This window comes from Coenobita brevimanus, unplaced genomic scaffold, assembly GCF_032717465.1.
Source record: "Coenobita brevimanus isolate Jiangsu-jjx unplaced genomic scaffold, ASM3271746v2 jjx.HiC_scaffold_2803, whole genome shotgun sequence".
Classification (NCBI taxonomy): Eukaryota; Metazoa; Arthropoda; class Malacostraca; order Decapoda; family Coenobitidae; genus Coenobita; species Coenobita brevimanus.
The window spans coordinates 1-135,987 of record NW_027643767.1 but is presented as its reverse complement, the minus strand read 5'-3'; the positions used below and the strand labels follow the sequence as shown (position 1 = coordinate 135,987).

Here is a 135,987-nt window from a genome sequence, read left to right as displayed (position 1 = left end):
CACTTGATGTAGTACTGTCTACTTCTTCCTTTACCTCTATCATTCTTTTTCGTGTCTGCTCTCCTCTCTCTTTCTATTTCTCACCAGCATCCACTCACTTGATGTAGTGCTGCCTACTTCTTCCTTCACCTTTATCATTCTTTTTCTGTGTCTGTCCTCCTCTTCCTATTTCCTGCCATCTTTCCTGTCACTCTTTGTTACTCCTCTTTCCTTTTCAGGTGGCTTTACATTGAGTGATTAAAGCCTAATGGTCTCCTGTAAGCCAGGAAACCATTTACAACGCTGGGTGGTAACCATATAACCAACCCATACGTGTTCTTTAAGTGTCAACAAGTGGGTTGGTGGAGGGTTAGTGCCTCCTCCCCGTAAAACAACTAACTCAAGAGACAAACGGCCACCTTTGCCGGATTATGGCGTCTGGCGATAGATACGGTAGATAGATAGGTACGGGATTAAGGCGTCTGGCGATAGATAGATAGATAGATACGGGAATTACGGCGTCTGGCGATATATAGATAGATAAATATATAGATAGATGAGGGATTATACTGTCTGGCGATAGATAGATATGGGATTATGGCGTCTGGCGATAGATAGACAGATGGATAGATAGGGGATTTTGGTATCTGGTGATAGATAGATAGATGGATAGATACGGGATTATGGCGTCTGGCGATAGACTGACAAGTAATGAATTATGGCGTCTGGCGATAGATAGATAGAAAGATGGATGGATATGAGATTATGGCGTCTGGCGATAGATAGATAGTCACTTGATTATGGCGTCTGGCGATAGATAGACAGATAGATGGATAGATACGGCATTCTCGAGACTGGCGATAGATAGATAGGACGAATAACTGTCTGTCTATTCATCTATTGCCAGACGCCTCAATCCTGCAAGGAGTGGCCATAAACAAATCGCCTCCATGTCAGTCCTGTCCCCCGCCATTTCACTGCCCAGCTCCCAGCTCACATCCCCCTCTCCCATATACCTCTCCACTCCATCCCCTCATCTCATCCTTGGCCTCCCCCACCCTCTCACCCCCTTTCCACTTCACTCATATACACTCTCCTCGTCAGTCTCTCACTCTCCATCCTCTCCACATGGCCAAACCACTTCAGTGTGTTTCTCCTAACGCTTCCTATCACATCCACATCCACACCACAACGCTCCTTCACTCTTCCACATTTGGAAAGTCAGTCTGTCTCTCCATGTAACTCCACAGTTCTCCTCTCATTCCTTTTTTTATGCAAGGAAGAAATGAACCAAAGGCCAGGAGCCGGGAAACCGTTCCTTCAAAGAAAAAAATAATAAGCAAAGGGAGAGCCAAATTCAAGATCCGTTCATTTCGAGATGCTCTGGACACACTGCGTGTGAAAACTGGAGATCATAGGATGTAGGAAATACAGACAGAGGGAGACAGTTCCAGAGTTGACCTGTTGCATAAATGAAGGACTGCCCAAAGGATCCTAGTGAGATATACCACCTTCCCCTCCCTCTATAAAACAACGATAATAAATACAAGGAAATTATAGTATATGTAAAGACAGCGAGGAAAACTCATTAGGCATGTGTTTGTTTATGCATATGCATTTCTGATGTATTGATTAGTCTATCGGAAGTTGTTACATAAGAAGATGAAGGGTGAGCGGTTCTTCACATCCCTATCTATCTATCTATCTATTGCCAGACGCCTTAATCCAGCAAAGAGTGGCCGCAGACCAAACGCCTCCAAGTCGCTCTGTCACCCACCATTTGACTGCCCTCCTCTCATCTCACTCCCCCTCCTTCATATTTACCTCTCAACTCCATCCTCCCACCTCATCCTCGGTCTTCCCCCTCCCTCTCCCTCCCTCTCCTACTTCACCTACATACACCCTCTTAGTCTTTCATTCTCCATTCTCTCCACATGTCCAATAAGGCTTAAAGATACAGTAATACACAACTCTGTACGGTAAGTGTTATGCACAGCTTTGTTTTACTGTTTACATAGAACTATTCCTACTTGTTTTTATATATTTGCTTTAGAATCCATTGTCATTATACAGTGAACTACGCGATGTTGTAGTTTCCCCTTTCTTGCTTTACTATCCTTATCCTTCAGCATGTAGAATTAGATCTCGTAGTCATAGTTTACTCTGTAACAAAAAGCCTCGAAAGGATCATAAGGTCTGTTGCTGTTTTCTGTTCTTTGTATTCCTTTGTACTCCCTTCTTAACACTATCTTGGAGGGCGCGGGCTATGGCATTATCCCCAGCTGACACCCCCCTCCTCTCCTCCTCGGCTCTGTAAATGAGTAGCGTGTAATTTTTCCCACGTGCATGTCCGTCGTGTGTGTGTGTGTGTTGATAATCATTCTGCACATGTAGGGGCACGGGCAAATAGAGAGCCCGTCAGGGAAATGGCGGAATCAAGCTCTCGATTCAGAGCAAAGTGGGAACAGCAGGTTGAAGGACGAGGGGAAGGCGGCAGGGGCAGGGGAAGGTGCGATGGTCTGCGGTGAAAAACGGCTGGGCGAAAAAAGCACCTCAAGTCTGCCCATCAGAGTCCGAGATGTCGGTGTACTCGGAGTCGCGATCTATATCCTCGTACAACTCTAGCTCCCCCGAGTCCCCATGTTGAGGTGGAACGCCTAATGGGGAGTCTTGAAGGACCCGGCTACAGCTAGAGTTATGCCGCGTCTGAGCCTGGCGGCGAGGAGCTCACGAGTACACGCAGCATCGTCGGACTCAGCAGAGGATGGCAGAACAAGGGCAGGTGAGGTCGGCTAGCAAGCGGCGGATCGGTGGCGGAAGCTGTGAGATCCACTCCCTCAGCAGCAGGGTAAGAAACGGGGGGGGGGGGGGGAAGGGCCCCTGACGTCGTGGTGGTCGAAGGAAACGGGGACGGCAGCCTCTTTCCCCTCAGCTGCAGAGGGGACGCGGCGAGTGTGTCTCGGCAACGGTGGTGGATGGTGTCCAGCTCCATGGCCACGATCGCGCCGGCTCAGCAGGGGAGAGACAGACGAGCCAGACGCCCTCATGAGGGGTCCGTCCAGGCACAGCCTTTTGCGCGGTGTGCAGGCGGGCCGAGGTGGAGGTGGTTGGGACTTGGGCTATGCAGGAGGCCGCCGGGGACGACGATCTGGACGAGGGTTGAATATGCGTCTCCGACAAAGTTCTGGGGGATGACAAGTCTTGGTAGCCCGTTCTCCTCAAAGATCTGAGGGAGGAGAACGTGCAACAGAGCCTTGTCACCTCTACAAAAGCCTGTGCCGTAGCGACGCACATCGAGACTAGGAGATTAGTCTCCCCAGAAAACCCAGGATCACGAGACTGGCGTCTCTGGGCCGTGGGGAGCCGCCGTGCATGGGCAGAGCCCTGCACAGCAGCACCTCCCGGCCCAGTGACATCCGTAGCCTCGGGACCCTTGGGTGACTGACGGAGCCGAAACTCCACAGCCTCACCCTCGCCAAGAGAGTTAAAAGTGTCGGGGGTTAGGTGCAACGATCCGGAGTCTCTGCTATCAGCACCGGTGTCGCCAGCGCTTGATGAAGCCAGTACCCAGACTTCACGTTGAACGCACATGTTCATACCATGATCTTCGAGTTCATGGCGGCCTAGGAACTATCTACTGGATGCCCCCCTCAACGGGTCGTAGGCGGTGGCAGTAGATCGCTGGTCGGGCATATTGGGAAGGTCTCACTGGCCGGCAGTGATCCTCCTACGGCTGCTAGACTGGAACTGCATGTCCGTCGCTTATTTGTTTTTCCACATTAGCAGACGATTTCCACGTGGAGAGTAACCCTGTCAAATGTCTGTCTCTCCACGTAGCTCCACATTCCTCTCAGATAACTTATTTCCACACCACTTTTCAATACCACGAATAAAGATTGGTTAGGAGAAACACATTAAGGCGGTTTGGCCATGTGGAGAGGATGGAGAGAGTGAGACTGACGAGAAGAGTGAAGGTGTGGTGGAGGGGCGGAGATGGAGGGCGAGGCCAAGGATGAGATGGAAGGATAGATTGGAGAGGTAGATGAGAGAGGGCGGTGTGAGTTAGGAGCAGGGCAGTGAACTGGTGGGGGACAGATGACGTGAGCAAGGGTGCGGATTAGGTTAGCCATCCCTTACGTAATTAAGGCGTGTGTTAATACTGTAGATTGATAGATGGTTCAACTGAAAGAACAGGCAGTATCAAAGAACTGATGAACAATATCCTGCCTCACCTTTGTTCATCTCGGCAAGATGGGCAAGTTGTTGTAACACTATCAACACTCGTTCGTTCGTTGTATGGTATCGGCTTGTGGCGACTGCTCCCTGCCTGTGGTGGCCCCCTCAACGGGTCGAAGCACGAGGCGGCAGAAGAAGAAGTGGAGGGAACAGGTGTTGCTGCCATCAATTGCTGCTCTGCAGGAAGTCGTATCAACACTGAGAATAGACACATAGCTCGAGCGTCCTTCCCCTCTCACGGTTAGAGGGTGACTGACGGGATTCGAAGTTTCTCTAGGTCGAGATAAAATACTTGTTTTTATTATATTGATTAACGTTTACCTTTAGTATTATTCCTATCTATATATCCATCTATAGTCAGACGCCTTCATTATGCGTAAGGAGTGGCTACAATAAACAAAATCGTCTCCATGTCACCCTGTCCCCTGCCATGTCGCTGCCCGCCCCCCCTCTTACCCCTCCCCCGTTTATGTACCTCTCTACTCCATCCCTCCATCTCTTCTTTGGTCTCCCCTCCCTCTCCCCCTCCATCTCACTCACATACACTCCTAGTTAGTCTCTCACCCTCCATACTCCCAAGTTACATCCCCTGCTCTTTCTTATAGGCCCTATCCTACCGCTCTCCTCCATCTGTCCATCTCCTCCTCGGTCTCCGCCTCCCTCTCCACCCTCCACCTCATTCACGTACACTCTCCCTAGTTAGTCTCTCACCCTCCATACTCCCAGCTTTTCAATCCGTGCCCCATATACCTCTCTCCTCCACTCCCCCATCTCTTCCTCGGTCTCCCCTTCCCTCTCTCCCCTCTGCAATTCCTCACTCACATACATTCTCCTAGTTAGTCTTCTCACCCTCCATACTCTGAATTTTTCACCCCGTGTCTCACATACCTCCCCCTCCATCCTCCCATCTCTTCCTCGGTCTTCCCTTCTCTCTACCTCCTCCATATTACTCACATCAACTCTCCTACAGGCTCTCACTCAGACTCCAGAACTTAATCCTCTTCCCAAGTCTTCCCCTCCCTCTCTCCCCCTCCCAACTCACTGACATACACTCTCCTTAGTTAGTCTCTCTCACCCTCCATTCTCCCATCACTAATCTAGTCGTCTCAGCTGATGATATTCACCTAAAATATAAACCACATTTTTATTATATCCCTTTTACTGGCATGCATCCCAACCCGGACCAGGGTATGGTGGTGGTGGGGGTGGTGGCAATAGCAATGGTGGTGGTGGTGGTGGTGGTGGTGTAATAAAGCAATGGTGGTGGTGGTGGTAAGACAGGAGACCATTTACATCGGTGGTAGTAACCATTTATAACTAACCTATACGTGTGTGACATAATTATTATAATGTCACAAAATGTAAGTTGGTCCAGTACACCAGGTTAAGGTTTACAATCAACGCCTTATCTGGAATATTGCTCACCCTTGTGGAATGGATGTGGGCAGGCTTCACTAAAACAACTGGACAAAATTCAGAACAAAGCTGCTGGGAATTAGTTAATAACCCGTACTATTACAAATGAACTACCTCCCCTTACAGGTGAGAAGGAATGTTGCCTCCACTTGCATTATTTTACAGATATTTCTGGCATGGCAAATGCTCAGAGCAGAAGTTGCGTCCATTGTGTCACCCTCTCCCATGCCTTCCCCCTGTGCTACACGGGCATCTGGTAGCACTCATGACTGGAATGCCACACTGCTCATACTGCAAAACTTCAGCCTATCAGAATCCTTTTTATTCCCCGAACTGCATCTCTTTGCAGGCTCTCTTCCCCTAGAGTTGTGTCCCCCCAAACTTCCACCTACAGTAAAAATTTGTTCAAGTCCAACTGTTACAGATTTCCTATGAATGGGGACACCCACGTAAGTCTATCTATCTATCTATTGCCAGACGCCTCAATCCTGCAAGGGGTGGCCACAAACAAAACAGCCTCCATGTCACCCTTCGTCCCCCTCTCATTTCACTGCCCAGTTCCGAGCTCACATCCACCTCTCTCATATACCTCTCCACTCCAATCCCATCCATCTCATCCTTGGTCTCTCTCATATACCTGTAATCTGATGTATGTAGATTTGTTTGTTTGTTTTTTATTCGTTTGTTTTTCCTTCCTTCTCTCTTCTTGTTATTTACAAAAAAGGTGATGACACTACAGGACTCAAGAATTACAGCTAGGTCTGCAAGTTGCGGCAGCGAGCAATTCTCTAACCCCATAGCTTTTCCATCTCAGGTCCTACAGATTGCTTTCCTCTCTCTCTCTCTCTCTCTCTCTCTCTCTCTCTCTCTCTCCTAAGGATTGCCTGGCTAGTAATTGTCTGATCGTGTGATTTTTGCTGTTGGCTAATGACGTGAAACCGGGGCTGGGATTAACGTGTTAATTACTTCCGGGTGTTTAGGCTTGTGTTGGGGGTGGTGGCAGTACGAAGAGCTGGTGGTGGTGGTGGTGGTGGTGGTGTGTGTGTGTGTGTGTAGTTGTAGATGACAGTAAGTAAGTAATAAGGGACTGGCACCAATTGGCCCAAGAGGAGTTATATGGCTTTTAAAAACCGCTGCATAAAAAAATGACGGGTATGCTATGGTGGAATAAAGGTAGAGAGGGAAGACGGGGAAGACACTAAATGTGAGGTAAGATACGGGTCTGAGATAGGGAAGCGCATGAGGTGTGTGATGGAAGAACACAGGGGATCCACCAAGAAGATCGGCTAAGGTAGAGGGGACGTCCAAGGGAGTAAAGGAACAGGGGAGAGTCCGTCTGCACGCACGACGTGGAACGAAGGGCAGTCAAGCAAAAGATGGTGGACCGTGAGTAGGGCCTGAAAACATTGAAGCAGATCGGAGTGAGTGCCTCCTGACATCAGAAAGCCATGTGCAAGGATCCGCGTTAGTGGCCAAAGGCGCAGACGAGGCCAGGGCTGTTTCCCAACGCGTTGCGATGGGAGGACGACTGCCAGGGTAGTGGACAGTATGTGTGATGGAGCGGAGTTTGTTTGTCAGTTGTTGACGTCCATTCTGCTCTGCCACCGCTGGCCAAGGAGACCGGTAACAATCGGGAAATAATCAGTTGCCGGGATAGGATGAAGGGTGTGACAGAGCAAGAGGTGACAGCTGCACGTGTTAGGCAGTCAACCCTCTCTCACTACTCGGTATTCCAACATGGCTTGGGACCCAACAGGAGACAGACTTCAATCTGGGTGTTAATGCGGAACAGCCATTCCTGTATCTTCAGCACTAGCGGGTTACTGGCATGAGATAGACTGAATACCATGTAGTGCACTTGAAGTGAATTCTGTGAAAATAACAAAAGTGTGTAACCTTGATCGGTATATAACACGATCAGGGCCAGTAAAATGGCCAGCAGATTCAGCAGTGAAAAATACTTGGCGACTGGTGGAAGGCGGATCTGATAGGTATGGTCTGGGAAAAGAGCAGCAAAATCCGAGCCCACAGAAGACTTAGAGCCATCTGTGTACACTGGGGTCGCTGAGGAGTGACAATACGCATATGGTCCATAAAAAAGATGATAGAAGTTCCTGTGGGGTGGAACAGGACTTTTGGACAAGAGAGCAGGGACATCACAGACAGTAGGGCGAGGAAGAAGCTTTCTAAAGGTTATGGGGAACATAGAATCTCGCAGGAGGGAGAACTGAAAATAGCAGGGAAAAAGGGGATGGAAATAAATTGGAGACCCTCGCACAAGGAAAAAGATAGAAGCTAACGAGGGCCGGAAAAGGAGGGGAGAGGTGCGTAACGAGAGGAAGGGAAACTCTGCAGATGGGTGTTGAAGAAGGAGAATGTGGGTAACGGAGAGTCAACTTGTCACGTCTGGAGGATAGAGTGGATCGTACACCGACTCGACATATAGCCTACAGTAGGCTCCACGTGGAACCGGGGTGGAGCCGAAAAGCACCCAACGCCAGACGTAAACCATGGTGAACAGAATCTAGGCGCCGAAGGGAGGAAGATGGAGGCAGATGCATAAACCTTGACAGCCATAATCAATTTTCGACAAAACTAAGACTGTATGGAGCCGGGAGCACAGGTGTACGGTCTGCACCCCAGGACATATGGCTGAGAGTTTGTAATAACCGAAGTCTACAGGAGGGAAGCAGAGGTCTTAAGGGAAGTGAGATGCGGGGACCAAGTCAGTCGAGAATCAAAAGATATGGCCAAGGAAAGGGGCTGATAATCGGTATGGCAGGGGGAAAGTACTGATATAGTGTAAGAGGAGGTTGAGAGATCTGAATGGACGGCTCGTAAAAGTTATAGCACAGGATTTCGTGGGGGAGAATTTAAAGCCATGATCCGTGGCTCCACCCTTGCAGCGGCATCTACAGTATAGCTGATTGACGTAGGGCTCGTAAGGCCTGGACATCTCGCTCCAGCTGTGCTATTATTTCTTCAGCAGAGAAAGGCAGTTATGTATCGCACTTTATAGGCTGTAATATATAGCCAACATTTACTGTCCGCAATAGGTCAGAGTTTTGTGCAATGTCACGCCATACTGTATCTAAAAAATAAAAAAATAAAAAGCCTAAAAAAAAAAAAAATCAACTAGGATTGAACTCGGCCGATGTTAGCATAGCCCGAGAAGTTACAAGGTACATTTCTAGTAATATAATTATTTGGAATGATTTCGGTGCTGATTCAAATGTAGTGGAGAGAGGAGACTCATGTTGGTTTTCTATAACATAATGCTCAACCACGCTAGTATTCCTTTTTTGTCCAGAAATTCAAATATACTAGCTTTTCACGAATCAAACATGCATGCAAATATCACTATATGCCAATACGAGTTGGCGTGCGGTTCATTCAAAACACACGTTCTCAAAGTTCTTATTTTAACTATATTTCCGCTTGATTACTGTACGTTAATGTGCACTCTACAGTGTGTGTAATGATGTGGTAGGACATATATAAACTCTTCTGAGGCGAGTTAAATGTGAGTCTGAAGTGATTTAGGCTACAAATAGAGATTTTCTTGTCGTTCATTCATGTTTTCTCACCCTTTGTTTACGTTGTTCCATTCATAGTTTTTGCTTTTAAATTTACTCGGTACGGCATTGTTTATGGTGTAGACCTTTAAATTCATTCATACTAAAAGTTTGTACAGTACTTCATTCCAAGAAAGAAGAAATGCGAGAGAAAGCAGAAAGGGGAAAGAAAGAGGAAAGAAATGGGAGAAATAGATATGAGAGTGAAAGAAGAGAGAAAGAGAAGAAATGGGGATAAAAAAGAATTGGGTGAAGGTCAAAAGAATGAAGGAAAGAGTTGAGGGATAAAGGGAGGGAATAAGAGGATAGATTCCCACTGGTTGGGGAGACACCCAAGCACCGTTTCCTTACCAGTTTATTTCTTGTATACGTCAATGTTCCCCTGTTGAGCGAGGTCAGCAAAACCCATCACTAGGACTCTGGTGGCTGGACTGCCTCCTGTGCTAAACACCACTGCCCACTACTAACAGAAGGCTCTCTCATTTACCTGATCTATTATCTTTTCCCTGCTTGTCTACAGGAGCATATTGGTGGCAGATCACAATCCTCCTTTCCCAGGGGATGCTGACCACCAGTGGCCCCTGAGTTCATACTTCTAGCTGGAGTGAAGTGAAAACAGTACATGAAGCTTTAAATACTGAAGGCTTTAATGAGACAAGTCAAATGATGCCATCAACTTTTTTTGGAAGGAATCCCCAAACTGAGGTGAGCCGTGGTACTGTACAAAATGGCTTGTATTCTCATTAATTAATCAGGCTCCCTAGCCCTTTAGCTAGTTATTTTTGGATACACCTGGGTAATAGGATTTTGTACATTTTTTAGGGAAGAGTATAAAGTGATAGTATTAGAATGATTTAAATACAAAAGGACAGATCCTCACCCTGCCCTAAGGTGCGCAAGGGGAGGTCTGGATGATGATGATGATAACAAAAGGAGCCAGCAGAGAGGTAATAAGCAAAATAAATTACAGGCATACCCCAGTTTAACAATCTAATTGGTTAGGTAAAATCCCATCGTTAGGCGGGGTGTCGTATGACATCGGGGTACTTTTAACATGTACTGTATTTCAATGGCTTGAACTGTTTACCACGCCTTGGGTTTCCCCAAAAAACAAGCCCAAAAACCCACCCAAATGAGCCCCAAACAAGTTTAAAGCCAATCTAAATGGCCTAACAGCTATCAAAGGAAGCTAACTCCAAGCTTAACACCTGTAAATAACTCAATAACAACAACATCACTAAAACCAAATAAAATATGAAAATCGTCAAATACAAAGTCTGGAAAAATTCAAGCTTTAGTAAACTGTACCCCAAAATGTTAATGTTCACCCCACCTATGGCTAAAACACATTAATCTAAGTCTAAGAAACAGTTTATAAATCAACCTAAATGCACAAGTTTAGTCTAAGATATCATCAAAGTCGGTAAAAAAAAAAAAAAACATCATTAAACCAGAGTTTTGGCCATCGTTAGGTGTGGTACCGGTATGGTGGTATTTCTACCCCCATCGTTAAGCCGGATTGTATTGCATCTACGGGTATCGTATATCGAGGTATTACTGTACTTGGGAAGAAGTGTTAGGGAGCTGCCGAAACTGATGAGAGTACAGGCCATGATTTAAAACTCTGGCTTAGCACTGAGACAAGAGAAGAACATAGCTGGGGGATAACTGAAGAAGGCTGGCAGACAAAAGCACATAAATTGGCAGACCAAAGCACATACCTGGAACATAACTTGGTATAAGTTAGGCAGAAAAATGCACATAAATACAGAATATGGCACTGACAGAAACACAGGACATAAAGAACATGAAAAGTGTAGCTACAAAAACCTGGAAGAACAAAGAACGTTTACTATCAACATGCCAAATTTAACTGCAAAAAGCTTGGCTGAACAAAGCATAAACAAAAAAACATGAAAGTTGTTAACTGCAAGAAATTTGGGAAAAAAAAAGCATATGAAGGGAAAACTTAAGGTAGGTTAGTCCATGCTAGGCTGCACCTGTAAGTGACTAATCTATAAGCACAAGATGTAAACAGTAAAGGTGGATGGCCCAACCTACAAGATGTCACACATTATAAGCTTGTATGACAGTGGCACTGTAGTTCCTTTTTGTTACTGATTTATCTTGTTGCAACTCAGTATTACTCCTGCATCATTGTACCTTCATTATGTTACATATACAAAAGGAGTTTGCTGAGATACAATGAGAATGACAGATCACAGAGATGTGTTAAGCTCTAAAAAAGCCTCTTGTGGCTAATAAAATACTCACATTTCACATGACGGACAATTTATTTTTCACTCTGGGATAAAAAATGACAAAGAGATACACACATAATTAAACATTCCCTATCATTCTTACACAACTGCAGTCCTCTAACATTCTTACACAATTGCTCAGACATCTAACATTCTCACACAATTCCTCGTGGACATCTAACATTTCTCACACAATTGCTCAGACATCTAACATTCATACACCAATTGCCTCAGACATCTAACATTCTCACACAGTTGCACGGTCATCTAACTCTTCACGGGGAATTAAAAAGAGTTCAGTGGGGGTTAAAGAATAGACATTCCGACATTTATTTTTTATGCTTTTGACGGATACCTTCGGGGTGGGAAATTTGCCTCTTGATATCTTTGGTGTGTGGTAGGTGGTGGCGACCATCATCCACGCACCTCTGATGTAGTGCTGCCTACTTCTTCCTTTAGGCCTGGTATCATCTTCTTTTTCTGTGCCTGCCCTCTTCTCTTCCTGTTTCTCCCATCTTTTCCTGTCACTTCTTATTGCTTTTCTTTTCCTTTTTACAGGTGGCTTTACATTGAGTGACAAAGCCAAATGGTTTCCTGTAAGCCAAGAAACCATTTACAATGCTGGGGTGGTAACCATACAACCAAACCATACATGCTCCCTATGTGTCAGCGAGTGGGTTGGTGGAGGGTTAATGCCCCTCCCTTGTAAAGCAAACTAACTCCAAAGCTTCTCAAATGGCCACCCCCTTACGAGATTATGGCGTCTGGCAATAGATAGACAGATATCTTAGGTGTGTGTGACACTTCATCTGCCACTGTCATGTTGCATCAGATGGCACAGCAGGGTCTTCTTGAGCAGCGCATGAACTTCTGTGGGTGGAAAATTCTGAGTTAATACTACATAGGTTTCAGCCAATGGAACAGTGAGCCATTTACCTTGCCAACACAGATAGTCACTGGCCTCAGGTTTCTTCTTCCCTCCCCGACACACACAATGGGGCAATAAATGGCAAATGGAATTTCTAATGTGGACAAGTCATGCTCATGTAATTAAGTTTGGCAAAAGTGAGAAAAGATTAGATTGAATTATAAGTTAGGAAGAGTCAACCCTACACATATCAGAAAGGGAGAAGGACCTAGGAGTGATTATCAGTAACAAACTATCTCCAGATGATCACATACAGTGAGAAGCTACATGGCACATGTATACACTTAGCTTACTAATATAGAGAACAGCATTCACATATATAAATGAAGACACACTGAGAAAGATAATAACATCATTCATCAGACCCAACCCTGAAATAACTGCATCAGTAGTCTGGAGTCACTCTATCCCAAAAAACACATAGATAAGATCTGGAAAAGTAAAAAGGGCAACTACAAGATGGTGTACCAAGCTTAAGGGATTCTAAGCTACGAAGAAAGACTAGAAAAAACTGAATCTACTCAACACTACAGGAGAGAAAGGTAAAGACGAGACATGATTATGCTATATAAATGCATCTCAGGGAAAGAGAAAATAGACATAAATGAATATATAACCTATGGGGAAGCATCAACAAGAGAACACTGCAAAAAACTACATGTATGTAAAAACAGAGGTGATAAAGATGCAAAGGAAATTTAGTTTCCCAAATAGGGCAATTGATCGAGTGGAATGCACTACTGAATCGAAATAGCTTGTGCCAAAACTATTCACATGTTTATGGATAAGTGTATGATGTAAAAATGGTTTTTAATACACAGAACAGTATGAGCCTGACTCATTCCTGTAAAGATACAAAGTTAGGTGAAAACACACACACACTACACACACTTTCAAAAGAAAAAACAGTGCAGGCAGACTGGAAGGACCCACATCCAGCTGAAAGTACCAGCATCCAGGGCAGCCACTGTGCTTGTGTTTATGCCAACAGACTGTGCAACTTCTCTATTACCATTCTTTTCATCTATCATTCATTCTCATCCAATTATTACTGTTCTACAGGAATAAAAACTCATTTACTAATACAGTGCACACATTACCAAACCCAAACAGCCAATTTCCATTATATTTTTTCATGCTACAATAAAACTCTTTAAATCTGCACTAATTGCATGAGGATGTGTCATCAACACCTCTCTGTTTGTATCAGTTTATAAAGGCATGTTGAAGCCTTTATAAACAAAACGAACATATATGATATCAACACGTCCTCTGTTAGTATCGTTCATAAGGGACATGTTGGAGCCTTTAGAAATGATACAAACGTTATATCAACACCCCCCTCTGTATCATATATAAAAGGCATGTTGGAGCCTTTAGAAATGATCACCACAAACATACGAGGTGTGACAAAAATGAAACGGGACACTGGCTGCTAATCACACAAGTTCATCAGTCACACAGTAATGAAGTACACATCATAGTGTTGCCCAACATCTCAGGCACTGTATGAGAAAAGCAGCACTTTCAGTTAACCTATTATCATTTCTTTTCACAGGTGGTTTTGTAGCTCCTGTCCAAAGTGTCCTCTGTCACAGAGATGAGCCTTGGCAGGCAAAGGATTAACATCAAGTTCTTGGCTACAACTTGGGAAAAACTACAGCAGAAACCCTTGCCATGCTGAAGGATGTGTAGGGAAGAGGAAACAATGTCACTGTACACATTTCTACAGAGTGGCACAAGAGGTTCAGGATGTGGCGGGGTGATGCTCCAAAATGTCCCATGACACATCCACATGGCGGGTCTTTTTGGTCCTCGGGAGAGCAGTTTGAGAACCAACTTTGCGCAAATCTTACTGTGCATGCCCGTATCTTCCAATAAGATGGACCTCAATGACTCCCTATTCAATCCCAGTTGCTCAGCCATCATTCTGATCATCAAGTCTGCGATCACTCCGCACCAGTTCCTTGACTTTCTGGATGTTGGCATCATTTCTTGTTGTGGAGTGGACATCCTGGCCTGGATTTGGGTCATCCTCCACGGTCAACCTGCTCCATCCTGAGCCTCTTGTGCCACTCATAGGACACATGTAAGGGACACTGTTTTCTGTCCCATATACAGATCCTTCAACACGGCAAGGGTTTTTCTGCTGGAGTTTTTCCCAAGTTAGCCAAGAACCTGATGTTAATCCTTTGCTCAAGGCTCATTCCTTGTGACAGAGGGCAATTCTGACAGGAGATACAAAACCACCCTGTGGAAAAGAAAGATAATAGGTTAATTATTGAAGTGCTGCTTTTCTCATACAGTGCTGAGGGATGATGGAGCAACACTGTGATGTACTTCCATTCCTGTGTGACTGATGAATTGTGTGATTGGCAGCCAAAGTCCCATTTCTTTTGTCACACCCTCATACAATATCAACACCTATCTGTTTGTATCATTTATAAAGACTCCAACATCTATCTATCTATCTATCTATTGCCCAGACGCTCATAATCCTGTAAGAGGTGGTCACTTGACTGAGTTACCTGTTTCTACAGGGGGAGGGGCACTAACCCTCCACCAACCCACGTGTTGACATGTAGGGACCTGTCACAATCCAATAGCCATATATATTTGTGTAATCGTTAAGTATTTCTATACAACTTCTTAACTGAATAAATGTGTACAATCAACTTTTCCTGTATCTTCTCAGCAGATTGGACATCCCATCTGGAGAAGCACGCCACAGCCTAAGGGTTTAACAGACGTTCTTGGAAGTGATAGCATTTTTTTTTATACGTTTCTTTTAAAAGTTGAAAAAGTGTAGTGTCCCCATAATCAGTACAACATGGTGACTGGATCGCCTCCAAAAGATGGAGAAGTAGTGGGTCAAACAACACTGGTTTACTCGCCAATGACAATATAGCATATCTCTCTTTCTTTTTCTTTTCTTATCTTTTTTTTTTTTTTTTTACATTATTTTTTACTACTAAGTCCACTGTAACTCCTCATCATCATCATTGTCAATTTAAGTCCAACATGATTCATCTTCATTGATGTTTACCATCATCTATCTATCTATTGCCAGACGCCTCAATCCCGTTTGGGGTGGCCACAAACAAATCGCCTCCAAGTCGCCCTGTCCCCCGCCATTTCACTACCCTGCTCCCAACTCACACCCCCTCTCTCATATACCTCTCCACCCCATCCCACCATCTCATCCTCGGTCTCCTCCCTCTTCCACCCTCCACCTCACTCACATACACTCTCTTCGTCAGTCTTTCACCCTCCATCCTCTCCACATGGCCAAACCACCTCAGTGTGTTCCTCACAACGCTTCCTATCACATCCACATCAACACCACAACGCTCCTTTATATCCTCATTCGTCAGCCTGTCTCTCCACGTGACTCCACAAGCTCCTCTTAAATAACTCATTTCCACTGCTCTCACTCTTGACTTGTGTCCTTCCAACAACGTCCAAGCTTCACTTCCGTACGTTAGAGTTGGTATCACAATACTGTCATGTAGTAACTTTTTACTTCCATGCTCACTTCCCTGTTTTCTATCACTGCTTTCAAGGAACCAGCAACCTTTCTTCCCTGCTGTACCCTTTCAAGCACTTCACACCTCCAAACCTCCATCCTTACTCATCACACTACCCAAATACTTAAACGTACTCACATTTTCCAATTCCTCACCATCCAACCTTGCTATACATTCACTGACTTCACCTCTCTCAAAGACCATCACTTTACTCTTCCCTACATTCACCTTTAGGTTCCGTTTCTACACACTCTCTCAAACTCATCCACCAAGCCTTGCAGCTCCCCTTCATCTTCACTCAACAACACAGTATCATCTGCAAACAACAGTACAGGGAGTTTCCAAACACTATCCTCTCTCACCAGGGCCACTCCAACATCCACTACCCTACCTTGTACCTCTTTTATTACCCCATCCATGTACAGATTGAACAACCATGGAGACATGACACATCCCTGTTTCAAACCAACTTTCAAAGAGAAAAACTTAGTTCACCATCCACACGCACTGCAGCCTTAGCACCATCATACATACTCTTCACAGCATTCAACAACTTCCCATCTACTCCATATATTCTTAACACTTTCCACAATCCTTGTCTATCCACCCTGTCATATGCTTTCTCCAAATCCATGAAAGCTGCATACAACTTCTTTCCCTTCTCTAGAAACTTTTCCACTAAAGATCTAAGAATGAATATCTGATCTACACAACCTCTTCCCTTCCTAAAGCCTCCTGTTCTTCTCCAACTAATTTCTCTGTTCTTTCTCTAACTCTGTCTATAAGTATCCTACCATACACTTTTCCTATTATACTAAGAAGACAAATGCCCCTATGATTACCACACACTTCTTTTTCCCCTTTTCCTTTGTACAAGGGAATAATTATACCTGACTTCCAATCCTCCGGGACTCTACCTTCCTCCCAGGCCAATCTGCACATCTTCCACATCCATTCTACTACTATCTCTCCCCCATGCTTCAGCATCTCACCACACACTCCATCAATTCCTGGGGCTTTCCCCGATTTAACTTTCTTCATTGCTTCCACAACCTCTATCCTACTGATTTCTACCTGTCTTCTCACCTCCCTCCTTCTCCCAGCCATTCCCAGCCACTTATACTCGCATTACTTCCATCCTCTACGTTCAACAATTCCTTAAAGTGTTCTCTCCATCTGCTCACTTTTTCTCACTTCTCCACTAGTAATCTACCATGTTTATCTTTCACTCACCTGCTAACTTCACTTCCACCCTGTCTTACTCTTTTCACTTCTCTCCAGAACATTTTCTTACAGTCCCTCCACTTTACACTCAAATTCCTTCCAAATTCCTCATCCACTCTCTTCTTACTCTCTCTTACTAAACTTTTCATCTCTCTTCCTTTCCACATATAACTCTCTTCTGCCTCTCAACTTCTTCCACGCCCCTATTTCTCATCCATTCATTGTATGCTTTCTTCTTTTGTGCCACAGCCTGTTTCACCTCTTCAGTCCACCACGCTGTTCCTTGCACCCCTCCGTCTTCTCTTCCTTCCACACACCACATCACATGCTGCACATATTTCTTCTGTAAATATCTTACACACACCTTCCACGTCTCCCATCTGCTCCAATTCATATTTGCCCAATCGTTCCTCCACTTCTCTCTTATACTCTGCCTTTTTCTCATCCTCTTGTAACCTTTCCACTCTCCTTGCAACTACTCCTTCCTCTCGTCTTTCCCTTCTTCTATTCCTCCATCTTACTTGCATCCTAATTCTGGCCACCACCAAGTAGTGGTCAGAAAGGCCACTCCCCCAACCTCTATAAACTCTTGCATCCAATATACATCTTCGCATCCTTTCATCCACACACACATAATCAATCATTGCCTTCCTTTCATTCAGTTCACCACCCACCCTTCTCATCACTCGCCATGTATACCTGTGGATCATTTTATGCCTGAAGAGGGTATTGGCTATTACCAACCCCCTCCCAGCACAAATGTCCACTAATGCACTCCCATTCTCATCTATCTCAGCAGGCACACCCCACTCACCAACTATTCCATCCACCTTCACATTACCAACTTTACCATTCATATCACCGATCAAAAACACTCTCTCATTCCTTCCAAACTTTTCCATGCACATTTCCACATTTGTCCAGAACTCTTCTCTCACTCTTCTAGCACGATCTTGCGTTGGCGCATACACACACACAATCGCCCACATTTGTATTCCAACTTTCAACTTTACCCACACAATCCTTGATCCAACTGATCCATACTGTCTTATGCTCTTCTTCCATCTTTTACTCACAACTATACACACTCCTTCCTTTGCCCTCTCATTCTCATCTACTCCTGCACATATACCCCATCCATACTCCCATTCTCTCACACTTTCTCCTCTCCATTTTGTTTCAGTTATTCCACATACATCCACTTTCGCATCCTCAAGCACCTGGACAATCTCTCTCTCTTCACCTCATCATTCGCTCCTCTTACATTCCATGTACTCAGTACCAAGTCCTTTGTCCGGTCCTGGGTCGTCATCGTTTGGTCAGTCCTTGTCCGAGGCTTCTTGTTTGTTTTTTTAGTTAGTGGTGTTCCGGGGAGGGGCACTAACCCTCCGCCACCCCGGTTAGTCGCCTGTGACGACAAGCAGGGATACTGGGGAGTATTCTTGAAAACCCCCTACCCCCAATTTACCACCACCATCATCATCATTCTGGTGACACCTTTTTAGTCCATTCTTGCCACCTTCACCTTAAGGAAATCTCTCTCGTATGGAATGGGTTAAGGAAAGTTCTACTCAACTACTCCAGCTCACAAAATCTCCTCAGCTGAATAAAACTGTCTGAAGGTAATGAAATGAACATGCATCATCAATCCACCAAACATCATCATCATCATCTCTGAGGTTTGGCCCACTCCTGGGAACCCCTGCACAAGGGATGGCTTACAAATGAACAACCATTACATTTTCTCCTCACAAGGAGACAATGGATTTTTCTTCAATTTACAGTGGACTTAACAGCAAAAACGAATGTAAAAATAAAAAATGACATATGACAATGACTAAATTTCCTCCAAATATTCCACAACTACTACTACTATTCATTCTCCTCTCCTGCTCAATCTTACTCCTGGGGAATATTACTAAGCTGAGAGAGGGGCTTGACATCTTTCTCTGCCCATTGATGACTCTCTCTGTTATGATGTATTAAAGACCTAAGAAATGAATGTATCATAGCTGTAGAAATCACTAACTGGAAGTTTACATGGTGAAACATTAACAGAATATAGCACTAAAGAACTTATAATGGATGAAGAGGCAGTGAAATACTAGAATTTAGCAGATGCAGCAAAATATTATAACTTATTTTAGGAGTAAATGATGCAGTGATAAGAACTTTTCATGGGAGCAGATGATGTAGTTAATTATTGAATTTGGTAAATGCAGTGAACAACAGAACTTGCAATGGGAGTGAACGCACTGAAATAAGAGAAAAATTTAGTAGATGCAGTGGAAAAACAGGAGAAATTACAGTGGGAGTAGATGCAATGGAATATTAGGAGAATTTAAGCAGGAAACTTAAAGTGGTGGAATATCAGAATTTCCGCTCATGGCTGTTTACCATGCCTGTATAAATTAAACATCAATGTCTCTCTATACGACTATGGCTACAACCATCACAACAGCTACTACTACTATTATTACTACTACAACCACCACAATTATTACTACTACTATTACTACTGCTACTACTATTACCACTACAGTATTCTCAGTAATCAGTTAATTAATCAGTAATGAAGAAATTATTTCTTGGTACACTTCAATCCTCCTTTGCCCCAACAGGAGTGTACTGTAGGTACCCGAGGCTAGGCTGCTCACTCCCAACATTTAAATCAATCCAATTAAACCATGCCGCCTCTTAACCACCATACTAAAACTGGCCATGGTGCAGGAAATATTTAGTGAAGACTGGAGTTAAAATGAGTGCCAAAACCAGCTTATTATATCCTAACTGATGCTGGGTGTGGGGAGTGAGTTGGGGGAAGGGCAATCAAATGGTGGGTTACAGAGCGACTTGGAGGCGTTTTGTCTGCGGCCTCCCTTTGTTGGATTACGGGCTATAGATAGATAGGTAGATAGGCTGATGTTGGACACTGCTGGCAAGGGCCAACTGAAGACTGACCTTAAAAAATGAGCATAGAGGAGAAGTGGCAGTGTTCATCATATCTCCCTGAGTGGCATGACTTCCAAGATAGTCACACCAGCAGCCAGTTTGTATGTCCCACTGCCACAAACAGCACCAGCCTGGCCTAGCCAACATTCTGGGGCATGGACTGGACTGGCAGCTGCTTCAAGGCCCTGTTGCTGGTGCCACTGTGGATGGGAAACACAATATCATCAACAGCCAGCCCTTGTAAACTTAGTGGCTTGGTTATTGCTGGCCCTACATTTGAAGGACAGACAGAAGAAAATACAGACAGGAAGACAGTAGGAGATACGGACTGAGGAAGACAGTTAGAAATAAATACAGGGGAAGACAATAGGAAATAAAGACAGAGGATGACAGTTAGAAATAAAGACAGGAGAAGACAGTAGAAAATATAGACAGAGGTAGACAGTAGGAAGTACAGACAGAGGAAGACAGTAGGAAATATATACAGAGAAAGACAGTAGGAAATACTGACAAAGGTTGACAGTAGGAAATACATATGGAGTGGTGGACTCAAGGCCTGCCAACTGCCACTGAACTGGTCAAGTGGATTTGTCTGCAACCATCGAATAACCAAACCTACACCATATCACTGTCTACCTCATCTGTCTTCTGTTTCACCCTAAGTGTCTTATCTCTGGCCTGCCCTTATAACTTTACCAGCCCATAACAACTCTACAACTCTATATGATGATCCTTCCACACTACATACTAGCTCCGTCATATAACTTTATTCTGCTTTGGGAACACTTTTAAAACCTTCTGATACATGAAAACTCCCTATATTACATTCTTACTGATGCCACTTTTTTTTTTTAAATGTAAGGAAGAAGGAACCAAAAGCCTGGAAGATTGTGTCCTCCATGAAAAAATAAGGCAGACAGCCAAAATTCAAGATCCATTCATTGCAAGACAACTAGGCACAATGTGTTTGAGAGATTGGAGGCCATAGGCGGTAGGAAATACAGATGGAGGAAGACAGATCCAGAGTTGACCTTTTGCATACATGAAGGACCGGGTGTAATGATTAACTCTTGCATTTTACAGAGTTTAAAAGAGACCTGTAACTTCAACAATTTAAATTCTTTTGATATGATGGTCTAAATGATGGTCCTTTCTATGGTATTCCCTCTAATATCAGAAAATGTTCAGCTTGAGGAGACCTTTTGTGTTGCTAGAGATATGAGAAAAATAATTGCTTTGGGGTCTTGCAGCTGCTGATGTTTTGAGAGGGGAAAACTCAATGTATGTGCTTACAGACTGCACTTGTAATGAAGGGTTCATCATCATCATCATATACTCCTCATCAACTCCTTATCATTATCATCCTCATCATCATCATCATTTATAATCCTGACCTCTCTTTCTGACCTAAGGCAAGATGAGGTGAGGGCTTGTTCAGAAAGCAAGGAAATAGAAAGCAGAGTATGGGGCAAACACTGTTGTAGATGAACAGCATGCACAAAATGAACACATAACTGACATACCACAGAATGAAGCTAGGTAGCTGACAAGGACACACAGCTCCAGTTCTTGGTACATCTCCACCAACACCTTGTCAAACCTGCAAGAATGGGATATGGCAGTGGCCACTTAAAAATGACCTATTAAATTCATCATCAGCTAGTCCTTCCCTACAGTTTCCAGCACTTGCTAAAAGTAATGAGCTGGTTTGGGTACCTTGTTTATAGCCATCCCTTATGGGATTTAGGTATCAGAGAGTAGACAGACAGGTTGATAGATAGGATACCTGCTATAGCTTCCAATCCACAGAACATATTATCAGCACTACCATGGCCAGCCTCGGTATGGGCATGCATTTAAGAGGAAGCATGGCATAATGACTAACTGAATCTGATGCTATTTCACCAATGACACATCTTAACACTGCACTAATCTATCTATCTATTGCCAGATGCCATAATCCCATAAGGGGTGGCCATTTGACTCTGAGTTATTTGTTTCACAAGGAGGGGCACTAACCCTCCACCAACCCACTTGCTGACACGTAGGGAGCACGTATGGGTTGGTTATATGGTTACCACCCAGCGTTGTAAATAGTTTCTTGGCCTGATGGGTTTTCGCTTACCAAAAATCACTATGTTCTCGTACCTTCACCTCTTCAATATAATATAATCTATTTCACGTTAGCCTTACTCTAACCAGAATTTTATAATCATGTTAGAAAAGATATCTCAGTTAGAGGGGGTTAAATACGGTTTGCTTTAACTTCTTCTCAACTATACCCTTTCTACTCTAACTTGGCCTAACACTGGTATCTCTCCACCTTGCATACTAAGTTGTGGCAATAGATTACCACTAGTATATGGTGCTAATAATGAAGGAGTGCTACAGAAAGGATGTAGAGCCATAGCAATTTTCTCTTCTGCTACTGTGCTGTGTGAAATAAAGTGAAGAAGGATGAAAACCTGGGCCAGGTTAATGTAAATGAGGTATTGCTGGCTTACCCAGACCAAGTAACATCATCTGGTTACAGCTAGTACAAATTACACAAAATGGACACACACTGTACATGTTATGTGAGGAATGTATGTACTTCTATTACTCTTGGTCTGGTTGGAAAGCGATATGATATACAAACAACAAGAAATTTTCAATAGCAGAAGTTTGATCCAAAATATTACACCTTTCTTCCATACAACTGGTAGAGTTAACTGCCTGACTATGGCAAATCAGTCTTATAGAAAATTTAGCATAGGAGGCTTTATTTTTTTTCAACAGTTTACCGTGCACTTAATTCCATAACTAAAAATAACAGCAGCTTATAATGGAGACTCACTGTATACTGAGAAATGTTGATGTACCATGCAAACTGGTACTTCAAACGGAATGTATTGGCTTACACAGCAAATACTGGTTCTGTGTTTCCTTCCTCGATGTGGGCGTAAAAATATACATACATGAAACAATAAAAAATCACAACATATTAAGATCACTGACTGACACAATCTACAAAATATAAAAATTTTCCCGATAACATCATCATCATTCTGACCCTTTTTTCCTGCCTAAAGAGGAAGTGAGATAAGGCCCAGACAAGGAAAGAGAAAAAATTGAAGCTGGCAGAATTACTGATAGCACGTCACAAATTAAATAACACCAAAGAAATAAAGGGGTAGGGGGCGCAACATCTGAAAAATTTACATAAGTATAAAATGAAGTTGTACTGTACTAAACGACTAAAAAAAATGGAATACTAAAAAAAAACAATGAAAATAAATGGAAAGCCTAATACTAAGGACACCGAATGGCTAACATGCAATATTCCAACTAACAACGGCTCAGGTACCAGAGTTTGTTCACTACCAGAATTTAACCATCGCAACTACAAATAAACTGGGAAGAAGTACTTGACCTTCAAATCTTTATATCTCGTATCTTTTTATATCTCCAATTCTAGACTTATATAAACTGCCCCCTGTATTCAGCTATCTATTGTCTGCTTCGTATTTATCCTGCCTGGGCTGAGGGGAACAAAAGTATCACCATCACATTTGTCTTAACTCTTTATCATTATCATCATCATCCAGACCTCCTTTCCCACCCCAGGGCAGGGTGAGGAGTAGCAATTTCCAGGCAGCTCAAGTCTGCCCAGTCCAGTGGGCCATGCTTCACTCATCACTCAAGCCCCCGGATTCCTGGCTCTATCTGATACGCCAAAAACTTTCACCACATTCTGTAACAACCCCCAATCCTGAGATGCACCACCCTCCCTTATATACTCTTTCTTGTACTTTCCCATCCCCTTTACTTCACCATTTTGTCCTTCTTGGTCAATCTTAAATACAAAATCTTCAACCTTGTTTTTTAATCAACCTTCCTTATACAGTACTGTATATTTACCAAAAACTGTTTTGGGTCATACATATATACATACATAAATTTTGTATAGTAATGTTCCATGCCTGCACAGCTCAGCATTTCTATTATTTATTTATATATTTATTTTTTTTTCCTAATGGCTCTTTTTGATGTATTTAATAAATGCCCTCCCACCCTAATCCTCCACCATCTTCTTTTTCCTCCCTTACCCTTATACTCTCCCATACTGACCCCCTACCCTGTTTTTGGTCCTAGTTCCCTATATAATCCACCTAGCTCTTTCTCTCCTCCTTTCAAACACGTCACTATTACATAAAAAACATTCAATATCTTTGTAAGTATATTTAAACTCAAGCTAATTCTGGCTTCCTTACACTCTCATCTCGAGGTATGAATTGGAAGTGCAAGACAACTTTGGCTCTCATGATTACGAATATATCACTATACTTTGTTTTCGTAGTTATGCATACATCTCTATATTTAGCTTTTGCAGTTACACATGCCATACATCAATACACAGCATTTGGCTTTTGCAATATATTCAGCTTTTACGATTACACACACACTGCTATATTTACTTACTGTAGTTATGCATATATCACACTATCAGCCGTGCTCTATGTACAGTGCAATGTCTTTTCATTCACACAACCCACTGATGCTCCATACAGTCCATTATCAAAGGAATGCTATTTCAATGTATATTCGGGGACAAAAGTTCAGCCATTTCACCTCTTCTACTTCCAATTTTCTACTGCTGGCTAATATTCCTAAGCTGAGAGAGACTTGGCAAATTTCCCAGCCTATAAACACCAAAGTTCATCCAATCTCTCACCTCTTATGCTTCTCATTTTTTTCTGCTGACTAATATTCCTATGCTGAAAGAGGCTTGGTACACTCCTCTGCCCACAGATACAAAAGTGTACCTTGTATTTCACCCCTTCCACATCCTTTTTTCTGCTGACTAATAATCTTAGGCTTGGTATGTTTCTCTGCCTTAATATTTCACCCCTTCTACTTCTCACTTTCCTTTGCTGGCTAATATTGCTAAGCAGAGAGAGGCTTGGTTTATTTCACTGCCAAGAAATGTCTCTCTGATACAAAGGGATGAAAGTATCAAAAGTACTATAGCGAACATGTTGTAGGTGTGAAGTAGATGCAGCTGAATAGTGAAACAGATGCAGTTGAATAGTAGATGCAACTGAACTCTTGTCCCCTTCTATACAATTAGTATTATGAAATACTAATACTATAAAACATCTGCTGCACACTTGAAGTATTACTGTATATACTGCACTTCTCAGCTGTGAAAGTTATAACAGTGCATATACAAATCAAATCATACACAGAAGCACATTAACTGGAATACATATGGTTCTCATTACTCATCCAGAAGTGTAATAATGGTAAATATACACCAATATAAATACAGAAAAATACAGAAATACATGAAAACATATAGTAAGACCCCTCTATGGCAGACTAATTAAGGGGAAAGTGTCCATCTCAAGAGGTTGTCCATCATGTAACAATTTATCATATGGCACCAAAATTTTGAGGTTTACTTGCAGACTGATTCACTCTTCACTATTTAATAAGCTGACACAATGTTATATTCAATCAGCAACAGTACAGTAGCACTGGTAGCACCAGGTTTATCTGAAATGTGAAACTGGTGAACAGCAGGCTGAAGTTGCTGCCTTGTCTTTCAGGCAATGTCACCCTTATCCATCTCACTTTAACTGGCTGCCTTAAAAGAAGTCTGCCTCAGAGGGATATTACTGTACCAAAAATAAAGAAAATATATATATATATATATATATATATATATATATATATATATATATATATATATATATATATATATATATATATATATAATGTTCTTCGGCTCAGCAACCTGGCATATCAAATTGCTATCTGGAACAAAGAAGCAACCAGCTGCCTTCAGTAAGTATTTAACAAACATCATCATCATCATCATCGTAGAAAATGCATAGTCAACTAAACAGCCTCATTAAACAAGGAAATTATACATTCTAAAACACAGGCAACTGGTAAAATGGTAACAGGGAAAACTGTGGGTGTGCATGGTGTGGCAGATGAAATGCTGAAAGCATCTGGTGATGTAGCAGCGATACTGTGAATGTTTACGAGGGGAAGGGTGATGCTCTTAATTGAGGTAGCTGTAGGAGAAAATTTTGGCCAGCATGAGCAAGGAGACTTAGCATTAATAAGAGACAATTTGGTTTTATCCCTAGCAGAGGAACTGTTCATGCAATATTTAAAGTACTGTTAGGCAACTCAGGAAAGCTTTTAGGGTAAGAAAACATATTTACTTTGTTTTTGTTGACAGTTCTACTTTCATTACTCTATTTTCTTGCATCTGGATCCTTCCCACCCCATTTTCTGTAAGAATTAATGTTAGGATAATGCTTAGGTTAGATTCATATATGTCAGATGAGGTTATAAGAGTACATAATATTAGAACATACATGATCCGGGTTACAATAGATTAGGAAGCTCTGGGTTAAATTAGGGTAGGATGGACCAGATTAGATTCAACAGGTTAGCATAGAGTGGGATAGGGTTATAAAGGTGAGATTAGGTTAGCTAATGTTTGGACTGGATAGGATATGTTAGGTAAGTCTAGGTTATCTATTTCTAATGCTAACCTGCCAAGTCTTGTACAGGCAATGCCACTGGGGTGTCTGTGAGGAGGGTGGGGGTGGGGGTGAGATGAGGGTTATGCACCAGGCCACACTCCCTCTCCAGGCTCACCAGGCGACAGTGGACGTACTGCAGCTTCACTCCCATGTCTCTGTGGCTCTGCAAGTCCAATGGTAATATCAAACTTATGACCTGAACAAATTTACGACTATGGTAAATGACTACACAATCAACAGTGAGGCAGATGATGTGTGTTAAGCTGCAACCATTTATCAAACTCTTCCACTCTATCAGGTTTCCCTCAAGCTAAAAACAACTGTCTGGTGGTAACAATAAAATAAGGCTTGACTCATACTTCAGACACTAATGAAGATTTTTTTTTTTCTTCCGCTGTATACTGTAGTAAAACAAAAATATTCACTAAAAAAGCAACAAAGTCAATTAACCCAGCATAACTTCACTCTAAATTTTCTTGTGAAGTGTACAGTCATGGTTAAAGGCTAATGTATATCTGAGTACAGCAGACTCCACCACCACCATTCCCTGACTATGTACATATTCCTTACTATCTCACCTACTGAATTCATCTAAATTTCACGATGTACTAGGCCTCAGGTCCTCAGTCCCTGGCAGTTCCCACTAATCCTCTTGATGATATCTGCAGCCACAATGAAGCTGAGTAGTGATGGGGTAGGGCAGAAATTACCCAGATGCTTTCACGCCATAACTTCACTGGACATGTTAACTTTAATAGCATGGGAAACAACCAAAGCACTGGCACAACTGATATAACTTTTTGACACCACTGTTCCCCAGTATTAAATGGAGACCAACAGTCTGAGTTACTTTGTTAAGCCAGTATTAACCTGCAGACACATACACTCCTTGAGAGCTGTGTGTACTAACCTGCTGTGATTACCTTTTTTGTACTCGATATTTTTTGTATTACCTTTTTGTATTCCTTTTTTTGTTTTGTTTTACGATGATGTAGGAGAGAGCCACCTTCTCAGCCATGTCATCATCACTTGTCCTCACACTGGCCCTTGTATCTGCAGGAACAGAAGCACTTTAGTTCATCTGATTACTCATTTCATCACCATTAACTCCTTCACCTTCATCATTCTTTGTCTGTGTCTGCCCTCCTCTCTTCCTATTTCTCACCATCATCCACTCCCGTGGTGTAGTGCAGCCTTCTTCTTTTACCTTTGTCATTCTTTCTCTGTGTCTGTCCTCCTCTCTTCCTGTTTCTTACCACCATCCACTCACTTGATGTAATGCTGCCTACTTCTTCACCCTTATCATTCTTTTTCTGTGACTGTCCTTCTCTCTTCCTATTTCTTCCATCCTTCTTGTCACTTTTTATTACTCTTCTTTCCTTTTCAGGTGGCTTTACACTGAGTAACAAGCCTAATGGTTCCCTGTAAGCCAGGAAACCATTTACATCGCTGGGTGGTAACCATATAACTAACCTATATGTTTTCCCCACATGTCAACAAGTGGGTTGGTGGAGGGTTAGTGCCCCTCCCCGTAAAACAATGAGCTCAAAGACAAAAAGCCACCCCTTACTGGATTGTGGCATCTGGCTATAGATTGACAGATAGATAGACAGATAGATAGACAGACAAATGGTGGGGATATTTATACATCACACTTATGAACACATCAATATGCTGATATTCTCTTTTAGTTCACTCATGCAACTATGGTATGGTTTTAGTCACCTGAAAAAATCTTTAGAAGTGAAAGAGTTAACAAAGGGTATGTTCAATCCCTCCAGCCTGCAATATCACTCCTAAACTGAATCAAACCATCAAACAGAAACAGGAGTACAAAAATATGGAGGTCAACATATTCTATCTATTGCCAGACGCCATAATCCCGTAAGAAGGTGGCCATTTGACTTTGAGTTGTTTGTTTCATGGGGAGGGGCACTAACCCTCCACCCAACCCACTTGTTGACACGTAGTGAGCACATATGGTTTGGTTATGTGGTTACCACCCAGCGTTGTAAATGGTTTCTTGGCTTACAGGAAACCATTTGGCTTGTCACTCAATGTAAAGCCACCTGTAAAGAAAAGGAACGCAATAAGAAGTGACAGGAAAGATGGGAGAAATAGGAAGAGAGGAGGGAAGGCACAGAAAAAGAATGATAAAGGCTATGGAAGAAGTAGTCAGCACTACATCAAGTAAGTGGATGATGGTCGCCCCTACCACTTCAACATATTAAATGGGCTAATAATATTTCACCAAGTCAATATTATACTGCAATGGGAAAAGTGAAAACTAGTAAAAACTAAATGGTTGCAGCAAGGAACTTAAACAGAATCAAAAGAAATTGATTATAAGAGTGGTATGGGATGAGGGATAGAATACTAGACATCCACAGCCATGAGAGAGTTAAATATAGATACCTGGTACCGTACAGATAATGTGACGAACTGCTAAACAAACTGACATGGCAGACCTGACACCGACTGCACCCGGTTCAGCATTATCACCTCCCGTACCTCAACCAAGAGGTCTGCCTTGGCCTGCCGGTTGGCCCAAACATAACACTGTACAGCTTCCTGATGGCATCTTCCTCCAGGTCACTCTCAGGTTTTGTGCATCATTTCTGAAATATAACATGGTGGGGATATTTATACATCTCACTTATGAACACATCAGTAAAAAAAACAAAAAGTTGGAAACATACCAGATGCACTGGCTTGTTTTAAGGGAAATTATTTGAATGTACAATACTATAGAGAAATGCTACTACTTTACATCAGTAACAGTTTTGTCTAACGGTAGGTGGAGTAAACTAGGATGAAATTTAGTATATAATGAAGGCATCTTGAATTGGTCTATTACTGGTATCTTGTTTTCATTTTTCTTGGAGGGAACAATTTTGCCCACTTCAAGCCTTTGGTTCCTACTTCCTTGCATTAAAAGAAATAAAAGATATACATGAAGAAAAATGCACTATGAACTAGCTGCCTTAAATGTGGAAGCACATACAAAATTGTAAATCATCTCTAAAAAATCCTATCACCATACTACACTGAGAAATACACTGAGGTGGTCTGGACATGTGGAGAGAATGGAGACTGAATGACTAAGAGAGTGTATGCAGATGAGGTGGAGGGAGGGAGAGACCAAGGATGAGGTGGAGGGATGAAGTTGAGAGGTATATAAGGGAGGGGGGAGTGAGCTAGGGGGGAGGGCAGTCAAATGGTGGGTGACAGAGAAACTTGGAGGCATTTCATATGGGACCATCCTTTCCGGGATTAGGGCATTGGGCTATTGATAGATAGACAGATAGACATACAGAACTGTAAATCATCTATAAAAAAAAATCCTATCACCATACTGAAAGGGATTAACCCTTGCTAAACTACAAACTTCATATAAGGTACAATGAAGGTGTGCACGGGCCCAGCTGCAAGTCTGGTATGAGGTACAGTTTACACCGGCTATAAAACAATGATTCAGAGGAGGTAACCTATCTTACAAGCAATCAGTGTGGCAGGGGTTCATGCTCTCCTTCTCACTCTACCTTCCAGCACTCTGTCCACATGTAGCCTATACATCACCTCTGAGCCACTCTCCTTATCCAACCCACATCATCCAGTTCATTCTCCATCATATTTCTATTATTCTAGCTATGACCTCACAACTCTGGAAGTATCTTCCTCTGTCTGTATTTCCTACTGCCTATGACCTCCAGTCTTTCAAACACATTGTGTCCAGACATCTCAAAATGAATGGATCTTGAATTTGGCTCTCTGTTAACTTGTTTTTGTTTTTTCTTCTTGGAGGGGACAATCTTACAATCTTCCAGGCTTCCGGCCCTTGGTTCTTTCTTGCTTGCATTAAAAAAAATATATATATACCGTTTGGAAAGGCCCCCTGGTACTGAACATGTTAATGAAGTCAATTTATAACCCCACCAGTCCAAAAGTCTCTCCTGAGCTGAATAAAACTGCATGAAAGAAGCAAGACAAAAAATGTACTGAAGGAGTATAGTTGTGCCTGAGTCTTACCCATATTGGAGGAGACCAAACTGTGTGGCCCAGTCACCCAGGTGGTTGATGCAGGTGACATGGTGGCCCAGGGCTGATTGGAGGCAGGCCAGGATGTGCCGATGATGGTGGAGCACAGGTGGCCAACGTGGAAAGGCTTGGCAATGCTGGGTGAGCTGTGGGATAAGTGGTGGAAATAATAATGGTCATGTTCAAGACTGGAAAACTGTTACTGATAAATGGCACAACCAGCTCCAAATTATCCCTTATGAGGTGCAAGAGCCCTGGGTTAGGGTACCATACTGAAAAATTTAGGGAAAACAACAAGTCTACTCTTCTTGTGGCATTACTTGATCAGAAAAACACCAATCATTTTTTTTTTTTTTTTTTTTTTTTTAGAACTAAACCTATGTGTAGGAGGCATAAGACTTATTCTACATGAAGCTACTAAACCTTTAAACCATCATGTGTTTTACTGAAAGGCATACTGAATTTGCAAACAAGTATGAGATGCACTTTTCATAGTACAATGGCTGAGACAAAGGTGTGGTTGCTGTTGCTGATCAACCAGTGTATGTTTGACCATGCAAGCCCATCAACACAGGCAAGCAACTGCCCCTGCAGGGCCATCCCCTGCAGCGAACTGATGTTTCCTTGCAGCTGACAGTGCCTGGCCACAGTGAGGTGCAGTGAAAAGTGTGGAGATTTGGTTCATGAATGGATGCCACATTTGTGTCTCTCCACCCAGTTAACAGGGGCATCCTAGTAGGCTCCACCTAGAGCTGTAAATGGCCTCCTGGGCAGGCCCGTCCCCAGAAGTATAACCATAGGGGGGCAATTGAGATATTGAGGGGGGCAGGTTATTAGGAGGCAGTCAATAATATAGAGCAAAAATTCAGTCCTACCTATGTTAATGCATGGGACCATAGATGTCATGGCAATAGTTACGATATAATCAAAACCAACATTTCTTTCTCTCTCTCTCTCTCTCTCTCTCACACACACACACACACACACACACACACAGTCGCACACACAGGAAGACATGGAATAAAAAAATAGGGTTGCATTTACTGACGCTTTCCAGGTCTCTACAAACAAAAGTCCAAGTAATATTAACATTGGTTTCTGCTTTAGATAAGAACTCATAAGATTTGATTGTTAGGAAAATTAATGAAATTTTGCATAAATTTACAGTGTGTTGGTAATTTCATCACTTCATATGAACTAAACTTTGAAGTAATAATTATATGTCCAAACAACATAGCTCATCATTTTAATAAAGGAAAAGAGAAAGGAAAATGTCTTAGACTTCAAATCTGCTGCTGCTCTTAATACAATTGGATCTTCCTGCTTCTTGCAGCAAATGCATGGAGAAATTCATCCATATTAATTTTCTGAGTGTATTCAGCGAGAAATGAGAGTAGTACAAGGTTACTTTTTCTTTTATGGGTCATAGATCGTCTGTAAGGTGTTAGTACACGTGAGAGTGTTGAAAAGGATTTTTCACATACAGCATTACTAGAGCCAAATGTGAGAGCAGCTGCATAAAATTGGTAGACTTCACTGAATCCTTTTCTATAAGGATGAAGAAGCAAGCACAAGTCGTTTAGAGTTTTGTGTACTTTGTCATCAAACTCTTTTTCAATAAAGGTCCTTGCCACTTGACATTCACTTTGGAGCAGAGATGAGTCAGTATTAAGACCTATGAGAGAAGCTACTGGGGCAATTTTTTTAGGATCTAAGAAACTCACACTGGGTTCTGGCCAAAGGCATGAGATTGCAGCAGTCACTGCACTACTGCATTCACCAAATCTAGCATCAAGCTCCCCAAGGCAGTTATCTACAATGCTGCAATAAATCTGCCTGAAAAGTGTTGCTTCACTTTCTGTATTGCTAGGACCTTCTGAATGTCCTACACTGGCCTCAACAACTGAATCTTTTGACAAATGTGCAGGCAGTTTGCGGCTCCGCTTTGGAACCTTATGTACATATTCAGGTTCAGAGAGATTATGATCTGCAAGTTTTGTAATGATTCCCTCAAAAATTTTTACATCATTTCTCATGTCTTTTCCATTGCAGACCACAGATTCAATTAGTCTAGTTCCAGTCATCAAATCACAATCACTTGATTGTAGGAGCTTATCAGCAGGTTTAATTAAACTCAAGACTGTCTGAACACAATATGCAATGAACATATATCTCCTACTTCTGATCTGCTTCAATAAACCTGTTGCCTCAATACAAATTACAGCATTACATCCATTTTCTTCACAAGATTCAAGTACATTCACTATCCTTTCATGGTTTTCTAAGATAGCAGACACAGTATCTAAATGACCTGACCATCTCTGTTCCAAAAGTCGTTTGAGTTTTGTTCCATCATAAATCCTGTCTAGCTCTGGACGGTGTAGAAAGTTGTACAGTCTATTGCAAATGGAAAAAAACAATTTTACATCATTCTGCATTTCAACTGAATGTACCACAACCAAGTGCAGTTGGTGATTGAAACAATGTACATATGGGATTTCCTTCTGAAGTTTTTCTTGTAGCTTTTTTTGAACACCTCCATGCTGACCTGACATCACAGATGCTCCATCATAACATTAAGATAATATATTACTGCAATCAAGTCCACATTCATTTAGTGTTTTAAGCATTAATGAGGCCAGGCTTTCTGCATCAAAATCATCTGTTGTTGGCATACCAATTAGACTCTCATTTACTTTACCACCCTTTACATATCTTACTATTACAGATATATTTTCTGTGTTGGTAGGGTCACGAGTTCCATCAGACTTAATGCTAAAAAATGGTATGTCAGCCTCCTTGATATCATTAACAACATTCTCTATGACAGTGTCTTTCATAATGTCTATCATCTCATTCTGAATCCTAGCAGAAGTATAGGAGGCATTCTTAGGAATCATTTGAATAATCTCTGAGAGCTTCTTATCTTTAGACAATGTATACTGAAATAACTTCATAAAAAGACCAGATGGCTCACCATGAGACTCACTACTTGTATCGAGACACCCTGCTCCACTCTTACCATCACCACGCATAGGTAGCTCATTCACACATAAAAACTGAATTACCTCTACCACTGATTTAATACAGTACCTGTTTTTTCTCCAACTGCTTTTCATTTACCATTGTACTGACACTCTGGTTCTTCTCTATGCGCATTTTTCTCTCCTGCCATATAACCACAGCTTCTACATGAGTTTGAGAATTTTCGTGTTTTTGGAAACCTTTGTGTTTGTCTAATGCATGGCGCCAGTTTGAGTAACCCTCTTTAGTAAATGTACGGTCTTTAGAAGAACTTTTAAAATGACTACAGGGAAAACAAAATGCTGCCCCCTCTTCTACTGAATACTCAAGCCATGTGCGTCCATTATACCAGGATGCTGAGAAGACTCTCTTACTATTACCATACTGCTTTGGATTAAAAGAAGCAATCTTAGGCTGTACTGGTTCATGATCAGCCTCCCCTAAATCTGAAGGAATTTTGATTTCACTTGGTCCTGATCCATCTCCACCAGTCTTGTTTTTCTCCGGTTCTTTTTCTTTCTTATCAGAAGATGAATTTGGTTCCGGTTGCTTCCCATGTGAACCAACAGGCTTGAAGTATGAAGTAATAGACATTGCTGATAATTTTCTGAAGATTCTTCACATAAATCTATCCATATGGTCACAATGCTCCTGACCTGTGGATGAGTGACACCAAGCTCTTAGTAAAATCATATTATGGTATGTGGTAAAAAAATGTGAGTGTGTGCACAGTGGCAGAATGGCAGGTAAGTCATTTGGCTTTTTGTGAAAAATTAACAGAACTGGAATAGGCCAGGCCAATGTCCCTGGCTAGACAGGCTAGTTTAATTTAAAAAAAAAAAAAAAAAAAAAAAAAAGGATAAATTACCCTTTAGCACAGAATAGGAATTACCAAAAAATAAATAATAGAAAATAAGTCAATAAATAAACCTTGTAAAAGTATAGGGGATGATAGTACAAAGTAAAATATTACCAAACAATAACATATTATATATAATAAGAATTCTGAAAGTCGGCCAAAATCCTTTGGCCTACCCTTAATAAAAACAGGACAAACCTTAATGTTATGGTTATTATTAACTTTATGTATCAATTGACTTGAATACAAGCTGCATGCCTATACTGTATCTAGGCCTAAAAAAAACTAGGCTAGGCCCAAAATTAATGAAAAAAATAGCCTAGGCCTATCCTAGCCCGACCTGACCTCATAACAATGGTTAAGAAATCCTGATAAAACTTATGAAAATCATTTATCCCATACTTAACCTATTTTGAAGCAGCCTAACCGTATCTAACCCTACCCTACCTATCAAAACCGACGTATTCTAAAGCAATCTAACCTAATCCGTCTATATCTAGTCGAACTGAAGCCAACCCAACCAAAAATTACCTAATCAGACCAAACCCTGCCCAAAGTGACCTAACCTAACTTTCGATCGGCCATAAACTCGCCAAGAAATTTTGCTGCCTGAAAGTATACGGATGTCACATCCCAAGTCTCGCCTGTTCTGTGTACACGTAAACTTTGTGTGTGTGTGTGTGTGTGTATTTACCTATTTGTAGTATACAGGAATTGAGCAATGCTCGTGTTGTCCTGTCTCCATATCCACATTTATCAAGTCTACCTTTACACACATGAATGTTTTTCTCATGCACCACCTCTTTGTCTAAGTCGTTCCAAATATTTAAGTATTTACCTAATATACCTAATTGTGATATACACGGAATGTACTATGCTCGTGGGTTTCCGTCGCTGTTTCTCAATAAGTCGAATTTAACTTTAAACTCGTTAAGTTTTTAGACTGGACAATCTCTTTGTCCAGGCTATTCCATAAGTCTATACTTCTGTAAGGAAAGCTATATTTCTTGATATCCTTCAAGCAGCTTGACTTTTTCAATTTCATTCCGTGTCCTCTTGTTGCTCTCTTATCCCATACAAACAGATCTTCTTTGTCAATATTATCTACTCCCACCATGGTCCTGAACACCGCAATCATGTCTCCCCTCTTTCTCCTTTCCTCTAACGAAGGCAAATCCAGTTTTTACAACCTCTCTCTGTATGACAGGTCTGTCAGACTGGGGACCATCTTGGCTGCTGTTCTTTGTATTCTCTCAATCTTGTTTATATCTTTCTTTTTGTGTGGGGACCACACTACCGCTGCATATTCTAACCTGGGGCGGATCATGGCCACTATCAATTTTTTCATCATTTCCTCATCCATATAATGAAATGCTACTCTTATGTTAGTCAAGAGTTTATAAGTCTCTCCAACTATCTTGTTAATGTGCTTTTCTGGTGACAAACTATCTTGGACCAGCACTCCCAAATCTTTTTCTTCTCTCCTTTTTGTGATTAATTCATTACCCAAAAAATAATACAGTGATGGTCTCCTGGTACTTTTACCCATTTCCAATATTTTACATTTCTTTACATTAAATTTCATTTCCCACGTCCGGCTCCAATTGTGTATCCTATCCAAATCCTCCTGCAGTATTTAACAATCCTCCTCAACCTCTATCTTCCTCAAGATCTTTACATCATCAGCAAACAGACTTGCATAACTGTTCACTCCATCTACCATATCATTTACGTAAATCAGGAACATTACTGGCGCCAACACTGAGCCTTGAGGTGTGTGTGTGTGTGTGTGTGTGTGTGTGTGTCTGTCTGTGTGTGTGTGCTGAGTCGTGTGTGTACGCAGGAGAGCCTGTGTTTGCGTCAAGCAGGGATACTGAGTGTGGAGGGATGGCTGAGTTCATATTAAGTCTGTGTGAACAGAGGTTTTTGTATGCATGTTAGTAAATGTGTGTGTGTGTGTGTGTGTGTGTGTGTGTGTGTGTGTGTGTGTATTTACCTATTTGTAGTATACAGGAATTGAGCAATGCTCGTGTTGTCCTGTCTCCATATCCACATTTATCAAGTCTACCTTTACACACATGAATGTTTTTCTCATGCACCACCTCTTTGTCTAAGTCGTTCCAAATATTTAAGTATTTACCTAATATACCTAATTGTGATATACACGGAATGTACTATGCTCGTGGGTTTCCGTCGCTGTTTCTCAATAAGTCGAATTTAACTTTAAACTCGTTAAGTTTTTAGACTGGACAATCTCTTTGTCCAGGCTATTCCATAAGTCTATACTTCTGTAAGGAAAGCTATATTTCTTGATATCCTTCAAGCAGCTTGACTTTTTCAATTTCATTCCGTGTCCTCTTGTTGCTCTCTTATCCCATACAAACAGATCTTCTTTGTCAATTTTATCTACTCCCACCATGGTCCTGAACACCGCAATCATGTCTCCCCTCTTTCTCCTTTCCTCTAACGAAGGCAAATCCACTTTTTCCAGCCTCTCTCTGTATGACAGGTCTGTCAGACTGGGGACCATCTTGGTTGCTGTTCTTTGTATTCTCTCAATCTTGTTTATATCTTTCTTTTTGTGTGGGGACCACACTACCGCTGCATATTCTAACCTGGGGCGGATCATGGCCACTATCAATTTTTTTCATCATTTCCTCATCCATATAATGAAATGCTACTCTTATGTTAGTCAAGAGTTTATAAGTCTCTCCAACTATCTTGTTAATGTGCTTTTCTGGTGACAAACTATCTTGGACCTGCACTCCCAAATCTTTCTCTTCTCTCCTTTTTGTGATTAATTCATTACCCAAAAAATAATACAGTGATGGTCTCCTGGTACTTTTACCCATTTCCAATATTTTACATTTCTTTACATTAAATTTCATTTCCCACGTCCGGCTCCAATTGTGTATCCTATCCAAATCCTCCTGCAGTATTTAACAATCCTCCTCAACCTCTATCTTCCTCAAGATCTTTACATCATCAGCAAACAGACTTGTATAACTGTTCACTCCATCTACCATATAATTTACGTAAATCAGGAACACAAGTCAGGAGTGAGAGCCGTGGAAATGAGTTATTTAAGAGGAGCCTGTGGAGTCACATGGAGAGACAGGCTGACGAATGAGGATATAAAGGAGCGTTGTGGTGTTGATGTGGATGTGATAGGAAGCGTTATGAGGAACACACTGAGGTGGTTTGGCCATGTGGAGAGGATGGAGGGTGAAAGACTGACGAAGAGAGTGTATGTGAGTGAGGTGGAGGGGGAAAGAGGGAGGGGGAGGCCGAGGATGAGATGGAGAGATGGGGTGGAGAGGTATATGAGAGAGGGGGGTGTGAGTTGGGAGCAGGGCAGTGAAATGGCGGGGGACAGGGCGACTTGGAGGCGATTTGTTTGTGGCCACCCCAAACGGGATTGAGGCGTCTGGCAATAGATAGATAGATAGGAACATTACTGGCGCCAACACTGAGCCTTGAGGTGTGTGTGTGTGTGTGTGTGTGTGTGTGTGTGTCTGTCTGTCTGTCCGTCTGTCTGTGTGTGTTGAGTCATGTGTGTACGCAGGAGAGCCTGTGTTTGCGTCAGGCAGGGATACTGAGTGTGGAGGGATGGCTGAGTTCATATTAAGCCTGTGTGAATAGAGGTTTTTGTATGCATGTTAGTAAATGTGTGTGTGTGTGTGTGTGTGTGTGTGTGTGTGTGTGCGTAATTCTAACTCACAGAAGAATCATGGAAGAGAATTACATGCACTTCAGTTGAAGGTGTGGGATGATGGGTCTCTTTGATCCCACTTGAACACATACAAGACTTCAGCATGCAAGTATAATTATGCAAACACACACACACACACACATATACACACAGATCTCTTTCTCTCTCTCTCTCTCTCTCTCCAACTCTCTCTCTTTTACTCTAGTTCATATTTCAAGTGCATATGTAAGTCTATGTCTGACCTTTCACCATATATGTCTGCCTGATTCGCCACGGCTACAATATATCATCTTGCCTGGTCATTACTTACAGCCTCGTATCTGCATAACAAACCGTGAAATATTGTAACTGGCGGACCGTGGCAGGAAAACGAGAGAAAAAGAGGCTGGATAAGAGAAAAGGAGCCGAGAGTAAAAGCAAAAAGAACAGAGAATGAGATAAAGAGAGCAGAGACTGACACTAAAAGCATAATGGCATGAATGGGGCCAGAAAAAGTGAAAGAGGAAGGACAGAAGAGAGGAAAAGGATAGACACCCAAAGCAGCACTACACTGAGTGAGCGGATGGTGAGCACAGGAAAATGGCACAGCTAGGAACAATTTTACAAACTCTGTACTTAGTCTCCTGTCATGACACCATCACTCCAGCAACCAATGTTTGTGCAGTGGGCATGGAGAAGGATGACCCTCCTGTCCTAAGGTGCTTTCAGCAGAGGTAAAATGGGTTTTTAGCTTCATAAAAACCTATGCATTTGTGTCTCCTGTTGCTACTATTTGGTAACATGGAGGCACCTTTCATACTCAGAGGGTTAAGACATCTTCCACAGTGGTACTGCATGTCATTACTGTACTTTCAAGTTTATAAATGATATATTTATTAATTTCTATATTAACCCAGTGACATTAAGTTGGTGCTTTAATAAAGGCATGTTATTTATAAGTTAACATATCTAGAGAACAATTATGATGCTACAGCATGTGTAGGTCTTTTCACCTGATGGCAGCTGTCCATGGCACCACCACCGTGCATTGTCAAGATGGCAGTTATGGAGCCGCATGTCATTACTAATGCTAGGTATTAATATCAACTACCCTGGCATAGTAAATGGTTCCTGGACTACAAAAAACCACTTGGTTTGTCAGTCGGGGTAGAATCACCAGGAGGTAGCACTACACAGTGTGAGTGGACTGCAGGTGCCCCAAATTATAGGAAGGCAAGTTATAAGTACACACTCACTCACTCACCATTTCAGCCCCTGGAATCCTGACTCCACCTCATAAATATCCTCACTTAAATGCTTCATATTCTGGCATTAATATCCTGTATATCTCAGGAGTCAAGATGGAGAGATGGTTATTTTATGCTGTGCTAAGTAGACAAACAGACAGACTGACAAATGAGGAAGTAAAGGAGTATTGTGGTGTTGATGTGGTTGAAAATGTTAAGAGAAATACTCTGAGATGGTCTGGCTATGTGGAAAGGATGGAGAATGAGAGACTGACCAGAAGAGTTTACCAGTGAGGTGGAAAGGAAGAGGGGGAGGGGGAGACCAAGAATGAGGAGAGGGATGGAGTGGAAAGGATGGAGAATAAGAGACTGACTAGAAGAATGCATGTGAGGTGGGGGAGGGGGGAGATCAAGGATGATATGAAGTGGAGACGATGGACAATAAGAGACTGACTAGAAGAGTGCATGTGGGTGAGATGGGAAGGGAGACCAAGGGATTTGGAGCCCCTTTTAAAGTGGCAGCATCCGGACTGACTCTATCGGACAAGTACACGTGAAGCTACAGAACGTGGTGAAATTTTTTGGCCTATCAGATGAAGCTGGGATTCTGTAAACTTGAATGGTGAGTGAATGGAAGTGTGTCCCATTGAACTGGGCAGACTCTGGCTGTCTGGATGCTGCTACTCCTCACCCCACCCTAGGGTGGGATGGGAGGTCTGGATGATGATGATGATAATGATGATGATGAAATATGGAAGAATAAAGAAGGTAATAACTTATACCATTATTTAGCAAATGAAAGTATTAAAATAATAAATCAAAAAATATATAATAAAACAGGTATTGATGCTGATGAATTAAAATGTGATGAACAGAAATAAATGCTGCATCACAATGGGCATGACCTCAGTTGTAGATGTTATACAACTCATGAAACAAGTCTTCACATTTCAGAGTACTGAATGGTGGATAAATAAATGTGAAGGCCAATAACCCATACACCTAACTGATTTTTATTCCTACTTGACCATTTTCTTACTTAATTTCACTATGCTACCCACATGCCTGTGCTGGAGAATAGGGATGGAAAGACGATTATATGTAAGGTGAATTTCCCCATACACAAAACTTCCTTTGGATGATTTAGAGAATGTACAAAGCAGTTTGCCACATTTATGTAAATGAATATGCTGAAAATATGAGTTACTTGAGAGGAGCATGTGGAGTGACGTGGAGGGACAGGTTGACGAATGAAGAAGTGAAGGAACGTTGTGGGGTAGATGTGGATGTGGTTGAAAAGATTAGGAGAAATACACTGAGGTGGTTTGGACATGTGGAGAGAATGGAGAATGAAAGACTGACCAAGAGGGTGTATGTAGGTGAGGTGGAGGGAGGGAGAGGGAGGGGTAGACCGAGGATGAGGTGGAGGGATGGAGTTGAGAGGTATATGAGGGAGGGGGGGGTGAGTTGGGGGGAGGGGAGTCAAATGGTGGGTGACAGAGTGACTTGGAGGCGTTTTGTCTGCGGCCACCCTTTGCGGGATTAGGGCGTCGGGCTATAGATAGATAGAATATGCTGAAAATATACCAGTAATCATAACATCAATAGACAAAAACTATAGGAAAACTACAGGATGCATCTGTTAACCTAGAACCATAAGACTGTGCAAACAAGACAATGAAAAACTACATCTTAAAACTCTTACCTTCTCCAGTCATATTTTCTGATGAGTCTCGTCGATGGCCATTAGGTCTGTCTGGTGGATAATTCTGCTATGTATTCTCAGGCGTTGTTACCTGTGAGGTCGAGAAAGTAAAGGCATAATGAGATTCATAACATATCATATCATTTATAGAGGTTCCAGCATGCTTGCATACATTGGCCTTGATCACCTATTGGCAGCTCTCCATCCTGCTTGATCTCTGGCAGCCTTCCTGTTCAGTCCCTTATCCCTGAGGTCACACTATGACCTCATCTCTGGTCTTTTTCAGTGTGCCTCTTGCAACCCTACCCTCGAAGTTCACTTTTCTTACACTTTGCACCAAACTGTCATTCTCCATCCCCTCCACAAGCCCTTATCATCTCAGTCTACCCCTCCTCATCACAACACCAATACATCTCTAGTCTCATCCTTCCTCTAAATACTTTAGTTGTAAACCTAGCCCCCCCATGCCTTGCGTTCAAGGATGCACTACACATCCATCTAATCACTGTCAGTTCTGTATGTTTGAGCCAACAAATACAGCATCCTCTTCCTTTACTGCCCAGGTCTCACTACCATACAGCATTACATTCCTAACACATGCTGCCTACAAAGATCCCTTAGCATGGAAGGAGAGCCCTCTCAATGTCAGGAGAGGCAACAGCTCCCTGAATTTCTTCAAACCACTCCTTACTTTGGCCAAAGAGATGCTCCAGCCTCACCTCCAGTACATAACATGTCTCCCAAATTAATAATAATAATAACAATAATAATATTAATAATAATAATAATACAGTAATAATCTGGTCTTTTGTTTCTCAAAAGCACCAGTCCTTCCATAGGGAATTCTCTAGTTCTGGAAACACGTATACATTATTTTTACAGTTACAAGAATTGTGACATCTCTCATATACAATACAAACTTCATCAGTAAAAAAAAAAAAAAAAAAAAAAAAGAGGAGGAAAAGAAAGGGGCAATAATTAAACCCTACAATCATCTGTCATAATACCTCTCTTCAGGACGTAGCATTTTTAAAAAAGAAAGGCTTTTTGCTGTCTCTTAAAGGATTCAGCAGAAGAGAGTTGTCTCATGGACAATGGCAATCTATTATATAATCTAGGGGCTCTATACACAAAAGAACGATCAGCGAAAGATGACTGGTGAATGGCTCCTGACTCGTCTAGACGCAAGGAATCATCTTCACTGCATAACATCACACCTGGGCGTGCCAATGGGAGTTTTAACAATTCAGCAAGATACTTCAGTTCACCAAACTTAAGAACCTTGAATGTAATAAGACACACTTTAAATTCAATTCTAGCCTTTACTGGTAACCAATGCAACTCATTTAGGAACAGGGTAGTTGAGGTTCTCGGGAGGAGACCAAAGATAAGCCGTGCTGCCCTGTTCAACACAGACTGAACTCTTGTTAGTATATTATTTGGAAGACCAACCCACAGTGAATTACAATAATCAACACAAGACAAGACCACTGAATGGACCAATGTTAAGAGGCACCGTCTATTCAGGAATTTTCTCACAACGTGCAGATTTTTGATGTGCAAGTTACACCCTCTGACAACTTGATTAATATGTTCTTGGCGATTTAACTTTGAATTGAAATAAACACCCAGATTTCAAAAAGAGCTGACTGGATGAAGCTGTGGCACGCCAATGTTCAAAATCAGGGCACTGTCAGTGTCGTCACCCCTTCTGTTTCCTCTGATGATGATGATGATCTCAGTTTTCCCATCATTTGGCTTAAGTTTCCTCCTAGCCATCCAAATCTTAATATCAGACAATAGAGATTCAAGCTTAGTCTTAGTATCATTGATATCTTACATCTTAACGTAGAGGTGAGTGTCATCTGCATAAACATGATAGAAATGATGGGACAAAACTCTTCCACACACTCAGGAGACTCACCAGCAAGATCAATCCTTTCACACCTGACAATCTCTATATGCTCTCCACAACACACCACACACATGAACTCTGCATTATCTCACAGCATTGCAGGTGGCTGTCATGCCGCTTGTGAGACAAAGTTTAAGAGGTGACTTCTGTGCTCTATAGCACATAAAAAACAAGTTACTTCCTAATTTTCAGTTATAAGGACACTTGTTGCACTGTACTGTGGTATGGACATAGCCTACAAGAGCACAATCGCAAGCACTACACTTAGCACTAAATATGCTACATGAGCATAATAACAGTTAAGGTTATGATGTTCTCCTTATAATTTTTACATTTCCTCACTAATCATATCACTTATTGTCATTTGTTACTACAGAGTCACCTACAAGGTGCTGAAGTAACGTACTGTAATTATGCCAGGTTGTCACATGAGGGAAAAATGTAGCACTTGACTTCACCAAAGATAGTCACTCATTTGCTTATTTTTCTACCACTAATTACTTGTTATGCACTTACAAAGTAGTTTTCTGTCTCTGCAAGTACTCATCTTTGGTCATATAAAACTACAGAATAACAGTCCAGAATAATGCTCGTAGCGAGCACCACTTTCCCTTTCGCTATTGTGTAGTACACAGCAGTGTCACTCACCATTGTCTCCATGCTCATTATTACACAAATTATTTATTTTCTAACATATTGAAACTGGGTATGTACACATTACAGTATATCCTGAAGTGTTTGGAGGTGTGGTGCGTTCAGAAGCACTCCTACTGTCACTGTCACTTGTGTGTAGCACCTGCATTGTCACTCACCATTATCTCCATATTCACTGTTACACTGATTTTATATTTTTATGTACACTAAACCATTATCTTGACCTGCACATTTTTTTTTTTTTTTTTTTTATGCGAGGAAGAAGGAACCAAAGGCCATGAGCCCGCAGTAACAGTTCCCTCCAAGAGAAAAACAAAATACAACAGAGAGCCAAATTCAAGATCCGATCATTTTGAGATGCCTGGACACACTGCGTTTGAAAGACTGGAGATCATGGGCAGCAGGAAATACAGACAGAGGGAGACAGTTCCAGAGCTGACCTGTTGCATAAATGAAAGACTGGGAGTAACGGTTAACTCTTGCATTACGGTTAACATACAATGTTTTCTGACTCGGAAGCATTCAGAGACATGGAAGCACTCTGCCATACAAAGGCCTACCATGCACTTGGCACACATCATCACACATGCAGCAGCTTTAGCCTTTTTTCTCCTCACTTCCACTTCCTCACCCATTGGAGTTGCTGTCAGAGGTGACACTGGATGGGAGGTGGTTTGGTAAACTGAGATTCATTATCTCTAGGTTTTACTGTACTGTACAGTACTTATACTTGTGTTAGTTGCATGGATTTTCTAAGTTTTTCATATACTATACAGGTGACTATGAAAATTGGCCTTTACAGAGTATAAAGATTATTTTGTATTAGTCTGAATAACCTTGCCCAAATACACTACAAGTGATGGTATCTTGGGCAGGTGGCAGGACAAAGCAGGGAGGGTGGCCATGTGCACTTTGCCACAAGGGTATGGGAAGGAACTCCATCTTCTGCAGTATTTGTGAGAAGTGGGTGCATATGAGATGTAGTGCTACATTTTTTCCCTCATGTGACAACCTGGCATAATTACAGTACGTTACTTCAGCACCTTGTAGGTGACTCTGTAGTAACAAATGACAATAAGTGATATGATTAGTGAGGAAATGTAAAAATTATAAGGAGAACATCATAACCTTAACTGTTATTATGCTCATGTAGCATATTTAGTGCTAAGTGTAGTGCTTGCGATTGTGCTCTTGTAGGCTATGTCCATACCACAGTACAGTGCAACAAGTGTCCTTATAACTGAAAATTAGGAAGTAACTTGTTTTTTATGTGCTATAGAGCACAGAAGTCACCTCTTAAACTTTGTCTCACAAGCGGCATGACATCCACCTGCAATGCTGCCTTGCATTTGCCTCGGAGACCCACGTTCACCAACCGCGCAGAACACCTCCTATTCAACTCACTCCCCCTCCAATCATGTACCACTTACAGAACCAGTTTCTTTCCGAGGTTAGAGGAAATACTGAAGTTTGTTTGACTGATATTTAAACATGTTAGGTTAAATATAAGTGGGTCAAAACACCTTAAAAAACACCCCATTTTACCCATATGTGCTGCACCAGCAATGTGGGTTAAAAACACCCTGCCCCAGCCAAATGATTATTGGCTCAGTGTTGTCCCCAGTTGGCCTGTTATCATCATCATCATCAGCAGCAGCAGCACCTTCTTTCCCACCCTAGGGCAGGGTGAGGGGTAGCAACATCCAGACAGCCCAAGTTTGCCCAATCCAGTGGGTCACGCTTCCATTCACTCATCATTCAAACCCTTGGAATCCTGGCTCTATCTGATATGCCAAAAACATTCACCACACTCTGTAGCTTCACAAAAATGTATCTGACAGTCAATACAGAAGGTTTACTGCAGTGTATGCTTACTGCACTGGTAATGTCATCAAGTGGTGGCCAACAGGTTTTACAAAAGTGTAGTTATTACATGCTGTACAGATTACTGCTTACCGTATGATGGAACAACAGAGATGCGATTCTGGTAAATGGGTCCTTCTTGTCTAAATGAACAGTGTCAAGACCTCTTGCTGCCACAGCCACCATAAGGAGGCACTGGTGGCCACACCTTGTCCTGCATCTGAGGATTGAAATAAAGAAATGGTTACAGATGGTTCTTTAAATCTATTCTCTAATATTTTTAACATACCCAACAGCGAAACATATTAACATTATTTCACTTTATACAGGTTAAAATGAAAATATACCTAAGCAGATTTTGTCTTTATCAATGAAAGAAAAGTTGAGGGCATTCATTGTTAAACCCTGTCACACTTAACTATAAAAATAAAAAGTCAATACTCTGATACAAGGTAAGCAATTGTATAACTGTTGCAATAAAATATAACTAAAGGTGAAAAGCAAGATACAGTATAACCTTGGACCTAACAAGAAAACAATACAGATAAAAGAAAACACCAGCCTTTGCAAGACAACTCCCAAATACCACAGTGAAAGCAAGACTCCATAAACAAACACCTGTATGCACTAAGAAAATGAGACATATCCATTTTTATCAAATTACACACAGTTTTAATTAAAACCTTAGCATGATTATGCGATACAGAATTTTAATGGCAAGAATAAATGAGACAAACACATCTATCCTAGAAAGTCATAGGATGACTTAAACACCCCTCACCCTATCATCATCACTTCCAACCAAGCTTCCCATCACAGAGACCCCCTTCCTAAGCTGAGTAAAATCGTCTGGCAGCAGCAAGAATAAAATCATCTGGGACACAGCAACAATACACTGAGAAAAGATGTAACAGTACTGAAGAGGTTCAAAAATACCAACATGGACTGGTTGTGACGCATGTTAAATAACAACAAAATCACATTCCACTGAACAATATTTACTCTTCACTAACTTGGCCCAATTTTTCAGTCTTTTCCAGCTGTGTCACATAAGAGTAACTCGAGGCACAGAAAGGCAATGCTATTACTCATAATCCTTTTCACACTGTGCCTACTATCCTGTTTTAAGAAAGTTACAACTCATAATTCAGGCTGGAAAGATTTAAAATTTTTGGCCAAGCTAAAGTTCAGAGTATAATCTCAAGCAAACAAATAAAACAAAATATAATGGCCATATTACTATAACAATGTGAAGGTGTGGACATGCTATATCTACCTATAGCCAGACACCTTGATCCTGTGAGGGTACATATCTCCTCCCTCTCCACTGCCATCTACCTGCCCTCCCCCCAGATTACACCCCCTGCCTCTCCCTCCACCTCACTCACATACACCCTCCTGATGAAGTTTCCTACTCTCCATTCCCCCAACTTACACCTCCCTCTCATATATCTCTCCACTCCATCCCTCCATCTCATCCTCAGTCTCCACCTCACTCACATACACTCTCAGAATTAATCTTCCTACACCCTCCTCTCTCATGCACCTCTCCACTCCATCCCTCCATCTCATCCTCAGTCTCCCCCTGCCACTTTCTCCACCTCCACCTCACTCACACAAACCCCTACTTAGTCTCTCTCTCCATCCCCCCCCACTTACACCTCCCTCTCATACTTCTATTCCATCCCTCCACCTCACTCCCATACTCCACCCCCAACTTACACCCTCCTCTCCTATGTACCTCCACTCATCCCTCCATCTCATCCTCAGTCTCCCCCTCCCTCTTACCCCACATCCACCTTACTCACATACACTCCTAGTTAGTTTCCCTCTCCTTCCCATTTCAATTTACAACATCCTCTACTCAATCCCTCAGTTTCCCTCTCCTCCCCCCTCCACCTCACACATTAGGGCCGATTCACACTACACGGTTCGTCTCCATACAGCTTTCGTACGTTAATTATTTTATCGAAATCAATGGGGCTGTTCACACTATATTTTCCGTTTATTGTTCATCTTTCGTGCGGCTTTCAATCGTACGGATCGCCTACGTTTGGAAGAAATCTCTAACGAACGAAACGTATACGTACATTCCATACCTCCACCAATCAGTGTGAACATCAATGCGTGTCAGTCACGGTGTGTTTACAGACAACAGAGGACAACTTTAGCCTGTCAATGCTTTTGGCCGTGAACAGTACTATAAGCAGCCATGAGTGACGAGAAGTTATTAGAACTGGTCAGAGGCTACGAGGAACTATATGACAGGGGCAACAGAAAATACAACGATAACCATGTGAAAGAAAAAATATGGAAATTAATAGGAGAGGGATTGGAAAAATTGGGTAAGATATTTAAATATTTCACTATTTTATTATAACAGTGTGGCAAATAGCATTTTATCCTTCATCCTATTCATTACCATTCATAGGGTATCTCTTAACACCCCATCCATTACCATTCACAGGTTCTCCCAACATCCTGTTCATAACCATTCGTAGGTTCTCTCTCAACCCTCTTTACGCCCATGGAAGAAAACCAGTGGGACTTCAAGAATCTTTTAAATTTCTTTTACAAGGAATGCACCTTGTGGAGCATTTCCTCCCTGTCTAGTTATGTCTACTAAAGAGCTTGCATTGTTCGTGACATTCATGGTTGTAACATCAGTGGCATTGTCACCTCAGTAGTTGTGCAAAAATGAATGTTGCAGCAAGCTGCTTTACACTAATTCCCGAGGCTTCTTGTCGGAGCCACAGCTGCACGCAGACTGACGAGATCATGGACGTATAGTGTGAAAAGTGACATAGCAAATGAACCGTAACCCTACAAAGACGAACCGTATAGTGTGAATTGGCCCTTAGTCTCTCACTCCAGCCCTCCATCACATCCTTGGTCTCCCCTCCTACCTCACTCACATACACTCCTAGTTAATTCTCTCCCACTCCATCCCTCAGTCTCCCAATTCTAATTTATGGAGCATAGACAACCAAATGACATATGATTTCTTACTAAACTTGTGGAATGTTGCCATAACCCACCTACCAATAACAGATCTTTGAAAAAAAAAAAAAAAAAAAAAAAAAAAAAAAAAGTGATATGGCCACCTTATTTTTGAAGGTAATAAAATAATATTTCTCGCCTTTTAAGACTTCATTCCCTTAAAAAACCTTGGAATAGCACTTCTAAAAAATTACAAGGTTACTTATGAACTGGCTGCTACAGTTTATATAACCCTTGTTAATTTCTTGGTCATAAACAGACACACATCTTAACCAAGACTGGCTGAAGTTTAAATCTATTGCTCATGGTCTGGTGCAAGTAGGCAACTAATAAAGTACTGTATGTATAAAATCAGTACTGCTGCTCCTGGCCTACCAAGCCATTCAGACCCAGGCAACAGGTCTTTTAGTCCAACATGACAGATGAACACTACAGCAGGTAATTTTTAGGCAATGTTGTTCCCACAACAATTTAAATCTATTTTATGCAAGGAAGAAGGAACCAAATGCTAGAAAATCTGAACGACTGTTCCCTCCAACAAAAAACTAAGTTAAGGGCCAAATTCAAGATCGTTCATCTTGAGATGCCTGGACACAGCATTAAAAAGACTGGAGGGTCATAGGCAGTAGGAAGAGTGAAAAGCAGTTCCAGAGTTGACCTATTGCGTACATGAAGGTTAACTCCTGCATTTGATAGCTGGACAGAAAAGGGATGAGAGTTTGCTGCTAGACAGGTGCTACGCACCCGCCAGGGTGGTGGAAGGATGCAAGCAGACGTTTCGGAGGGGCAGTGACCATTGACACAGCAGTACAAATGAGATAAACATGCAACAGTTGTAGTCAGATGGAATACAAATTGGCAACCTGCATCACTATGTGCCACTGATGCAATATGTCGAGATGTTTCAAAAAAAAAAAAAAATAGGGGGGATAGGGGTTGCATTGTTTGAAAAAATAAATAAATAGATAGAGGGGTTGCACCGATTTAAAAAAAAAAATGGAGAGGGGTGGGAGAGGGGTTGCATTGTTTGATGGTCCTTAACTATGAGGTATGACAGTCTCCTTGGTTACTTCGTTTATTTTCCTATCGCTTACAAAGGCTTCAACATGCCTGCATAAGTTAGCCTTGGTCACCTAATGGCCTCTCTCCATACTACTTGATCTCTGGCAGTCTCCCTGTCCAGTCCCATATCCTTGAGGTCTCACTCTGACTTCATCCCAGGTCTTTTTATTAGTCTGCCTCTCACAACTCGACCCTAAACAATCACAGCTCTCACCCTCCATCCTCTCCACATGTCCATACCATCGCAACCTACCCCTCCTCATCACTACATCAATACATTCAAGTCCCATTCTTCTTCTCAACTCTTCAACTGCAGTCCTAACACCCTTCCCAAGGCCTGTCATTCAAGGATGCACTACAAACAAATCTAATCATTGTCATGACTGTATGTTTAAGCCTATGAACATCCTCATCCTTCACTGCCCAGGTCTCACATGCCACATACAAAGATCCCTTAGCACTGAGGGAGAGCCCTCTCAATGTCAGGAGGCAACAGCTCCCTGAACTTCCTCCAGCCACTCCTTATCCTAGCCACACAGCTAACACCGGCTCCACCTCCAGCACATAGCATGTCCTCAAAAAAAAAAAAAAAAAAAAAAAAAAAAAAAAAATCCTCTACACACTCAACAGCAAGACTAATCCTTTCATGCCTGAAATCTCCATATGCTCCCCCCCACACACTGCACACACCATGTCAGCATTTTTCACAGTCTACCTCTAACACCACATACACAGCCTCCCACCAACACTGAACAAGTTGTAATTCCTTCCCACACCCTAGTGGTAATCCACACATGGCCACACTCCCTCAGCTTTGACAGTACCACCACCAGCCCTAGATACCATCACCCTTGGTTACTAGTCGTATCAACCCTCCAATCACACAACACACTGCCATCAACTGAGACAAAAGGGAACAGGGATCTGTCAGGTTTGATAACATGCTATAACAAATTTAACAGACAATGGAGAAAGTTGCCTTCATGAGGTGGCAGTCTCCTTGGTTATGGCTACTAGTCATATCAATGTGCTATAGCAATACACTTTACAGGTACAGGAGGCTTGCTTTCATGTGTCTCCTAGGTTAATAGTCCTGCAGGTGGTAGGTGACTGTGATCATCCACTCACTTGATATACAGTGCAACCTCTTAAACTCGAAGTTCTTGTGTCCTTTTGATACTTTTGAAAAATTTGAACTTTTAATAAAGCATTTCTGTGGCTGTCTTAATTCTCATGGTTTAGACATGCTTTTGACACAAGCTTTGTTGTCTGGGCTAACTAGCTGGCTTCAGGCATCCTATTTTCCATTGTTAACACTACCATTTATCTCATCTCTTAACTCAAGGATCAGTACAATAATCGCTACTAACCATGAAGTGTTTTTCACATTTCCTTTCCTCATCTTGTGTATGTCCCCTTGTTCTAAAACACTTAGCAGTTCTATTCATATTTAACATCAATCAGTAAGTTGCAAGGGACAGTAATTATGCATTCATTTATTTACGTAAAAACTACAGTACTGAACATGAATATTTACATCTTTCAGCAACCACCATCCACTCCTTGATGTAGCACTGCCCACTATCTCCATTACTTTTGTTTCTGTCCTCCTCTCTCCCTATTTCTCACATCTTTCCTGTCAATTTTTATTACTCCTTCCTTTTCAGGTGGCTTTACATTGAGTAAATGCCTAATGGTTTCCTGTAAGCCAGAAAACCATTTACAATGCTGGGAGGTAACCATATAACCAACACATACGTGATGCTACACTTCACATATTGTGCACTGATTACACAGTTTATTTTATGACATTTTATGATACGTACAATTACTGCCAGTCTGCATTACTATAATCTTGCAGAAATATTGCAATCTCAGTGATGAAATACTTAAGTACGTGTGTGTGTGTGTGTGTGTGTGTGAAAAAAAATGGACGATGATGGTGGTGGTTTATATCTGCTCAAAAATAGATTGCACAGTGGTTTAACACTGATGCAAATGATCTATTAGAATTACACTAAGACTGCTGCCTACCAACAATCATGCTTCAGTCAAAAGTGAATAAAATCAGTTGACGTCTGACAAGTGGTATTGCATGGTGTTGTGTGATAAAGGAATATTTACCATAATTCCACTCCAAAACTTAAAAACCTTATCACACTGCTTTGTAATGTCATACACTGTCAGGTTTAACACCACCGCTATCTTTGATAACACCTGCAATGAGTTATTTACTCTAGTTTCAGTTGGTACTGCACTGAGAACTGTCAAATTTGTCATACATGGTAGCTGCCATCACCAATCATTTCACAACACACACACTAAGTACTTGTGGCTGCATTCTTATACTGCATCAGTTTTGTTCCCAGCACTGCACTAATTGGTAAAGCCAGGACACCTGTTTGAAGCCACAATTATGGTCAAATTTGGATATGATAAAACTGACTCAAATAAGAAAGAGCTTACCCAAGAGGAGGAAAGGAAATTATTATTATTATGGGTGACCACACACTTTATGCTGAGGTCATCAGTACCAGATGGGTGTAGCTGGGTATTTTTTTTTTTTTACTAGTCTCTGGTTATTTCTGAGCAAGTTTGGGAAATAAAAATGACATTTTTCAAGTGGGTTGGTGGAGGGTTAGTGCCCCTCCCCGTAAAACAACTAACTCAAAGTCAAATGGCCATCCCTTACGGGATTATAGCGTCTGGCAATAGATAGATAGATAGATAGAACTTTAGAGGTTTGAAAACTTTTGAGGTTGCACTGTAGTACTACCTATTCTTCCTTCAACTTTATCATTCTGCTTGTCCTCACTCCCTACTTCTCACTTTCCTTCCTGTCACTTTTTCTCTTCTTTCCACTTCATGTGGTTCTACACCAGGTGACAGGCCTAATGGTTTCCTGCAGCCCAGGAAACCATTTACAATGTTGGGTGGTAACCATATCACTAAATAATGGAGTGATGTGGGGCCTGCTATGGTGCTCACGTTAACTGGATTATGCAAATGCAGCATCCATCCAGGAACCAAACCTCCACACTATTCAACGCACCTTGCCGTTGCAGGCCTCTGTCTGCCACAGGGGAACACTGATTCACTAAATGAGGTGGCAAGGCTGTTGCTTGCCTGTGGTTGATGGGTCTGCTTGGCCAGGCAGACTGGGGTTGATCAACAACGTACTTCAATTCACAATGCCATCAAACAAAACATGCCCCAATGCCCTCTCATATCCTCCAAGGATGGTGGAGTACACGGGTCTCCTTGGTTACTAGTCTAATACCTCCCTATCATCCCACAAAGGAAAATGGTGGACAACAGGATAAGGGCCAATTCAGCCAGCAGACCAACATGTTCCTGTTCTCCTGGCCACAAAATACATCACTTCAGCACTACCATATAAACCAGCCAGGGAACACAATGACAATTACTTGGATTTAACGTACATGAAAACAGCACTTCTTCATGACTAGCATAAACGAGGACCTTCTGTACACACAACTACAGTTCTTTCACTTAAACTTGGCCAAGACATATCCTTTGACAGCTGACTTCCCTTAGTTCAGTAGCAAAGACACAATCACTGGCTCTACAACCTTTCCACCGCACTGCATGACTAAGATCACTAACTTTGATCTAATACAGTATAGCTAAACACGATTCAAAGATGGTAATTTTAGGTCGTTGAAACCTTTCCACAGCACTTCTTCGTGACTAGCAAGGTATTTTAAGGCCAAGGTAAAGCAAAATGATTGAGATGCAGTTTTAACACATTACCAATAGCATATTCTTTTGCCCAGCTGGCTTCTTTACCCAGCTGGCTTCATCTTGCCATCGTGATATCTCCATAGATCTTGTTGGACACCATCTGTTTCCTGCAAATACAACAACACATTAGCTATGTTTTTATCTACACCAACACCCACTGACCTAACCTACAACACCCACTAACCTACTCTACACCTACACCCACTGACCTAATCACACACACACACACACACACACACACACACACACACCTAACCTTCAAACACCAGCCAACTGGATTACCTAAACTCAAGATCACAAGTTTCAATTCTGTACCTAAACAACAAGAGCCTATCTGCACAGACTGCAGTCAATATTTAAGTTTCTCTTTCAAACTCAGAATGTGAAACTTGTATTAAAATGCCTCCTTATGGCCAAAACTGACAACTGTTTAATAATCAGCTGATGCAACAGCTGACCTATCAAATCAAATCAAAATTTCAAGCTGAGCAACTTTGTATTTCATAAGCCACTACAATGCTTCCTTAAAGTCAACCTGAAATGCACCCAATAGTCAGCTTAGGCAATGGCTGACATGATAAACCAACAAAAGTTCAGGCTGAGCAGCTTTGTATTTCATAAAATCTCTCAAAGCTCTCCAAGAGCAGATATTTACACTTTCGTTGGAGAGGAAAAAAAGTACCACTTCTAGACCTGTTAGCTTTGCCACAGATGAACAGACCTATTAATATTCCAAAGCACATCTGGCTGGACCACCTTAACCCACTACACCACCAGGCACCTACAGTAAACACAGCAGCACAACAACCTGACACAAAGCATCAGCCAACACCACCTTAACCCACTACACCACCAGGCACCTACAGCAAACACAGCAGCACAACAACCTGACACAAAGCATCAGCCAACACCACCTTAACCCACTACACCACCAGGCACCTACAGCAAACACAGCAGCACAACCTGACATTCCATCAGCCAACACCACCTTAACCCACTACACCACCAGGCACCTACAGTAAACACAGCAGCACAACCACCTGACACATTCAAAGCATCAGACACCACCACCTTAACCCACTGAACGACTTAGATGATGGCCAGATTTAGAAAAATGGCAGAAACTGTAACCACTGCTAATACACCTAAAGATAATTCACCATACTCCCTGAGTGCTTTATCCATCTACATATATCTATTTATCTATATCTACTGAAGTAATTCTGGAGACTATTTCAAAGTCTGCATTACATGAGGAAGCTACTACAGTTCAAAAAAATCTTCCCAAACAAGAAATGAACAAAGTAAGGGAACCATTCAGTGCAAGATGCCTGGCCACTGCATTTAAGAGCATGTCACAGTAGGAAGCACCAATGAACCAGCACCAGGGAACCAGCACCAAGTCACAATGGCTACATGGCACCAAGACTGGCATGGAAGCAGCTTTGGCCATGAAACAGTTTGGTGTTAATGCACAAGGAGGAAGGCAGGATAGGGAGGAAGGAAGGATAGGGAGGAAGGGGAGGATAGGGAGGAAGGGGAGGATAGGGAGGAAGGGGAGGATAGGGAGGAAGGGGAGGAGATGAAGGAAGGGGAGGAGATGAAGGAAGGGGAGGAGAGGGAGGAAGGAAGGATGGGGCAGTGTTAATGGCAGGGCCTTAAACTATCCATGGCATAATACCAAATGTCTAGCCTGATAGTTGGGGGGAAATGTAGGGCCAAAAGAATAATGGAACTATCAAGAAAAGGTGGAACAGTAGAGAGAGGACAGGAAGGGGAGAGAAAGGAGATACAGTCACTGGTAAAAGGAAAAGAAGTCACAGGCAGAAGGAGAAAGACACAGGCAGAAGGAGAAAGACACAGGCAGAAGGAGAAAGACACAGGCAGAAGGAGAAAGACACAGGCAGAAGGAGAAAGACACAGGCAGAAGGAGAAAGATGCAAGCAGAAGGAGAAAGACACAGGCAGAAGGAGAAAGATGCAGGCAGAAGGAGAAAGACGCAGGCAGAAGGAGAAAGACACAGGCAGAAGGAGAAAGATGCAGGCAGAAGGAGAAAGACACAGGCAGAAGGAGAAAGACACAGGCAGAAGGAGAAAGATGCAGGCAGAAGGAGAAAGACACAGGCAGAAGGAGAAAGACACAGGCAGAAGGAGAAAGACACAGGCAGAAGGAGAAAGACACAGGCAGAAGGAGAAAGATGCAGGCAGAAGGAGAAAGACACAGGCAGAAGGAGAAAGACACAGGCAGAAGGAGAAAGATGCAGGCAGAAGGAGAAAGATGCAGGCAGAAGGAGAAAGACACAGGCAGAAGGAGAAAGACACAGGCAGAAGGAGAAAGACACAGGCATTTTGTAAAAAAAAATGTCAGATTAATTCAAACTTACACAGTACTTCCAATTCCCTGACTCCCCCAACATCTCTTCCTTAGTGATATATTTTTGGTTTTATTCTTGCTACTACTTGGCAATTTTTACAACTCAGGGGCTGGTACTCTTGAAGCACCTCCCCTAACACCTCTTCCTTGTTGATTTATTGTTTTATTCTTGCCACCACCAGGCATTTTAAAACTCAGGGAGGACTTACAGCTCTGATGGGGTTAATAAGGCTACATCTTCAGTTCAAATAATACAGGATTAATAGACTCTGGAAATATTGCTATCGTATCATTTATAGAGACTCTGGAAATATTGCTATTGTATCGTTTATACAGACTCTGGAAATACAGCTATCGTATCATTTATATAGACTCTGGAAATATTGCTATCGTATTGTTTATATAGACTCTGGAAATACAGCTATCGTATCGTTTATATAGACTCTGGAAATACAGCTATCGTATCGTTTATATAGACTCTGGAAATACAGCTATCGTATTGTTTATATAGACTCTGGAAATACAGCTATCGTATCGATTATACAGACTCTAGAAATACAGCTATCGTATCATTTATATAGACTCTGGAAATACAGCTATCGTATCGTTTATATACACTCTGGAAATACAGGTATCGTATCATTTATATAGACTTTGGAAATATTGCTATCTTATCATTTATACAGACTCTGGAAATATTGCTATCGTATCATTTATAATATAGACTCTGAAAATATTGCTATCGTATTGTTCATATAGACTAAAATATTGTTATCGTGTTGTTTATATACAGCAGACTCTGAAAATATTGCTATCGTATCGTTTATATTCACTCTAGAAATATTGCTATCGTATCATTTATATAGACTGGAAATACAGCTATCGTATCGTTTATATAGACTCTGGAAATATTGCTATCGTATAGTTTATAGAGAGACTGGAAATACACCTATTGTATCATTTATATAGACTGGAAATACAGCTATCGTATCATTTATATAGACTGGAAATACAGCTACCGTATCATTTATATAGACGAAATACAGCTATCGTATCATTGTCGTTTATATAGACTCTAAAAATACAGCTATCGTATCGTTTATATAGACTGGAAATATTGCTATTGTATCGTTTATATTGACTCTGGAAATATTGCTCTCATATCATTTATATAAACTCTGGAAATACTCCTATCATATCATTTATAAAGGCTCCAACATGCTTCAATGCGTCGGTTTTCATAACTTAATAGCAGCTCTCCACACTGCTCAATCTCTGGCAGCCTCCCTATTCAGTCCTAGCCCTAAGGTCACACCCTATGGCCTCTTCCCAGGTCTTTTTCAGTCTGCCTCTCACCCCTACCCTCAACCTTGCCACTTATCACCTTCCGCACCCAACTGTTACTCTCCATTAAAAATAAAATCAAGGCATTTGAGAGAAGAACAAGTACCAATGGAACTTAGAAATCTGCATATACGACAAGGCTTTACTATCACACCACTGATTTCCCTAGATAAATAGCTAAGGAAGAGGTGTTAGGGAGCTTCCTTTTGAATGCAGGGGTCTCCAACTGACTTAAGTTTAACCCCTAAAATAAATCATTACAGAAGAGATGTCAGGGAGCTTCCTGTTGTGTGTTAATTTACTCCTGCCACAGCCAATGGTTTTATCCAGCTCTGGGGATATTTTATTTACTGATGGGGTAACAATGGCTATCTGTCTTCTGTTGCAAGTCTCCAAAGACTTAAAACTATATGGAAAAGTTAAGAATGAAACCTAAAGCACAAGGGGTGGCAGTGATCATTTCCTGGGATATAGTTGTTAGCACTGCCAATTTAACTGCAGCACACTTACTGCAAATAATTCCACTTAGCAAAATTGAGTTTTTAATGTTCTGCATGATTCTTGCAACTTTAGCTTCCTCAGCTATTTAAGCACAAGTTGCAGTGCATTTTGACTAACACCTACTGAGGCCAGTTCTGCAACCAACTGGCAATTAACAAAAGCAGCACCACAGCAAGATTTATAGAAAACTATACGTTATGTATGAAACACTCCACTGGCCCATCAATGGTTATTTCAACAGACTGGCACCTAAGTGAATATGTATAACATATTTACATATATTCATCTTGTAGTATCCAGCCAAGTTGCTCCCCTTCATCACTGGTGGTGGTGGTGGTGGTGATGGTGGTTGATGTCTACCACCAGACACCCAACACAGCAGTGGTGGCCTCCTCTGCCATCAAGCTGCCCTCGTTATACTGCCCTAAAGTACAAACATGCTTTACAACTCCACCCTTGAACTACAATGCCAGTGCTACCTCAACCATCAACACTAGTTAAATCTTAGGCTGAAGAACATACTGAAGGCTGTATCAAACCAGCCATTTCAAGGAGTCTATCAGTTAATATTCTTGCCATACACATATGTACCTATCTCTCAGGAGGAGGATGGTGGACTGCAGAAGGGGAATTTTAGCATGAAGTCTCCTAGATTCATATCCAGATAAGCATGAACCCACAACTGAGTTAAGGGCTCTAGTAAGTAAGTTTCTCAGTGAAATATGTTAACACCCAAATATGCCTAGTAACCAATGCATTTATTCCTATACAGTATAATGCTACTTCCCTATTCAAGTTAGGTAAATGCAAACAGCAAACTAGCTAGGAACAATCATCATTTTCCTTCATCCTGATCTTTTCCACCTAATGCTGGAGTGAGGAAGGGTGCAGAAAGGAGGGACAGGGAAAGAAATAATAGAGGAAGCACTTACATTTATACCTCAACATTTTTACCTGCCTAATGGAGCGGGAAAAGGGAACTTATTTCCTTCATTCATTCATTTATAAAAACTCCAAGATGCTTCCATACATCAGCCTTGATCACCTAATGGCAGTTCTCCATGCTGCTTGATCTCTAGCAGCTTCTCTGTCCAGCCATTTATCCCTGAGGACACTGACTTCATACCAGGTCTTTCAGTCTGCCTCTCACCTTTACCCTCCATGCTCACACCTCTCACCCTCTGCACCCAAATGTCATCCCCCATCCTCTCCACATGCCCAAACCATCTCACTCTACCCCTCCTAATCACAACACCACTACACTCCAGTCCCATCCTTCTTCCCAAACCATCTCAGTCTACCTCCTTCACATCACACCACCAATACACTCCAGCCCCATCCTGCCTCCCAAAACCATCTTAATCAACCCCTTAACTCTACCCTCAACACTCACACCTCTCCCCCGCTGCAGCCAGTTGCCATCCTTCATTCTCTCCACATGCCCAATGCAATGGACAGTAAATTTCTATGACTGCACCTCTGTAGATATATACTTTACCAATGCCTTCACCCACACTGGATAAAACTTAGGTCATAATGTACCAACTGTTCCCTAATCTTTCTTGCATAGTCTACTGTATAGTCTGTAAACTGCTCTAACACCTGTATCTAAATGACTTGTTAATTATGCTAAAGAAGGGCTATGGCAGAGGTCGGCAACTTGCGGCTCAGAAGCCGCACGCGGCTCTTAGGACACTTTTGTGGCTCCAGGAGCTTCATAAATAACCATTTATTCTTTCAGAACAAGCCATCATATTATACATGCAAGGCAACATTAGATTTTTCATTCAGCTTTGATAAGATCTATACTATAAGCAGATCAAACAATATCACCGTAATGTTTTGTTTAGATTTAGAATACTGCAGATTTCGGTTTATGAGAATTTTCTGTATTGCGGCTCCAAGAGTACTACATTTTTATGAAACAAAAGATCTATACTACAAGCAGATCAAACAGTATCACCGTAATGTTTTGTTTAGAATACTGCAGATTTCAGTTTCAGAATTTTTTGTATTGCGGCTCCAAGAGTACTACATTTTTATGAAACTTTAAAACAAATGGCTCTTGTAGCTTTAAGGGTTGCTGACCTCTGGGCTATGGGAAAGGTGTACAGGCAAGGTAATGTCAATCTGGCATTAAGCTGTATCCCTCCACAAAAGGACAAAAAGCTATACCAATTTATGGGCTAAAATCGGTGCTTCCATCTCACTTAGATTTCTTAACCAAGGAAAAAATAATCTTGCCACTTAGCTATACTGTAGTCTGTCCTTCACCTGATGGAACTGGTCCATTCTCACAAATTTAGTAATTGATTACAATTTCATTAATTTAATGGTTATGGAGGAAGGAATGAGTCTCCTTGGTTACTATATGTTTTCACTGGACATTACCACTCCCACATCAATACAGTGTGCTTGATGGAAATTCAGTTATATATCTATCTAATCTATCTATTGCCAGACATCTGAATCCTGTAAGGTGTGGCCACAAATATCCTCCACACTGTCCTGTCCTCTGCCATCCCTCCAACTCACACCACCCCTCTCATCTCCATCCCTCCAACTCACACCCTCCCTCCACCATATCTACCCACACTCCTCCCTCTTACACACATTCTCTCCCATATCTACTTGTATCTACTCTCCATCCCTCCAACTAACACCCCCTCCCATCTCTCCACTCCATCTCATCCTTGGCTATAATGTAAGAATGAGTGTCCTTGCTCAATTCAACCCTCCATAGTTACCTGCCTACACTAACAGACAAACAGGAGTGACAGAAAAGAGAAAGACAGAAAAGAGACAGATAAGACAAACAGACAAGAGAGACAGACAAGAGGGACAAAGACAAGAGACAGGAAAAACAGACGGGAGAGACAGGAGACAGTATTATACCCATCACAACAGATTTCAACCTCTCCAAGCAGTCATGGCCCCTCTGCTACTCTGAGTTCTCCAGGCAGTCTCCCTTCACTCCTCTTGAACCGCCATCACGCTGCCATCTCTCTGGAACCCTGCTTTCTTGTACTTCACTTACACCCACACAAACCCAAGGCCGCCACAGGAACACCACTGCAATGATTGTAGGAATATAATACAAATTATTCACATTTACAGTAGACAGTTATACAGTATATAGCACAACTTCTACCTTCTACTTGGCCTATATTTTGCCTTACGCAGTCCATCTCACACAGTTCAGTGGCAGAACAAGGTAATGCTATACAGTACCCTTTCCACAGCACTTCTTCATGACTAGCAACATTCTACTCATCTACAGTTACAATTCAAAATTCATGAAGCTATGATATTTTAAACCAAAAAAGAAGGGCATAGCATTGTTTTCATTTTCGTTTTTAAAGGCTCCAACATGCTTGCATGTGTCGGCCTTGGTCACCTAATGGCGGCTCTCCACGCTGCACGATCCATTGCAGCCTCCCTGTTCAGTCCCTTAACCCTAAGGTCACACTTAATGACCTCGTCCCATGTCTTTCTCGGTCTACCCCTCATAACCCCACCCCCAATATTAACACTTCTCACCTTCCCCACCCAATTATCATCCCCCATCCTCTCCACACCACTCACCTAACCCAGTCTAATTGTATTTAACCTCACAATCTCACGTAACCTCCCCATACTTAACAAAACCTATTTTGAAGCAGCCTAACCGCATCTAACCCTAGCTAATCCTACCCAGTCTCACTTAACCATACCATACCCGACCTAACCCAACCAGTCAAGCCTAAAATGACCTAATCCAACGGAACCTAACCCAGCCTAACCCAACCAAATAAAACCCATCCCAAAACCTATCCAAACCGACGTATTCTAAAGCAATCTAACCTAATCCGTCTATATCTAGTCGAACTGAAGCCAACCCAACCAAAAATTACCTAATCAGACCAAACCCTGCCCAAAGTGACCTAACCTAACTTTCGATCGGCCATATATTCGCCAAGAAATTTCGCTGCCTGAAAGTCTACGGATGTCACACGCCAAGTTTCGCCTGTTCTGTGTACACACAACTTTGTGTGTGTGTGTGTGTGTGTGTGTGTGTGTGTGTGTGTGTGTAGTTGTAGATGACAGTGGTAGGGAATGAAGAAGGTAGAAGTGGCATTGGATGTGGTGGTTGTGTAAAAGGAATGTTTTGTGTGTGTGTGTGTGTGTGTGTGTGTGTGTGTGTGTGTGTGTGTGCGTGCGTGCGCGCGCGCGTTTATTTAGGGGTGTGTAACATGTGCACTGTAAGGAAATACTTTTACTCTCTCTCTCTCTCTCTCTCTCTCTCTTCTGTGTACGTGTGGCTGTGTGTATGGAGACATGGCTGTGTTTAAGCTGGATCTTCATGTGTGTAAGTGCAGTTCTGTATGGGACGGCGAGGCCTAATGCGTTCAGGGATACTGTAACTAGATGTATTTAAAGATATGGCTATGTACATAGAAATAGAACTCTGTGTGTCGAGTTAAGGATATTTATGTGTTGATGAATCGATGTTTGTGAAGATGTTATCGTGTATGAATGAGTGAATGTGGGGCTACTTATGTTAAGGTGGAACTACGTGTGTGAAGGTGAGGTTAGGGTTACGTAAGTGAAGGCAGGGCTACGTGTGGAGGTTTGGATTTGCAGAGGAGTGGGTATTTTTGTGGAGGACTGGTGTGTGTCCTTTTAGGCGAGGCTGTGCAGAGCTGTGGTGGGATGCTGGTGTGGTTCTGTGTTAGGTTGTCTTTGTATCTGTGTCTGTGTTTGTGAACGTGTGTGTGTGTGTGTGTGTGTGTGTGTGTGTTGAGTTGTCTGTGTGTACGTAGGTGAGCCTGTGTTTGTGTCAGGGAGGGATACAGCGTGTGGAGGGATGGACAAGATCACAGAGCCTGTGTGAATGGAGGTTTGGGTATGGATGTTAGTAAATGAGTGTGTGTGTGTGTGTGTGTGTGTGTGTGTGTGTGTGTGTGTGTGTGAACAAAAGGATATTAACCAGCCTTATGCAAAAATATATTAAGAAAATCTTTGCTTTACTGGTGGCAAGTGCCTCTGTGTTACCATGGCAACCTCCCACACCACCAGTTACATAAACACATCCACACCAACAAGATCCATTAGAGAGTATTGTGTGTGTGTGTGTGTGTGTGTGTGTGTGTGTGTGTGTGTGTCTAACGTGGATATGCATGTGTGTAAGTGCAGTACTGTGTCCTACGTTGTGTGCTTGTATCAGTGCCTGTGTGTATCAGTGGCTGTGTGTATCAGTGCCTGTGTGTATCAGTGCCAGTGTGTATCAGTGGCTGTGTGTATCAGTGCCAGTGTGTATCAGTGCCTGTGTGTATCAGTGCCTGTGTGTATCAGTGCCTGAGTGTATCAGTGCCTGTGTGTATCAGTGCCTGTGTGTATCAGTGCCTGTGTGTATCAGTGCCTGTGTGTATCAGTGCCTGAGTGTATCAGTGCCTGTGTGTATCAGTGCCTGTGTGTATCAGTGCCTGTGTGTATCAGTGCCTGTGTGTATCAGTGCCTGAGTGTATCAGTGCCTGTGTGTATCAGTGCCTGAGTGTATCAGTGCCTGCATGTATCAGTGCCTGTGTGTATCAGTGCCTGTGTGTATCAGTGCCTGTGTGTATCAGTGCCTGAGTGTATCAGTGCCTGTGTGTATCAGTGCCTGCATGTATCAGTGCCTGTGTGTATCAGTGCCTGCATGTATCAGTGCCTGCATGTATCAGTGCCTGAGTGTATCAGTGCCTGAGTGTATCAGTGCCTGCATGTATCAGTGCCTGAGTGTATCAGTGCCTGCATGTATCAGTGCCTGAGTGTATCAGTGCCTGCATGTATCAGTGCCTGAGTGTATCAGTGCCTGTGTGTATCAGTGCCTGTGTGTATCAGTGCCTGTGTGTATCAGTGCCTGTGTGTATCAGTGCCTGAGTGTATCAGTGCCTGTGTGTATCAGTGCCTGAGTGTATCAGTGCCTGCATGTATCAGTGCCTGTGTGTATCAGTGCCTGTGTGTATCAGTGCCTGAGTGTATCAGTGCCTGTGTGTATCAGTGCCTGAGTGTATCAGTGCCTGTGTGTATCAGTGCCTGAGTGTATCAGTGCCTGCATGTATCAGTGCCTGAGTGTATCAGTGCCTGTGTGTATCAGTGCCTGTGTGTATCAGTGCCTGTGTGTATCAGTGCCTTAGTGTATCAGTGCCTGTGTGTATCAGTGCCTGAGTGTATCAGTGCCTGTGTGTATCAGTGCCTGTGTGTATCAGTGCCTGTGTGTATCAATGCCTGCGTGTATCAGTGCCTGTGTGTATTTGTGCCTGTGTGTATCAGTGCCTGTGTGTATCAGTGCCTGTGTGTATCAGTGCCTGTGTGTATCAGTGCCTGCGTGTATCAGTGCCTGCGTGTATTTGTGCCTGTGTGTATTTGTGCCTGTGTGTATTTGTGCCTGTGTGTATCAGTGCCTGTGTGTATCAGTGCCTGCGTGTATCAGTGCCTGCGTGTATCAGTGCCTGCGTGTATCAGTGCCTGTGTGTATCAGTGCCTGTGTGTATCAGTGCCTGTGTGTATCAGTGCCTGTGTGTATTTGTGCCTGTGTGTATCAGTGCCTGTGTGTATCAGTTCTTGTGTGTATCGGTGCCTATGTGTATTTGTGCATGGGTGTATCAGTGCCTGTGTGTATCAGTGCCAGTGTGTATCATTGCCTGCATGTATCAGTGCCTGTGTGTATCAGTGCCTGTTTGTATCAGTGCCTGCATGTATCAGTGCCAGTGTGTATCAGTGCCTGTGTGTATCAGTGCCTGCGTGTATCAGCACCTGTGTGTATCAGTGCCTGCATCTATCAGTGCCTGTGTGTATCAGTGCCTGTGTGTATCAGTGCCTGCGTGTATCAGTACCTGTGTGTATCAGTGCCTGCGTCTATCAGTGCCTGTGTGTATCAGTGCCTGTGTGTATCAGTGCCTGTGTGTATCATTCCCTGTGTGTATCAGTGCCTGCGTGTATCAGTGGCTGTGTGTATCAGTGCCTGTGTGTATTTGTGCCTGTGTGTATCAGTGTCCCCCCTTGTGGCGGGGGGGACACAATCTGGCCGCACAATGGGGTGGTACTACTACTCTGCGGCCAGGTTGTGTTAGGAAGAATACCACCATCGTATTCACTGAGTGACGTAAAAGGCGACTAAAAGGGGCAGGGTGAGGGGACTAGGGACCCCCTCCTCTGGTTTTTAGTTCCTAAAAAGAGACAGGCCAGAGAAAGGGATGGGGGATGGAGTTATCCCCGTACCCTGAAGATTGGGTCTATGAATGTGCGTGGATGTAGTACGATTGAGGCTAAAAGGGAGGAGATTGGGAGAATGTTTGTGAGAAGAAAGTTGGATGTGTTAGCTTTGAGTGAAACGAAGATGAAAGGGAAGGGTGAGTCTATGTTTGGAAGTGTGAATGGAAGATTGTCAGGTGTTGATAGAGGAAGGGCAAGAGAAGGTGTGACCTTGTTAGTGAGTCCGGAAGTACAGCAGTGTGTGATTGAATGGAAGGAGGTGTCATCGAGACTGATGTGGGTGAAAGCGAAATTTGAACGTGAGTTGTGGGTGTTTGTGAGTGCATATGGGCCTGGTAGTGAAAGGGATGAAGAAGAGAGGGAGTCTTTCTGGAATGATGTTGATCAGTGTCTGCAGAGTTTTGGAGCGAATGTGAATGTGGTAATGATGGGTGATCTGAATGCTAGAGTGGGAAATGTAGCAGTTGAAGGTGTAGTTGGTATGCATGGTGTGCCTGGAAGAAATGAAAATGGGGAACGAATGATAGCGATGTGTGTTGAGCGAGAGATGGTGATTGGGAATACGCTGTTTGAGAAGAAAGATATTTATAAGTATACATGGGTGAGACAGGAGGGTGGAAGGGTTGTTGATAGAGCCTTGATGGACTAAGTGGTTGTGTCTAGGAATGTAATAGGAAGATTGTTGGATGTGAGAGTTCTGAGAGGAGAGGGTGGAGGTATGTCTGACCACTACCTGGTGGAAGGAAAGTTAAGAATAGGTAAGAGATGGGTGAGAGCTATGAGGGTTAGGTGTGGCAGGGAGGTTTTGAAAGTGAGTGAGCTGGATAAAAGAGAGAAAAAGATAGAGTATCAGGAGAAATTGAAAGATGAGTGGAACGCAGTGAAAGATCGGGAAAATGGCAGCGTGGAGGAGGAATGGCAGTTGTTTAAGAGTGCTGTGGTGGGGCACGCAGAAGAGGTGTGTGGTGTGAGACGTGTGGGTGGTGGTGTAAGAAAAGGAAGTGAATGGTGGTGCGAGGAAGTAATTATGGATGTGGCTGAGAAGAGACGTGCATATGAAGTGTGGCTGCAGAGGAAGGATGAGATGTCATATGAAAGGTATAAGGAAAGGAGGAATAGAGCGAGAAGGGCTGTGCGTGATGCTAAAGTGGCAGCAGATGAGAGGTGGGGTAGGCGGCTGACAGAGAATTTTCAACAGAATAAGAAAATGTTTTGGAAGGTGAAAAGGGTGCGAAAGGGAGAGTCTGGGAAGGAAGAACGAGTAAAAGCAGAGGATGGAAGGATGTTAATTGAGATGGATGCAGTAAGGAAGAGATGGACAGAGTATTTTGAAAGACTGTTAAATGTAGAGGAGGAAAGGGTGGCTGAGATTGTGGCAGATGGAAGGGTGCAAGGAATAAATGTGTTGGAAGAGTTGAATGATTCTATGATCTTGAAGGAGGAAGTGGAGAAGGCAGTAAAGGAGCTGAAAATAGGGAAAGCTGCAGGTATGGATGGGTGTGCTGTGGAATGCCTGAAGGGTGGTGGAGTGACTATTGTTGACTGGTTAGTAAGATTGTTGAATGTGTGCTCTGAGAAAGGTATGGTGCCAATTGACTGGGCAAGTGCTTGTGTGGTCCCGTTGTATAAAGGCAAGGGTGATAAGTATGAATGTACTAGCTTTAGGGGTATAAGTCTGTTGAGTGTTGTAGGTAAGGTGTATGGTAGAGTGTTAATTACGAGAGTTAGAGAGGGTACAGAGGTAGTGATTGGTGATGAGCAGTGTGGCTTTAGGAGAGGGAGGGGATGCGTTGATCAGGTGTTTGCTGTGAGACAAGTGTGTGAAAAGTATTTAGCGAAAGGCAAGGATGCGTTTTGGGCATTTATGTATTTAGAGAAAGCGTATGATAGAAATGATAGGGAGGCTTTGTGGACTGTTTTAAGATTGTATGGACTTGATGGTAGGTTACTAAAAGGGGTGAAAAGTTTTTATGTAAATAGTAGAGCATGTGTAAGAGTGGGAAATGCTGTGAGTGATTGGTTTCCCGTGAGAGTGGGGCTGCGACAGGGATGTGATGTCGCCATGGTTGTTTAATATTTACATGGATGGTGTTGTAAGGGAGGTGAATGCAAGAGTTTTAGGTGGAGGTCTGAGTCTGGTAAATGTTGATGGTGGAGAGTGGAATCTGAAGCAGCTGCTGTTTGCAGATGATACTGCACTGGTGACTGATTCAGAGGAGAGATTGAGACAGTTAGTAGAGGAGTTTGAAAGGGTATGTGAAAGGAGGAAATTGAAAGTAAATGAGAATAAGAGTAAAGTGATGAAGTGTACGAGGTTGATAGATGGTAGGGGGATGAATATAGTTTTGAATGGTGAGTTGCTTGAGGAGGTAGATTGTTTTAAATATCTAGGGTCACATGTTGCTGTGGATGGAAGAATAGATGCAGAAGTGAAGTTTAGAATAAATGAAGTAGGAAAGGTGCTGGGAGGAATGAAAAAAGTGTTTAAATGTCGTTCGCTTGGAATGGATGTAAAGAGAAGGTTGTATGAGGGTGTTGTGGTACCGACTGCGTTATATGGGGCTGAAACATGGAACATGGGTGTAGCAGAGAGGAAAAGTTTGAATGTAATGGAGATGAGGTGTCTGAGGAGTATGTGTGGAGTGACGCGTATGGATCGGGTGCGAAATGATGAAGTGCGAAGGAGAACTGGAGTTGTTCGGGAGATGGCTGGTAGAGTTGATTAGAGGGTGTTGCGATGGTTTGGGCATATGGAGAGAATGGATAATGAGCGATTGGTGAAACAGATAACTAGATCTGATGTGAGAGGTGTAAGGCTGAGAGGGAGACCACGAATAGGATGGATGGACAGTGTGATCAGAGCGCTGAATGCGAGAGGGATGTTTGTTGAGCAAGGAAGAGTGGCTGTGCGTGAAAGAAATAAATGGAGAGAAATTGTGAATGAATAAGTGATGACGCAGCTCTGAGGGGATATTCTCCCGCATTTGGTCTGATCAGCTAGTCAGGTCAGGTGCGGGTAAGGGGATGGGTCTGTTATGATGTGGCAGGGGTAAACCAGCTCTGCTGTCAGGCCCTGCTGCAGATGTCACTGATCGCATTGCGCAGTTGACCCTTGTGCCGTGTGGTGCGGTGAGGATCTGTCCGTTCTTCCTTTGGGGCTAAGATGCGAATGAATGTGTTTGAATGGATGAGTAAATGGGGAGTGTGTCGTCCTGTCTCGGCTACCTCCCTTTCCTTGGGGGAAGCAGCCTAGGTATATAGATAGATAGATAGAATAAAGGGTATATACAAGATAGCACTACAACAAAACGGAGGTCTATCTATCTATCTATCTATTGCCAGACGCCTCAATCCCGTTTGGGGTGGCCACAAACAAATCGCCTCCAAGTCGCCCTGTCCCCCGCCATTTCACTCCCCTGCTCCCAGCTCTCACCCCCCTCTCTCATATACCTCTCCACCCCATCCCTCCATCTCATCCTTGGCTTCCCCCTCCCTCTTTCCCCCTCCACCTCACTCACATACACCCTCTTCGTCAGTCTTTCACCCTCCATCCTCTCCACATGGCCAAACCACCTCAGTGTGTTCCTCATAACCCTTCCTATCACATCCACATCAACACCACAATGCTCCTTTATATCCTCATTCGTCAGCCTGTCTCTCCATGTGACTCCACAGGCTCCTCTTAAATAACTCATTTCCACTGCTCTCACTCTTGACTTGTGTCCTTCCAACAACGTCCAAGCTTCACTTCCGTACGTTAGAGTTGGTATCACAATACTGTCATGCAGTAACTTTTATATTAATACCAGTAATAATGGTCATAATAATAATAACAATGAAAGTCAACTAATTTGAAGATTTAGTACTCTGATAGCAAGTAAGATTTATAAGAAGATTTGAAAGATACAGCCTCGCTTAGTTCCTCAATGGCCATTGGGATACCATTCCAAACTTTGGGTCCCTGATAAGTGATATGTGACTGGGACTGGGTTGAAGCCATGACTGGTATTTTTAGATTACAGTTATTTCGGAGATTATACCGATCATTCATATTCAAATCGAAGTAACTGTTAAATGATAGGTTGTGCAAAGACTTGTAAACAAACAAAGCAGTGCAGTAGGACTTTATATCAAGCAATTTTAGGATACCCAATTACTTGAAAGATGGATTAGTGTGGTCATAACTGCGTAAGTTTTCCATTATACGGACCGATTTCTTTTGGTCTATAAATAAGCGGTTTAATTGTGTCTTATGAGCACCACTCCATACATTGTTACAATAAAACAATAAAGGAAAAATCAGCAAGTAATAAATGAGCTTAAAAGACTGTGTTGTTAGTTAATCACAAATTTGGTACATGATCCCACACTGTTTGCTAATCTTTGTATGGAGATACTGGATATGTAAATGCCATGACAAACGTTCATCAATTATAACACCAAGGAATTTTATACTGTCCACTCTTTCAATTGACTGGGCACCTATGTAGATGTTGGGTTGATTTACAATGCTTTGTGTCCTTCTAAATATAATGTAATGAGATTTGCCTACGTTTAGTGTGAGTTTGTTGCTTGTTATCTATTTCTTAATAACTGTTAGACTGCTATTTACAACATTTGTTAGTTCATTGAGATTTTGGTGGCTGGCATAAAAGGTACTATCATCTGCAAATAGTACTGGCTTCATATGTGAGGTAGCGTACACGATGTCATTTATGTACAAAATAAACAATAGTGGTCCTAAGACCGACCCCTGGGGAACTCCAAATTCTACCGGCATACAGATAGACTGGCACTGTTTGTATTGCACAAACTGTTTGCGATTGGCTAAGTAGGAAGCAAACCATTGATTTGAAGTGCCTCGTATACCATAGTGGTCCAGCTTCTTTAGTAATACAGAGTGATTTACAGTATCAAATGCCTTAGCCAGATCTAGAAATACACCCATAGTAAATCTATTTTCATCAAATGAAGTCAGCATGTCCTTGGTGAATGACAGCAAAGCACTCTCGGTAGACAATTTTTCCCTAAATCCAAATTGTGAATCAGTGATAATATTGTTGTTGGTGCAAAACTGAATTAACCTACCATAAACCAATTTCTCTATTATCTTACTGATTGCTGGCAGGACTGAGATAGGGCGATTATTGCTTAACAGCTTACGATCACCAGATTTAAAAACTGGAATGGCTTTGGCCAATTTCAACATATCAGGGAACTTTCCAGTTTCAAAAGATAAATTAAAGAGGAAGACAAGTACAGGAACTAGATTGGCCATTATTTCCTTAACGATGGACATGGGGATATCGTCATATCGGGGACCAACATTCCGTAGATTTTTTATAGTCTAACTTCATGTTCAGTAGTAGGTGACAAAACGAATACACTGTCTTGCCTATTGTGTAAATATGAATAGAAATTAACCTCAGACTCTCCAACAGACTCAGCAAGTTTCTTAACAACACTGACAAAGTAATTATTAAAATGGTTGGCTACTTCCTTAGGTTCATATACCTCATTATTGTTTACTAAATAAAAGCAATTATTTCTTTGTCGTGAAGAAGGCTTATTAAGGATGGAGTTTATTATACACCAGCTTTTTTTACTGTTACCTATATTTTCACTTATTTTATTCTTATAGTAATCTGACTTTGCCTCTCTGATTTTAGCTGTGATTTCATTGCGCAGTCTGCGATACTCTGCACCGTACGTAATGGGTTTCTTGGCACACTTTCTTTGAAGCTTGTTTCTTTCTCGGATCCCTTGCCTTATGATGGATATTAGATTTCATTCCTCCAAGTCAAAAAGTCTTCCCTAGCCTGAATAAAACAACCTTAAGACAGCAGGAAGAGAATAAAAAAGAAATCACCACACAGGAGAGGTTAGGTAAATTTTCATATACAGGATATTCTGTGGCATTTTTCAGAACTCAGGAGGTCTGAGTAAAAAATGCTGTATCAAGATGGGTCCCATTCTCAGCCATTACAGAGCCACAGTTACAATGGCCTTATGGGCTAATTATGAGGAAGACCACTTTCAACCATCAGGTCATCAGTAACTGTAGCTCTGTAATGGCTCAGAACTGGGCCAGGTGACACAGCATTTTTTACTAAATTTTACCCTTAGAATAATCTCCTTAAGTTTTTGAAAACTCTTGCAGGACACCCTGTATATCTCAACAAAATGCCTGATATACCAGATATTATATTAAACACTAAGAGATGCTTTACAGATAAACGGACTACAATTTGTTCATCTTAACTTGGAAGAGACTTTCATAATTTTTCAGCTTATTTCCTCTAGTTCAATGACAACAATTCTAAAGCTCTACATCCCTTCCACAGCAAATTTTCAGGACTACCACCATATTCCTTTGTTAAACTACTACTATCACTCAACACTCGAGGCAGAGAGATGGCAATTTTAGGCCAAGTTATACTGAACAGAATATAGCATGATATTCCACTGTTAATCTTGTTACACCACATCAGTCAGTATGGGGAGATGACAATTTTATGTCAAGGTAAAGCAGAATGGTATAGATGCCAGAGACGCACCATATTCACTATACAGTGAATGTTGTGTGTGTGACCCACTTTCATTACATGAAAAACAAGCTGGCTATAGTGTACTCACCATACAGTGTGCCAAGTGTGTGGTCCTGCGGAGACTCTCTGGTGCCCCAGGTCCAACTTGTTGTGTTCCCAGATGAAGATGCATGGAACCCACACACTTGCTGAGCCTCAAAGTCACCAAACAGTGACCCTCCCACCACACCTGACAGAAAAATCATGATACTATAAAATCATCGTCACCATCATCATCATCATTACTGTTGTTATCATTATTATTAATATCATCATGGCAAGAGTAACAGCAAAGGTAAGAGTAACAACAAAGAAGAAACGTACAGCATGGAGTGATGATGAGGTTAAGAGAGCAGTGGAGGAAAAGAGGAATAGTGGCTAAAGTGGTTACAGGTCAAGGGTTAAGTTGAAATAAGAACTGAATATACTGAGAGCAAGAAGCACGTAAAGAGACTAGTAAAGAGGAAAAAGAAGGAGGTAAATGATGATCTATGAAGAAAAATGAATGCCAACTACTCTGAAAATAGGAAGTTTTTCTGGAAAAAGGTGTGGAAATGTAGAAGTGACAGTGGAAAGAAACGTGAAAGTGTGAAGGATGTAAGTGGTAGATTATTAACCCATGGGGATGAAATACAGACCAGATGGAAAGAATATTTTGAGAACCTGATGAATGGGAATAGAGAGAGCAGAGCGGCTGTAAACATGACTGGTTTTGGGGGTGTGCAGAGAAGGAATGCAGTGCCAGGAAACGTGACACTCACACAGGTGAAGAGTGCTGTGAAGCGGAAGAAAAATGGAAAAGCAGCTGGGGTTGATAATGTGTATGCCGAGATGATTAAGTGTAGTGGAGAGAATGGAATGAAGTGCTTGTTGGAGATATGTGGGAGGGCATCAATGAGTGAAACTGCCAGCAGAGGGGAAAAAGGCTGTGCTTGTACCCCCTGTACAAAAATAAAGATGAGCCAAGTGAGTGCAAGAATTATCATGGCAAAATTTATTGAGTGTGGTAGGGAAGGTATATGGAAGAATTATTACTGTACCTCTCTACTCTATCCCTACACATCATCCTTAGTCTCCTCTGCCCTCTCATCCCCTCCACCTCACTCACTTACACTTTCCTAGTTCGTCTCTCACTCCATCACATGGCCAGATCACCTAAGAGTATATCTCCTAACATTATCACATCCACATCACATCACTCCTTCATTTCTGTTGCATGTCAGTATTAGCCACTCTTTTAACAGCTTAGCCTTTATATTATTTCTTTCTATAACACTCCAGATTTGGTGCTAGGAAATGCTGTTGATTTTTTTTTAACCTACAAATAACTGGAGTCAAAAAAAGAATATATTGCCTGATTTTAGTGTTAGATTTATCCTACTTTAGACCTGCATTTGAGTATTCAGTGACAAGCATGTTCCTCATATTTTAATTTATCCCTCCAGTGAAGTATTTTATTTATTCTTGTTACATCTAATTGATTTTATGCAGCATCAGGAGACCTCATTTAGGGAAGGAGTAATTGAATGTTATATACAGTATGACCTCTCCAGTTCTAACTCCATCTTGTGCAGTGCTTGTGATAAGTGGGTGCATAAGAGATGAAGTGGTATTAGAGGTAGACTGCAAGGTAATGTTGATTTCATGTGTGTGGTGTGTTGGGGAGAGCATTTAAGATTGTCAGGTTGAAAGTATTGGTCATGCTAGTGAGTCTCTTGAGTACATGGAAGAGTTTTGTCATTTGGGGCACCTGTTATGTGCTGGAGGTGGGGCTGGAGACAGCTCTGTGGCCAGAGTGAGGAGTGGTTGGAAGAAGTTCAGGGAGCTATTACCTCTCCTGACATTGAGAGGGTTCTCCTTTCATTGATAAAGGACCTTTGTATGCAGCATGCATGAGGAGTGTAATGCTATATGGTAATGAGACCTGGGCAGTAAAGGAAGATGAGATCTGTAGGCTCATATGTACAGAAATGATAGTGATTAAAAGGATGTATAGTGTGTCCTTGAACATGAGGCCTGAGGGGCTGGTTCGTGATTGAAGAGTTGAGAGAAAGGCTGGGAGTGGAGTGTATTGGTGTTGTGGTGATGAGGGGTAGATTGAGATGGTTTGAGCATGTGGAGAGGATGGAGGATGACAGTTGGGTGTGGAAAGTGAGAAATGTGAATGTCGGGAATTGGGTTGTGAGAGGCAGACTGTCACACTTATAATAGCACTTCAGTTAACTAAGGAGGGAAGTACCACTCTTAAGGTGCAAAATTGTACAAATGCCTGAATTCACAGCAGATTATCATATAATACTGCTTAGAGCTTATGAGAAAGCAGCATACAGCGGTGGTATATGGATGTAAATACATAATTACACCCACCGCAAATTGATTTAGGACCTACACACAGAATTGCTGTGGGAGAGTTGTCTGTCCTTGCTTTGTGTTTCCACCTCTACCAAGTGAGTTTTGGGGACAAGAAGTAACTGGCAGCTCATCTGGTGTTGGCGGGAGGTGGTGAAACACTCAGGATGTCCGTGCTTGCCCAGAAGCGAGATTGGGTGTACATGTTCCCGTCGCTCCGAGCTTGCACCTCACTCTTTTTTCGTATGCATTACTGTTTGCCTTGTTTTTTTTCCTAGAGTCGAGTTTCATGCCTGGAAAGTACTGCTCAAGGGATGAGAGGGTCCGTATCATTGCATGGTGACAGGATAATGTCCCTATCAACACGATTTGTGAAGGTACTGGATGTGCAAAGTCGACCATCATGAAGATTCTTGCTGCAGCTTGCAGCCTGCCACCTGAAGCCGTACCATAGCACGAGCATGGTGGTGGAAAGAAGAGGACAACTTTCAGAGGTACAGATACGCTTCTAAAGAGGGAAGTAATCAAGAATCCTCTTCTGACAGCAGTAGAATTGAAGAGAATGCATCCCCAGCTGTTACAAGACGTCTCAATTTGAACTATCCAACACTGCTTGCAGAAGGAGCTGAGTTTGCCAAGCCACACAGCAGCCAAGAAACCGCTTCTCACTGACCGCACAAAGAAGCAGTGCATTCAGTTTGCCAAGAAGTATGCACACTGGACATCAGATGAGTGGAGAAAAGTTATGTTTTCCGATGAAAGCACATTTCAAGTGTTCCAGGTGCATTCTGCCAAGGTTCGTCGCCCTGCCTCCAGTGATTTGGGAAGGGGAGGCCTCTACTTTCTTCCTAAGAACTTGATGATGTGGCCAGTACATTCAAGGTCTGAAACATCATTTGTTAAACCTTTTTGCTACTCTTGGATGCGACTTTTTCATGCACGATTCAGTTCCATGTCTCAAGTCAAGAAAGGTGACAAAATGGCTTCAGGACTATCGGATTGAGGTCCTCGACTGGCCTGGCAACAGTCTGGATCTAAATCCGATAGAAAACTGCTGGGCAAAGATGAAGAAAATCATGGCAGAGAAGAAGACACCCAATCTGGTCAACCTCAAGACTAAACTGACAAATGTTTAGTGCAAAGAAATGTCCTTAGATTACATTAGAGATCTAAGTGATTCCATACCAAAATGCATCCAACTGGTCCTGAAAAACAAGAGAAACATGATTTCATATTTATGAATGGCATTTCATGAACAAACATTGTGATATACTATGATTTCTGTGTTTTTTAATACCTTGTGGGGGGAGGTCCGAAGTCAGTTTGCGGTAGCTGTACATACTGTACATAACTCTGAACTTTGGTAGAGATTGCTAGCACACTTAACATCACCCTTCAGGTACAAAACTGAAAAAAATTTGCACATACACCTTAAATAGCACTGGACTAAGTATGACAGCTGACTATTTAAGATATTTCAAGCACTAGAATGAAAAAATATATATACAATACACATGATTATAGTCACCAATACTGTATTCATATACTTTGGGAGTTTTGCTTTTTTTTTTTTTTTTTTTTTTTTTAATGCGAGGAAGAAGGAACCAAAGGCCATGAGCCCGCAGTAACAGTTCCCTCCAAGAGAAAAACAAAATACAATAGAGAGCCAAATTCAAGATCCGATCAGCGCTGTTGACATGCTTGACAAGAGAGGGTGGGAGAGGAAAATGGTGAACATATAAGAAAAGCAGAAAAGACATGTAGACTACATTACATTTGTACATAGGAAATTATATGCGCAGTGGCAGTATCGTAACCAATGAGGTCTTGCCTAAGTGACGTATTTGTTGCTGCTGTAAAGCTTGAAATTGGGAAAAGTTTTCAATACCATCTCAGCACTTCTGTGGCACCTCGGTTTGGGTTACCTTTCCTAGAAGGGTAGTCAAGTCGTACCCCACCTGCTCATGGTGACCTCGCAGACACCCTGTTTTATTTTCCATTTCTGTTTTTTGTGCTTTTTTTCCTTCGGTTTTCTTTCTTCCTCCTAAATTAGGGTGACACAAACGGGGGCGGCGCTACCCGGGTTTTTCCCGGGTAGTATTGTATATACGTTTTGCTGTTGTTGTCATTTTTTTTTTTTTTGTTCTCCCTTATCATGAGTAAACAACACCAGTGCCCTCGCTGCAGTAGGTCTGTAGCAAAAAGTGCACAAGCACTGAAGTGCGCCTACTGCAGCGAGTGGATTCATATAGCTTGTGAAAATTTGGATGCAGGCGACTATCCATTCATGAAGAGGAGCCACCAGCTGGGCTTTCGCTGGCTGTGTAGCCAGTGTGTTGCACCCGCAGGCGAGGTCTTGGCTGGTGGAGGAAGTAGTACCAAGAAGGAGTATGAAGATAAAGTTATTGGGCCAATCTTTCAAGCAATCAGAGACGTATCAAATAGACTGGAGGCACTAGAGACCAAGGTCTCATCACCTATGGCGGTCACACAAGATCAGGCCAAGTCATTTGCGGATGCTGTTCGTGGGTCTCTCGTGGGGGGAGGGAAGGATCTGCCTGGGGGCGTGATTGAGATCAGTGCTCATGGCCAGAAAAAAGCCATTCATAGTCAGCATGTACTGATTGTGAAACCAGAGAGTGGCGTTAGTGCCCTGACAAATCAGATGGGACCAGAAGACATCAGAGGCGTACTTAACTCGGTACCGGTTGACAGCTGCCTTAAGACCAAGGCTGGTGGGCTGGTAATGAAGTTTCCGTCAGCTGAGGCCAAGGGGGAAGCAACTGGGGTGCTGACTGATCATTTTGGCTCTGAGGGCACTTTTTGCATATCAGAGCCAAAGAAAATTCTGCCTAAAATGACCGTGACAGGCCTTTCCTCTTCCTTGGATGACTCTGACATCATCCCAAATATTCTGAGAAAAAACAATAAAATTAAGATGCTCGTTGATCGAGGTTGTACCCTCAACCTTCTCTTCACAAGGACAAGGAATGACACCAAAACTGCTGTCTTGAAGATGTCGCCAGAGGTGAGATCCTCCATTGTAGAACAGGGCAATTACATCTCTGTGGATCTTACAAGATGCCGCGCTTTCGATAGATTCTGGGTTACACAGTGTCATCACTGTCAAGGCTTTGGTCATACATTTGAGAGATGTTCTAGGAAAAGTGATGAACCTAAATGTGTCTTTTGTGCTGGAATCCATAAATCTAAGGACTGTAGTAACAGAAATTCTCCCAAATGCATCAACTGCTCCTCTTTAAGACATCAAGATGCTAATTCAAAGTCACAGGTGGTTGCCCATTTTGCTTCAAGTAGAGAATGTCCAATTATGATTTTTCATAGGAATAGATTGATTGAAAACACCAATTTTGACCATTCAAAAATCTGACTACGTCCCTCTTGAACCAGTTAAGGATGGGTCTTTTAAATATTCGTTCTATCCATAATAAGATAGACTATATTAATGAAACCCTAAATCAGCACGAGCTTGACATATTGTGCTTGACTGAAACCTGGTTGTATGAGTCTGATATCGATATTATTCGTAATGCCTTGCCAAAGACACATTCTATTATTAGTATTCCCAGGCCTGCTGCTGACTATCCAGGAGGAGGCGTAGCTCTCATCTACTCGGCAGCACTTGCAAACGTTTCTCTCATTGACTCAGACCTGACCCCATCATCATTTGAATTTATGGAAGTATCAATAAATTTCCATCAGAATACCATTAGAATTGCAATTGTCTATCGACCAGGTCATCCGGGTAGAGATCGAGGTTTTATGGAGGAGTTTGGGCAGTTTCTTGAAGGGTTTTCTCTTAAACCTGGAGGACTTCTTGTTTGTGGTGATTTCAATTATTGGGTTGACAGTCCACAGTCAAAACCATTTTCTTCAGAATTCCTTGAGTTGATCACCCAGAACAATTTTTTCAATCATGTGAGTAATCCAACTCATGTCTCAGGACATGTCCTTGACTTGATCTTGTCCCCTGTTGGTTGCAGGCGCGTATCAGATGTGGAGGTTGACTCATTTGACCCCCTCATCTCTGATCATGCTCTGATCACTCTTAGTTTTGATGTCCCAAAATCCTCTTCGTATAAAAAGGTCATCAGGTTCAGAAATTACAGGAATGTTGACCGCCAGTTGATGTGTTTTGAAATTGATCAACGTTTAAACTCCATCGATTCTTCAAGTCTTTCTTCTGGTGAATTGGTTGATATTTACAACAACGAGCTCAGGTCAATTTTTGACCATTATTGTCCTGAGGTAGTAAAAACAATCACTGTACGTGATAATTCTCCGTGGTATGGTCCATCCATTAATTCCTTGAGGAGACAACGTAGAAGGGCAGAACGTGAGTGGCGCTTGCAGCGGACCGAAGTAACTCGTTTGTGTTATGTTTTTGCGAGAAGAGCAGTCATTCACACTGTAAAAGCCCAAAAGGCTAGGTATTATCAAAATAAAGTTGATTCATGTGGTGGTGATAAAAAAAAACTGTCTGCAGTTGTGAACAATTTGGTTGGTCGGAGGAATGTAATTGTTAAACCAACTTCTGTATCTGATACCCAATTGGCTTCTGATTTTGCTTTATTTTTTACAAGTAAGATATCTTGAATGAGAAGTGATTTAGACAGAAGTTCTCCTAGTGAAGCATACTCAGTTGACTTCCAGCCACGGTGCACCGGGGATCATTTGCTTTCAACATTTCATCCACTGGATGTAAACAAAGTCAAATGTTACATCAGAGAACTTAATAAAACATTTTGCTCACTCGATCCATGTAACATGTCACAACTGCCTGATGTGTATGAGCATGCTGCAGACTTTATCTGCAACATAATAAATAGATGCTTCTTAGAAAGTAATTTTGTGCGGTCTGAGAAACGTGCTTTGCTTAGGCCCCTAATTAAGAAACCTGGCCTTGATGTCGAGAGCATGACAAATTATCGTCCTGTCTCTAACCTGTCTTTTTTATCCAAGATTATTGAGTGGGCCATACTTGACCAACTCTTACCACTACTGGAACACAACAGAGTTGTTCCTGTTGTTCAATCAGCATACAGAAAATACCATTCGACTGAAACTGCACTAATAAGGATTCAGAGCGACTTGGTGGCAAACACTTGTAGTGGGATGTCCTCTCTCCTAGTTCTTTTGGATCTGTCTGCAGCTTTTGATACAGTAGATCATAAACTATTGTTGGATGATCTGTATTTTTATGGCGTTCGTGATAGTGCCCTTTTGTTCCTTAAGTCGTATCTGTCGGACAGATCTCAGAGAGTGGTTGTTGATTACACTAGCTCTGATTCTGCTCCTCTTCTATTTGGAGTCCCTCAAGAATCAGTTTTGGGTCCAATTCTATTTACTATCTACACAAGTAGTTTATCGTCTTTACTTGATGCTCATGATGTGTCCTATCATTTTTATGCTGATGACACCCAGCTCTATGTTAAGATGTCAGATATCAACGATACTAAGATAAAGTTTGAATCTCTAATGTCTGATATTAAGATTTGGATGGCTAAGAGGAAACTTAAGCTGAATGATGGTAAAACTGAGATCATCATCATCAGAGGAAACAGAAGGGATGATGACACTGACAATGCCCTGGCTTTGAACATTGGCGTGTCACAGCTGCATCCAGTCAGTTCTGTTCGAAATTTGGGTGTTTATTTTAATTCTAAGTTAAATTACAAAGAACACATTAATCAGGTTGTAAGAGGGTGTAACTTGCATATCAGAAATCTGTACTCTGTGAGAAGATTCCTGAATAGACAGTGCCTCCTAACATTGGTCCATGCAGTGGTCTTGTCTCGTGTTGATTATTGTAATTCACTGTGGGTTGGTCTTCCAAATAATATACTAACAAAAGTTCAGTCTGTGTTGAACAGGGCGGCACGGCTTATCTTTGGTCTCCCCCCCGAGAACCTCAACTACCCCGTTTCTGATTCAGTTGCATTGGTTACCAGTAAAGGCTAGAATTGAATTTAAACTGTGTCTTATTACATTCAAGGTTCTTAAGTTTGGTGAACCGAAGTATCTTGCTGAATTGTTAAAACTCCCATCGACACGCCCGGGTGTGATGTTACGCAGTGAAGATGATTCCTTGCGTCTTGATGAGCCAGGAGCCATTCACCAGTCATCTTTCTCTGATCGTTCTTTTGCATATAGAGCCCCTAGATTATATAACAGATTGCCATTGTCCATAAGACAACTCTCTACTGTTGAATCCTTTAAGAGACAGCTGAAAGCCTTTCTTTTTTCAAAACGCTATGATCTGGAGAGAGGTATTATGACAGATGATTATAGGGTTTAATTTTTGCCACTTTCATGTATATATGATGTAGCTTGTATTATATACAAGAAATGTCACAATTCTTGTAATTGTAAAAATAACGAGCGCTAGTGAATTCCCAAAAGGAAGAACTGGTGCTTTTGAGAAACAAAAGGCCAGATTATTATTATTATTATTATTACTTAAGGCACAACACTGTATACCGTAAATGCCTGTAATCACAGCGGGTTATCACATAATACCAAGTTTAGCATACCCAGTTCAAAATTAATATCTTTAACCCACTTATTCAAAGTGGAAATTGCAGGAAGAAGCAGTTTCCAATGGTATCACATCCACCTGTAGCACTTAGTACTCACACTTCTTATAGTCAGTGCAAAGACAATATCATCACCAGTCCAGTGTCTTGCAGATCTTTTAAGTTATCAGACATTTGATTTGAGTATCAGCGAAGTATGGTTTCAGATACTCCTCAACAGCCTTTCTTTGTGTGTGTGTGTGTGTGTGTGTAGTTTTCATGGACAGTCTTGCATTGTTAATGGCACAAAGTAGATTTTCTTGGTCAGCTTTTAACATTTTATTCATATATATTAACCTTAAATTCTCCATCTTTAGTCTTTCAGTATCACTTCCTTGTTTCATCAACTGTAATGGGGTGCTTTGGAGCCGCCATTGAAGTGGTGGAGCCTGCCACTGACAGTGAACAGTCGCACTCTCATGAATCATTAATAATATATCTTTGTGTGGACTTATGATTCAAATTAATGTTTGTAATGTGTAGAGGAATTATTTTTTTCTCAAATAATTGAGAAGATATGAAGGCAAACTACTTATTATTTTCATAGTAATACGTAAAAAATATTTATCCAGCTAGACTAGCATCAAATGAACTCCAAGATCCTCATTTATTTTGCATTAGTAGTCTTTTATTGTGCTGAAAGAGGTGGAGTTACATTACTCACTATTGGCTGGAACGAAATACTTTGTAATTGCCCTCAAGTCGATTACTAGCCAATATAAGTAAAAAATCGGTACGACGCTCGTAACATCCCAAATATCCAAGTGGCGCATGCGCATTGAAGGTACAGTCCCAGGGACAAGATAGACTCTGCTTTTGTTTACTAATATTGCGGCACCCAAGATTTTGTAATATTCACATTTGTGGACATCAAGATAATTCCAGAAAGGCTGTCTTAGATAAATATTTTTACAGATCAGCTTCTAACTAACTGCTCTATGCTGCAAGATATTACCAAATTCTTCTGTTACTGTGCTTTCATTTCACCAAAGATTTTGTGTGCATGTGGGACAAGGGGGATGTTGTTGATAGTGAGGTGTGAGTTATGACTGTGTTCTACCATAAAAGAGGCCATTCTGAGTCTTTTTGTAGTACACCAGTCATGAAGTGTGTGTGGGAGTGTTAAGTCATCTGGGTAGGAAGCAGTGTGTACTTTGTGAGTGAAAGTGAAAAGCACATATTTTTATATATATACATATATTTTTCTATATATACTTATTATAGAGAATATATTCTATTCTGGATTGATTAGCCACTTTGAGAAATATATACATACTGTATATGACACTATATTATCCAAATTGTTTATTTTGTAATATCATCATTCATAATCTGAGGAAATTGATGGCCACCTCTATTAATGCACAGGGGAACACAACAGTACGATCCTGACATCTCAGATTCTCACCGTGCGTCCTCTTGACTTCAGTCCAGCCTTCCGACCTCTCTCAGAGCAGGCAAAAAATGACTGTTGACCGTTCCTGGATTTGGGACGGTTTGTCGAAATCGTTAACTGAAGGCGAATTTAGGCACTAATAAATTTAAGTTAGTAAATCGTCTCAGAGGAGGAAAATATGACTTTCCTCATTGAAACCATATATTAAGAGATACAAATCTACTCATTTCTAAAGAATTAACATAGAAAACATTAAATTATAAGGGATGAATGAGCTGACTAGTTGCTAGACTTGCCAGATTAGAATATTTTTACCTTTTTGTATGACTCATACAAATAAATAAGCTCTTGTTGTGTGTATTCATTGGAGAGTGTAAGTGGTTTTGTAAGTAGGAATGACATTAATCCTATCACAAGTGCACACAAACAAATGCAGCATATGATTCATGAGCATGCGTGTCCTACGACGTCTGTGGCAGGCTCGACCATGACAATTGTCAATTGTCTTCCACCCCATAAAGTACCCCATTGTGTATAATTTTCATCAACTGCTGATAATGGTAGTCTAGACGGAATTATTGACATACCACTAGTGTTGGCTGAAGGCATGGCAGGGGCTGATGGCAGGTGATCTTTGTTGGTTGAGAGCATGTCAGGAGCTGATGGCAGCTGATAGGTGCTGGTTAAAGGCATGGCAGGGGCTGATGACAGATGATCGGTGCTGGTTGAAGGCATGGTAGGGACGACGTCAGATGATCGGTGCTGGTTGAAGGCATGGCAGGGGCTGACAACAGATGATCGGTGCTGGTTGAAAGCATGGCAGGGGCTGACCGGTCAGTGCTGGTTGAAGGAATAGTATCCTTTACGGTAACCTCACCTGAAATGAAAATTATGGTATCAACAGACCCACCATATAACCCATTCAGGCCCACTATCTATCACAGGCATACTGAATGGTCACATTCCTACTGAAAATTTCTCTAATACTTCCTTCTCGCTATATGACAGGTCATCAGCATATATATAGCATCTCCCAAGGAAGATCAGTTGAGTATGCCCAAGATATATATAGCTTCTAGTATGATGCTATACAGTTAGAGGGCTCAAAACTGATCCTTGGTGCATTCATTTTCTCACTTCATGTGAACCCTCCATTTACTCTAACATGGAAAAATCATGCAGAAAATACAGGCAAAAATAATGACAGCTGACAGTGCATGTAAGCAGGGTTGGCCAGTGTAAATCAAAATGTTTTTAATTAACGATTTAAATCAGTTGACTTTGTTAAAGTCACTGCGTATATGAATATGAAAACCGTCAAAACTACTACTATAATAAAGCATTGTAGTGCAGTTATGTATAAAGACTAATGATATATTTTATCTTCATGTCTGGTATAGGCTACAGTGTCATGGCACTCATAGCTCTTATTATAATGATGCTGGGGTGTCTCTATGAACCTCTTTATGACAATGAAAATCATACTGTACCAGCCACTCACCCGAACTGAACATATAGCTCTTGTTTCTGTGTTGCAACATTTCCGATTTCAATAATTTGGTATAAAATAAATACTTCAAATGCTTCTAGAAAACAATGACATTCATTTGGTCATGACAGCTAAGTTGCTGACCCAAAGCAATTAGAAACTGAAAAAGTACATCCATTTTGAAGTACAAAACACAAGTCAACAGAGTGAGGCCAAAGTATCTTTTGCTTCCCCAAGTGATGGAACTTTTCTCCACTAAAGGAAGTACTAAGTTATTTTCTAACTTCTCTACCAGTGGCTGCGTAAATAACCTAAGAACATGTCCTCATACCCAGTGCATATGGCCTCAAAATGCACCTGAAATTGGTCATATATCAAAAATTTTCTCTGTGAATTTACCATCCCCACCCCCACCCCCACAAACCCTTCCCCAGACTTTGATTTTGGACCATATATACAGTATGTATATCCTGGTTACAGCCCCGGTTGGCCACCCCCATGATGGGGATCCACCTGTCTCAGACCATACCGTAGTACACAATATTACTGCTACTCTGCCTTTTAGAAGGAAATTAATGTATTTCAGACTTCATGGCATCCAACAAATTCTCATCTACTTCATACATTCTTAATGCTATCCACAATCCTTGTCTATCCACCCTGTCATATGCTTTCTCCAAATCCATGAAGGCTGCATACAACTTTTTTCTCTTCTCTGGAAACTTTTCCACTAAAGATCTAAGATGAATATCTGATCTACACAACTGCTTCCCTTCCTAAAACTTCCCTGTTGTTCTCCAAGTAATTCCTCTGTTATTTCTCAAACTCTGTCAATAAGTATCCTACCATATACTTTTCCTCTTTCCACACTAAGAAGACGAATGCCCCTACGATTACCACATACTTCTTTTTCCCCTTTTCCTTTGTACAAGGGAATAATTATACCTGACTTCCAATCCTCCAGGACTCTACCTTACTCCCAGGCCACTCTGCACATCTTCCACATCCATTCTACTACTGTCTCTCCCCCATGCTTCAGCATTTCACCACACACTCCATCAATTCCTAGGGCTTTCCCCGATTTAACTTTCTTCATTGCTTCCACACCTTCTATCCTACTGATTTCTTCCTGTCTTCTAACCTCCCTCCTTCTCCCAGCCATTCCCCAGCCACTTATACTCGCATTACTTCCATCCTCTATGTTCAACAATTCCTTAAAGTGTTCTCTCCATCTGCTCACTTTTTCTCCCTTCTCCACTAGTAATCTACCATTTTTATCTTTCACTCCCCTGCTAACTTCACTTCCACCCTGTCTTACTCTTTTCACCTCTCTCCAGAACATTTTCTTACAGTCCCTCCACTTTACACTCAAATTCCTTCCAAATTCCTCATCCACTCTCTTCTTACTCTCTCTTACTAATCTTTTCACCTCTCTCTTTCTTTCTACATATAACTCTCTCTTCCGCCTCTCAACTTCTTCCACGTCCCTATTTCTCATCCATTCATTGTATGCTTTCTTCTTTTGTGACACAGCCTGTTTCACCTCTTCAGTCCATCACGCTGTTCCTTGCATCCCCCTCCGTCTTCTCTTCCTTCCACACACCACATCACATGCTGCACATATTTCTTCTGTAAATATCTTACACACACCTTCCACGTCTCCCATCTGCTCCAATTCATATTTGCCCAATCGTTCCTCCACTTCTCTCTTATACTCTGCCTTTTTCTCATCCTCTTGTAACCTTTCCACTCTCCTTGCAACCACTCCTTCCTCTCATCTTTCCCTTCTTCTATTCCTCCAACTTACTTGAATTCTAATTCTGGCCACCACCAAGTTGTGGTCAGAAAGTCCACTCCCCCAACCTCTATAAACTCTTGCATCCATTACACATCTTCGCATCCTTTCATCCACACATACATAATCAATCATTGCCTTCCTTTCATTCAGCTCGCCACCCACCCTTCTCATCACTCGCCATGTATACCTGTAGATCATTTTATGCCTGAAGAGGGTATTGGCTATCACCAACCCCCTCCCAGCACAAATGTCCACTAACGCACTCTCATTCTCATCTATCTCAGCAGGCACACCCCACTCACCAACTATTCCATCCACCTTCACATTCCCAACTTTACCATTCATATCACCAATCAAAAACACTCTCTCATTCCTTCCAAACTTTTCCATGCACACTTCTACATTTGTCCAGAACTCTTCTCTCACTCTTCTAGCACGATTTTTTGTGCAGGCAACTCTAAGCTGACATGACACAATCGTGGAGGAAGCTGGGATATACCGGGATTCAGCCGCCATTAGAGAGAATTTTACATGTGTTGGTTTTCAGACTGGAAGCCACTATGGACCCTCACAGGCTAAAACACGATGACCCTAGTGTGTCATGCCAAGACTGGGTTTCCATCAGATGACATTTTACAACTTAGAGATTTTTTTCCAGGATTTTTAAGACGATATTTTGAAAAATTTATTCCATCCAACATATAATCCTATGTTGCCCCATGAGAAGCATAGGAGTCTGGGGCTCGGCAAGTTGGTCCTGACATTTAAGATGACAGTGACCAGCCTCACTCATCCCTGAGTGGCATTTGATGAGCAATAAACCCCAACCATCCCTTGGATATAAACCTATACAAGCTCAATCCAATTGGAACGCCTTGATTTCCCACTAAACCACCAGGCGCCATAATTTGGACACATGGTTAAAACTGAGCATAGTAAGTGGCTTCCTGGTGTACAGAAAACTGCTTGGCTTGTCACTCAGTGTAGAGTCACCCATAGGCAGAAGCAAGAGGAAAGAATGAGGGAAAGAACAACAGAAGAGGGAATATACTGTACTGTATTACAAATTATTTACATTTAGAGTAGACATTCAGCAGAAATACACCAGATTACACTACCACTACTGCTATTACTACTACTACTCCAACTACCACTACCATATACCTCAACTTGCCCAACACTGTCTTCAGTAACCCATTTCATACATAGTTCAGTGGCTGAGCAATGCAATGCTACAGCTAGTTATCCTTTCCACAGCACTTCTTTGTGATGAGCATCATATTCTAGTGTTTAAATATTGTTCAAACTCAAAAAATTCAAGATGCTGAGAATTTTTAAACCAAAATGAAGAGCATGGCATTATTTCAATAGGCTTTTCTTACAGCTCAGTTTTCAAGACTGGGAGTTGTCACTTTTAGACCAAATTAAAGTGAAATGAGTATAATATATTCTAATGTTTATTCTTACAAGATCATTATCAAGATGAGGGGCAGTTGAGGCCAAGTTCAACAAAAGATTATGGCTGCTTCTTTTTTTTTTTTTTTTTTTTTTTTTTTTTTTTTTTTTAATGCAAGGAAGAAGAAACCATAGGCAAGGAGCCCGCACACCATTCCTTCCAAGAAAAAAAAATGCAAAAACAATACAAAAGAGCCAAATTCAAGATCCGTTCATTTCAAGATACCTGGACACACTGCGTTTGAAAGACTGGAGATTATAGGTAGGCCTAAATTTGTCCTTTTGCAGCTTTTTTTGTAGCACAAAGGCAGAAAGACAATACGACATCTACATCTTACCCATAACACTTCAGGACTAACATTATAGTCTAGAATTACTCTTGTTATGGATGATGAATTAAACTCTTGTTACAGCTCAGGAATATGGCTGGAAAGAGAATTTTAGGCCAGGTTAGAGTAAAACCTGTATACTGCCATTTACAGTAGACTGCTTCATCATGGTCAATGGCTCAGCAAACATTGCAACCCCTTGATGCCAGGATTCCAGGGGCCTGAATGGTGAGAATGGCCATGTGGCTCATTCAGCTGGATGAACACTGGTTAGTATCTCATTCTATCAAGTTTTTTTCTGCCTCTCTGGACCCTACCTTGGGGTGAGAAAGGTGTGGATGATCCCAGTAACACATCAGCCACATATTCTTACTCCTATAGCCAGTTTTCTAATAAAGGGTCATTCCCATGACTAACATGAAGATGTGGTTGCATGGACTTTGACAAACCCTTAACTAGGGGTTAGGAATGAGTCCACTGTTATCATCATTGATCATCCGGACCTCCTTTCCCACCCAAGGGCAGGTAACTTGGTCTAAATTTGCCATCCCTCCATCTTAAATGCTAAACTGTAATACTAAACAAATATCAAAATATAAGGCTGATCACTAAGTGCTATGGGATGAATGTAGAGACAAATCACTGTCTTTCTACCTATGAGCTATGTGAAATAACCCACGAAAGAAAAATATGGACCTAGTTATTGTAATGCACCTATAGTCAAACTAACCCTCTCAAACTGAATACACTTGGCCATCAACTAACTGAAAAGGAGCTAGGGATCTTTACACAGTTGTTGCATGGAAAATTGAGCCTTAAGTATGGAATGTTTCTCCTTGGTTACTAGTCAAAATTACTCACCCAATCTTACTACACCTGGCTGTAAATTAACTGAAAAGGGACAAGGGATCAGTGTTAAATAAGATATTCTATACCAAATTTAGAATTCAATTTGTATCATCGTATCAAAGGCACCAACATCCTTGCATGCATCAGCCGTGGTCACCTAATGGCGGCTCTCCACGCTGCTTGATGGGTTTCAAGTCACGCCGGCCCCTAGTTTTGCTGGCCCTGGCCACTCTGGCCTCCCACCCTAGTCACACCGGCCCCCCTTTCCTGACAGAAATCCAGTCGTTACAGCTGTTATTATTACTCATTTTTAGCTAACCTAATTATTATTATTAGCTAAGGGTCGGAGTGACTAGGGCGGGAAGAGCTATGGGCCGGAGTGAGTCATTTCCGCTTGATCCACCATTACATCTCCTATGCAGCCACTTATCACAAACACTGACCAAGATGAAGTTATTTCCCACACCCTTGCAGCAAACTACACCTGGCCACACTTCCTCTGCTTTGACAGTATTGCCACCTGCCCTACATATCATCACTTTTGTTGGTGAAAGTCTGCTGTATGTATATCTAACCCCTCTAGAAAAGCCTCTTAAGCTATATAAAGCCATATGGAAGTAGCAGGAACAAAAAAATAATAGATATGGTTACGGCATACTGACCAAAGTCGTATCCGGCTAAATGTCCTCTCCAGCAATAGTGTTATGATGGTTGTGGTTGCTCTAGTAGTGGCAATGATAGTTCTGGTAGCTGTGGTGGTGGTAGTCCTGTACAGCTAAATGCCTTGATGCCGGAAAGGTGCCCACAAATTACTTCACCTCCATGTCATGCAGTTTTTTGCCATCATGCTGTCCTTCCCCCCAAACTCACACCCCTGAAAAAGAACATTCATATAAGCCATGACACTAAAAACTCCAGGAAAAATATCAATGGGTAAGCTTTAGAAATACTCAGGAATGTTTGCAAGACACGCTAAAGTCAATATTATCAGCATAAAAACAATTAATGGGAAGAAAAAGGAAAAAAATCTTATAAAAAAATGTAAAAATCCTTCACCAGTCACAGCTCCAGCCAGGCTGACCAAAGCTGGCAGATTCCACCAATCTCCACATTCTTTCCCTCCACTTGTTCCCTGCCCCCTCCATCCCCCCACCAGTTCCCACCCCCTCTATCCCTCCCTTCATGTCCATTCCTCCTCCTTCCTGCCTCTCCTCCACCCCATCTCTCTCTCATTTCTTCCTTTCCCCTCCTTGTCTTTCCACCTCTAGTCATCCTTCTTCCCTCTACCTTTTCCTCTTACTGAAAAGCAGCTTCTTCCATCCCCCTCTCCCTCCTCTCTCCCCCTTCATCCCCCCCTCCTTCCTTCACTCTTATGTCCTCCTCCTCTTGTACTCCCTCTCCCTCCTCCTCCCTCCCCTGCAACATACAACAAGGGGGGGATTAGAAGCAATAGGAAAAAAAGGGTGTATTACAATACAGTAGTAGCTACTACTGTCTGTTCAGTCAGAGGTACATTTTTTCACTTACTTTATCAAAAAAAAAACTGCCTCCTGAATATAAAATCACTTTAATCCTACTGGGGCTTCATAAGGCAGAACCTGGATGAAGAATGAATCCCAGCAGCAAACGTTAAGTTTTATAGGTTGAGTTGATGAAACAATCCAAGTGAAATGTGCCAATGATACACTTTCAATACAGGTGTCATTAGGCTGATGCCAACAGTTTCTCTGACTGCCAAAAGGTTTTAATGTTATTTTGGGGCATCCTTAAGACATCTGAATAGACGGCTTGCTGTCCTACCAAAATTCCCACGGAATATTACAGTATTTTACTGAACTTACTACATGACTAAAGGACTCATTCCTACCTCACATCTATGGCAAGCTGCAAAACGATGACAATCTGGGACAAGTTAAAGTGAATGAACTATAGTCCATATTCAGCATGCACTGTTTGATGACTGTCACATCCATTACTAAATTATACAAGATTCTGCCAATGGATGAAGAATCGGGTCAGTCTAATTTACCATCAAATTAGAGTAGAATGTCCCAGCAAATGCCACCATCCAAGTAAACACTGGCCTGGAACATCTTGCTGACCAGTTTGATGGTGACAGGCTGGCGGCGCTACACCAAAGTGCTGGCTTCAAAGAGGGTGTTGTCTGCCCTGAAAAATAATAATAATAATAATAATCTATATTCCTCTCTACTGTATCTATAGCCAGATGCCTTAATCCCATTAGGGGTGGACAAAAATGATATTAATGTCTTCAAAGGGGAGTGTCGTCTGCCTTGAAAAAATAATAACTTGTCGTTTCGTTTTTGAAGGTTCCAACATGCTTGCATGCATCAGCCTTCATCACCTAGTGGCGGCTCTCCAAGCTGCTCAATCTCTGGCAACTTCCCTATTCAGTCCCTTATCCTTCAGGTCACACTCAATGACCTCATCACAGGTCTTTTTAGGTCTACCTCTTTACCCCCAACTTTAACACTTCTCACTTTCTGTACCCAGTTATCATCCCTCATCCTCTCCACATGCCCAGACCACCTCAATCTACCTCTCCTCATCACAACACCAATACACTCCAGTCCCATCCTACCTCTCAAGTCTTCCACTGTAAACCTAGTCCCCCAGCCCTTGCACGCAGATATGCACTGCACATCCACATGACCACTCTCATTTCTGTACATTTGAGACTGCAAATATCCTCTTCCTTTACTGCCCAGGTCCCACTACCATACAGCATTATAATTATAATAATAATAATAATAATAACAATAACAATAATAATAATAATAATAAAAAATAATAATAATAATGATAATAATAATAATAATAATAATAATTGGTGGTAGGTGGGGGCACTCACCATCCACTCACTCGATGTAGTGCTGCTCTCAGGTGTCTGCCCATTCCTCTCTTCCATCCTTCTTTCCTTCCATCCTTTTCTGTCTTTCTTTCCTTCATCCTTTCCTTGTCCTTCTGCCTACAGGTGACTTTACACTCTCTCTTCTGTCTTTCTTTCCTTTTCCTTCTGCCTGTGGGTGGCTCTACACTGAGTGACAAGCCAAATGGTTTCCTGTACACCAGGAAACCATTTACTACGCTGGGTGGTAACCATATAACCAAATTTTGGCACCTGGTGGTTTAGTGGGTAATTATTGCACTCCAGTCGGATTAAGCCGGTGAAGGTTTATATCTAAGGGGTGGTTGGGGTTGATTGCTCATGTAATGCCACTCAGGGATGAGTGAGGCTGGTCACTCTCATCTTAAATATCGAGACCAACTGCCTAGCCCCGGGCTCCTACGTTCCTCATGGGGCAATGTAGGATTGGATGATGGATGGATGGATGAAATAATAATAATAATTCATTCACTCATTCATCATCCAATCCTATGTCGCCCCAGAGAGGAGTGTAGAACCCCGGGCTAGGCAAGTTGGTCCTGACAAAAAGATGAGAGTGACCAGCCTGACTCATCCCTGAGTGGCATTACATGAGCAATCAACCCCAACCATCCCTTGGATATAAACCTTCACCAGCCCAATTCGATTGGAGCGCAATAATTACCCACTAAACCACCAGCCGCCAAAATTTGGTTGTATGGTTACCACCCAGCATAGTAAATGGTTTCCTGGTGTACAGGAAACCATTTGGCTTGTCACTCAGTGTAGGGTCACCCACAGGCAGAAGGAAGAGGAAAGAATGAAGGAAAGAAAGACAAAAGAGGGAGTGTAAAGTTATCCATTGGCAGAAGGAGGAGGAAAGAATGAAGGAAAGGAAGACAGAAGAGGATGGAAGGAAAGAAGGAAGGAGGAGAGGAAAGGGCAGACACCCGACAGCAGCACTACATCTAAAATTTTAAAAATGTATTCAGTATCATTATACTCATCACCACCACCATCTTGAACTCTGTCAATTCCAGGATTAACTGGAATGTGCCATATTCAAGAGGGGTTGTGTGGTCTATGAAAAAAAAATATATATATATGTATCATCATCATAATGATCACCACCATCATCTCAAACTCTTTTTGTTTTGTCCCCTACACTCTTTAACCTTTACATGCACGACATACCCACACCCCACACACCACAGATACACACAGCTTCCTATGCAGATACTGTAACCCTTACATGTACAGTACACACCAAAATGCAAACACAGCTGCACACATCCTCCAACCTTACCTCGACACACTACACCAATGGTTCACCACAAACAGGATCAAAATAGCCCCAGCCAAATCTAGTGACCCTTTTCACAAACTGGACAGCAGAACACAGTCACATCCCACACCTCACCATAAACAACACTCCCCTATCACACACACACACACACACACACACACACACACACACACACACAAAATCCTTGGTGTAACATACAATACATCAATGTCATTTAAACAACACATCACAAACATTAAAAATAAAATAACACCAAGACTCAATGCCTTGAGGTCACTTGCCCATACAACATTCAGACACAACAAAGATACCACCACCACAGTATACAAACAATATATACGTTCAGTGATGAATTATGCAAGCCCTGCCTGCGCTTCTAACCTCACCAAAACACACTACAACACTCTACAGACCATACAGAACAAGGCTCTAAAAATAATCACAGGCTGCACAGCTACTACACCCACAAACCACCTACATCACAAAACCAATGTCCTCAAAGTAAAGGATCATCTAGACGTGAGAGGCACCCAGTTTCTTGCTGCAGCCTCCACAAACCTACAACATCAACTACAGTACATAGCAGCACATCCACACACACCAGTGAACATCAAAACAACACCCAGAACATGATATCATACACAAATATTGTACTGTCATCTCTCCCCCACTGCTCGCCTCACACCAGCTTCCAGAAGCATATCCATACTAAAATCACTCACCACTCCATTCAGTCACTTAAAAACAACACAGCTGCATGCACGGCCTCCTGCTATCCACCCTTCTGAATCCTACCTCCCTCGTGAGGACAGGGTCCACCTGGCCAGGCTGAAATGTGGGCATCATCCAGCTCTCTTAAGTTACCAGAAGAGACTGGATGACTCCGTCACTGATGCCTGTCCAGGATGCAACACAGCACCCCATACTATTAAGCACATTTTGAAATACTGCATTGCACATAATCACCTATGCCAACAACACAACATACACTCCTTGAGAGCTCTGTTGGAAAGCCCGGTCTTGGCCATGGCCTTCCTTAGGGACTTGGGACTGTTTGGCCAGACTGCCTAGGGAACAACTACTACTACTACAACTCTTTTTGTATCATCATCATCATCATCACCATCATTATCATCATCATCATGTTCCCTAACTTTTCCTACCCTCTGTCAATTCCAGGGTTAACCTGAACATGTTGTCTTCAAAGAGGGAGTTGTGTGGCCTGCAAAAAAAAAATGTATATCATCAATTGTCATCATCAGCACCACCACCATCATTATCACATTTTTTTTTTTTTCCTCACCATGGTAAAATAAACTGATGATCTTTTTTTTTTTTTTTCTATGCAGCACTACACCATCCACTCACCTGATGTAGTGCTGCTCTCGGGTGTCTGTCCTTTCCTCTCCCCTATCCTTCTTTCCTTCCATCCTCTTCTGTCTTGCTTTCCTTCATTCTTTCCTCTTCCTTCTGCCTGTGGGTGACTCTACACTGAGTGACAAGCCAAATGGTTTCCTGTACACCAGGAAACCATTTACTATGCTGGGTGGTAACCATATGACCAAATTTTGGTGCCTGGTGGTTTAGTGGGTAATTATTGCGCTCCAATCAGATTGAGCCGGTGAAAGTTTATATCCAAGAAGTGGTTGGGGTTTATTGCTCACATAATGCCACTCAGGGATGAGTGAGGCTGGGCACTCTCATCTGAAATGTCAGGACCAACTTGCCTAGCCCCGGGCTCCTACGTCCCTCATGGGGCAACATAGGATTGGATGATGGATGGATGGATGCTAGGAAGAAGGAACCAAAGGCCAGGAGCCCATAAACTGTTCCTTTCAAGGATATTGTGTAGGATACTGCCTGTTCATAGGCCTATCCATACGATATGCTGGGTGTTGCCGGATCCTATTGAATCACAGCCTCAGGCATCAGCCGCAACCGTCCCGGCTGCTCGGCATAAAGCCAAGCACACGCAGCTGTGTTTCTCTTGACCCCCACACCATGCTTCTTTCCTCTTCTATCAATTCTAGGATTAACTTCTCTAAGCCAGGTTACAGTGAACATACTATAGGAACTCTATCTCCATCTATTTATTGCCAGATGCCTTAATCCCATATGGGGTGGCCACAAACAAATCAGCTCCACGTCGCCCTGTCCCCCGCCATTTCACTGCCCTGCTCCCAACTCACACCCCCCTCTCTCATATACCTCTCCACTCCATGCCTCCATCTCATCCTTGGCCTCCCCCTCCACCCCACTCAAATACACTCTCCTCATCAGTTTCTCACTCTCCATCCTCTCCATATGGCCAAACCACCTCAATGTGTTTCTCCTAATGCTTTCTATCACAGACACATCCACACCACAAAGCTCCTTCACTTCCTCGTTTGTCAGCCTGTCTCTCCATGCAAATCCACATGCTCCTCTTAAATAACTCATTTCCACTGCCCTGACTCTTGACTTCTGTCCCTCCAACAAGGTCCAAGCTTCACTTCCATATGTTAGAGTTGGTATCACAACACTGTCATGTAGTAACTTTTTCACTTCCATGCTCACTTCCCTGTTTCTTATCACTGCTTTCAAGGAACCAGCAACCTTTCTTCCTTATTGTACCCTTGTTAAAAGCCTTGCCTTGGTCACCTAATGGCGGCTCTCCATGCTGCATGATTGGCTTCAAGTCACTCCATCCCCTAATTTACCAGCTCTAGTGATTTAGTCACTCCAGCCTCACACTCTAGTCACACCGGCCCCATTTTCCAGACAGAAACCTACTCATTACGGCCATTACAGTAATACCTCGATATACGACACCCCTAGATGCGATAAGCCGGCTTAACGATTGGGGTAGAAATACCACCATACCCTGCCTAACGATGACCAAATCCTGGTTTAACGATGGGTTTTGATTTTTTTTTTAGATTTTGATGACATTTTAGACTAAAATTGTGTTTAGGTTGATTTATAAACTATTTTTAGACTTAGATTAAAGTGTTTTAGCCATAGGTGGAGTGAACATTGTCATTTTGGGGTACAGTTTACTAAGCTTGATTTGATGATTTTCTGATTTTTTTTGTTGGCTTTAGTGAGTTATTTACAGGTGTTAGGCTTAGGTTACCTTCCTTGACAGCTGTTAGGCCATTTAGATTGGCTTTAAACTTGTTTTGGGGTTCATTTGGGCTTGATTTTGGTGGAAACTCAAGGCTGAGAAAAGCTCCACAGCCTCATTCCCTCAATAAGACCATGACTAATGAGACTAAAGCTGTACTGACCTTGATGGGATTCTGCTGGGGATGGAGCCAGTGTCATCCAGGAAGGAGCTGTCTGCTGAGATGCATGGAAAGTCACCCATCAAGGATCTTCTCTTGCTGTTGTCAGGAACAGTGATGTGATGTGGTTCTGAAAAGATACTAAAATGTATACCGGTACATCATATATTCAGATATATATGCCTCCATCTACTAACTGAAATCCCTACGCTACATGCAGCAAGCCCTTTATATCCTGCAGACAAATGCATACACACAAATATACTGTATATCATGGGAAAAGTTAAACTTACATGAATGAAGTGCCTACTACTGTGGCAGTAAGGGTAAAAACACATGTAATATTAATATATTGGTACATCTCAATACTGTACAGACCATCAACTTTAATATGCAGACCAGATACTGACACACACACACATTCAATAATTACTTTCAAACACTAGCTGAAAGAACTTCTGGTCAAAGAAAAATTTACATTGCTATAACTCTTTGAACAGCACCATATAGCACTGAATACACATAAAGTTGGCAAAGCACTTCTAATTATACGAGAATATATAACCCCTCCACTTCTGTGATGCATTTCATATCTTCTTGCTCGTATAAATTAATACTTTCCACAATCCTTGTCTATCCACCCTGTCATATGCTTTCTCCAAATCCATGAAAGCCGCATACAACTTCTTTCCCTTCTCTAGAAACTTTTCCACTAAAGATCTAAGAATGAATATTAGTGCCCGTATTATTAAAAATTCCTAGGAGTAAAAAGTTCCTCTCAAAGTGATATTTGGCTCCTAGCTTCTAGAAGTACTCCTAAAAGTTACTTTCAACTCCTAAGTTTACTCATAAATCGCTAAAAAGTAAAAGTCCTCCACAAGGACTTTTAAGGAGATAGGAGGGCTTTTAGTGTCAGTAAACACAGTAGCTGCGTCCCTCAAACAACAAGAGACAAGACAACATAGACCATGGCTGACCGACACCACCCACCATGCAGAAATTTTCAAGCTCGGAAGAATGCATTCATGGAATATGATGATCAAGAACTTGTAAGAAGGTACCGTTTCGATCGTGAGGGCATTCTGTTTATTACGAAATTGAGGAGAGGATTAGACAGGCTTGGCGAGCTGTTGGAATGTTGAAATCTGTTTGAAATAATAATATGCTTTCGGTACATACTAAAGTGAAAATTTACCATTCCATGGTTAGACCAATTTTAATTTACGGGCATGAGTCATGGTACAGTACAATTGCAACAGATCAGAAAGTATTAGGATTTGAGAATAAAATACTGAGAAGGATTCTTGGGGTAAAGTGGCAAGACAGAGTTACAAATGCAAGAGTAACAGATATTACGAGAGTGGAACCAGTTAATGAATATGTGAGACTGTCTTGCTGGAAGTGGCTGGGGCACATATACAGAAAAGAAGGTAGTTTGATACAGGATGTGCCAGAGTGGACTGCTAGAGGAAGAAGAGGTAGAGGTAGGCCGAGGGAAACCTGGTTGAGGACAATGAAAAAAGAAACAGGAGAGGAGTGTTGGTGGGACCTGAAGGAGATGGCAAGAGACAAAAATTGGTGGAGAGAGTTCATTGAGGCCCTATGCATCTCGTGGGGTGCCACAGGAAATGACTGATTGATTGATTGATTAGTAAGAGATGTACTGGAAAGGCCCACACATCGAAACCATCCTCTCACACCCGAGACAAAAGTGTTGATACTATTAAGGTTCCTTGCAACTGGAAAAATGCAGCAGTGTAACTGTGATGACTTTGGACCATCGCAGCCATCAGTGAGCAATGTGATAACGGAAAACTCTGTGCTCTAACTGCTCCACACATTATTAAGAGGTTTGTGAAGTTCCCCCATACACTCCGTGAACTACAAAGAACTGAAAGAAAATTCAGGCAAATTGCTGGCTTTCCTGGGGTAGCTGGTGTGATTGATGGGACTCACATACGAATTGTGGCACCAAACCAGTATGAAGAAGTGGGTATAACTTTAGAAGTAACCAACGTTACCGATTTTCATTATATTATGTCCCTGAACTATTTTAACCAAAACTTACCTTTTACGGCTAGTTTGAGTTGGGGGAGCTAATTTTGTAGGGGTCGTCATATAGTGGCTTAGGTTAGGCTATCTCTCCTTATTCCTTCTTGTAATGCTTTTCACTTTACCACATTCACTGATGGAACTGGGACACGATAATGGTCTTTAGCTTCTTAGTCACATTCTATACCTGAAAGATTTGAGGAAAATTAGTCATGAAGAACATCATAGTCTCATCATAAACAAGACCAAGTCTACTAATACATAAAAAAATATACAGGAAAAAAACACAGCAATTTTTAAACTCGGAAGAGTGGGATGGGGTGAGTACTTGACTGTAAATCCATATTATATACGCTGGTGTTAGAGTTCTGAAGTATTGACTAATTCCCTATCAATGGTACTGCTATCTGGGTGACAATGCTACATCAGCTACATTTTGAGCTACAGAACATTAGCTGGCAATCTTTCCAATATTTACTATGGAAAAAAAAGAGGGGGGGAGGGGGGCAACAGCATAAGAAGTCTTACTGTACATCCGTTGCAGCCTCTTGATAAAACCTTACGGATTAAACATATGGAAAATGAAATACAGTAGTCTTCCATATCAGCCAGGGATACTTTATAAAGATGCCTGTTGATGGTCGAACAATGAATATAGCATCAGTGGTCCCCCTACCTGGCATAAACCCAAACTGCATCTCATCAATATTCACTCTTTCTCTAATCATACCTTCTAAAACTCTCTCCATTACCTTCATTATCTGATATGAAAGCTTTATACCTCTATAATTTCCTCTTTCCAGGGCATCACCCTTCCCTTTATACACATTTACAATTACACTCTTCAGCCAATCATCTGGGACAACACACTCATAAATAATCCTATTTATCAGGTCAGTGACTAAACTCACCCCTATATCGCCTGAGGCCTTCAACATTACGGCAGTCAACCCAGACACACCTGCTGCCTTCCCCACCCTCATCCTGCCTATTGCTTCACTCTCAGTAGCAGTATCAATCAAAGGCCAAGGGCCAGACACTGGATCTGCTGGCTCCAAACCTTCCCTGTCCCAGTCAAACTCCTCATTCAACAACCGGTTATAATGCTCTCTCCATGCATCTTTAATATCCTCACTGTTCACCACTACCCTTCCTTCATCATTCTTCACACACTGCTCACCTATGATATACCGATTATCCCTCTTCACATGACCTGCCACCCTAAATATATTTTTCCTTTCCCCATGATTTAGGTTATCAAGTAATTGTCTCTGTGACTCAGACTTTGCCCTGTATACCTCTCTCCTAGCCCTACGCTTGGCAGCCAAATATTCCTCTTTGCTACCACCCTTCTTCCATTCCCGGAAAAGCCTTCTTTTCTCCTTAATTGCAGCTTCTACACCCTCATCCCACCACCAAGCTACTTTATGTCTTGGTGGTCCTCTTGTCCAGCTGCATGCTACATCAGTAACTCTCAAGAAATTGTTCTTGAGGGCTCTGTACTGTTCATTAACGCCTCTGTCTACAGCTCCCTGTTCAACCACCACACTCCTCAACTCGCTATAGAAGGCATCCCTTACTACTTGGTTTTTCAGCTTCCATATTTTCCTCCTAGGTACATAAGTCCTCTTTTTCATCATTTGTTCTTTAAGCACCACATCACAAATCAATAGTTTGTGCTGCTGCACACACTCCTTACTTCCTATAACTTTGACATCCCTCACTAACCTCCTATCGGCCCTCCTAACCAGAGAATAATCTATCTGACTGCTACTTCCCCAGACTCATAAGAATTAAACCCTGCCTAACCTTGAATGACCTAATCCAACTTAAATCAACCCAACCTAATCTAGCTTAACCTCACCTAACCCAGTCTAATTGTATTTAACCTCACAATCTCACGTAACCTCCCCATACTTAACATAACCTATTTTGAAGCAGCCTAACCGCATCTAACCCTACCTAATCCTACCCAGTCTCACTTAACCATACCATACCCGACCTAACCCAACCAGTCAAGCCTAAAATGACCTAATCCAACCTAATCTAACCCAGCCTAACCCAACCAAATAAAACCCAACCCAAAACCTATCCAAACCGACGTATTCTAAAGCAATCTAACCTAATCCGTCTATATCTAGTCGAACTGAAGCCAACCCAACCAAAAATTACCTAATCAGACCAAACCCTGCCCAAAGTGACCTAACCTAACTTTCGATCGGCTATATATTCGCTATTAAATTTTGCTGCCTGAAAAAAAGTCTACGGATGTCACATTCCAAGTTTCGCCTGTTCTGTGTACACGTATAACTTCGTTCTTACCTAATTGTATCTTTACAGGAATAAGTCAAGCTCGTACTGTCCCGTGTCTTAAACTATATTTATCGTACATATTCTTAAATTTGTGAATTGTTTTGGCAAACACTATTTCATTCGGTAGTGCAATTCCATTGATCAATTGCTCTGTTTGGGAAACTGAATTTCCTTACGTCTTTATCACCTCTCCTTCTCAGCATGTCTTCATTTATGTGTGTGTGTGTGTGTGTGTGTGTGTGTGTGTGTGTGTGTGTGTGTGTGTGTGTGTGTGTGTGTGTGTGTGTGTAATTCACCGGGTCGTGTGTGTGTGTGTGTGTGTGTGTGTGTGTGTTCTTACCTAATTGTATCTTTACAGGAATGAGTCGTACTGTCCCGTGTCTTAAACCATTTTTATCGTACATATCCTTAAATTTATGAATTGTTTTGGCACACACTTTCATCCGGTAGTGAATTCCACTGACCAATTGCCCTATTTGGGAAACTAAATTTCCTTACGTCTTTATTGCCTCTCTTTTTATGCAGTTTTTTGCAGTGTCCTCTTGCTGATGCATCCCCATAGGTTATATACTTATTTATGTCTATTTTCTCCTACCCTGATATGCATTTATATAGTATACTGTATATAATATACAGTATAATCATGTCTCCTCTTTTCCTTCTTTTATAAGAGAAGGAAAAGAGGAGACATGATTATACTGTATATCATATACAGTATACTATATAAATGCATATCAGGGAAGGAGAAAATAGACATAAATAAGTATATAACCTATGGGGATACAGCAGTAAGAGGACACTGCAAAAAACTGCATAAAAAGAGAGGCAATAAAGACGTAAGGAAATTTAGTTTCCCAAATAGGGCAATTGGTCAGTGGAATTCACTACCGGATGAAAGTGTGTGCCAAAACAATTCATAAATTTAAGGATATGTACGATAAAAATGGTTTAAGACACGGGACAGTACGACTCATTCCTGTAAAGATACAATTAGGTAAGAACACACACACACACACACACACACACACACACACACACACACACACATACATAAATGAAGACATGCTGAGAAGGATAATAACATCATTCATTAGACCAACACTGGAATATGCATCAGTAGTCTGGAGTCCTCATCTAAAAAAGCACATAGACAAGATTGAAAAAGTTCAAAAGGCCGCTACAAGATGGATACCAAGCTTAAGGGACCTAAACTACGAAGAAAGACTAAATAAACTGAATCTACCAATACTACAGGAGAGAAGGAAAAGAGGTGACATGATAATGCTATATAAATGCATATCAGGAAAGGAGAAAATAGACATAAATGATTACTTAACATATGGAGAAGCATCAGCAAGAGGACACTGCAAAAAATTGCATAAGAAGAGAGGTGATAAAGACGTAAGGAAATTCAGTTTCCCAAACAGAGCAATTGAACACCATATTATGGTGTTTGCAACACCTTAAACCTTCTTCAGTTATACTTTTCAAGTAGTGCCCAATTCTCTTGCTGTATGGGGCTACTCTTGGGTCAGCATTATTAAATTCTTTAGGCAACTTACCTCACTCCAGTTACCTCCATATTCACTTACCGCAGGCCTTTGCCGGTTCCACCTTTATATTTTGTAGTTTCCCAACCTCCCGTCACCCATCAAAGAAATACCAGTACTATATGACAATAGACCAGCTGGCCCACGCTAGTCAGCTCCTACACAAGTGTGACTAAATAAAAGAATGTCATAATCCCACTGGCTGGGGAAGCACCCAGGCACCTTTCTTACCAGTTTATTTCTGTATCGTGGTAGGTGGTGGCGACTATCATCCACTCACTTGATGTATTGCTGCCTACTTCCTCCATAGCCTTTATCATTCTTTTCTGTGCCTGTCCTCCTCTCTTCCTATTTCTCCCATCTTTCCTGTCACTTCTTATTGCTTTTCTTTCCTTTACAGGTGGCTTTACATTGAGTGACAAGCCAAATGATTTCCTGTAAGCCAAGAAACCATTTACAACGCTGGGTGGTAACCATATAACCAAACCATACATGCTCCCTATGTGTGAACAAGTGGGTTGGTGGAGGGTTAGTGCCCCTCCCCTTAAAACAAATAACTCAAAGTCAAATGGCCACCCCTTAAGGGATTATGGTGTCTGGTAATAGATAGATAGATAGATAGTTATTTCGGAGATTATACCGATCATTCATATTCAAATCGAAGTAACTGTTAAATGATAGGTTGTGCAAAGACTTGTAAACAAACAGAGCAGTGCAGTAGGACTTTATATCAAGCAATTTTAGGATACCCAATTTCTTGAAAGATGGATTAGTGTGGTCATAATTGCGTAAGTTTTCCATTATACGGACCGATTTCTTTTGGGCTATAAATAAGCGGTTTAATTGAGTTACTTGAGAGGAGCATGTGGAGTGAAGTGGAGGGACAGGTTGACGAATGAAGAAGTGAAGGAACGTTGTGGGGTGGATGTGGATGTGGTTGAGAAGATTAGGAGAAATACACTGAGGTGGTTTGGACATATGGAGAGAATGGAGAATGAAAGACTGACTAAGAGGGTGTATGTAGGTGAGGTGGAGGGAGGGAGAGGGAGGGGTAGACCAAGGATGAGGTGGAGGGATGGAGTTGAGAGGTATATGAGGGAGGGGGGGGTGAGTTGGGGGGAGGGTAATCAAATGGTGGGTGACAGAGTGACTTGGAGGCGTTTTGTCTGCGGCCACCCTTTGTGGGATTAGGGCGTCGGGCTATAGATAGATAGATAGATAGAATTGTGTCTTATGAGCACCACTCCATACATTGTTACAATAAAACAATAAAGGAAAAATCAGCAAGTAATAAATGAGCTTAAAAGACTGTGTTGTTAGTTGATCACGAATTTGGTACATGATCCCACACTGTTTGCTAATCTTTGTATGGAGATACTGGATATGTAAATGCCATGACAAACGTTCATCAATTATAACACCAAGGAATTTTATACTGTCCACTCTTTCAATTGACTGGGCACCTATGTAGATGTTGGGTTGATTTGCAATGCTTTGTGTCCTTCTAAATATAATGTAATGAGATTTGCCTACATTTAGTGTGAGTTTGTTGCTTGTTATCTATTTTTTAATATCTGTTAGGCTGCTATTTACAACATTTGTTAGTTCATTGAGATTTTGGTGGCTGGCATAAAAGGTACTATCATCAGCAAATAGTACTGGCTTCATATGTGAGGTAGCGTACACGATGTCATTTATGTACAAAATAAACAAGAGTGGTCCTAAGACCGACCCCTGGGGAACTCCAGATTCTACTGGCATACAGATAGACTGGCACTGTTTGTATTGCACAAACTGTTTGCGATTGGCTAAGTAGGAAGCAAACCATTGATTTGAAGTGCCTCGTATACCATAGTGGTCAAGCTTCTTTAGTAATACAGAGTGATTTACAGTATCAAATGCCTTAGCCAGATCTAGAAATACACCCATAGTAAATTTATTTTCATCAAATGAAGTCAGCATGTCCTTGGTGAATGACAGCAAAGCACTCTCGGTAGACAATTTTTCCCTAAATCCAAATTGTGAATCAGTGATAATATTGTTGTTGGTGCAAAACTGAATTAACCTACCATAAACCAATTTCTCTATTATCTTACTGATTGCTGGCAGGACTGAGATAGGGCGATTATTGCTTAACAGCTTACGATCACCAGATTTAAAAACTGGAATGGCTTTGGCCAATTTCAACATGTCAGGAAACTTTCCAGTTTCAAAAGATAAATTAAAGAGGAAGACAAGTACAGGAACTAGATTGGCCATTATTTCCTTAACGATGGACATGGGGATATCGTCATATCGGGGACCAACATTCCGTAGATTTTTTATAGTCTAACTTCATGTTCAGTAGTAGGTGACAAAACGAATACACTGTCTTGCCTATTGTGTAAATATGAATAGAAATTAACCTCAGACTCTCCAACAGACTCAGCAAGTTTCTTAACAACACTGACAAAGTCTATCTATCTATCTATCTATCTATAGCCCGACGCCCTAATCCTGCAAAGGGTGGCCGCAGACAAAACGCCTCCAGGTCACTCTGTCACCCACCATTTGACTCCCCTCCCCCCAACTCACCCCCCCCTCCCTCATATACCTCTCAACTCCATCCCTCCACCTCATCCTCGGTCTACCCCTCCCTCTCCCTCCCTCCACCTCACCTACATACACCCTCTTAGTCAGTCTTTCATTCTCAAAGTAATTATTAAAATGGTCAGCTACTTCCTTAGGTTCATATACCTCATTATTGTTTACTAAATAAAAGCAATTATTTCTTTGTCGTGAAGAAGGCTTATTAAGGATGGAGTTTATTATACACCAGGTTTTCTTACTGTTACCTATATTTTCACTTATTTTATTCTTATAGTAATCTGACTTTGCCTCTCTGATTTTAGCTGTGATTTCATTGCGCAGTCTGCGATACTCTGCACCGTACGTAATGGGTTTCTTGGCACACTTTCTTTGAAGCTTGTTTCTTTCTCGGATCCCTTGCCTTATGATGGATATTAGATTTCATTCCTCCAAGTCAAAAAGTCTTCCCTAGCCTGAATAAAACAACCTTAAGACAGCAGGAAGAGAATAAAAAAGAAATCACCACACAGGAGAGGTTAAGTAAATTTTCATATACAGGATATTCTGTGGCACATTTCAGAACTCAGGAGGTCTGAGTAAAAAAATGCTGTATCAAGATGGGTCCCATTCTCAGCCATTACAGAGCCACAGTTACAATGGCCTTATGGGCTAATTATGAGGAAGACCACTTTCAACCATCAGGTCATCAGTAACTGTAGTTCTGTAATGGCTCAGAACTGGGCCAGGTGACACAGCATTTTTTACTAAATTTTACCCTTAGAATAATCTCCTTAAGTTTTTGAAAACTCTTGCAGGACACCCTGTATATCTCAACAAAATGCCTGATATACCAGATATTATATTAAACACTAAGAGATGCTTTACAGATAAACGGACTACAATTTGTTCATCTTAACTTGGAAGAGACTTTCATAATTTTTCAGCTTATTTCCTGTAGTTCAGTGACAACAATTATAAAGCTCTACATCCCTTCCACAGCAAATTTTCAGGACTACCACCATATTCCTTTGTTAAACTACTGCTATCACTCAACACTCGAGGCAGAGAGATGGCAATTTTAGGCCAAGTTATACTGAACAGAATATAGCATGATATTCCACTGTTAATCTTGTTACACCACATCAGTCAGTATGGGGAGATGACAATTTTATGTCAAGGTAAAGCAGAGTGGTATAGATGCCAGACAGGCACCATATTCCCTATACAGTGAATGTTGTGTGTGTGACCCACTTTCATTACATGAAAAAACAAGCTGGCTATAGTGTACTCACCATACAGTGTGCCAAGTGTGTGGTCCTGCGGAGACTCTCTGGTGCCCCAGGTCCAACTTGTTGTGTTCCCAGATGAAGATGCATGGAACCCACACACTTGCTGAGCCTCAAAGTCACCAAACAGTGACCCTCCCACCACACCTGACAGAAAAATCATAATACTATAAAATCATCATCATCATCATCATCATCATTACTGTTGTTATTATTATTATTATTAATATCATCATGGCAAGAGTAACAGCAAAGGCAAGAGTAACAACAAAGAAGAAAGGTACAGCATGGAGGGATGATGAGGTTAAGAGAGCAGTGGAGGAAAAGAGGAATAGTGGCTAAAGTGGTTACAGGTCAAGGGTTAAGTTGAAATAAGAACTGAATATACTGAGAGCAAGAAGCACGTAAAGAGACTAGTAAAGAGGAAAAAGAAGGAGGTAAATGATGATCTATGAAGAAAATTGAATGCCAACTACTCTGAAAATAGGAAGTTTTTCTGGAAAAAGGTGTGGAAATGTAGAAGTGACAGTGGAAAGAAACGTGAAAGTGTGAAGGATGTAAGTGGTAGATTATTAACCCATGGGGATGAAATACAGACCAGATGGAAAGAATATTTTGAGAGCCTGATGAATGGGAATAGAGAGAGCAGAGCGGCTGTAAACATGACTGGTTTTGGGGGTGTGCAGAGAAGGAATGCAGTGCCAGGAAACGTGACACTCACACAGGTGAAGAGTGCTGTGAAGCAAAAGAAAAATGGGAAAGCACTGGGGCTGATAATGTGTATGCCGAGATGATTAAATGTAGTGGAGAGAATGGAATGAAGTGCTTGTTGGAGATATGTGGGAGGGCATCAATGAGTGAAACTGCCAGCAGAGGGGAAAAAGGCTGTGCTTGTACCCCCTGTACAAAAATAAAGATGAGCCAAGTGAGTGCAAGAATTATCATGGCAAAATATATTGAGTGTGGTAGGGAAGGTATTTGGAAGAATTATTACTGTACCTCTCTACTCTATCCCTACACATCATCCTTAGTCTCCCCCGCCCTCTCATCCCCTCCACCTCACTCACTTACACTTTCCTAGTTAGTCTCTCACTCCATCACATGGCCAGACCACCTCAGTGTATATCTCCTAACATTATCACATCCACATCACATCACTCCTTCATTTCTGTTGCATGTCAGTATTAGCCACTCTTTTAACAGCTTAGCCTTTATATTATTTCTTTCTGTAACACTCCAGATTTGGTGCTAGGAAATGCTGTTGATTTTTTTTTAACCTACAAATAACTGGAGTCAAAAAAAGAATATATTGCCTGATTTTAGTGTTAGATTTATCCTACTTTAGACCTGCATTTGAGTATTCAGTGACAAGCATGTTCCTCATATTTTAATTTATCCCTCCAGTGAAGTATTTTATTTATTCTTGTTACATCTAATTGATTTTATGCAGCATCAGGGAGACCTCATTTAGGGAAGGAGTAATTGAATGTTATATACAGTATGACCTCTCCAGTTCTAACTCCATCTTGTGCAGTGCTTGTGATAAGTGGGTGCATAAGAGATGAAGTGGTATTAGAGGTAGACTGCAAGGTAATGTTGATTTCATGTGTGTGGTGTGTTGGGGAGAGCATTTAAGATTGTCAGGTTGAAAGTATTGATCATGCTAGTGAGTCTCTTGAGTATATGGAAGAGTTTTGTCATTTGGGGCACCTGTTATGTGCTGGAGGTGGGGCTGGAGACAGCTCTGTGGCCAGAGTGAGGAGTGGTTGGAAGAAGTTCAGGGAGCTATTACCTCTCCTGACATGGAGAGGGTTCTCCTTTCATTGCTAAAGGACCTTTGTACGCAGCATGCATTAGGAGTGTAATGCTATATGGTAATGAGACCTGGGCAGTAAAGGAAGATGAGATCTGTAGGCTCATATGTACAGAAATGACAGTGATTAAAAGGATGTATAGTGTGTCCTTGAATATGAGGCCTGAGGGGCTGGTTCGTGATTGAAGAGTTGAGAGAAAGGCTGGGAGTGGAGTGTATTGGTGTTGTGGTGATGAGGGGTAGATTGAGATGGTTTGGGCATGTGGAGAGGATGGAGGATGACAGTTGGGTGTGGAAAGTGAGAAGTGTGAATGTCGGGAATTGGGCTGTGAGAGGCAGACTGTCACACTTATAATAGCACTTCAATTAACTGAGGAGGGAAGTACCACTCTTAAGGTACAAAATTGTACAAATGCCTGAATTTACAGCAGATTATCATATAATACTGCTTAGAGCTTATGAGAAAGCAGCATACAGAGGTGGTATATGGATGTAAATACATAATTACACCCACCGCAAATTGATTTAGGACCTACACACAGAATTGCTGCGGGAGAGTTGTCTGTCCTTGCTTTGTGTTTCCACCTCTACCAAGTGAGTTTTGGGGGGCAAGAAGTAACTGGCAACTCATCTGGTGTTGGCGGGAGGTGGTGAAACACTCAGCATGTCAGTGCTTGCCCAGAAGCGAGATTGGAAGTACATGTTCCCGTCGCCCCGAGCTTGCACCTCACTCTTTTTTCGTATGCATTACTGTTTGCCTTGTTTTTTTTCCTAGAGTCGAGTTTTCATGCCTGGAAAGTACTGCTCAAGGGATGAGAGGGTCTGTATCATTGCATGGTGACAGGATAATGTCCCTATCAACACGATTTGTGAAGGTACTGGACGTGCAAAGTCGACCGTCATGAAGATTCTTGCTGCAGCTTGCAGCCTGCCACCTGAAGCCGTACCATAGCACGAGCATGGTGGTGGAAAGAAGAGGACAACTTTCAGAGGTACAGATACGCTTCTAAAGAGGGAAGTAATCAAGAATCCTCTTCTGACAGCAGTAGAATTGAAGAGAATGCATCCCCAGCTGTTACGTCTCAATTTGAACTATCCAACACTGCTTGCAGAAGGAGCTGAGTTTGCCAAGCCACACAGCAGCCAAGAAACCGATTCTCACTGACCGCACGAAGAAGCAGCGCATTCAGTTTGCCAAGAAGTATGCACACTGGACATCAGATGAGTGGAGAAAAGTTATGTTTTCCGATGAAAGGACATTTCAAGTGTTCCAGGTGCATTCTGCCAAGGTTCGTCGCCCTGCCTCCCGTGATTTGGGAAGGGGAGGCCTCTACTTTCTTCCTAAGAACTTGATGATGAATGGTGGCCAGTACATTCAAGGTCTGAAACATCATTTGCTAAACCTTTTTGCTATTCTTGGATGCGACTTTTTCATGCACGATTCAGTTCCATGTCTCAAGTCAAGAAGGGTGACAAAATGGCTTCAGGACTATCGGACTGAGGTCCTCGACTGGCCTGGCAACAGTCTGGATCTAAATCCGATAGAAAACTGCTGGGCAAAGATGAAGAAAATCATGGCAGAGAAGAAGACACCCAATCTGGTCAACCTCAAGACTAAACTGACAAATGTTTGGTGCAAAGAAATGTCCTTAGATTAATTTAGAGATCTAAGTAATTCCATGCCAAAATGCATCCAACTGATCCTGAAAAACAAGGGAAACATGATTTTTTATCAATAAATGGCATTTCATGAACAAACATTGTGATATACTACGATTTCTGTTTTCTTTGTACGGTCCCTTGTGGGGGGAGGTCCTAATTCAATTTGCGGTAGCTGTATATATATATAGGGTATATATATATATATATATATATATATATATATATATATATATATATATATATATATTATATATATATATATAAATATATATATATATATATATATATATATATATATATATATATATATATATATATATATATATATATATATATATATATATATATATATATATATATATATATATATATATATATATATACATATATATATACTGTATATATATAATTATATATATATATATATATATATATATATATCTATTGCCAGACGCCTCAATCCCGTTTGGGGTGGCCACAAACAAATCCCCTCCACGTCGCCCTGTCCCCCGCCATTTCACTGCCCTGCTCCCAACTCACACCCCCCTCTCTCATATACCTCTCCACCCCATCCCTCCATCTCATCCTCGGCCTCCCCCTCCCTCTTCCCCCACTCCACCTCACTCACATACACTCTCTTCGTCAGTCTCTCACCCTCCATCCTCTCCACATGGGCAAACCACCTCAGTGTGTTCCTCATAACGCTTCCTATCACATCCACATCACAACGCTCCTTTATATCCTCATTCGTCAGCCTGTCTCTCCATGTGACTCCACAAGCTCCTCTTAAATAACTCATTTCCACTGCTCTCACTCTTGACTTGTGTCCTTCCAACAACGTCCAAGCTTCACTTCCATACGTTAGAGTTGGTATCACAATACTGTCATGTAGTAACTTTTTCACTTCCATGCTCACTTCCCTGTTTCTTATCACTGCTTTCAAAGAACCAGCAACCTTTCTTCCCTGCTGTACCCTTTCAAGCACTTCACCCTTCAAACCTCCATCCTTACTCATCACACTACCCGAGTACTTAAATGTACTCACATTTTCCAATTCCTCACCACCCAACCTCGCTGTACATTCACTGACTTCATCTCTCTCAAAGACCACCACTTTACTCTTCTCTACATTTACCTTTAGATTCCGTTTCTTACACACTCTCTCAAACTCATCCACAAAGCTTTGCAGCTCCCCTTTCTCTTCACTCACCAACACAGTATCATCCGCAAACAGTACAGGGAGTTTCCAAACACTATCCTCTCTCACCAGGGCCACTCCAACATCCACTACCCTACCTTGTACCTCTTTTATATATATATATATATCCATCATCCAATCCTTAATTGCCCCATGAGGAGTGTAGGAGCCTGGGGCTAGGCAGTTAGTCCTGACATTTAAGATGAGAGTGACCAGCCTCACTCATCCCTGAGTGGCATTACATGAGCAATCAACCCCAACCACCCCTTGGATATAAACCTTCACTGGCTCAATCCGATTGGAGTGTAATAATTACCCACTAAACTACCAGGCGCCAAAATTTGGTTATATGGTTACCACCCAGCTTAGTACATGGTTTCCTGATGCACAGGAAACCATTTGGTTTGTCACTCTGTGTAGAGTCACCCACAGGCTGAAGGAAGTGGAAAGAATGAAGGAAAGAAAGACAGAAGAGGGAGTATAAAGTCACCTGTAGGCAGAAGGACAAGGAAAGAATGAAGGAAAGAAAGACAGAAGAGAATGGAAGGAAAGAAGGATGGAGAGGAAAGGGCAGACACCCGAGAGCAGCACTACATCGAGTGAGTGGATGGTGAGCGCCCCCACCTACCACATATTTTATATATATATATATATATATATATATATATATACTGTATTTGCATATACACATCCATCAATCACCCAATCCTACATCGTCCCATGAGGAGTGTAGCCCGGGGCTAGGCAAGTTGGTCCTGACATTTAAGATGAGAGTGACCAGCCTCACTCATCCTTGAGTGGCATTAAGTGAGCAATAAACCCCAACCACTCCTCAGATATAACCTTCACTGGCTCAATCTGATTAGAGCACCGTAAATACCCACTAAACCACCAGGCGCCAAATTTTGGTTACTGTATATGGTTATCACCGAGGTAGTAAATGGTTTCCTGGTGTACAGTGTACACTCACCCACAGGCAGAAGAAAGAGGAAAGAATGATGGAAAGAAAGACAGAAGAGGGAGTGCAAAGTCATCCGTAGGAAGAAAGACGAGGAAAAAATGAAGGAAAGAAACACAAAAGAGGATGGAAAGAAAGAAGGATGCAGGAGAGGAAAGGACAGACACCCGAGAGTAGCACTACACTGAGTGAGTGGATGGTGAGCGCCCCCACCTATATTATATTTACATGTAGTATATGGCTATTAATCTTATGTGCAGTACAAAACTGCACCTGTGACCAGGATATCTACTGAACTCTGTTGCCTTCTGTCATTTTTACACATCCATTTAATCACTATCATCCCCGTACATTTGAGCCTACATATCTCCTCCTTGCCCTGTCTCACTACCATACAATATTACACTCCTAACACATCCTGCACACAGGAACTCCTTAGAACAGAGAATAAAACTACAGAGTCAACTCTCCTGGTGGCTGCTCAAGTAAAATGAAAAATACATCACTGGAATGATGAGGGTTCAAGTGGACAGATTATTGTATGCCTTTGGACAGCTTACCTGGAAGCTGTAGCTGGCAAGACGCCTCTCATGGCTCGCAGTTGACTGATAAGGTTTGGCGTTAGAGCAGCACCAGCACTCAGAGGCACCAGGTGCTTTGATAACCAGATCTCATCACTTATACTGACATCAAAGGGCAGCACTATGCTTCCACCAGCCACCTGAAAGAACACCATATTTAATGTACATGGAAAGCACAATGTCTACCACTCTCTTAACTCCATCTAAGCATCAATTCCAAAGGCACATGAACCCCTCAAGCCACACTCTAACCAACTGACCACTAAATAGTTTGGACCTACAAGGAAGTTCACAATATCTACACCGGTCAATTTCATAGTATTAAAATATATCACACTTAAAACAGAAAAATATCATGTAAAACCTGCTTTGACATTACATCAAATACATGCTCAACAGTTTTCTGTTTCCATTCTGTCGTAAATAATGAGAGTACACAATCGAAGACCGTCCACCTTTTGAAAATGCTTGAGATATTGCTCAATATTTTCTTTTTTACTGCAAAATCAAAGCATAACAATGGTCGGCAAACACCTGATACTGTAAAAGCTATTTTCACCAACAATTTTTCTGTTCTAAACACAATTTATGTTCATACTACAAAAATTGGTACATGTCAATAGTTTCAGCCTCACTACAGACTTGCAAGTGGCCAATTACTGTACTCCCATCAAACAAAAACCCCAAAATATTATTGGAATTGGCCAGATGAAGTGACTGAATTTCTGCAGTACTGTACCTCATATTCAGATCCAGTCAAGTCTGAAGCAACAACAAAAAATGCATTTTACATCAATCATCATCAAATCCCACAGTGCTCCATATAAACGGGGGCCTTGGGCCAGGCTTCACAGCTCCAACAATTAAGGCAAGGGTGACCAGCTTCACTTGCCCCAACAGCATTACGTGAGCAATTAACCCCAAACAACACTCACATGGAAGCCCTTACAGCTTCCATCTGGCTGAAACCCCTTACCCCACTAGACCACCAGCCATCATTTGGTTATGTGGTACCACCGTCTGTAGGAAATGTCTTCCCGGGTCACAGAAATCCATCTGGCTGGTCACTCAGTGTAACAATCAGAAAACACAGATAAATTAGTCTTGTCAACAAGGCAAGAAAAGTGGACGTATTTGGAAAGACTGGACAGATGTCTTTTGGGGCCTTTGGTTCCTTCTTCCTTGCATAATAATAATTTTTTGGAATCAGAAGCATCTTGTTATTTGTGTGATATGCTTATAGTAGGGGAAGGGAACTGAAACAGTACAATTTCTTCGATTGTGGGTGGTTGCCAGAAGCTGGCGAAACTGTTGTCCCCCTTTACACTAAGGGAAATTGTATACTGCATGAATATTGGGTGTAGGGTTGTGAGAGGCAGACCAAAAAGACCTGGGATGAAGTCATACATTGTGACCTCAGGGATAAGGGACTGAACAGAGAGGCTGCTGAAGATCGAGCAACATGCAGAGCTGCCATTAGGTGACCAAGGCCAATGAATGCAAGCATGTTGGGGCCTTTATAAATGAAAAGATGTGCGAGAAATATAATGCTTTTGGTAGTGAGACTCGTTTCATTTAGTTTCGTTTTGTTTTTCAAGGCTCCAATATGCTTGCATGCGCCGGCCTTGATCACCTAATGGCAGCTCTCCATGCTGCTTGATCTCTGGCAGCTTCCCTATTTAGTCCCTTATCCCTGAGGTAGCACTCAATAACCTCGTCACAGGTCTTTTCAGTCTATCTTTTGCTACCCTACCCCTAACATTAACACTTCTCACTTTCTGTGCCCAATTATCATCCCCAATCCTCTCCACATGGTCAAACCATCTCAATCTACCCCTCCTCATCATAACACCATTACACTCCAGTCCCAACCTACCTCAACTCTTCCATCGTAAACCCAGACCCCCCCAGGCCTCACACTCAGGGATGCACTGCACATCCACCTAATCACTGCTGTTTCTGTTCGTTTGAGCCCGCGAATATCCTCTTCCTTTACTGCTCAGATCTCACTACCATACAGCATTACACTCCTAAAACATCCACATACAAAGATCCCTTAGTCCAGAGAGAGAGTCTTCTCAATGTCAGGAGAGGCAACAGCACCCTGAACTTCTTCTAACCACTCCTCACTCTAGCCACAAGGCTAGCTCCTGCCTCACCTCCAGCACACAACATGTCCCCAAATACCAAAACTCTTCCATACACTCAAGAGACTCACCACCAAGATCAATCCTTTCACACCTGACAATCTCCACCTGCTCTCCCCGACACACTGCACACATGAAATTAGCATTATCCAACAGTCTACTTCTAATACCACTATATCTCTTAGGTATCCACTTATCACATATACTGCATTATCTTGCAGTCTACCTTTAACACCGCTACATCTCTTATGCATCTTATTATCACACACACTGCATAAGATGGAATTATTTCCCACACCCTGGTGGGAAATCATACATGGCCACTCTCCCCCTTATTTGACAGTACTGCCACCAGCCCTAGATACCATCACCTTCATTTTATCTGTATTTACTCTTAAGCCCTTGTGGCCCATACCATCTCTCCACTTCCTAAATCTTTCCTCCGCCTCCCTTTTGTTCTCTGCAATCTTAGATAAATAATTGTTCTGTCGACCCCCATTGCTTACCTCAGTGATAAAGGGAAATTAAGTACTGTAGCTAGAAAAAGTGGGATAAGGAGAGAGAGAGAGAAAGAGAGAGAGAGAGATGGGGGGGAGGGGAAGGCATGTGTGGGCAGGAACCAGGTGTCACTCACACCACATCATGTACTCACAGCACGTCGACTCAACCAAGGTCAAAAGAATACAACAGGTCAAACCGTGGCTGGACAAAAACACGTCTATCTTCAAGCATGACATCACGCAGCCAGCAGTGGTGCTCGCTCACTCAGTTCTCTTAAGGTCACCGTGCTGTTCACAACTACTCAGTGCATACTAATTTTGCAGTATCAACTACTTGCTGAACAATGTTATGGTTCAATGCAGCCATAAATAAGAAAATAGACAGAACTGAAGACTGCCGATCTTTTTGATGTTTAAGAAACTGCCCCTTCCCTCCTTTTTTCCAGCTAAACCAAAGCATAACACCATCCAGCAAGCATTTAATTTTAGGTCAAAGTTATTTTCACACAATATTTAACTATTTTAGATGCCATTTATGCTGGTACACTGAAAATTATTAATGTTGGTGTTTTCAACTTCCTTGTAGGCCAAAAAACACAAGCAGCCAATTGGTGGCACTGGTGATGTGATGTGTAGGGGAAAACTAAGGCAATGTGGACATGTGAAGAGAATGGAGGATGAACACAGAGCGAACACACCTATGAATGTGATTGTGGACAGCACAGCACCAAGAGGCAGAACTGTGAAGCCGGGATGACATTCTTTAACTACCTCATGGTTTAGGAATTGATAAAAGATGCTGCCAGAGACAATGCAGCATTGAGAGTCACCATAAGGTAAACCAGGCAACACATACCACCAGTTACAAAGCTTTCCCATCAGCACCACAATCATCATCAAGATCTTTCCCATACCAAGATGGAGTGAGGTAGGGTCTAGAAAGCCAGGAAAACTTGATAGCATGAGATACTAAACAAAGTCTGTCCAAATGAATAAGCCACATTTCCATTTACTCACCATTCAAGCTTCCAGAATCATGGCTCCACACCGCTGGTAAAAAATAAATAAATAAATAAATAAAAACATTCTGCACATGGCTCCAAACACTTTTCAAAACAAAAACTAAATGAAACTAACCTTGCGTCCTCCCAGTGTAAGTACGTGTGCAAGTGCTGACACAGGAAGAGGGCCGGTGCGGGTACGATACACCGTGCTGGCCGTCTCCAAGAAGGCTCCAAGGACACTGCTGCTCAAGTATGCATTGGACTCCTGAAAAGTTGTTAGTCTTCTTTAGCCAGTGTTTACTACCCATTCACCATCATCATCATCATCATCATCAATCTCCATCATCATCAATCTCCATCATCATCATCATCAATTTCCATCACCATCATCATCAATCATCATGCAACACCCCACTATTGTCTCTAGCAATGGAGAGGGCAGGATAACAGAGAGTACAATCACCTGAAGTCAGCAGTATGCTGGCTCTACACTGAGTAAGAAGCCAAGTGGTTTTCAGTACTTAGGTAGGGTTTTCTTCCTAACACTTTCATCCACACACTCAACAACAACTCAGTGCTTATAAACCTGCTTATTCATTTTTGCCTCACTATGTTTCTTCACATGTTGCTCTCTGATAAATCACTTCCATTCCTCTCATCCTTGGCTGCAGTCCTACCAACAAATTCCATGCTTTACTTCTATACATTAGCATGGGAATAACAATACTGTCATGTAATGTCATCTTACTTCCATGCTCACTTTCCTGTTCCTTGTCACTTCCCTCAATGTATCTGCAGCCCTCCTCTGCTGTTCCTTTTCTCACACTTCAACCACTAAACTATCATCCATCATCACTGCACTACTTAGATACTTGACAGCATTCATGTCCTTACTTTCCAGACCAATTAACTTTACTACCCACTCTGTGACTTCATTCTTCTCAAAAATCATAACTTTACTCTGTGCTATGTTCACTTTCAAATATTTCTTGCACACATTCCCTAACTTATTTGTCAAGCTTTGCAACTCCCACTAATTCTCACCAGCAGCAGCAAACATCAGTACAGGCAATTGCCATACCCTGCCCTCTCTCACTAGGAACAAACCCACATTCACTGTCTTACCCTGCATTTCATTTCTATAACACCAGCCATATCCAATATATACAGTAGTCCATCCATTTATCCATCATAATTCAGCCAAAGCCATGTCAGATAATGCATTTTTCGGCTAATGCAATACTAAACCCCCACCATCTCCACGAGGGACTTAACCCCTACAAGAACCTTACATTGTACTGCACCGCAAAACTATCCAAACACAGAAAAAACAACCCCAAATAGTTGTCCTCATGAGATGGTAAGTCATGGTACTCTATATTATATACTGTAGTACAATATTAATGTACTGTGCATACAGTGTACTGTACTTAGTAGTAATTCATGCTGAAAAAACAGACATGCAGTAATGTAATAAATGAAAGACAAGTACAGTAGAATGGTACAGCATTTTACAGTAATACAGTACATACAGCTACTGCATACTGTACTCACTATATTGTAGTACTGTAAAAGATTTTGTTGTTTTTCCCATGTGGTGGCATAGAGGAGACATCATAGTACATTATCATGTAATTCACTGACCAGCCTTTGCTGAATTGCCAGATTATCTCCCGCCTCTTCTCAAGAGACAGGGCAATCCTTGGACACTTGGTAGGAGGAGGAGCCATTCACACACATGCCAGCATAAGGGAATGCAACATAAACCCCTAAAAGAGCCCTGGTGTGGCAACAAATGGCACAAACTCCTTAACAAACTTATTATGGACCTGTACTGGACAGCCTCCTGTGTGTGGCTGAGGCTGAGTGGGTAGGCAGGGCTTTGTTTTGGCAAGCATTGTCTGTGGCAGGGAACAGTAGATGACTTGAAAAATTTGGTTTCCTTGTGCTTTGTTGGTTAATGCTGTAAAACAGGGATATTGCTTTAACCAGCCAGATTCTGTCATTTAATGACAATTGTTGGGTAACGTAGCATTGGACAACCAGGGGGTTACTGTAAACTCATCAACCATGGAGACTCATACATCTCTGTTCTGATCCAGCAGTCAAATAAAACAACCTGGTTCACATACTGTCATCCCTGCACACCCATACAAACTCTTAACAGCATTTAACAGTCTCTCACCTAATCTATATACAGTAGAACCCCGGAATTCGTAAACAATTCGGTCCTGGAGGCTGTACGAGTTGCGAATTGTTCAAAAACAGAATCATTTTTTTCCATAAGTAACAATGTAATTTACATTAATCCGTTCTTTAGTATGGATGAAACAGTAGATTTCGCCATACCATAATGAATGGCAAGATCGGAGACACGGGTTCCACTTTCAAACTTTGCAATGAGTTCTTTTTTCAGCCCAATTGTTGTTCTCACTGCTTTACTTTTAGCTCCAGCTGACTCACTGCTCTCTCGGGGTCCATGATTATGTACAATTTTCTAACGAAAATACCTGTACGTAATTCATCACAAAGTTTAATCAAGCCTGTATGACTGATGCCTAGCTGGCGGAAGACAAAGTCAGACTGGCGACCACGTGGCACCTACGACGCCGCATCTCTTAGTGCGAATAACGGGTCACTGTACGAAAACTGGAGCGATTTTTGGGCGAAAAGGCTGTACGAAAACTGAGTTGTACGAGTAAAGAAGTGTACGAATTCCAGGGTTCCACTGTATTATATATATATTTTTTCTTTTTCAACTTTGGGAACAGGCTTTAACAGACTATTCCCTTAGACCCAGCAGTCCTCCTACATATCACACACCTTCACATGACACCTCTTCAGCGCCAACACCCACTGTCCATATTGAATACAGTTTAATTCCCAAAATCTGAGAAAGTCAGGATCAAGAGGCTTTTGGAAAACTGATTTGTTTTGGAAAACCGAAACTATCTTCCCATCAATTATGTGCACTGACACCCACCTATTTGGCCTTCCCTTAAATCTTCACTGTATCCATCATCACCATCATCATCCAATCCTACACTGCCCCATGAGGAACATAGAAGCCTGGGACTAGGCATGTTGGCCCTGACATTTAAGGTGAGAGTGACCAGCCTCATTCATCCCTGAGTGGCATTACGTGAGCAATAAACCCCAACCTCCCCTTGGATATAAACCTTCTCCAGCTCAATCTGATTGGAGTGGCATTATTACCCACTAAACCACCTGGCACCAAAATTTGGTTATATGGTTACCGCCCAGCGTAGTACAGGAAACCATTTGGCTTGTCACTCAATGTAGAGTCACCCACAGGCAGAGGGAAGAGGAAAGAATGAAGGAAAGAAAGACAGAAGAGGGAGTGTAAAGTCACTCGTAGGCAGAAGGACGAGGAAAGAATAAAGGAAAGAAAGAGAGGAGAGGATGGAAGGAAAGAAGGATGGAGGAGAGGAATGGGCAGACACCCAAGGGCACCACCACATCGAGTGAGTGGATGGTAAGCTACCCCACCTACCAACACAGCATCCATGCTATTACATATTATCACGGAGTCATGGGTTTCATAGTTTGGATTTGAAAACTCAGCAATGAACAATGACAATTAATTTTTGTCACTGAAGACAGAAACACTGAACAAAACTTATGAAATCAATCTTGTGGTTCAAGTTAGTTCACTTGAGCTGGGTTGCGTAACTGTAAGCCGCTGTGGCATTTCTTTTAATAGAGCAGTGACCCTGAAAGCTAAAACAAGACTTGTTGGGGGGTTAATATATTCTTTAACAATAATCTTTTAGCAATCTGACTCAAAATTCTTTTGGAAAATTGGCACAGTACTTTGGGAAAATCTGGAATTCGGATTTTGGCAACTGCACCATAGATGCTAGGGCTGTCTCATACAGGACTAGTGGACTGGTATTAGTGGGGTGTTTTTATGACATGCTGGTACCCCTTATGAGAGATCAGTAAGGTTTGTTTTAACAAAATTTAAATCCTTTAGACTGTTCCCTGCCCCTGAAAGGATTTGAACCATTTCCACTGGGACAGCAGGTCACCTCTCTACTGACACAGCCACCTTCCATGTCAGTCTACTCTGTCATACGCACTCTCCACATCATACTGGCTAATACAGATAAACACAGCTTGTACGGCAGTACAGTAAACACAGCTTGTAAGGCAGTACAGTAAACACAGCTTGTAAGGCAGTACAGTAAACACAGCTTGTAAGGCAGTACAGTAAACACAGCTTGTAAGGCAGTACAGTAAACACAGCTTGTAAGGCAGTACAGTAAACACAGCTTGTAAGGCAGTACAGTAAACACAGCTTGTAAGGCAGTACAGTAAACACAGCTTGTAAGGCAGTACAGTAAACACAGCTTGTAAGGCAGTACAGTAAAAGTAAACTAGTGCTGAAGAGGGAAGCATTACTGTGATAACACTGATATTATCTGGCAGCTATGCATTGTGCTGACACAATCATCCCTCAAATCCCTTCCTGTCTCCTCAAAAGAGGATGATGGACTGCAGCAGTGCAATTTTAGCCTGCAGTTCACCAGGTCAGTGTCCAGATAAGCCAGGGTAACAACAACAACAATGATAGTATACCAGTATACTGTATATATTATCATAAATATAGAATGTAATAATATAGACACATAATATATAATAATACACTGACCTGGAAAGTGAGGCCTGAGAAGGTAGGACATGGAGCCTCGAAGTCAATGATACTCTGACGAAGACACAACGGCACCAATACACTCGAACACTGACTCAGCTCTGTATATGACTGGAAAGAAAGAAAGAAAGAGAGAGAGAGAGAGAGAGAGAGAGGAAAATATAATAAGTAACAAGTTCCACTCAAGGTATTACATTCATCTGCTCGTTTGTTTATAATGACCGCACCATGCTTGCATGCACCAGCCTTTGTCAACCAATGGTGGCTCACCACACCACACAATCTCTGACAGCCTCTCTATTCAACTCCTTATCCCTGAAGACATACTGTATGACCTCATCCCAGGCCTTTTGCAGTGAAATGCCGTGAAGGGAAACACCTACCACTTTAGATGAGCTGGAAACTTGTTTTTAGACTTTGCTGGCTGGGGGACCCTTGGGTCAAAACATCCCAATTGAACCCATGTAACAACTGACTCAATATACCATCAATTACTATGCTATGGATTATTTTTTTCAAAGCATCATCATCATCATCAAAGGAGGGTGTGCCGTGCTGTAGCTTAGGAGTTCCTACTTTATGATTCTGCACAAAATTCAGATGGCTGGCATTCATATAAGCTTGATGGCATTAATAAAAACCCTGTGTAATTAGTTACCTGTACTATGGCTGCGTGTGTGAGTGTCCTGGCCTGTGGTGTGGCTGGGTGGAGGTGTGGGGGTGAGGTGGCAAAGGTGAGGGAATCCTTACTGCCATATTCATCTGATATATGCTGCAGGATGCCATAACTCACGCCTCCCATACCATTATGTACATCACTTAGCACCTGGAACCCCTGAAAATATACATCATCAAAATTACTATCATTCATTCATTGCCAGACGCCATGTATCCCAAATGGGGAGGCCAACGTCTTAGAGTTAATTGTTTTACATCATCACAGTCATAATTATATCATCATCATCATCATCGTCATCCTACCCTTTATGTACATCACTCAACAACTGGAACCCCTGAAAATATGCATCATCATCATCATCATCATCATCATCATCACCACCACCACCACCACCACCATCAACATCACCACTACCATCATCACCATCACCGTCACTGTTTTGTCTCTTATTGTCATATGAGCAGGGTGGCTCTGATTCTCATTCAAGGCATAAATCAGATGAGTTGCAAAGTAATTTCAGACATGACTGACCACCAATGCACCCAAACACTATAATACTAACACATACACACATTCAATTGACTATTTCAGTTAGAGGAACAAATAGGCACCCAAACACCACACTAAAATGGTCAACTATTCAATTTATGATCCCGACTCCTATTTCAGTTACAGGCACACACACGCAGGGGTAGAGATCATGTCTAAAAGGTCCTGGTCATGGATTTCTGTTCTGTATCCCAGTTTTGCAAACTGCTCTAGGTGCCAAGTCTGATTTTCCCAGGATGATCACATTCCAGTCTCTCTCTCTCTCTCTCTCTCTCTCTCTCATCAGCCTTTCCTTCCTTATCACCTACTTATATTTCCCTCCTCACCTAACCTAACAGATTACCGAACCGATGAACAAACTAACCTAACCTGCTACTAAGAAAAAAACTGACCTAACCTACTCTTTCTTGGATATGAAAAAGTGCAAAAAAATTATATTGAAACCATCCATCCACCACCCAATCCTATGTTGCCCCATGAGGAGCGTAGGAGCCCAGGGCTAGGCAAGTTGGTCTTGACATTTGAGATGAGAGTGACCAGTCTCACTCATCCCCAAGTGGCATTATGTGAGCAATCAACCCCAACCACCCCTTGGATATAAACTTTCACCAGCTCAATCCGACTGGAACCCCGTAATTACCCACGAAACCACCAGGCACCAAAATTTGATATTATATGGTTACCATCCAGCATAGTTAATGTTTCCTGGTGTACAGGAAACCATTTGGCTTGTTACTCAGTATACAGTCACTTGCAGACAGAAGAGGAGGGATGGAAAGAAGGAAGGAAGAGAGGAAAGGACAGTCACCTGAGGACAGCACTACATCGAGTGAGTGGATGGTGAGTGCCCCCACCTACAACATAATAATAATAAATAATAATAGTTATCATCTTTAAAAAATCTCACTATCCTGATACAGTAACACCCATCTGAAGGCTAATGCATAAAATAAAATAATAATGATTATTAATGATAATAACAACAACAATCATCATCATCACCATCATCATCCGGACCTCCTTTCCCACCCTAGGGTTGGGTGAGGAGTAGCAACGTCCAGACAACACTAATAATCTATCTATCTATCTATTGCCAGACCCCTTAATCCCATAAGTGGTGGCCACAAACAAATCACCCTGGCCCCCGCCATTTCACTCCCCTGCTCCCAGCTCACACCCCCCTCTCTCATATACCTCTCCACTCCATTATTCCATCTCATCCTTGGCCACCCCCTTCCTCTCCAGCCCTCCACCTCACATATACTCTCCTCGTCAGTCTCTCGCTCTCCATCTTCTTCACACGCCCAAACCATCTCAATGTTTCTTATAACGCTTCCGATCACATCCACATCCACACCTCAACGCTCCTTCACTTCCTGATTTGTCAGTCTGTCTCTCCATGTGACTCCACAGGCTCCTCAAAGAACTCATTTCCACTGCTCTCACTTTTGACTTGTGTCCCTCCAACAAGGTCCAAGCTTCTCTTCCATACATTAGAGTTGGTATCACATTACTGTCATGCAGTGACATTTTCACTTCCATGCTCATTTCCCTGTTTCTTATCACTGCTTTCAACGAACCAGCAACCTTTCTTCCTTGTTGTACCCTTTCAAGCACTTCACCCTATAAACTTCCATCCTTATTCATCATCACACTACCCAAGTTCTTTAATACCTGGGTAGTGCGATGAGTAAGTATGATAATAATAATGATACCATAATAATAATAATCATTATTTACAATACCGACAGCACTCACCTGAAGGCTATTGCAAGATTCAGCCAGCCGTCTGATGCGATCTGTAATCTCCTCCTCAACCTTCTCACAGCAGTAGACAGCCGAGCCAGACGGAAAACTCCACAGGTCCTCCTCCCCCTCCTCCGCAGCCCCCCTGGCCCCCTGGATCATTATATTGTCTAGGAGATAGATGGAGTCTGGGTGAAAGTGAGGCCGCAGGAAATCAGACCAGACCTTGACGGACTTGGAGAGGTCGTATATTTTCTGTGATGAAGGTACACTGTCATTCTTTGTTTTACTGGTGTTGTTCACATCATCTGAAAGAAAAAAGTACATCATCATCATCATCAGCAGCAGCAGCAGCACCATCATTATTGATTTTATTATTATTATTAATCATCACCATCATCATCATCATCATCATCTCATCAATGCACAAGTGGGAGAACTATCATCATCATCATCATCATAATTATTGCCACCAAGTGCACAAGTAAGTGAATAATCATCATCATCATCATCATTTAGTACAGAAGCAGGACAACTATCATTCTTATCAATCATCGCTCCGATCTTTTTTTCCAACAAAAGGTGGGTTGAGGTAGGATCTGTAAACAAAGAAAGACAGAATGAAATTGAATCATCATCATCCTGATCTTTCTCCAGGGCCATAATTTATGGGGGGATAGGGGGACTGTAGCCCCCCCAATATTTTCTGTTCTGTATATTAATATGTCAAAACTTCAACAAAGATTTAGGGTTCAGTAACAACTCATGAAACTGATCAAGTTTGTAAGTATAATATGATACTACATGTCAAATATTACCATAAATCATGTTGACACAACTATCTGATACACACCGTGGCAGTATTATGATGCTCTTCAATGTTTACGTTGCGTGGCAATGCTGTTCTTGTCATTCGCCAAGTGTTGCTCTCTGTTGCCTTCTGGCCTGTGAGATTATTTTCTCTAATGTGTTTATAATTATGTTTTTGTGTGTTTTATTATTGTAACTCTATCTACTGACTGAGAGACTTGCTTCACGAGCACAATGAATTTATTGACATGACGGAGAGATGAAAAGCCATGTTTGCTCATGTCTAACATGTTTAATAAATTTTTATATTTTGTGCATATCGTATAATGGAATCTGTATATTTTAGTGTGTGTGTGTGTGTGTGTGTGTGTGTGTGTGTGTGTGTGTGTGTGTGTGTGTGTGTGTGTGTGTGTGTGTCAAATGAAGCTATATATGAGAACTTTCTGTACAACAACCCACAGTTATACGTACAACAGGTGGTGGCATATTAGAGGTCTTTTGAGACACCGGTACATTATTTTACATCATGCCCCCTGTGCTGGAACAACCCCATTACAGTGGTCAGACTGCAGCTCAAGTAAAACATAAACAAATAAGCTGATGTCAAATAAGAACTTCAACATACCACTTCCAATAGTGTCTACAAGTGGAGCTGACTGTACTATACTGGTAGCTAAATATATCACTAACAATTCAAATCCACTCATTCAATACAGTGGTTTCAGGTGACCTTATACTGAATGTCATGCCAAATATTTTCCTGGGATGCACTTTTGCTGCATTACCTGGTAACTATTTAGCCTACAATTATATACCTACAGTCTTTTACCTTAAACTAGGCCAGGTTTTTGTTCTCTTGCATTTATTTGATATACTTCAATGGTACTGAGACAATACTACAGCTCTACATCCCAGGGCCGGATTAACCATGAGGCACTTGAGGCACTGGCCTCAGGCCCCCAGATTCTTTGGATAAAAATATATGCCATCAAATTTTTATGATATCGTTAAAGATTTTTCTGGAAAGAAAGCTAGAACAGTGTTTGCTTAAGTTACCAATAGTTATGGGCTTTGATTTTTGAATAAACAGTAGTAACAAGTAATTTTTTTTTTTTTGTTCTTGCAATGAGAGAGGGGGGTGTGAGTTGGGACCAGGGCAGTGAAATGGCGGAGGACAGGGCGACGTGGAGGCAATTTGTTTGTGGCCACCCCAAATGGGATTGAGGCATCTGGCAATAGATAGATAGATAGAGAGTTAGTTGCATATACATTTAGGGTTGGTTGAATTTTGATGATATCATTGAAAAATTTTCTAGAAAGAAAAGTGTTTAAGTTACTAAAAGTTGTGGACTTTGTTTTTTGACTAAACAACAGTAACAAGCAATTTTTTTTCTTGTTATTTACATGTACATTTGGGGTTGGTTGATTTTTGATATCACTGAAGATTTTTCTAGAAAGACAAGTGTTTAAGCTACCAAAAGTTGTGGACTTTGATTTTTGAATAAACAATAGTAACAAGAAACTGATTTTCTTCTGATAAATTACCAATATGCTGGGAATTGGCAATTGATTTATTTTATGTTCCTGTAATTTACATATATATTTACGGTTGGTTGAATTTTGATGATATCATTGACGAATTTTCTAGAAAGAAAGAAAAGTGTTTAAGTTACCAGAAGTTGTGGACTTTAGTTATTGAATAAACAGTAGTAACAAGCAATTTATTTTTTGTTCTTGTTACTTACTGTCCATATATATGTTGGGCGTGGGGGCCCCCAAGCTGATCTGTGCCTCAGGCCCCTATTAAGCTTAATCTGGCCCAGCTACATCCTTTCCATAACCCTTCATCATGACTGGGATCATAGTCTGGCATGTATCTCTTATTGCAACTCACTATTCAATACAGGGAGATGGAAATTTTAGGCCAAGTCTGAGTAAAAAGAGTATCATTATCAAGTGGGTGCATTCCAATTGGACGCATCCCATAGTAGGTTTAAACCCAACTATTACTTAGGGTTAATTGCTCACATAATGCCACTAAGGAATAAGTCACTGTTCATTCCTGCCTTCAGTGTCTGGGACAAGTAGCCTGGCGCCAGATTCCAAAACTCCCAAAAGGGAGTAATAAAAGTGTCATAGGGTAACACTGAACAACAATCAGCTTACCTAAACAAATATCTTTATCTTCATCAGTGGGTGCAAAGTATCGTGCATCCTCTTGCTCCAGATCCATCAAATACTGGTTTTTCTCCAGCGGCTGTTGATGTATCAAGTCCACAGGTCCATCCCAGGCCGCCTCACTGGTGGACGGGTCTGTACGCACAGGTGTGTACAGGCTCCCACGGGCAGATAAAGTGTGTAGATTACCTTGCACGTCGATGCACAATACTCGTGGTGTGTATGTTTCTTGCCTCTTGAAAAGAAAAAAATAATTATTACACATGAGCAGAGGCATGTACAAATGTAGGTGAATGATTATCACTAGCCCTGGGAGGTATTACCTGGCAAGTGGTGTGAGGACAAAAGCCTAGTGCTTGACCCTACACAACACTCCCAGGCACGCTTACACTCAAACTCCAGGTTAACACAAACACAAACATACACACCTACAATCTAATCCCCTGGGAACTCATTAGCTTTGGATGGATGCTGGACAAGAATAAAAACTGAATTAAAGCCCATCATCCTATGTAAGGTTGGCAACAGTAAGGACACAGTCATAATTTATTTGGAAAAAAAAACAAAAAACAGTTGTTTATTGGTGGCTTATCAGTGGTGCTGGAGCTACATGGCAAAGTTTCACCAATATGGTATTTAAAAAAAAAAATGCATAGCTAAAACATGTCAGCACAATGTAAACATCATAGTCAAGGGAATATTTTGACTGATGAATCATATCCTAATTATTCCAGTAGTAATCAATACTAGAATATCCAATAAAGAAAAATTTCAAAGTCGCAGACTAAAACATTAGTCAGAAAATTAAGCAGAAGCCTAGTATAACTATACTAGCATGTGTGTCCTACAATTTATCTTTAAGTTTTTAAACCACTTTTAAATATCTATCTATCTATCTATCTATCTATAGCCCGACGCCCTAATCCCGCAAAGGGTGGCCGCAGACAAAACGCCTCCAAGTCACTCTGTCACCCACCATTTGACTACCCTCCCCCCAATTCACCCCCCCCTCCCTCATATACCTCTCAACTCCATCCCTCCACCTCATCCTCGGTCTACCCCTCCCTCTCCCTCCCTCCACCTCACCTACATACACCCTCTTAGTCAATCTTTCATTCTCCATTCTCTCCACATGTCCAAACCACCTCAGTGTATTTCTCCTAATGTTCTCAACCACATCCACATCTACCCCACAATGTTCCTTCACTTCTTCATTCGTCAACCTATCCCTCCATGTCACTCCACATGCTCCTCTCAAGTAACTCATTTCCACTGCTCTCACTCTTGACTTGTTCCCCTCTTGCAAGGTCCACGCCTCGCTTCCATACGTCAGGGTAGGGATCACAATACTATCATGCAGTGACTTCTTAATTTCCATACTCACCTCCCTATTTCTCATCACTGCTTTCAGTGTACCAACAACCTTCCTTCCCTGCTGTACCCTTTCACGTACTTCATCCCCCAAAGTTCCATCCTTACTCATCACACTACCCAAGTACTTGAATGCATCCAGAAAAAAAAAAAAGGACTGAGGTCCCAACTTCCTCATTTGATGTCTAATTAGCCATTAATAAGAGGTATGTCTGATATTCTAACACAGGTAAGATGTACAACCGCACTGGTAAGTAGGGATACACATCTGCTCATATTATCTACTGCAGAGTCTACTGCTGGTGAGATAAGGAACCGTTTCACTTACTGCCTGCTGCACTGACCATCAGTGTGCCAATAAGTGAGAGAATTTGTTCAAAATCTTACCAGCAATGGATACAATAGTACACAAAATGAGTAGATGCGTATCATTTCTCCTGAACGTGACTGTGCATGTGAGTGAAAGCGTTGAAAGTGTTCAGAGAAATACTTCGAAATGGTCTAGCCACATGAAGAGAATGGTGAATGAGAGACTAACTAGAAGAGTGCATCTGAGGGCAGGAGGGAGAAAGGGAGGGAGGGAAAAGTAGGGGGAGACCAAGAATGAGATGTAGGGATGGAGTGATGTATATGATGGGGGGTGAGTATGAGTTGAAGGGAGAACAGTCAATGGCAGAGGACAGACCAACATGGAGGTAGTTTATTTTAGCCACGCCTTATGGGATTAAGGCATCTGGCAATAGATACTTATAAGTAGATAGCAGAGCTGATCAAAAAAGTATTGGTACATATTGTACTTCATGTGAAACAGTCAGACAGAATAGACTGACTACTGCAAAATCACAGATGATTCTATCCTACACTAATCCCTGCCGTGCTGCAGATCTCGTATAAGGCACAATGAAGGTCTGCACAGGCCAAGCTGCAAGCCTCATATGACGTCCAATTTACTTTAGTTATAAAACAATGACTCAGGAAAGGTAAACTACCTTACAAAAAGGGGAAGTGCTATGAAGATCACAGTGATCATATAAGCTAAAAACTTTTCATTAAACAAGCAAGTTTCTAAATTCTTACTCATCATATAAGTGAATAATTCCACATGAAGCAATCATTATAATATGCGTGTGCTGTATGGTACCAGGCCATGATGAAATGCAAGGGACAAGAGTTTTTGTTTTTCCTTACTACATCAAATAAGCTACAAAAGGACAAATAGCTGAGCCAAATTAGTTAAAAGAGTATGACATGTGTGGGTATTTTCACTTGAGGGCAGCATTCCCTGTGTGGTGATATTGAGTCATTCCCAACTCAGTTCTGCTCAGAAATGTCAATGCAGGACCTCACCACATGTTATGCTCAGTCTGCCTCTATTTCTCCACTCCATAGTCATACCTGTGACCCTTCTCAGCCAGTATCTCTCCCTCCTCCTCTCAGCATGTCCAAACCATCTCAACCTACTACTCTGCATCATTTCTTTAATATTCTTTATGCCAAATCTCCTTTCAAGGGATATGGAAGTTCTTGAGGGAGATTTGTTTAACCAGGCAATTGAACAGACCAGTTATAAAAGTGACACTGCCACCCACCACATGAAGGAGTCCCTCACCAGAGAGGACAGTAAGACCTCATAATATGCCAGGGATGTGATCCAAATTGTCATAATTTTTCATTACAACTGTTACTGTTAACCAGGACAAATGCCAAATTACCTTTACATGTAGCAAATGAATTTCAATGGGAAGTGTTTCTGCTGTTTACTGTGGACATAACATCCATCCATCATCCAATCCTACGTTGCCCCATAAGAAGCGTAGGAGCCCGGGGCTAGGCAAGTTGGCCCCGACAGTTAAATTTAAAAAATAAATAAATTACTTACAATGAGGGCCTATTATACACTGAAACCTTTATAATTCTCTTCTGTGCTGTCCTCCTTTCTTCCCGTTTCACCCATCCCTCCTGTCACTTTTTATCACTCTTCTTTCCACTTCAGGCAGCTCTACAGTGGGAGGCAAGCCTATGGTTTTCTCTAACCCTGGAAACTATTTACAGTGTTGGGTGATAACCAAATACAGTAATGGGGTAATGCCATGCCTGCTATGGTGCCCCTGTTAACTGGGTGAAGAGATGTAAATGCAACATCCATAGGGGATCCAAACCATCACATTCTTTTCCCCACTTCACTGTGGTGAGACACTGTCTACTGCAAGGGAACATCAGTTCACTGCAAGGGACAGCCCTGCAGGGGCAATTGCTTGCCTGTGGTTGATGGGTCTGCTTGGTCAGACAAACTAGGGTTACTCAACAACAAACAACTCTTGCACAAGAAGTGGTCATAACAAAATATGTCCAGGCTACTCTGTTCTTATATATATCTTCAGCTCTCTTAACCATTCTTCTCCCATTATCAAATGTCACCTACAAATAGTCTGGCCAAAAACAGATTCACAGAGGCTACTTGCTCTCAACAAGGGTTACAAAAAGCAAGGTACAAATATCTTTAAAAAACAATTACAAAATTACACAAAACTGCTAAAGCCTGACAAAGATCCATAAAAAACTGCTGCTGAATTGTTTCATTTTATTAATAAAAGCTCCATATGCCTGCATGCATTGTTGGGTCACCTAATGATGACTCCACAATGCTCTATCTCTAGCAGCCTCTATTCAGTCCCTAATCCCTATGGTAAATGTAAATATCTTAATCTCTAGGTATAAAACCAATAATGTGATATGGTACTTACAATGTGCTGCATAGACTCACCTGAGGAGTGAGGCCTTCTCTGAATAGAAAATCATGATTCAGGTCCGTAGGTTTAGTGCTGTCATACACAAAGCTGGCTTCCTGCAAAAGAAAAACAATTATTAAGGCAAAGCACAAACTCTGAAATCTGAAATTCCAAAATCCTGATTCCAAAGAATTTATGGAAATGCAACATTTTAGAAAGTAAAATCATTGCGGTAATCATGTAAAAAGCATGCAAAAAAACAGCCTACAGTACCATGAAGAGTAAATGCAGGGAGGTATGTTGTATCCATAACATATCATCTACTGCTATACTTGTCTACAAATAACGTTTGTCTTCACATGTTCACTGACTGTGAGAGGACATGTGATATCAAAACACTCCCATGGCATGAAAAAGTATTTTGGTAAAGCTGAAGTTTTTGGAAATCAGATGTTCAAATCTGGGAGGTTGTACTGTATATAAATATAGTGCACACACACACACACACACACACACACACACACACACACACACACACATACACACACACACACACTGCTTAGGTGCTGGTGGGAATGCCTTCATGTGGTGGCACTGATGGTGCCAGGTGGCTTTGTTGTCCATTTATATGTATGAACATCCCTTGGCTGCCTCCCAAGCCCCTACATGAGGAAGATCGTAGAATGCTGGACAAGGGCAAATTCAACCTGCAGTTCACTGGGTTCACACTCAGACAAAGCTGGGGCCAAAACGATACCAACAAAGCGACTACAACCAAATCACCTCCACATTGGCCTGTCCGCCATCAAGTTGCCCTCTCTTCAATGCACACCATTCTCATCCATACATGACCAACACACATTATACAGTGAACTGGTATGTAATGAACTGCTTATAGGACAAAAAATTTAGGATCTATTTTCAGTATTACAATAGCATTTTTGGTCATGTATACGATGATTATGATCCTGTACAATGCCTCACTGGTCAATGTAAAATTGCTGTTTCTGCTTATACAAACTCCAACACACAAGTTTACAGCCATCTGTTTGTTCAAAGAAGGCCCTTGAAGTTGGTCACTATTGGGTGTGTTAGTGTCAGTGATGGGACAATAGAGTGGTGTTGGAAGTCATGCAGTATGTGAGGTGCAGTCAAGTGAAATAACTACCTGTACCAGTTTATGTGAGCTGAAAACTAATATTTGAACTTAATTTTGGTGGTAAGCAGCAAGTGAAGAGCAGTGAAATTACTAGTTGTGGTGGTAGGTGGTGGCGACCATCATCCACTCACTTGATGTAGTGCTGCCTACTTCTTCCTTAGCCTTTATCATTCTTTTTCTGTGCCTCCCCTCCTCTCTTCGTATTTCTCGCATCTTTCCTGTCACTTCTTATTGCTTTTCTTTCCTTTACAGGTGGCTTTACATTGAGTGACAAGCCAAATGGTTTACTGTAAGCCAAGAAACCATTTACAACGCTGGGTGGTAACCATATAACCAAACCATACGTGCTCCCTACGTGTGAACAAGTGGGTTGGTGGAGGGTTAGTGCCCCTCCCCTTAAAACAAATAACTCAAAGTCAAATGGCCACCCCTTAAGGGATTATGGTGTCTGGCAATAGACAGATAGATAGACATAGTGAACTGGAAACTACTTTTTAGACACTGTTGGGTGAATGACCCTTGGAGGGGGACAAAATAAAATATATCCCCACTGAAACCATGTTACATCTTAGTCAATATACAGTACAATATATAGTTATGCATTGGATTTTTTGAAACATTCTCCCTGTAAAATGTAGGCAAACTGTACCTCTCCACTCCTATCTTAAACTTCATCCTCAGTCTCCCTCTCCACCACACTCATTCCATCTCACTCACATATTCTCTCTTCATAAATCTCTTTCTCACCGTGCACTCCACACAGCTAAACCTCCTCTGGCACTCTCCTCTCCAGGTACTCTTATTATTAAGAGACTGCCTTCCTCCACATCTCTTGGGAATTACATAACAGTATTTGTAATCCTACCCACTCTACACCCACCACACACACTGATCAATACTTCCAGTTCCACTTCCACTCCACACTCCACACACACTGCTCAATACTTCCAGTTCCACTTCCACTCCACACTCCACACACACACTGCTCAGTACTCACACTTCCACTATTCTTACTCCTAACTTTTTGTTCTCATGCAATACCAAGGTCTGATGCTATCTACTTATCTACTGCCAGTTGCCTTATTCTCATAAGGGGTGGTCACAAATAAATAACCTCCATGTTGCTCTGTCCTCTGCCATTTGACTGCCTTCCCTCCAACTCACCCCCCCCCCTCATATCTCTACTCCAGTCCTCCATCTCATTCTTGGTCTCCCCCTCCTCCTCACTCACACTCTTGTAGTCACTATCACATTCCCTACCCTCTCCACAACCCATATATCAATAAGGGAACTTACACACCTTCATGCAGTCCCTGTACAGTTCACTCACTCATCTCAGTGCTTAGTATCAATGCCTCCACAGTCCCAGCCACCTTCCTTCCCTGTGTCACTCTATTTTCCATTTCTATCTATCTATCTATCTATTGCCAGACGCCATAATCCTGTAAGGGGTGGCCATTTGACTTCGAGTTATTTGTTTTACGGGGCGGAGCACTAACCCTCCACCAACCCACTTCTTGACATGCAGGGAGCACGTATGGTTTGGTTATATGGTTACCACCCAGCGTTGTAAATGGCTTCTTGGTTTACAGGCAACCATTTGGCTTGTCACTCAATGTTAAGCCACCTGTAAAGGAAAGAAAAGCAATAAGAAGTGACAGGAAAGATGGGAGAAATAGGAAGAGAGGAGGGCAGGCACAGAAAAAGAAGAAGTAGGCAGCACTACATCAAGTGAGTGGATGATGGTCGCCACCACCTACCACTATTTCCTTTGTACATTATCTGTCTTTTCTACTGCGGCACTGAGATACTCAAACTCCCCTACCAACTCAAGGCTCTCTTTTACCTGGATATTATTACATTATTATTATTATTATTATTATTATGGGAAGGAGAGGTACATGAGGGAGGGGGGTGTGAGCTGGGAAGTGAATGAAATGATAGGGGACAGGGCGACATAGAGGCGATTAGTTTGTGGCCACCCCTTATGGGACCGAGGCATCTGGCAATGGAGAGATAGATCGACAGACATATTATTATCATTACTACAGGTATTATCATTATAATCATTATTATTATTAATATTATTATATGCCTATTATAAGCTACCCACCCAGGGCTACTGACACAAAGGTTCTAGCAGGGACAAACCTAACTGAGAAAACAGGGTATAAACAAGAAGAAAATAAAAATTACTTGCTGCTTGTGAAAGATTAATTCTCACTTAATCCTCCCGAACATTCAGTTAACGCCGTTACCTTCTCTATCAATAACATTATCATTTAGTTAACCCTGTTATCTTCTCCATCAATAACCAATAACATTCAGTTGGTCCTATTATCTTCTCTACAAATAACCAGTAACATTTAGTTAGCCCTTTTAGCTTCTCTATCAATAACTGATAATACTGGCCGGCATTCACCTTCTCAATCAATAACCAATATTTTTATCTATTTACTTGGACACCACATGGTACAAAGACAACCTCCCATAGTGACTGACCTGCAAGTTCCACCAGTGTGTTCCCACAAAGCTGGCATAATGGCCAACTTGAAGGGTGATCAGTTCTCGTGTGGTTGTTGACATCTGGCTTATTAGGACGTGACTCACTCCCTCATCTTAAAGGTGGGGACTCACAGACTTACTGCTGCTGAAATAATGTATACAGTATTAATAACACTTGCTGCTGTTAAGCTACTTACTATACTCTGTCCATCTGAAATTGATCTAAAACTGCCATATTTGTATTCCTGGTCGATCAGTCAAGTGTGATAGGAAGTGTTAGGAGAAACACACTGAGGTGGTTTGGCCATGTGGAGAGGATGGAGAATGACACACTGACGAGGAGAGTGTATGTGAGTGAGGTGGAGGGGAGGAGAGGGAGGGGGAGGCCATGGATGAGATGGAGGGATGGAGTGGAGAGGTATATGAGAGAGGGGGATGTGAGTTGGGACCAGGGCAATAAAATGGCAGGGGACAGGGAGGCGATTTGTTTGTGGCCACCACTTATGGGATTAAGGCATCTGGCAATAGAAAAATACAGACAGATCAGTCAAGTCTATTTCAATGAAATTCACATCTTTTAAAGTTTAAACTGTTCCTTGTTCCAGCCAGAATGATTTGTTTGTGGCCACCCCTTACTGGATTAAGGCATCTGGCAACAGAGAAGATTAGGAGAAATACACTGAGGTGGTTTGGACATGTGGAGAGAATGGAGAATGAAAGACTGACTAAGAGGGTGTATGTGGGTGAGGTGGGAGGAGGGAGAGGGAGAGGTAGACCAAGGATGAGGTGGAGGGATGGAGTTGAGAGGTATATGAGGGAGGGGGGTGAGTTGGGGGGAGGGTAGTCAAATGGTGGGTGACAGAGCGACTTGGAGGCGTTTTGTCTGCGGCCACCCTTTGCGGGATTAGGGCGTCGGGCTATAGATAGATAGATAGATAACAACAGACAGATAGATAGATCAGTCAAGTCTACATCAATTAAATTCACATCATTTAAAGTTTAAACTGTTCCTTCTCCCAACCAGAATTCAAATCACATTCACTGAGACAATCACCTCTCTACCAACTCAGCCAGGTTTGTGAAGAAGGTACTGTAATATCACTGGCTGCTGGGTACAGTATTTCCTCTTGGGCCAATAAAGGTCTTTGCTGGCTGCTAGGATACAACATCAAAGCATTGTGGTGGTGATGTGGATGTGATAGAAGGTGAGGTGTTAGGAGAAAATCAGTACTGAGATGGTTCGTCCATGTAGAGCAAATGAAGATTGAGAGAATGACTAGAAAAGTCTATGTGAATGAGATGGAGGGGAGACCATGGATGAGATGGAAGGATGGAGTGGAGAGACACATGAGGGGAGGGGGGAGAGTACTGGATAAATGGCAGCCTGATGGTACAGGACACAGTAACATTTGTTTGTGGCCACTCTTTATGGGATTAAGATATTACCGTCCTAGAACTGTTTTTATGCAATGATCTTAAGTTCACTCATTCATTATTTTTATAAAGGCTCCAACATGCTTGCATGCATCAGCCTTAGTAACCTAATGGGGGCTCTCCACACTGCTCGGTTCCTGGCAGCCTCTCACTTCAGTCCCCTATCCCTGAGGTCACGCTGTATGACTTTCTCCCAAGTAATTCATAATAATCCCAAATGGATGTGACAGATCTTGGAAAAATGAAGTGGTTCTGAATATCCACAGCACTGATTTCTTAGTACTAAATACAGTAGACCTTCACTTTATCAAACTAATTGGGGGGAAGCCTGGTTTGATAGAGCCAAAAATTCGATAAATCCGAGGGTTAACTACCAGGGATGAATTCAAAAGCTTGACTGAAAATACATAACAACAATATCATATCCTGGTACTGTAAATGCAAACTATACCCATTTTACACTAATCTGGCCCATAATTGCAGGTTATTTCACATCCTTGTCATAGCATTCCTTCATGACTAGTACATTATCAGGGTTCCCCAGTATCATAACTATGCAATCATATGGGAAGAGAGCAATTTCAAGCCATACTGAAGCACAACTGGTAAAAAGCACACACAGTGTACACTGTACTGCCCCATTTATCAACCTTAGTTCAGTATTGCTGACTAGTTTGGCAGACTCTATGGTGACTTCACTGTAGAAGCAATTTGGAATAAAAAATGGGCTGGTAAGGTCTTCCTGCTGCTGAAAACTAAACTGTCCATTTCCCAGGCTTTTATACATACCGGTACTTGGTAAATAAGGAAGTAGGTAAAGGGAGATTCTCTAGCTTATATCTCAGTCTTTACTGCATCTATATAAAAATAATCTAAGCCAACCTAATATACTGTAGTCTAATCTGCCCTAACCTAACAATTTTAGCTTCATGTAGCCTATATTTCTTCTAGAGAAATTGTCACTCACTGTACAGTGACGTTGGATGAGGATGAAATGGAAAATGTGAGTGCACTTAAGTACCGGTACATGGGTAACGTGATACGTAAGGATGGAAGTGTAGAGGATGAAGTGCTTAAACGATACCGTACAACAAGGAAGAAAGGTTGCTGGTTCTTTGAATGCAGAGATAAGAAAAAGGGAAGTGAGAATGGAAGTGAAAAAGTAACTGCATGACAGTATTGTGATACCAACTCTAATGTATGGAAGTGAAGCTTGGACCTTGTTGGAAAGACACAAGTCAAGAGTGAGAGCATTGGAAATGAGTTACCGGTATTTGAGAGGAGTATGTGGAG

The 135,987-nt window shown here is 41.9% G+C and overlaps 1 protein-coding gene across 1 annotated transcript; it reads right to left on the bottom strand.

Moving 5' to 3' along the window:
* Positions 1–45,796: 45,796 nt before the first annotated feature.
* On the bottom strand, positions 45,797–133,341 carry LOC145390079 (protein misato homolog 1-like). The gene is made up of 15 exons (XM_080265149.1): positions 133,258–133,341; positions 129,632–129,712; positions 125,485–125,731; positions 122,521–122,816; positions 120,193–120,369; positions 119,535–119,645; positions 114,993–115,124; positions 111,188–111,348; positions 111,041–111,045; positions 105,003–105,143; positions 95,231–95,357; positions 82,436–82,674; positions 71,557–71,697; positions 53,476–53,573; positions 45,797–45,859 (listed from the first exon to the last, which is right to left on the bottom strand). The coding sequence occupies exons 1-15, from the start codon at positions 133,339–133,341 to the stop codon at positions 45,797–45,799; spliced, it is 2,103 nt and encodes a 700-aa protein (XP_080121275.1).
* Positions 133,342–135,987: the final 2,646 nt, after the last annotated feature.

Excerpts from the sequence above, each read along its gene's own strand:
- LOC145390079 (XM_080265149.1), bottom strand. The coding sequence starts at position 133,341 with ATGTCAACAACCACACGAGAACTGATCACCCTTCAAGTTGGCCATTAT. Across the intron at positions 71,698-82,435 it reads GCCTTCAGCCAACACTAGTG|GTGTGGTGGGAGGGTCACTG; the intron begins GTATGTCAATAA and ends TTTTTCTGTCAG. Across the intron at positions 45,860-53,475 it reads GGCAAAAGAATATGCTATTG|ATGCAGGACAAGGTGTGGCC; the intron begins GTAATGTGTTAA and ends TTCAATCCTCAG.